The sequence below is a fragment of the Uloborus diversus genome, chromosome 4 (assembly GCF_026930045.1).
Source record: "Uloborus diversus isolate 005 chromosome 4, Udiv.v.3.1, whole genome shotgun sequence".
Lineage (NCBI taxonomy): Eukaryota > Metazoa > Arthropoda > Arachnida > Araneae > Uloboridae > Uloborus > Uloborus diversus.
Genome location: NC_072734.1, coordinates 118,926,326 through 119,030,987, shown reverse-complemented (window position 1 = coordinate 119,030,987; position 104,662 = coordinate 118,926,326). Strand labels below are relative to the sequence as shown.

The 104,662-nt window shown below is 33.4% G+C and overlaps 2 protein-coding genes across 2 annotated transcripts; both read right to left on the bottom strand.

Moving 5' to 3' along the window:
- Positions 1-5,761: 5,761 nt before the first annotated feature.
- LOC129221474 (FMRFamide-related neuropeptides-like) lies at positions 5,762-34,970 on the bottom strand. The gene is made up of 4 exons (XM_054855956.1): positions 34,883-34,970; positions 30,244-30,386; positions 26,003-26,114; positions 5,762-5,897 (listed from the first exon to the last, which is right to left on the bottom strand). The coding sequence occupies exons 2-4, from the start codon at positions 30,371-30,373 to the stop codon at positions 5,867-5,869; spliced, it is 273 nt and encodes a 90-aa protein (XP_054711931.1). The 5' UTR covers positions 30,374-30,386; positions 34,883-34,970; the 3' UTR covers positions 5,762-5,866.
- A 13,827-nt stretch (positions 34,971-48,797) lies between these two features.
- Positions 48,798-86,413, bottom strand: LOC129220792 (Y+L amino acid transporter 2-like). The gene is made up of 10 exons (XM_054855222.1): positions 85,927-86,413; positions 80,395-80,520; positions 74,234-74,333; positions 71,665-71,709; positions 64,736-64,859; positions 63,812-63,915; positions 60,382-60,478; positions 58,598-58,747; positions 53,475-53,652; positions 48,798-51,941 (listed from the first exon to the last, which is right to left on the bottom strand). Exons 1-10 carry the CDS (start codon positions 86,411-86,413, stop codon positions 51,880-51,882), a joined length of 1,473 nt encoding a protein of 490 aa, XP_054711197.1. The 3' UTR covers positions 48,798-51,879.
- Between the last annotated feature and the right edge of the window lie 18,249 nt (positions 86,414-104,662).

The following is a 104,662-nucleotide window of genomic DNA, read 5'->3' as shown; positions in this document are numbered from 1 at the left end:
AAAAATGGCGTCTAAAAGCGGTATTTTGACGATATCTCCTTTCTGACCTATTTTACGACAAAAAAATCATATACAAAATTAATTTAGGCATTATATATATTAATTTACATACAAAATTAAACAAGAAAAATTTCCTACAATTTATATAATAGAGGTTTTTTTTTGCAAAATAAATAATTTATGCGTACGAGTGCCGAAAAGTGTTATTTAACAGCATTTTCGCGTAGATATTTTTGATCGACCAAGAGTTACTGGTTCACCGTCTTCAGTATTGATTGAGGCGTCATGCAATTTCTTCGACATCATCTGCGATGGGATCATCAAATTCATCATGAGCTTCTTCGTTTTCTATTCCATCATGCGTTTGCTCGAAAACCGTCTCCCTTTCTTCCTCTTCATCGCTGTCATGTGATAAACTTTGCGAATTCTCACAATAACCACCTGTACGATTAGTACACATAACGGAGCATTTTAACCCGGCTTTTCTCCATCCACAGGCTTTTTGACATCCTTTTTTGCATTTGCAAGAAATAAGTCTTAGTAAGGTTTGCGGAGCTGGAGGATCAAGCGTCATAACAGGAATTAACCCATTCTTATTTCTATTCCACCCCCACTGCTCTGGATTTTTTCCATTCCTACACCACTGCTGAATCTGGTGATAAGATCGAAAAGAATGTTGTCTTGCTGCTGCTTCTGTTGGAGGTGGCGACGAAACATTAAATTTACTTTTATATGCGGATTTCACAAAGCACTCATATCTGTAGGCGTTTAAAGTCATGTTTTTCTTGCTTTTTTTACTTTTCAGTTCACTGAAACCGTATAAGTCAAGAAAGAAGTCTTCTCCAGTTTTAGCAATGATCTCTGGATCAGCATTTGGATTTTTGAACGCTTTAATAGACTCACTTAAATTTGGATTTTTTCGTAATACATTAATAAATTTCGTTTTTCCTTGATTGAAAAGGGCACATGTTGTATCACAGTCACTAAAGGCATGCAAGAATAAAATATGATCTGCGGCTGTCTTATCTATAATACTGTCAGTTGTATATATTTGTTGCGAAATTTTTCCTTTTCCTGGTTTGATCATATATATGTTTGATCGCTTAGATAGAGCTGTCAAAAGAATAAGATCTACATCTTCGCCCACAACAATTACGGAATCGAATGCTGAAGAAACAGTTATCGCAGTATTGATTATTAAAGTGTCTGCATCTTATGTGGCTTGTTTGACCACAATATTAAAAAAAAAAAAAAAAAAAAACTTTATGATATAAATTGTAGGAAATTTTTCTTGTTTAATTTTGTATGTTAATTTATATATATATATATACATATATATATATATATATATATATATATATATATATATATATATATATATATATATATATATATATATATATATATATATATATATAATGCATAAATTAATTTTTAGTCTGCGTCATCAGTATACTTGTTACGAAAAAACTATTGAAAAAATGGCGTCTAAAAGCGGTATTTTGACGATATCTCCTTTCTGACTTATTTTACGACAAAAAAATCATATACAAAATTAATTTAGGCATTATATATATTAATTTACATACAAATTAAACAAGAAAAATTTCCTACAATTTATATAATAGAGTTTTTTTTTTTTTTTTTTTGCAAAATAAATAATTTATGCGTACGAGTGCCGAAAAGTGTTATTTAACAGCATTTTCGCGTAGATATTTTTGATCGACCAAGAGTTACTGGTTCACCGTCTTCAGTATTGATTGACACGTCATGCAATTTCTTCGACATCATCTGCGATGGGATCATCAAATTCATCATGAGCTTCTTCGTTTTCTATTCCATCATGCGTTTGCTCGAAAACCGTCTCCCTTTCTTCCTCTTCATCGCTGTCATGTGATAAACTTTGCGAATTCTCACAATAACCACCTGTACGATTAGTACACATAACGGAGCATTTTAACTCGGCTTTTCTCCATCCACAGGCTTTTTGACATCCTTTTTTGCATTTGCAAGAAATAAGTCTTAGTAAGGTTTGCGGAGCTGGAGGGTCAAGCGTCCATAACAGGAATTAACCCATTCTTATTTCTATTCCACCCCCACTGCTCTGGGTTTTTTCCATTCCTACACCACTGCTGAATCTGGTGATAAGATCGAAAAGAATGTTGTCTTGCTGCTGCTTCTGTTGGAGGTAGCGACGAAACATTAAATTTACTTTTATATGCGGATTTCACAAAGCACTCATAACTGTAGGCGTTTAAAGTCATGTTTTTCTTGCTTTTTTTACTTTTCAGTTCACTGAAACCGTATAAGTCAAGAAAGAAGTCTTCTCCAGTTTTAGCAATGATCTCTGGATCAGCATTTGGATTTTTGAACGCTTTAATAGACTCACTTAAATTTGGATTTTTTCGTAATACGTTAATAAATTTCGTTTTTCCTTGATTGAAAAGGGCACATGTTGTATCACAGTCACTAAAGGCATGCAAGAATAAAATATGATCTGCGGCTGTCTTATCTATAATACTGTCAGTTGTATATATTTGTTGCGAAATTTTTCCTTTTCCTGGTTTGAGCATATATATGTTTGATCGCTTAGATAGAGCTGTCAAAAGAATAAGATCTACATCTTCGCCCACAACAATTACGGAATCGAATGCTGAAGAAACAGTTATCGCAGTATTGATTATTAAAGTGTCTGCATCTTATGTGGCTTGTTTGACCACAATATTAAAAAAAAAAAAAAACTTTATGATATAAATTGTAGGAAATTTTTCTTGTTTAATTTTGTATGTTAATTAATATATATATATATATATAATGCATAAATTAATTTTGTATATGATTTTTTTGTCGTAAAATAAGTCAGAAAGGAGATATCGTGAAAATACCGCTTTCAGACGCCATTTTTTCAATATTTTTTTCGTAACAAGTATACTGATGACGCAAACTAAAATATTTTATTGAGTTCTACCGGTAGAATTTTCGGAAAGGGAGAGAGGGGGGAATCCACGTGGCGCCTCGTTGGAAGAGTATTTCTGTGTTTTAGTGCAGATAGGAAGAAATAACTGAAATGGAATTTGGTTTCCGTATTGCCTTTTTCCTCTCGCTCATTTCTACCGCAAAAAGAATTTTAATTTGTGGATGGTGAATTTTTATGCAGTTAGTAAATTAACTTGTAAATCGATTGAATTTGTGTTTGTACTATATGCCTATTAATTAAACTCTGCGTTTCCTTGATGTGTTATGATAACTAAACATCAAAGTAGACTCAACGACTTATTCTGCGATAACGCGTGTTAAATAATACTTTGCGGCGCTCGTACGCCGAAGCTATTTATTTTACGAAAGAATTGTTGTGACATAAATTGTAGGAAATTTTCTCTAGTTTAATTTTGTAAATTATGTTTTTATGGTAAAATAAGTCAGAACGGAGATATCATCAAAATATCGCTTTTAGACGCCATTTTTTCAATATGGCGGAGCGAGCGGCAAAGATACGAGGTGGCAAAGTGGAAATTCGAAAAGAGCACATCAAAATCTATAAAATTACCAATTTTCAAAACTCCCAGAAAACTTTCCAGGTAAAACTACCAGATGACTGGACTAATTGTAGGAAATAATAATTTGTGAGAACATTTTAACAGTAGAAATCTTCGGAATAAAAATTTCCAAAAATACAGGGTGCTTCAAAAAGAATGACCCGATTTGAAATGCGTATATTATGAAAACGATCGAAAATAGACACTTCAGACTTCAGAGTAATATTATATTACATGTATAATAATAAAGTTTTTTTACATACAAAGTTAAAAGTGCTCAATATGTTCACCTTTGAATGCACGGCATAAGGCTGCTCAGAAGTTAAATTCGTCCCAAACTTTTGCAAGCATGTTTGCATCTTCTTATGCTTTTCAGGACAGGAGGTTCAACACCAGAGTATTCTCGACGAAAATCAAGCTTAACAGTTTTTACGGACTTACACATCGCGAAACGTAGAACACAATACGATTTTTGTCGCGCAGTCGCCATTTTCACTAACACGGAAATGGCGGGCGAAGAAAGAGAGTTAGTGCTACCAATCGGCAACTCCGTAAAACTCGAGATTTTCCCCCATTTTAACGATACCTTTTTTTTTTTTAATAAAAGGGGTTAAAATCTGAATAGTTATGATTTTTTGTAATCCGGTCATTCTTCTTGAAACACCCTGTATTGTAACTATGAGAAATACTAAAAGACAAAACATATCCTATCACAATGTATACTTTTCGTCATCACCCAGTTAATTTACCTTTTCGTTAATTGATTTGAACGTACAAGAACAAGAGTTATAAGCGTTGTGTTGGGTCTTATTGTAGACAAAGGCTGAACAACAAATACAATAGAGTTTAAAACGCAAAAAATGCTGCAAAAGGAGGAGATTTAAAAAAAATCAAGTATAATTACACACACTCACAAGCGATTATGTATGTTGGGGAATGTGAGTCAAAGTGAAATGGTGAATGATTTACTCTGTTTTTAGAGCCACATATCTGATAATATTTTAACTATGTAGTAACACTTAGTCTATTCCAATCAGGAAAAAAATATCTCTGACGATCAGAGCATATGATAATACTAGCAATATTCAAAAACTGATACTCTTGTAATATTTTGTTGTAAGTCAAAAAATTTTTTTGTTAACATAAAATGATAAAGTTCTTGTTATTAACATTAAAAATATTAATTGAGGCCTACTAATATTTCGTGTAATACTATGCATTTATTTAATTTTAGGATTGTATTTCTATTTTAATTGTTTTTTTTGCAATTAGTAAAGTGCATGCAGGGCAAAGTGTAATAGTTCTTTTCGTTTAATTATTGAATCATTTATTAAATCACTTAAGTATTTATTTTTTACTTAATTCATCTACATTTCTTCACTTAGTATTTTACTTATTTATTCATTCAATCGTTCTCAATTCAGAATTTTGTACACTCATTTGTTTGTTTATTTATTTAATTATTCGCTTATTGTTTCATTATCTATTTATTCATTCACCTCTTCTTTTCTTTAATCATTCATTTAATAAACTATATCTTGAATAGACCGACAAAAAATATCTCATTAGAAAAATATTTTGTTTTTCACTTTGTCCCATGGGGAAAAAAAAGTGAAAATTTTTCACTTGTTTTTGGTTCATCGTACAAATTTACTACTAAAAATAAAACAATGTTTCAATGGAATAAAATATACTGTTCTTTCTTTATGAACTATAATTTTCAAAGCGAATTTATAATTCGTTCAGTTTGAAAAAGTTAACTTATCTTAATTATGTCACTTTTCCCCCCACATTCCCCTATATCATCATCTTTTATAATGTTTTTATTAGCGTATTTACCTTGTCACATTTTCTGCAATTTAGTTTCTAATTTGATGGGACTTGGCGAGAAAGAGTTTATTCCTACATCCTTTAATATAGTAAGTAGATTGTTTCAAAGGCTCATTCAAAGGTTTGAAATTTCATTTCTGCATCTTATTTCAGACTCTTTAATCGGTGTACTCATATATTTCGTATTTTTTACATTGAATTCAAAATGAAGATTTTGTTTTGACTGAGTAAGTACATTCAAACCTTTCACGAATAGCTATAGCGTGACCGCATAACTTATAAACTCATAATCGTTATTTTATGAAAAATAATTATGTCGGTGCACTTTGCATCTTTTAATTCTGAAAGTTAAAAAAGTATAATAGACACAAAAGCAATCATCAAAATCAACAGAAGTCGTTGCATGCTTTTTATTCTACTTTACAAAGTAATCTAAATTATACAGGATGATTTCCTTGTGGGGATGGGACTCGTTTTAGGAGAGTTTTTGACGGAATTCCTCATTTCGAAATGAAATTCGAATCAATGGATCTGTAAAAGAAAGAAAGGAAATGAAAATTGAAAGATGAATGAGCTTGGCAACAAAAAATAGACAAATTATCAATTTATTGACCAGAACTGTTTGGAAGCCATTTAAAGCACAATCGGAGCATTGAGAAACAAAGGGACGAAAGTGGATTTGTTTAAGTTTTGAGTAAAATACGTGTCCAGTTCAAATTCCAGATAGACTTTCATTAAAAAGGTTTTTCAAATCAGTCTGTATAGCAGCAGGTATTGTTGTGCCACGGAAAGATGGCAGATGAACTGGAAGCGGAAATGGAGCACTTCATTTCGCAATAAGCAATATCAGTGAAAACGCGCAAGCAGTAAAGTGTTCATTGCTTACTACCTATCACCAATGCTCGCTGATCCTACCTATTACGAAACGAAATAGTCCGTTGCCGCTTCCAGTTCACTCAGCACAATCGAGGCACTAAGAAGCAAATGGATGCAAGCGGACTTGTTCAAGTCTAGAGTAAAATGCGTATGAAGTTTAAATCTCAGATAGGCTTTAATTGAAAAAGTTTTCTAAATTAAGGTATATAGTGGCACGTATTGTTGTGACACGGAGAGGTGGTGGATGAACTGGAAGCGGAAATAGAACACTTCATTTTGTAATAGGTACAATCTGCGCGAACGCACAAACAGTAAAGTGTTCATTGCTCACTACCTATTACCATTACTCGCTGACCCTACCTATAACAAAACGAAATAGTCCGTTGCCACTCCCACTTCACCCGCCATTTCTCCGTGGTCAAGCTTAGGGATTGCAATACCGGTATTTCGAGTAATTTTTCAATTTCGTAATACCGGTATTTGCTGAGGAAAATACCGGTATTTTCGGTATTAGCCGAAAATAATAAATAGTTTTAATTCAAGAATTTTCAATTTAACTTATTAAATATAGACTTATATTTTAAATGTACATTTATTTTCCCATGATACAGAGCCAAAATCGATGCAAAAATTTAGCTTCAAAAGCATGAACTAATAGAATATCACTCAACAAAAGTATTTTGCGCACCATGTATTTCTTTTTTCCATTTCCCTGATCGCTCATTTTCCCTTCTGTGAAAGTTAATTTCGAGTGTAATTTTGAATGCCTCGCCCTCCTTTGTCCGATGAACAATTTATCCAAATCATCAATTGCAGGAATGCTTTATGATTTTTTTTCTTAAATATTTGTCTCAACTGTACTAAATTTTAACAAAAACTGTTTCTTGTTAGTATTACAAATGGCAATTTGTTGGCACCAGTATTGGTTTGTTGTGCCGTCTCGCTATTTGCTTCATACTTGGCAAGATAATATTTAGAAATTATATATTGCCTTGAAAATTTGCATGGAGGAAAAGCATAAATATGTTCCCCGAATTTAAAGATATTTTCTGATATCTACATAATTATAATTGCAAAGAAGTTTGAAAAGAAAGCTAAAACAAATGTGAGAAACCAACAAGATGAAATTTAGTCAAGCTTATCGTAAATTTCAAACCAAAAGGCTAATAAAAAGTAAACACAAACCTCTCCTGTTCAAGAGAAAATGATGTTAATACTGGAAAAGTCTCGTTTCTCAGGAAAGAAATTTCAACTAGCTTTAAATTGAAAAAATAATAGAAATACACACAATGCGAAAGAAACACACATACACAAAAGGTTTATCCAAAAGTGACATGCAACAAACCGAATTTTTTAATGATAAAATACTTTTAGGCAATTAAATTAGAGGAGGCGTATCACGCATTGTTAACAGTACCACCGACCTGCATGAATTCAGAAAGAGTAGTTTCAACTGTAGGAAAGTTGAGCACTATAATGAGTTCCAGGCTTAGAGACAATTCAATAGATGCATTATGTTTTTCACTAGTATTGATTTTTTATTATGATATTTGTTCCTTCATTTTATATTTGTTCGCAATACGTTTTCATAATAATACAATTTTTGTACAAAATTATGAAATGTGGCAACGAAACAATATGTTTTCAAGCAATTTTTGAGAAATTCCAAATACTGGTATTAATACCAGCATTCCGGTATCACGTTTTAAAAATACCGAATACCGGTATTAAATTTTTGGTCCTGTATTGCAATTCCTAGTCAAGCTATACCGGGGCTGTTTTCAACATCTCTTGCTCCAAACAAATGAGAGTTTTCTTTACCATTTCTTTTAGTTTTTTTCCCCCTCCAAATTTTAAGATTTGCATCCCTTTTTACTTCCTTTTACAAAAAAGGAAGTATTGTATTCGCGAAAAAATTTTCACTCAAAAATCGCCCTTAATTTCCATTTTGCTCACCCCCAAATGAATGTTGAGTTTTTTTTTCGATTCGACCACATGCGGAAAAGTGCCTAAGAATGTATAGACACGCGAAATATCCATTTTGACCATCACCGAGGTAATTACAACGACTTTTCTCGTGACGTCTGTATGTATGTGCGTATGTGCGTATGTATCTCGCATAACTCAAAAATGGTATGTCCTAGAAAGTTGAAATTTGGTACATAGACTCGTAGTGGGGTCTAGTTGTGCACCTCCTATTTTGGTTGCATTCGGGTGTTTCTAAAGGGGTCTTTTGCACCTTTTTGGGGGGAAATCATTGTTAATTTCGATGCAAACTCAAGTGGTGTTATAATTTGGCGGTCACTTGGCGATATATCGCCAATCTTTTGGTTGCCAAGTTTTGTCGCCAACTTGGCGAAAAATTTGGCGATTTTTTTTTTTTTTTTAAATCTGCTTTCAATGTGGCCATTGCTAGTGATATTTAAAGAGTTAGAGAGAGAATCCCATTAAAATTGCAATAATAGGGAAATAGCATTAAATTGGTGTAAAAGGAAGTCATGTGATGCACACATCAGCTCGTTTTTTCTAGGCACTTCAACAGTTCAATATTAGAGAAAATAAGAATAAGATGTTGCATAAAGGAGAAAAATTAAGTAAATATAAGATGCAAATATAGCCATGGCGTTGAATTCAACCTTATCTAGGGGTTGATAAACATCTCCCTGAAATTACAAAACTGCAGAAAGTAGCAAGCAACTAAGCACGCTTATTTTCAATTAAATCTGATCTGAATTTCGCTTTGGAAGTAATAACTTTTTCCTTCAATTTGTTTTTCCTTTAGCCATAAAGATAAGTGCTTACGTGGTTTTTGCAATACGTGTTTATAGTTTTATATAGTGATTTCTATTAGTAACAGAAGACGCTTGCAAACTGAATAGCCAAGAGTTTGCACTAGGACACAAGATTGCCCGATTCCCGCAATATTTTCAAAAATTCCACTCAACAAAAATCCATACATAATACACAACAATTTTACAAATACACAAATTCGTACCTAAGCAATATTTCGGTTATTTTACTAAATAACAACTCATTGGGCTCAAGTAGTAGTATTTTAGGTATTTGTGAAATTAAAAACAATTTTTTAGACCAAAATATTATATATAATAGTTATACATAAAAAAAAATCAGGTCTGCATGTTCTCAATATTAGAATCATTACATGAGTAAAATCAAATCGTTAGGCCTAAATGACAATTTCACCTGTTCAAAAATAAAATTTCATTGAAAAAACATCGAATTAAGCAAAAATATCAAATTAGTCTTTGAGTCAAGTCTCCATACTTAACTTGGGTCAAAGCTCCCTAGTAAGCTTTCTTTCGTTTACCTTAAATTTTTAGCAAATTAGATTAAAGTTATATAAACCTACTGTACGAGGCGTGTTTTTAAAGTAAGTTCCGTTTTTATATAAAAAAGGAACGAGTACAGATAGAGCTAAGTAATTTAGTGCACAAAAATCTACCACCCTTACGCTATTTTTCGACATTGCTCCCGTGATTTTCCAAGCATTTGTCATAGCGTGGTACAGGTTTTTGTATACCTATTCGTACAAAGTTACCGCCCGTTTAGTCAACCATGAGGACTCTTACAGGGCTTTGGCTGGGGCGTTTTTGAACATCTTCTGGTGTGCCCTCACCTCGCCCGCAGCATCTTTCATTTGTTTCGGCATCTAAAGTCTTTCCAAGGTGGTCTGTGGCACAACAGCAATAATGAGCTCAGAGAACATGTTATCCCATGGCTGACTACACAGGCGGCAATTTTCTATGAATAGGTATACAAAAACCTGTACCACGCTATGACAAATGTTTGGAAAATCACGGGAGAAATGTCAAAAAATAGCGTAAGGATGGTAGATTTTTGTGCAATAAATTTCTTTGCTCTATCTGTACTCGTTCTTTTTTTATATCAAAACGGAACTTACTTTAAAAATACGCCTCGTATATCAATGGATAGCTATAGAAAAGTGACTAAAGCATGCATACTTTTAAACTTCATTTCCCTCAAAACTGGAAGTTAAAATCTAAAAAATTCCAAAATCTTCAAACTTTACTTTTAAGGTGCAGTATCATTTAACACAGAATTTCTTGAAAAACACTGACAATTCTGAAATGGCTTGTCCCTGCAAATCACTATTGTTTAACTGGTAAACCAATAGTATGACTAAAATTTTCCCTAAATATCCTTTTCATACAAAAAAATAATCATGGGTCATGTCTTCCTATGGGTCAAACCTAACTAGTTTCCCCTAATGACGAAATTTTTTGCTTAAGACCCCTTTTACACGATTCCCGCTTTCGGACATCGGATGGCAGGCATGTGACGTCACAAGTCAGAGGAAAATCGTTGCTCATTTACACGAAGGCGGAAAGCGGGAAGCGTATGCAAATATCGCAACCGGTTCGGTGTTTTGACAGGGCGTCTGCTCTTGATTGTTTATATTTGTTTCCGTTGAATCTTCTGTTATTTCATATTATTTTTTAAAATTGTTAAAGAATTGAAGTGTTTTCCGTAAATGTTGAAGGTTTTTTTTTTTTTTTTTTAGAAAACATGTCTTGGATAGCGCTGTTTTATTTTTTAATCTTTTTTTGAGCCACGCTAAAAATAGAAGTAAAAAATTCTGAATTTGCCAAACAGTGCTTTCCCGTGTTTCGCGGTAATGGTTTACCGTTGTTTTTTTTTTTTTTTCAAATCTGTGTGCATATTCAATGCATAACATGTGCACAATTAAGCCAGGCTAAAAAAATAAATAGAAGATATTTTGGGTTCATCAAACAGGCATTCCCTCCTGCGAACCCCCCCTGAAATTCAAAGATTAATTTAAAAAATAGAATGGTCTATGTTCTAGGATCTTATCACACCATGCTGCTGTTGTATGCATGAAAAGTTGAAATTGCACAAGGATTTCATGAATAAAATAAGTTTTAGAACACTGAAACATATATCTATTTATTTGTTTATTTTAATCAATTTCAAAAATAAAGTTTTTTGCTTGTGCAAATTATTCTCAGTCAGTGATGTTCCCATCTATTTTTCTGAGGGGATACTCCCAGTATTCCATTACGCACAATATGTGTATGCGATCATATCATTGCCTCAGAGCAACAGTAAGATATCTTAGTGTCATTTCGGGGATTAGATGTCTTAGTGTTGCTCTGAGACGACGATATACGTAATATGTCATTATCTGAAAGTTTTTTAAACTTGAGGGTATACGCTATATGTCTAAAAACTATTTGAGAGTATACGGTGTACATGGAATATACCCTATGGGAACACCACTGTTCTCAGTGCGCAAAAGTTTTCCTTTCTGATAACCGCTCGGAAAACAACAGTTGATTATTTTTGCTGTGTTATTGCTATATAATTTTCAGAACTCGATGAGGAGCTTCTTTTCATTTAGTGATACAGTGAAATGTTGACCCCTTTGTTTTTTTGAAACATCATTAAAAAGTCTTGAACAGCTCCAGTTCAATAATGAAAACCCTTAAGAATATCCACCCCTTCTGTGTCCACAGTTTCACTGAATGAAGGGTGACTTTTCGGAGAGGTTTCACTGTATAATAAAATGCTTGTAGTGATGCATCAAAATGTATACTTTTTTAGAACTGCTTTGCATGTTATTGTGGAATAATAATAACAGTGGTGCTGAAATAATTTTTTTCGGGGTGGGGGAGGCTACATTTAACACATGTACAAATCTACGTGTATGCAGGCCCACACCAAGCCTGATCGGCGCCATTGTGCAAATGTCTTTGGAGAGTCTTTATGCATTAACGTTCGAGAAAATTCTAGTCCTGGGGTGAGGTTTTATAGACAAATGCAGTATTGAAACAATGCGTTTGGCATTTATTTGATGTATCAAAAGGAAAGCAATATATATATTTAATTTTGGAACACAGTGTACGTTTTTACCTTTGAGCAGGAATTACTTATCTCTCGAAGTTGTTTCGAGTAAGGGTGGATGTAAGGGAGGGGTGATCGGAATTGACTTTTGAACTATGACTTTTTCTGTTGGAAACCTTGCATTGAGCTGTTGTTAAAAAAAAGATGGCCAGTTTCAGTTAATCAAAGCATTTTCCCCCAACAATTAAAAAAAAAAACATTTTCGAATTTGATTGAAATGATTATTGCTTACTTTAGTCTGATAAGTACTTTTTTGAAAAATGGGAAACGTCTAATATGCAGCTTAAATTTCTAATATTTGATTTACTGTCCATAAAGCAAGATGTCGATTTCTGGACTTCGTATTGATCAATATTTAGTTTGTTTCTGAAGCAAACATTCCAAAATGTACAAAATTTTGAAAAACCTACTTTATTGAGATAGTGGGTTTTTCCAAATATGCCTGCCCGAAAAAACCCGGGTGTGATTTTTTGCGCTGGGTCCTGCTTTAGATATGCAAATGCGTTTTTGGAAAAAGAAAATATTTTAAATATCAAAGTTGACGCTGCTCTTAATATCTCTCTAATCTCAAATTTATAAATAATTATTCAAAGTTTCATATGTGTCAAAACGTGACAACAGAGTGCTGAATAGATTTCTAAATTGAATGAAGAATATTTCTTTTTAAAATCTGAAACCAGGGTTGGGTTTTGGACTGTCCAAAACTGCTTTAGGACAGGACAGGTGGTTTTTACCGTCCAAAACTGTTCAAAACTATGCTACTGCTAAAGGGGTGTAATCAAATCATTCGTATTAAAATCAGCTGTATAAATGAGTTGAATGTTCTCATTGAATAAATGTTCAATATAAAACATTACTTTGATACATTTTATTCTGTTTTTGATGTTTTCTCACAGAATACAATTTTTCTAAAAATATAGTTTTGGACACTTTCGAACAGTTTTGGACACAATGGTTTCGGACAGGACGGTAAAAACCAGGGTTTTTACCGTAGTGTCCAAAACCTTGCCAACTCTGCCTGAAACTGAAATCATTTCCGGTGAAATCAAAAGTTCTAAAACACAGAACCATTATAAGAGGCATTGAATTTAATATCTGAAACAAATATGTAGTCATTCTAAAGTTTTTTTTTTTTAATACACAAATAGTAAAAGAAATAAAGGGAGGGGGGGAGGGAAATTGAGTAATTATGGTCAAGTCATTACTTTTCGGAACTAAAAAGTTAATCTAAATTATTGTCCACAGTACATAAATGTTACACACATCTAAATAATATACAAATGCGCAAACTGTATTTTTTATGTATGATAACACGAAGCAGTGGAATTACCACAGATTAAAAATCGCAAAAAGACGCCAAACTTCGCAAAGATCTGTTGTAAGTTATGGAGCTGTATAAGGAAAACCCTTATGGGGCGTTCTCCCCATAGGTAGACGAATACCCTCCTATGTGTCTTCCTAAGCATTGCACCACCTCTGCACAGTGGCGTAGCTAAGGTGGGGCGGTCCGCCCAGGGCAGCATTTTGCTGGGGGGTGGCAATTTCATGCTCTTGATGTAAAAAAAGTTTGTTTCCCAATAGGGAAATCATGCTTTTGATCTATTACTGGAGGCAAAAAAAAAAAAAAAAATGGAACTAGCACTTGATTTTAAGAAAGTTACTTGGAGACAACCTATTTAAAAAAAAAACTATTTTTTGAGGAAAGTTACAACAAGGGTAAGAAAAGAGAGGTCTGAAATGGTGGGTAATTAATCGCTCATCTTTGGGGTAGCATTATCAGTTTCAGAAATGACTTTAATTGGTCACTTATTACAAAACTTTTATTCAGACCAGAATGAATTTTATGTTTATCTTATAAAAGTACTTACACACAACTCAAATAATAACTGTGACTAATCTTACTGCTTTATATCAGTAAAATTCCTATAAACAACGAGTTTCAATCTGAGACATTCATTTAAGCAGAAGGTTTTTAATTAGTGAATTGATGTCTAAGTAAACCTTTCACATTCACATGGAAGGTAATGATTTTCGATACACAACTTTTCCTTCTCATGAATCAGTATGGTTAATCGAACTTATAGGGCTTATTAATCTTATCACCCTGTATCAGTGAAAAAGAAAACCATCCAAATTCTGTAATATAGCAGTATTAGATCTAGAAAAGCAGCAACTTCCGAGTTTTTCAACATTATGGAAGGCACCCCAGCATGGATCCAAAAGGAAGTCATTACCCTCTTTGACAAGACTAAAGAAACCATAAAATTGCATTCCTAGATCTTTAAATTAGGAAAATATCCTATGCAGAGTGCCGGCTTTTAAGTTCCTGCCTGGTGTCACCAAAGTTTAAAATGCATTTTAAGGACTAATTTAGAATTTTTTTCTGAATAGAGCATATTCTTTATTTTTTTTCGTAATTAAGTTCTTATTTTTCTTTTAAATACTTTTGACTGTTTCTCAACCAAAGGGCGGCAAATTGATGAATTGCACCAGGTGGCAGAAAGTGTAGCTACGCCACTGCCTCTGCACAAGATTTGATAAACTGTATTTGTGTAAGGAACCCCCCCCCCTCCATGGTTGTCCACCATGGGATAAAACCCCTCATGTAAATTCTCAAGTATCAAAGGACCTTTGTGACAAATTTGGCAAAACTCTGATTTAATTGAAAAATAATTAGTTTAAACTTTAAAAGAAACCAAAATTTAAAAGTTACCTGAAAAAATCTAGGTGCTTCTTTAGAAATCCAGTTGGGTTTTTACAAATGCTAGTTTTACCGACCGCCTTGTCTGGTGGTCAAAGAAATGACTATGGATGCGAAGTAACTGGGGTCATGACGCAGTCTGCACTATAGAAATGTTTAGAAGTGTATTTTTACGTTTTTTTTTTTTTTTGGACTCCCGCTACTTGCAAACACCAAAGGAATTGAATATAGAAACAACAAACACGAAGATAAATATTTTACCCTCAGCTAAGTTGATTAGCAAAACCAGAGGTTTAATTGCGAAGGATGTGAGACGAAACTATTAAACATTGAAATTTTAGTCAGATAAAAGATGTTTATGCTCATTTTTTATTTAATGATGGCAAGGGAAAAAAACCCCTGAAGATGCCCCCCTCCTGTGTATAAACAGAAACATATCAGATAAATATAGCTTAAAATGAACATGCGTAACATGCATTGAGATTGTTTTCCTTTCGTCCACCCACCTATCACTCTAATTTGGCGCTCGCTAGTAATGCCTATCTTTTTCCAATGTTGATGTAACTTTGGAAAGAAAGATATCGAACAAAATTTTTGCATTTTCATTTAATATTCTTATTATGAAGCCAACAAACGAATAATAGCTTTCTTTTCAACTCCTGTTGAATGCTCATGGAAAATATTTATCAGAAAATTAAAGAAAAAAGTAGTAATTAACTCGTACACATTGTATTTAGTTTTATCATTATCATTAAATATAAAATTTGTACCTGTCTTTTTTTCCATAAACTGATTTTTTACTTCCTTTTACAAAAAAGGAAGTATTGTATTCGCGAAAAAATTTTCACTCAAAAATCGTCCTTAATTTCCATTTTGCTCACCCCCAAATGAATGTTGAGTTTTTTTTTCGATTCGACCACATGCGGAAAAGTGCCTAAGAATGTATAGACACGCGAAATATCCATTTTGACCATCACCGAGGTAATTACAACGACTTTTCTCGTGACGTCTGTATGTATGTGCGTATGTGTGTATGTGCGTATGTGCGTATGTATCTCGCATAACTCAAAAATGGTATGTCCTAGAAAGTTGAAATTTGGTACATAGACTCGTAGTGGGGTCTAGTTGTGCACCTCCTATTTTGGTTGCATTCGGGTGTTTCTAAAGGGGTCTTTTGCACCTTTTTGGGGGGAAATCATTGTTAATTTCGATGCAAACTCAAGTGGTGTTATAATTTGGCGGTCACTTGGCGATATATCGCCAGTCTTTTGGTTGCCAAGTTTTGTCGCCAACTTGGCGAAAAATTTGGCGATTTTTTTTTTTTTTAACCTGCTTTCAATGTGGCCATTGCTAGTGATATTTAAAGAGTTAGAGAGAGAATCCCATTAAAATTGCAATAATAGGGAAATAGCATTAAATTGGTGTAAAAGGAAGTCATGTGATGCACACATCAGCTCGTTTTTTAGAAGACCACATAAACCGAAAACTAGGGATGCACTGAATACCGAACATTCAGTTAAAATTCTGTTCTTATCTTCAGCTGAATACTGAATATTTTGCCAAAATTTGTTGTTGTTTCAACATTAAATGCAATTGAGAAATGATTAAAAATAGGAGTGGAACAGAGCTTCAGCCCAGCCAAATCATGAACTGATTCAGCACATAACAATTTGTCATGAATATTTTTTTTTACAATAACTAGTACATAATATTATGTCCCATAATAAGCTACGTACAATTATGCCCTAGAATAAAACACAGTAAATTTAAAAGAATCCATTAAACTATAAACAGTCCCATAATTGAGAATATGTACCTAATTGGCTAAGAAACAAGTCACTTTACAAAATTTTTGGTTGATAATTATTTAAAGATTTCATTTGTTATGAAATGAAGCTATTACAATATTGCATAAAATATTGTTTAAACACTTCTAGCTACTAATGAAAACAATAATGTCTTAATTTTATTACATACTAGGGGTAAGTAATATCACAAAGTATTTGTACGATAAACATCACAATGATACTTACTTGAAAAGAAGGTTTTAGGTGTAACATTGAAAATCCAGTAAATCTTCTCATTGTCTCCATAAGCAAGAATAAAATTATAATATCTTCTTTTTGCCAGCAAGATAATTCTTATGACAGAATATACAGAAATGATCCTGCCGATAAGAATTACCCAGCTAATTCGTATAGATGCTGCGCTGCAGTTCCTAGCATGTTTAAAATCGCTTTTTTTTCCAGTGCATGATGGTCCTTCATAAAAAAAAGAGGCTCATTTGTTTTTCGCGCGATTATCAATGGTTTACGTAGCTTTGTTCAATTTCGAAGTTACACTTTGAAATTTGCTTCATTAAAATCCGTACCGTAGACAAAACACAAAGATGGCTACCTTTCAAAGGACCATCATGCACTGGAAAAAAAAGCGATTTTAAACATGCTAGGAACTGCAGCGCAGCATCTATACGAATTAGCTGGGTAATTCTTATCGGCAGGATCATTTCTGTATATTCTGCCATAAAAATTATCTTGCTGGCAAAAAGAAGACATTATAATTTTATTCTTGCTTATGGAGGCTATGAGAAGGTTTACTGGATTTTCAATGTTACACCTAAAACCTTCTTTTCAAGTAAGTATCATTGTGATTGTTTATCATACAAATACTTTGTGATATTACTTACACCTAGTATGTAATAAAAATTAAGACATTATTCTTTTCATTAGTAATTAAAAGTTTTTAAACAATGTTTTATGCAATATTGTAATAGCTTCATTTCATAACAAATGAAATCTTTAAATAATAATCAACAAAAAATGTTGTAAAGTCACTTGTTTCTTAGCAACTTCCAAGTATAGGTACGTAATGGGACTGCTTATAGTTCAACGGATTCTTTTAAATTTACTGTGTTTTATTCTTGGGCATAATTGTGCGTAACTTATTATGGGACATAATATTATGTGCTAGTTATTGTAAAAAAAATATTCACGACAAATTGTTATGTGCTGAAACAGTTCATGATTTGGCTGGGCTGAATCTCTGTTCCACTCCTATTTTTAATCATTACTCAATTGTACTTATTGTTGAAACAACAACAAGTTTTGGCAAAATATTCAGTATTCAGCTGAAGATAAGAATAGAATTTTAACTGAATGTTCGGTATTCAGTACATCCATAGTTTTCGGTTTATGTAGTCTTCTAAAAAAATCAGAGTTTACGGAAAAAAAAGACAGGTATAAATTTTACATTTAATGATAATGATAAAACTAAATACAATGTGTACAAGTTAATTACAACTTTTTTATTTAATTTCCTGATAAATATTTTCCATGGGCATTCAAAAGTAGTTGAAAAGAAAGTTATTATTCATTAGTTGGCTACATAATAAGAATATTAAATGCAAAAATTTTGTTCGATATCTTTCTTTCCAAAGTTACATCAACATTGGAAAAGGATAGGCATTACTTGTGAGCGTCAAACTAGAGTGAAAGGTGGGTGGACGAAAGGAAAACAATCTCAATGCATGTTACGCATGTTCATTTTAAGCTATATTTATCTGATATGCTTCTGTTTATATAAAGGAGGGAATATCTTCAAGGGGTTTTTTTTCCTTGCCATCATTGAATAAAAAATGACCATAAACATCTTTCATCTGACTAAAATTTCAATGTTTAAAATAGTTTCCTCTCACATCCTTCGCAATTAAACCTCTGGTTTTGCTAATCAACTTTAGCTGAGGGTAAAATATTTATCTTCGTGTTTGTTGTTTCTATAGTCAATTCTTTCGGTGCTTGCAAGTAGCGAGAGTCAAAAAAAAAAAAAAAAAAAATTTTGAATTTTGACATCTTGAATTCAAATTATGTTTTTCGCAATCACGAGTGTGTATGTAGGGTTGTGTGTTTGTGTCCAGGCATGAGTGTGGGTATGTGTGTGTGTTTATGTATGTGTGTGTATGTATGCGTGTGTGTATATGTCTGTGTGCAGGCATGAGTGTGTGGGTATTTGTGTGTGCGTGTAGTTGTGTATGTAGGACATGGATGCAATCTGGAGACGGTCTTCGCTAGGGGAGCAGCATCGTGAAGAGCCGGTCGATGGTGATGCTGCAGAGGGTGCTGCTGGGAAAATAAAATCATAGGACATCAAAACAGTCAATAAGCAATCATGATTGCTCAAAAAAACCGTAAAGATACACTTCTGAATATTTCTATGGTGCAGACTGCGTCATGACCCCCCAGTAACTTCCCATCCGTAGTCACTTCTCTGACCACCAGACAAGGCGGTTGGTAAAACTAGCATTTGTAAAAACCCCAACTGGATTTTTAAAGGAGCACATGGATTTTTTCAGGTAACTTTTAAATTTTGGTTTCTTTCAAAATTTAAACTGATTATTTTTCAATTAAATCAATGAAAAAGTTAAATAAACAATAAAAGTAAAATCTATATATCTAAACAAAATATGATGTATGTTAGTGATTGTGTGTGCTATGTCCTTTATACAAATCCACAATTAGGGCCAGATTTTTGCCAAATTTGTCACAAAGGTCCTTTGATACTTGAAAATTTACATGAGGGGTTTCACCCCACCATGGACAACCATGGGAGGGAGGGGGGTTCCTTACGCGAATACAGTTTATCAAATCTTGTGCAGAGGCAGTGGCGTAGCTACATTTTCTGCCGCCCGGGGCAATTCCTCAATTTGCCGCCCTTTGGTTGAGAAACAGTCAAAAGTATTTAAAGGAAAAATAAGAACTTAATTACAAAGAAAAATAAAAAATATGCTCCATTCAGAAAAAATTTCTAAATTAGATCTAAGAATGCATTTTAACCTTTCGGTGACACCAGGCAGGAGCTTAGAGGCCGGCACTCTGCACAGGAAATTTTCCTAATTTAAAGAGCAGGAGAAATTTTCCTAATTTAAAGGCATGCAATTTTATAGTTTCTTTGGTCTTGTCAAAGGGGGTAATGACATCCTTTTTGATCCGTGCTGGGGTGCCTGCTTTATGTTGAAAAACTCGGAAATTGCCGCTTTCCTAGATCCAATACTGCTATATTACAGAATTCGGATGGTTTTCTTTTTCACTGATACAGGGTGATAAGATTAATAAACCCTATAAGTTCGATTAACCATACTGATTCATGAGAAGGAAAAGTTGTGTATCGAAAATCATTACCTTCCATGTGAATGTGAAAGGTTTACTTAGACATCAATTCACTAATTAAAAACCTTCTGCTTAAATGAATGTCTCAGATTGAAACTCGTTGTTTATAGGAATTTTACTGATATAAAGCAGTAAGATTAGTCGCAGTTATTATTTGAGTTGTGAGTAAGTACTTTTATAAGATAAACATAAAATTAATTCTGGTCTGAATAAAAGTTTTGTAATAAGTGACCAATTAAAGCAATTTCTGAAACAGATTATGCTACCCCAAAGATGAGCAATTAATTGCCCACCATTTCAGACCTCTCTTCTCTTACTCTTGTTGTAACTTTCCTCAAAAAAAAAATTTTTTTTTAATAAGGTTGTTTCCGAGTAACTTTCTTAAAATCAAGTGCTAGTTTCATATTATAACAAAAAGTTTTTTTTTGCCTCCAGTAATTGATCAGAAGCATGATTTCCCTATTGGCAAATGTTGAACTTTTTTCACATCAAGAGCATGAAATTGCCACCCCCAGCAAAATGCTGCCCGGAGCGGACCAACCCCTCCGCCCCACCTTAGTTACGCCACTGTGCAGAGGTCGTGCAATGCTTAGGAATACACATAGGAGGGTATTCGTCTACCTATGGGGAGAATGCCCCATAAGGAGTTTTCCTTATACAGCTCCATAACTTACAACAGATCTTTGCAAAATTTGGCGTCTTTTTGCGATTTTTAATTTGTGGTAATTCCTCTGCTTCGTGTTATCATACATAAAAAATAGTTTGCTCATTTGTATATTATTTAGATGTGCGTAACATTTACTGTCTGGCCATGGATTGTATGGAAAGACAAACATCCCTTTTTACAGCCGGAAATGGACGAATCTATTATTTTTTATCGATGCCAGCTTTTGCAGAAGCAGAGTCTCATTCAAATGAGTGGAATACGGGCATCAAATTTTTACTTTTCCCCTTATTCACATAGATTCGTCTTATCTGGACGTATAAAAATTCCATGCAATCCGTGGTTGGACAGTATGTACTTCGGACAATAATTTAGGTTAACTTTTTAGTTCCGAAAAGTAATGACTTGACCATAATTATTCAATTCCCCTCCCCCCTCCCTTTATTTCTTTTACTATTTGTGTATTAAAAAAAAAACTTTGGAAGGACTACATATTTGTTTTAGATATTAAATTCAATGCCTCTTGTAACGGTTCCGTATTCTTGTAACGGCTGCATATTAGCCATTTCCCATTTTTCAAAAAAGTACTTATCAGACTAAAGTAAGCAATAATTATTTCAATCAAATTCCAAGATGTTTTTTTTTATTAATTGTTGGGGGGAAATGCTTTGATTAACTGAAAATGGCCATCTTTTTTTTTAACAACAGCTCAATGCAAGGTTTCCAAGAGAAAAAGCCATAATTCAAAAGTCAATTCCGATCACCCCTCCCTTACATCCACCCTTACTCGAAACATCTTCGAGATGAAGAGATAACTAACTCCTGCTCAAAGGTAAAAACCTACACTGTGTTCCAAAACGAAATATATATACATTGCTTTCCTTTTGATACATCAAATAAATGCCAAACGTATTTTTTCAATACTGCATTTGTCTATAAAACCTCACCCCAGGAGTTAACTAGAATTTTCTCGAACGCTAATGCATAAAGGCGCTCCAACGACATTTGCACGACTGCACCGATCAGGCTTGGTGCGGGCCTGCATACACGTAGATTTGCACATATGTTAAATGTAGCCTCCCCCCCCCCCCCCCGAAAAAATATTTCAACACCACTGTTAGTATTATTCCACAATAACATGCAAAGCAGTTCTAAAAAAATATACATTTTGATACATCACTACAAGCATTTTATTATACAGTGGAACCTCTCCGAGAAGCCACCCCTTCGTTCAGTGAAAATGTGGACACAGAAGGGGTGGCCATACTTAAGAGTTTTCATTATTGAACTCGAGCTGTACTATGAATTATGTAATTCAACACTTTTTAATGATGCTTCAAGAAAATAAAGGGGTCAACATACACAGGTTTCACTGCATCACTAAATGAAAAAATGCTCATCATCGAGTTCTGAAAATGTAATAGCAATAACACAGCAAAAATTATCAACTGTTGTTTTCCGAGCGGCTATCAGAAAGAAAAACTTTTGCACACTGAGAACAGTGGTGTTCCCATAGGGTATATTCCATGTATGCCATATATTCTCAAATATTTTTTAGACACATAGCGTATACCTTCAAATTTCAAAAATTTCCATATAAAGACATATTACGTATATCGTTGCCTCAGAGCAACACTAAGACATCTAATCCCCAAAATAACACTAAGATATCCTACTGTTGCTCTGAGGCAACGATTTGATCGCATACAAATATTGTGCGTAATGGATTACTGCGAGTATACCCTCAGAAAAATAGATGGGAACATCACTGTATAAGAATAATTTGCACAAGCCAAAAACCTCATTTTTGAAATTGATTAAAATAAGCAAATAAATAAATATATGTTTCAGTATTTTAAAAATTATTTTATTTATGAAATCCTTGGTAATTTCATTTTTTCATGCATACAACAGCAGCATGATGTGATAAGATCCTAGAACATAGACCATTCTATTTTTTAAATTAATCTTTGAATTTCAGGGGGGGTTGGCGGGAGGGAATGCTTGTTCGATGAACCCAGAATTATATTCTATTTATTTTTTTAGCCTGGCTTAATTGTGCACATGTTATGTATTGAATATGCACACAGATTTAAAAAAAAAAAAAAACAGCGGTAAACCATTACCGCGAAACACGGGAAAGCACTGTTTGGCAAATTTAGAATTTTTTACTTCTATTTTTTAGCGGTCTCAAAAAAAAGATTAAAAAAAAAAAATCAGCGCTATCCAAGACATGTTTTCTAAAAAATAAACCTTCAACATTTACGGAAAACACTTCAATTCTTTAACAATTAAAAAAAATAGTAGGAAATAGCAGAAGATTCAACGGAAACAAATATAAACGAACAGGAGCAGACGCCCTGTCAAAACACCGAACCGGTTACGAAATTTGCATACGCTTCCCGCTTTCCGCCTTCGTGTAAATGAGCAACGATTTTCCTCTGACTTGTGACGTCACATGTCTGCCGTCCGATGTCCGAAAGCGGGAATCGTGTAAAAGGGGTCTAAGAAATCACACATAAGTTAAGCAGAAAACATTTGAGGCAGTGAAAAGCAAAGGGATGCAAGTGGACTTTAAACACGTTTTAATCGGAACTTTATAGAATTCAAACCTTACGTAGGCTTTCATTGCATTTTTTTCCTAAATCATGCTGTATAGCAGCACCCACCAGGACTAGTAGTACCATCTCTTGCCCCAAAACAGAGGAGAGGTTCACCTATCTGTACAGGTTAACTCCAAATTTTTGATTTTGCCACTTACATCCCTTTGCTTTTCACTGCCGCATTTGTTCAGCAATATTTTAAAGTATTATTTTTAATGACATATATGAGGCGTCACGTGCGGGACAAAATGATTGTTTTCCGCAGAATTCCCTTAATGTAGCAATACACAGTTTAAAGTAATTGCAGCAACGGATGGGGGAACAGTATCCATGATTAACCATTTTATTGCACAAAAAAAAGTAGCAATGTGTCATAAGTCTGCTTAAGGATAATTTTTTTTGCACTAACATTCCAAATTACGTTTAACAGTTGTATAGAAAGGCCCATTAGCAGTATCGTATTGTTATTGTTGTGTATTTTTTTTTTTTTGAGCAATCACATTGCTTATTGTTCTCACTTGACTGTTTTGAATTCCTATGATTTTATTTTCCCTCGCCTTCCTCTGCAGCACCACCGTCGGCCGGCCGCCTCACGATGCTGCTCCTTTAGCGAAAACTTTCTTCAGGTTGCGTCCATATCCTGCACACACACGCATACATACATACACACACACGCACGCATACATACAGACACGCATACATATACACACACACACCATACATACACACACCTACACATACACATGCACACACACACCCACACACCTATGCCTGCACACACACACCTACACACACACGCACGCACACACACATGTCTGCCCACAGACACAAACACACACGCCTACATACACACACATACTCGTGATTGTGAAAAACATAATTTGAACTCCAGTTGTCAAAATTCAAATTAATTTTTTTAATCTATTTTTGTGTAAATAAACTAAAAAACTGCTGTCAATATTAATTCTTAACATAAAAATCTATTAAAAGCTAGTATACCACAAAGGTAATTATACTAATTGAATTTATTTATTCGCCCCAAAGAAAAAAAAAAAAAACCCGTAAGAATAATGTAATTCACTAGTCCTAACTTTTCGATGTAAATTGTAAATGAGTGATAAGTGAACTTAAGAACTCAAGAGAGCGGCAAGTTCCTAATATCTAGTCTGGGACTTTAAAAATACACATTTTATCTACTGTACATATAAACGAAAAAAAAATGATATACAATCCAATCTTGTGTTTGCAATATTTAAAAAGTAAAAACTTTCATATTTGTGCGGGAAAAAACAAAAACAAAACACAATTGTGAAACAATGTTATTTCATCTCGCATATAGATGGTCTAGAATGATAATCACGTAACTCAAAAAATGCAAACTTTACAAGAGAATGAAAAAATGTACCAGTTATGAGCTTACGTATCTATTAACGTATGAAAATATTTAAATATTTAAATTGTTTTTTTGGTTTAAGGTAAGAGGTTTTTATTCTATTAATCCATTTACCAATACGTAAAAAAAGATAAAATTTGGACATCTTTGGATTAAACTTTTTGCAAAATGTAAAATTATATTGTTTCTGTTTTATTTCCTTAAATAAGAATGATAACTTTACCTGAACTTTACTATAGTATTACACAGGTTAAGGTGACGTAAATGGGTGTAAAGAAAGTGATGTTTTCTCATTTAGCAAACATTTTTCATTTAAACAAAGTTAAAAGCATACACATTTTTTCACGTCACTTCTGAAAAACTCATTATAATTGTAATTATTTTTTTTTCTGGTTTTTAGGGGGTATTCTAGTGTAGAGGCTTGATTTTAAGGTGATTTTACCGGCGTAATAGAAAAAAAAAACAGTAGCTATTTTCACTATCCATTTTTATCAGTTTTTTTATTGATACTTTAAAAGTATAAAAGAAAATTCAAAACTGTAGTTGGTGGAGGCTGTCAAAGTGGAAACCCTAAAAAAGGGGGGGGGGGGGGGTTTCTTGGTTGACGTGATTGAAATCCTATAGGTGATCTGAAGCATAAAGTTAAGGTAAATTCTTCTTAAACAAGGAAGTATAATTGTCTGGACGTAGCTGATTCGAAAATAAAAAATCTCACAAAATGGCGTTTTTTTGAAAAAAAAAAAAAGTTTATTTTTTGGCTCCTTTTTTGAATTTTGGTACTTTTTAAAAAATAATAAAAATCAAAAATTACAAAAAACCCTACGTGGAGACGATTTTGGTAGCATGTACTAAGAAAGTCTGTACCAAGTTTCAAGTAAATCGGTGCATTAGAACTTCAGATAGCTTGTCAACCGTATCGAAAAACTTATTTCGAGAAAAACGCGTTTAAAGTTTGCAGTCTCATTTCAGCAAAAGAGTTTATTTTAACAAAATTAACTGTAACTCTCAAAATAATTTGAATTTTCATAAATCCTCTTATAAACTTACTCTTAAAGATCTAAACTTTGAGAATATGAAGGTGAAAAAATGTATTTTTTTGAATTTCTAGACTAGAGTACTCCCTTAAAGTCAATTTTTCCCTATGGAAAAGTTGAAAAAAAGTAAAAAATATTCTAGAAATGGTCTTTATTTCACTACCATCAGGCCTGGCTTTAATCATGTACTGTGTGGTGACTTTAAGTATCTGTACACATGTTTATTAACGGCACCAAAAAAACATGCCTCTCATTTTTAAAATGAGCACAGTTAGAAAAGAAAACACACAAAAACTCACTCCATGTCTGGTTGATTCGCTTGGCCGTTTGGCCAGGAATAAAAGTGTTTGCAAGCATTGAACACGAACTCGCATGCTGGACGAGCGACATCAGTCTCGGCTTGCAGCAGTTCTGCAAAAGAAGCAAAAGTTTGGCTGAAATATGTCCTTAAAAACTGAATAGTTTTATGACATAAGTCATGCAGCACATACAAAAAGCGAATGAGCAAAATTCCGCATGCACCGCAATCGGTAGAGGTTTCTTGGGGTTTTTTTTTTTTTTTTTTGCTTGTGTTCACATAATATTCAAACAAGTAATTGATAATGGATATCAGGATTAGAAAGGGGACATTTCCGATAACTGGTATTTTAGCGCTATCTCCAAATTTTAGGCAATAAACGTTTCAATCAGGTAATATCAGCATGATCGGGATTAGTGATTGCAATGCTGGTAAACCAGTATACCGAATACCGGTATTTTGAGCAATTTTTCAATTTCGTAATATCGGTATTTGCGGAGGTAAGTACGAGCTAATAAAATATTATTAAATAAAAGTAGCGGTAAGACTGCAAAACGACATTTTCTTAATTAGATGTTGAGATGAACTGAATTTTTGGGCACTTATGTGCACCTTGTATTTAATTTATCAATTCTCTCGATCACTTTCTTTTTCTTTTGTTCAAGTTAATTTGAAGTGTAATTTCGAATGTATTAGTCCTATGAATAATTTATTCCAACTATCAATTTTGGTTATACTTTGTGATTTTTTTCTTTCAAAAAATATGTCTTAACTGGAATGAATTTTGACAAAAACTTTTCGTGTTAGCATAAAAAAAGGTAATTTGTTGTCACCGGTACTAGTTTGTTGTCCTGTCTCAGTATTTAGCTTTATACTTTGTAATATAATATTTAGAAAATTTTCATAAAGGTAAGGTATAATCAACTGGAACAGATTTTCAAATATTTACATGATTATAGTTGTAAAGAATTTTGAAAAGCAAACAAAAACGAATTAACTAAATTTGATCCTGTTACTTTCTTTAATTTCATCGTAAATTTCAAATCAATGGGCTAATAGAAAGCAAATAAACATATCCTCATAAAGAGAAAATCGCTGAAGATGATGCAAATGTTGGAAAAGTATCGTCTGTCAAAGAGAAATTACTACTAACTATAAATTCAATTAAAAAAAACCAATAATAATACACACAAACACATACAGAAAAGGAGTTATCCCAAAATAACACACGAGACTGAATTATTTTAAGATAAAGGAGGTGTATCACGCACTGTTAACGGTCGTGAATTCAGAAAGAGTATTTTCAACTGTAGGAAAGTTGTGCACTAAAATGAGTTCTGGCTTAGAGACATTAGTTCAACAGATGCATTAGATTTCTTACTATTTATTTTTTATTTTAACATTTGTTCCTTCATTTTATATTTGCCCACGGTATGTTTTCATAAATAATACAATTTTTGCACAAAATTATAAAAAAAGGCAACGAAAAAATACGTTTTCTACCTTTTTTGAGAAATTTCCAATATCGGTATAATTACCGGTATTCCGGTATCACGTTTTAAAAAATACCGAATACCGGTATTGAATTTTTGATTCGGTATTGCAATCCCTAATCGGGATGCATTAGCACCCCAGTCTTTAGTGTCCAAAAATTGACGATTTTTGAATATATTGCCAAGAATCTCAGTTATAAAAATCTTACCAATATCTAAGAAGACAATTACGGGGTTCATCTTTTTAGACACCGCTGCATAACTTAAACGAAGTGCTATCTGAGTATAGCAGTCCGGTGTATTTTGCTCGAGTCGAATAATTGTCGAATAACAGAACGATTAAAGAAAATCGCATGATTTAATCTTCGTATTCGATGTTTTATTTTATGCACAAAAGTATAACCCTTGCAAGAATAAATCAAAATACTACGAAGCAAAAACTTTTTGTAAAAATTTTGCGTCAAGTTTATTCACAGCTTAAATAGTAGCAAGCTTGGAACGAGTTCACTAGAACAACAAATATCTTAACTTAAACTACGTAAAATGTCTTACTTGAGAAATTGTAACACGATGTTCTGTATTCGATGGTTTATACAACATCACGTAGAACGATTTAATCATAACTAGGAGACTCCACCCCCTGTTCGCTTTGCTCTTCAATTCCCGTTAGCCACCTGCGGTTACTCAGTCCCCTTCAAGTGATGCTCCCTGTTCAAACTGAACGACTAATAACATATCACCTTCAAGTAGGGTATAAATGTAAAATTTAGCTGCATAATACCAGCTGCATTGCCCGGTGTTGCACGGTCTATCTTGAAAATAAAAATTGTATGAAGTGACGCATGCTCAACAGTCAAGTTTAAATAAAAGAAAAAAAAAGCGCAAAAATTCCCCTTCAACGTGTAGAAAAGAGCAATTTCATGACTCAAAATTTAAACTTAGACCTCTTTGGGTTTATTTTTTTGATTCCAAAAATTCAGTCATTGCTAAGGCGTAAACATTCCGTTTCACGGATTTTCTAGCGAAAACTTTCCTAAAAGGGAGAGGGTAGATTTGCCTTCCCACATAGAGACGAAAAAACCCCAAATGGAAATTCCTGAGAAAAAAGGAATCTACCTCTGTGTCAAATTCGGCAGTGGATTTGAAAAGAAAAACCCTCTAAGGGGGGAGTGGGAATGCCCCTCATAGTGTGACAAAAATTACCCAATGTGAGTTCTGAAGAATCAAAGAGGCTCACAGTCCGACGTAAACTATGGATTTGTATGAAGAATGCACACACACACACACAAATAAACTTCATTTTTATACAGCACTTGGGTGCTCGCTGCCCTCTATGAGTGGTACACTGTCCAAACCAAGAAATCAGTGTCCCCCAAATCTTTCACTTCAAGAAAACAAGCATATATATTCTTTTAGGTGTTAGGAAGCACATAGAAATGTATTAATTCTCAGTTTCTTTCAAATGTTGCTGTATGCTTTCTAGCTTCGTAGAATAACATATATCATCACATTAAACTAAACGTGAATTATCTGCAAATGAGCAAAATATTTAGGCACAGTAAAACCTGTGTAAGTTGACCACATGCTACTACTTTAGCGGTCAACTTAAACAGGTGGTCAACTTATAGAGGTTGATCAAAATGGTAAGGGCTATTTCTGTACCTGAAAAAAGCGGTCAACTTAGACATGTGGTCAGCTTACAAGGGTGGTCAACTTTACAGGTTTTACTGTACTGCTTTTTAGATTAGAGCAACAGAATACAGGGTGTCTCAGTTAAACGCTTCAGAACTCCTAAGAGCGGTAGGGCGAAGGCCTCGGGTAGGGTGCATCCTGACGACTCGAAATTATATAGCAATGCGGGATCTAAAATGCTTTCCTGAAGCAGTGATATACACAGAACCACCATAAAGAAAAGAGAACGCAAGTGAAAAATCGTTTTAATAATACGTGTAAAAAAGAAAAATGTACATGGTTCAAAGTAAGTGTTCGAAGTTTTTTCCTCTAGCAACTACGCACACCTCACATCTTCGGCGCATGGAGCTTCGAATAGTCTAGAATACTTCTGCATATCTTGAAATTTTCGGACCGGGAAAGTATTTCCGACTCCGCATTGCTTTTTTTATTTCAAGCCGTCTGGATGTATCCTACCACTCTTTTAGGAGTTCTGAAAGTATGCTGTTCAGTTTTGGTCTCCTTATCTTAAGAAAGATATTTCTGTGTGGGAAAGGGTTCAAAGGAGGGCTACTAGAATAGTAAGGGACTTTCAGATTTAGACTATGATAACAGACTTAAAATGTTTAACATGTATAGCCTAGAGCAGATGAGAGTCAGAGGGAACATGATTCAGTTGTTTAAATTTATCAAAATGAAAGATGTTAATGGGTTAAATTTTTGCACGGAAAGCAGGACGAGGGGATCATTGTTTTAAGCTATTCAAATCTCAGGCTAACCTGGAAATTAGGGAAAACTACTACTTTAGTAGGGTCATGGGCACTTGGAACTGCTTACAAGAAGAGGCGTAATGATCAAGGAGGTGGATAGTTTTAAAAGAGGGCCATTGATCTTCATTGGGGACTAATAAACTGACTAGGACCAGCCTAGCTGGGCCCAGAGCCTGTTGCTGGTCGTCACATTTGTATTTGTATTTAACTGAGAAACCCTGTATAATTCAATGATTTTACCACAAAGAAACGTGGCCCTTTTGTCATGTAAGAATCACGCCAATTTGGGATATCATGGATAATCTTACCCATGTTTTTCAGAGCACGTTTTCCGAAGATGCTTCCGTTGAAAGGAGGCTTTCTTATATTCTCAGCGACGTTAACGGACAAATTGAATACAGCGGCGACAAAGAGAATCAGAACAACGCACTTGAACATCTTGAACTTTTCGCTAGTTTTTGGGAGGAAATTAACTATTAGAATATAATAAGTAGAATATCCACGTTATGTTTAAAATACGGTACGATCAAGTATTTATGCAATCAATTCATGAAGGTAAAAACTTGTGACAGTTTGAACTCTATTATTTAAGAAAAATTCTTAAAGTGACTTGGTACCTTTGTTTAAATATTAATAAAAAATGATCTAATTTTTACTTTTGTCATTTTTTTTTATTATTAACGTTTATTATTAAAAACAATAGTTAGAGCATGAAAAGTAAAAATCAAGTTTGTAGAAAAAGTATTATCATTATTATTGATATTTTAAATGTAGGATTTCAAGCATTGTTCTCTTTTTTTCAATTTATCTATATTTTGTGACCGCAATTTTCGTAGCACTCCTAATAGTATGCCAAGTACGTTTAGGGAAGTCTTTTGCTATTAATGAGTTAGTTTTGGGAAAAAACATTAGATAAAATGTTTAGACTCATAGAAAAAAAGGGAAAAAATACATTCTATTTTTTTCTATTGGTCTAAAAGATGAATTTTTTAAATGTAAGATTTTAAACACCCTTCTCTTTTTTTAGTTACATATATATTGTTACCACAATTTTTATTACACTCATAATAGTAGGCTAAATAACTATAGAGAAGGGTTTTGTTTTTAATGAGTTAATTTTAGGAAAATACATTTAATAAAAAGTTTAGATCCATAGGAAAAAAAAAACATGATTTCAATTTAGAAACAAAGAAATACCTTTGCACAGATAAGTAGAAGGAAATATTGAAACTTTAATTCGTACAAATTGCATTGAACTGCATATACGGGTTTTAGGGTTACTAGGAACCCCTTTCTCGATGCAAAAGAAGCGAGCTTACGTTATCACTGATTTTTGCTCTTTAAGAGGTACCAAGTCTAATTTATTTCCTGTAGCACTTGCATTTTGACACAGGTTTAAAAATGAGAAATTTTTTATGCCTGCATTATAAAGCAAAAATATTGAGGAAAAGAAGTATCAAATTATTGCTTCAATGTTGTGAAGATTTTTTTCAGTGGTGTAAAAACGCTCAGCATGCTATTGCTCACTTGTGAAAAAAGGTTAAAACTCACAAGTTGCACGATATCGTAATGTGATAAGCAATGTCACTATCGTAAATCAGGAAACAACTGTTGCCTGTCATTGATGGGGTTGTTTCCTGAAATCAAAAGTAGTACTTCTAGTCACTGAAATTGATAGAATAAGCAAAAAAAAAAAAAAAACCCTGGACCTAGAAAATTCTTTTATTTTCCCAACAGTTATTTTTTAATTAATGTTTTTAAATGTCCGATTTTGCTAACAAGGTGTGGTCTTGATGACATCACAAATGATGCTCTTTGGCGCATTTTGTACCACGTTTCCACGCTATGATAATCAAGAAGCGAATTAAAATTGCGCTCTACGATTGCTATCAACCATATCATTGCCAATACACGTGAGTAAAGATGGGAATTAAATATTTTGCTCTGTGTTTGGCAACACTGAATGGCATTTAATCATTTGTGATGTCATCGGCAAAAGCATAAACAATGAAAGTCCAACGATTTAAGTTTTTTTTTAAAAATATTAAACTCAAACAAATTATTTAAAAAAAGGTGAGATCCTATGTTTTTAAGCATGTTCTTTCAGAAAAAAATACTTTTAAAATTTTGGAAACGACCCCATTTTTCAATAGTAAGAAATATTGATTTTCCATGGTGTTAATTCGTCACTTTACAGCGAAAATCATATTTTAGCACGCTAAATGTTTCACACTTCTTAAGCTAATTCTTTTTGTTTCTTACTCAAGGCGCACAAAAAGAATTACTTGATTTTGGACAGTATTAGTTTTTATAGAAGAACATAAGAGTAAGCGAATATGGACTAACCAATGGTGTCCATCCTACGGCCAACGCGACTGTCCCACGATGTTGATCCGTGTGGCCCGTTGTTTTGTTTAATGTAACAAATGAAAAATCACAATAAATATGACAATGTTACAAATTTATAGCCAAATATTCAGAAATTTGCTTCTGAAAAACATATGCATATAATAGAAGAAGTATAGTAATGATAACAAAAATTATTGGGTTTTAATTGTTTTTTCTCATATTTTCCCACGCTATTCAGAAAAATGTGAAATATTTTGAAGTTGTATGTGTGTTCTAGCTTGCGAGAGTCACTTCAATATGAGATGTGCCCTCGGGTAGAAAATAGGTGTGCATCATTGGCCTAAAAGAAGTTCTTCCAAAGTTTTATTCAACCCATGGGGATGTTTAGATTTGAAGTTTTCAAACAGATAAATTAGTTTTTTGGGATAATTCAGAAATTCTCATTTTGAATAACAATCGATTTTATATGTCGGCCTCAAATTAGTTCTTTGTATTAAACTTTATATAACTAATTTTGAGTGTATGGGAAAATCTTTCATGTAATCCAAGATAAAATTCATTTTTCCTCAAGAGATCAAGAAACCTGTTATATTCTTTATAAATAAATAAAATTAAGGATACTTTTTTTTTGTTATGTTGGTATTTGTTTTATACTTTGTGTATCCGCTGCTTACTTTTGAGGGGGAAACTCATTAGTTTCCGTTACGAAATTCCTGCTCAATGAGACAACTGAAAAATATTTCATTGAAGATAATTCTCTCTAAAATTTGCTGATTATTTAGTATGGATAAACGTTTATGTGCAGTACATACAGGCGTCCCTCGTATAACACAGGGTTAATTCGTTCCCTGTAGTATCGAAACCGTGTTATACGAAACTTTTTTGAAAATAAATTTTTAACTTATTTTTTACACTAATCATGTTGATAGTATAAATCATGTCAATATGTATCGTGTTGTATCGAAACCGTGTTATACGAAACTTTTTTGAAAATAAATTTTTAACTTATTTTTTACACTAATCATGTTGATAGTAGTATAAATCATGTCAATATGTATCGTGTTGTATCGAAACCGTGTTTCGTGTTATATCGAAACCGTAGAAATAATGTGAATCAAGTGATGTCCACCGTATTATATCGAAACCAAGTTTCATAAAAACAAAGTAAAAACTTATTAGAGTTATTATCAGACAGTATTGAACAAAAATGTAATTCCATCTTTTTAATACATAGCTTTTATGTTATATCAAAACCATGAAGTATTAAATTCAAGTTTCATATCGTGTAATATCGAAACCGTGTTATAATAATCGCAAATTTGGTACTGTGTAATATCAAAACATTGTTACAAGTACTGTGTTATACGAGGGACGCCTGTATCAACATATTTAAAACGAGCTGATGTGTGCCTCACATAACTTCCTTTTGCTCCAATTTAATGTAATTTTCCCATTATTGGTAATTTTAATGTGATTCAATAGTTTACTTTCTAAATATCACCAACAGTGGCCAATTTAAAACCATATTTAAAAAAAAAATCGCCCCATTTGTCGCGAAGTTGGCGACAAAACGGCGACCAAAAGACTTTCGATATATTGCCAAGTGTCCGCCAAATTGTAACACCACTTGAGTTTACATCGAAATTAACAATGATTTCCCCCCAAAAAAGGGGCAAAAGACCCCCTTAGGAACACTCGAATGCAACCAAAAGGGGAGATGCACAACCAGACTCCACTAGGAGTCTACGTACTAAATTTCAACTTTCTAGAACATGCCGTTCTTGATTTATGCGACATACATACGCACATACGTACATATAGACGTCATGAGAAAACTCGTTGTAACTAACTCGGAAATCGTCAAAATGGATATTTCGCGTGTCTATTTGTTCTTAGGCACTTATCCACGTGTGGTCGAGTCGAAAAAAGAACTCAACATTCATTCGGGGGTGAGCAAAATGGAAATTAAGGTCGATTTTTGGGTGAAAATTTTTTTGCGAATACAATACTTCCTTTTTTGTAAAAGGAACTAGAAATGTGTGTAGTAAAGACAGGCTAGAAGTGAAACTTTATCTTTTTTTTTCACTGTCTAAACTGCCACTTTCCGGCACGTCTTCTCTCTTGTTCTTTCTGTGTCGGACTTGGACACATTCACAAAAAATTGCATATTTTAATGAAGAAAATAGATTATGCACAAAGAAAAAAATAAACAAAAATCGAACACAAACTAATTAATCTATGTACTCGAAATCAGCTTTTTAGTTGTTGCCAATCATTCTCACGGGTCAGAACACATACACAATTTCGAAATAGTTCATCATTTTCGAAATAATATGGGAAAATATGGAAAAAGAAATAAAGTTAAAAACGAATAATTGTTGTTATCAATCACTTGGTGCTTATTTTATTAAATACATATTTTTTAGAAACCAATTTCTGAATATTTTCCTCCTTAATGCTTTTCGATTTGTTACATTGCACAAATCAACGGGCCACACGGATCAACTTCGCGAGCTGTAGGTTGGACACAACTGGTTTATTCCATTGAAAATCAGAAAATATAATCATGAAAAAGGAGGCACAAAATGCAAGTCTTACTTGTCTGCTTTGAGAACGATGAAAGGATATCCAAAAGTTTGTCAGAGCAACAGAAGAATATCCAATCGTGGTCGAAGCTACAACAGAATCTACAGAAGTGGGTTCAAATATTTTCTGTCGGCCTTTAAATAGTATTTCTCATTCATGTGCCAACTGTTCGTATTTCTTCCCCAACCTGTTGCGCTTCCGCCTTTTTTCAAAAAAATTCGTACCACGCTTTACCGGCTCATCATTTGAATTCACCGTTTTATTCATTCTAATTAAAACTTTTTTGAATCAATTATTAGAAGGTTTCGATTAACGGGGGAGGGGGTCACGTGAGAACTCCGCCACTTGCGGTCAATTAAAGAAATGCCCGCAACGGTGCTAAAAAGCAATTATTTCTCCTTCAAGCGGGGAGGGGAACCGATCTGTCGGACATTTTGGTTCTAAATGGGCTTTTTAAGTGCTAGTTTTGTTTACCACATTCAAAAACCTGCTACTATAATCTTTTGTGGGCATCCCGTAAAGAAAAAGTTCTGCATTCCAAAAAAAAAAAAAAAAAACCATTTTTTCCAACTAACAAAAAGAAAAAAAGTACGTTCTGCTTCAAAAAGAACTTATTGCAAGATTTTTCCTGAAAATAATAGTAAAATAACCATTTTTTAGCTGTTCAAATAACAGATCCTCATAATAATAGTTAGGAAGATATAAGCTTCTTCAAAGTTTTTTTTTTTATTTTTTTAAAAATTATACATAAATTAAAGGTTGACACAGGTTTTTTGAAATCAGTGGATAGGAAGGGAGGCAATGAAAAACAAAATTCCTTAACTTCAAAAGAATTTTTCGTTTTTGCTTATGAATTGTTTCAAAAAACAAAATGAAAATAGCAATTTTTCAATTTATTATGAAAATAAAGATTAAGTTTCAGTAACCACTTATATCAAAAATTAAATTGTTTGCGCAGAAATTTTCGCGGTTTGAATTCTGTTTTCTTCGATTCATTCAATTAATCTCCTGATTTAGTCAATGTTATGTCTACCAGAAACTGCACTTAGAATTTTAAAACTTTTTATCAACGTCTTGAAACAAAAAACAAAATCCGAATCTCTGCAATTTTCTAAATATTTTTGGAACTAAAGACCTGTCTCTTTTAGTGTTGTTGCTTTATTTGATAAAATAGTTTGAATTTCCCCTTAGGTAATAATGTTAAAAAATTTTGAATTGCGAATTTTTTTTTTTTTTTTTTTTTTTATAAAACAGCCAGATAAAAAGAAAATGTTTTGCAAGTAAGTTATTAATCAAGAGCTCTTTTCAACAAAGTTTGTTTGGAGAAGCCTACCTTTTTTTCCTCATTCATGCATGTTTCAGTAAATTTCATTATTTGCACTAATGTTACATTTTTTGGAGCTGTTAGAAACACACAGAACATTGTTCAACTCAAAAATAAATATAAGAATAAAGTGTCCTTGCTGATATATTTCGAACAAAATATTGAAAACATTTTTTTTAGAATAGGACATTTTCCTAAAACGTTATTGAGTGGGGGTGGAGCTTAGTGCAGACAGACGCACCGAAAGACACATTTCCCTCATTTAAAAACCCTTTTCAACATTTGTTTGATAATTTAACTCATATTTGACTTTTTTTAATCGATATTTTTTACAATTCATTTAGTTCATTTAAATGAGAGATAGGAGAAAAAAAAACGTTTTTTTAAATAGACTTTCGTGGAAAAGTAGACTAAAAAGAATCAATCAAGAATATATAGTCTGCAAAATTGATAAACAAATAAATTAAATTAAGCAAAAATACCGCAATTGAATAATTCCATTCAGTTTCTATTTTGTTAATAAAATTACTTTTAATTATCAGACGATATTATTTTACGATGCATTATTACTAGGCTACTACAAACTGTCTCGTCATCAAGAAAAAGGATCGAAACGTCAAAAGTAAGAACATAAAACAATTTTGATTGCTCAAAAATTAAAGCTTTATTTTTCATATCATCCTAACTTTTCTTCTGCTTGATGGTAGTGAGCTCCACAAGCTTGGGGTGGGGTGAATTTCGAGCATCAAAGGAGCCATAACTCCACACGATGGGAACAAAATGTCGAATGAGTCGAGTCCCATTTTAGAGTGGTCTGCCTCCAGTATGGAAGAAGAAATGCGATGGTCGCTTTTCAGATACACCTCAGGCAATCCGCAGTTTTGCTAGATGAACAAACTAAATTCGCTGCTCGCAAAACTTCATTCTGGAATCGCTTCCATCCCCCCACCGTGTGAATACATCGAAAACAGAATTAATTGTTTCTTTCGTTTGAGGCATTGATACGTTGTAAAACTTTTTCATTAACGCTGTATAAGGACGAATTAAAATTAGAAGTTTCGTGAAACTTTAAAAAATATAATGATTTCATACTAAACTACTAAAACTGGTAACTGGTGCAATTAACTACCGTGTGGTAAATTACTACCCACTATATTCGCCTCTCAATGCATTTTTAATTTTTTTTAACCCTAATCAGTTAATCAGTATTAAAATAGTTACTTATTTCAATTGAACTCTAAAAATGGTTCTCTTCCCAGAAATATTTTGCTACTTCTTTATACACTTTTGTCTCTAGTTACAATTTTTTGATTTAGTCTAGTTTATTAATGTTGCTCCCTTTCAGGGGCGCGTCATTAATTTTTGAGAAATCTTAATAAAAAACACCACAAATGGGTTTATTTGATCATCTAGACATAGATTTTTCAGTTAAAAAATTTTTTTTCAGAATTTTTTTCACTGGGGGTGGTGTCCCCATTTATTCACACCCCATCTGGGGAAGGACAAAAACATGTTTATGCATGCAAAAATGAATTTGAATCTTTTCGAACAATATGATTGTCTACCTCAGGAAAAAAGAAGAAAAATGATTCACTCTTTCAGCGCTAATTAAAAATTTTAAAATCTGAAAAAAATTCCAATTTTTGGGGTAAACGAAAAATTGAAAATGATCATTTGAACAAGAAATTGAGCCTACGAATTTTTTTTTTGTTATTCTGCCATCTAATGTTGTTCATTGAACTTAAAAGAAGAGGGCTCAAGCGATTTTGATTCAAAAAATTCGGAAAAAAGAGAGAAAAAAATTCATAAAGTAGTGGTTTCACAGCGCAATCACTGCCCCTGAAAGTGTTAATGACAGAACAGTTTTCTTTGATGTTTCACAAAACCTATCAGTCAGCTCTATTCTTAGCTCTGGCCGAGTTATTACTTTTAAGCTTCATTCTGAAATTGATTTTGGAACACGGAATTCAGTTGAAGTGCCCATAGTAGTTTCCTTTTAAATTTATAAACACGTTGAGTAAGTTGTTGATCTAATTTATTGATAAAGCTAGTTTGAGTTAAAATTTTCTTTTAAATTTTAATAAGAACATTTAATCGTCTCAATATTGGTACATACCACAGTCAAAACCTTTTCAATTTCTATTTTTAAAAATTATTATCCTAATGTATTAATAAGGTTAATTGATAGTTAGGTTTCCTGTCTTGATAAAAACTAGTCGCTTGAGGTGAGGAGCTAGTTGCTTTTTTTACTCAATTTGCTTCTTATGCCAAGTAGTGCGTGCGACAACTGCTTGAATGAATTTGGCATGGTAAAAAAATTCTTTCAATTTCAAAAATATAGTTAATTTAAAGTAAGAATTAAATAAATATCATAAACTAATCATTTTTTTAAAATATGAATTCTTCAAAAATCGAGTAACCTAAAATAAAAGTAATACAAGCAACAAATAATTTTCTACTTTTCCTTCTGCATAAGTGAAAGAAATTTATCAAAAATTAGTTAACTTTTTGAATGTGCAAAAATGTGGTTCAATCGTGATTCTCCGCATCATCTGACATTATTTTCTTTTTAAATTACCAGAAGATTTTTTTTTGTAATTATTGCAGTAATTTGCAATTTACTAGATAAAATAATTTCCTAAAATTTATTTTAAAATCGAGTTTAATTATAAATAACTTTATTTTTACCTAATTGAAGGAGCCGAAGTGATAATCAGTGGCGCAACCAGGGAGGTAAAGGGACAAACATACATCGGAAAGAAACTTCCTTAGCGTTGATGTGTAATTTTGAAGCTTACCAAGAAAATAAACTTATTTTACTGAAATAATAATTGATGATGTGCAGCTAAAATGTGAATTCATTGCAGAGTTTAGACAAAAAATTCAACTATTAGTTTCTCTCTCATCTGACAACATCGAAGCTTACCAAGTAAAGTATATCGCATTATTTCATTAAAAGGACAAGTGATTACTTGCAATCTCTAAGGGAGAACCGCTGTATGATCTTGACGAGAAATTCGTGTATTATTTAAATACTAGAAAATCGCCCGTCAAGGTATGACGAGTGAAAATTGCTTATACATTTGAATAAAAACAATTGCCTGCTTGGTGATATTTTGATAGTTGAAAATTTAACCCTCACTCCAGTGGTTTAACCCTAAGCTCCAGTAGATAGCGTTCATTGTTGACCCACTTTTTCGTTTCTTCATTCTACTAAAAGGACAGTCTTACTTGTAAAACAGTTAAGGTACCGGATCCAATTCAGCCTCGTCAAAATGAAGCATTTCCCTGCAAGTCAAACATTACCAAAAACTATTATCAAATTACATTCTATAACAAAAAAAAAAAAAAAAAAAAAATCGACGCACCAAGAAGAAGTGGTCTGATCGAGACAAAAATTGGTAGATAGGAAGACAATAGACATAATGGTAAATAATTAAATTCTCAGATTAATTGAATATTTTATATCGGAATTATACTATTAAGTTCAATAAGGTGTTGACCTGTCTCTAGCCTAGATACAAGCTGAAGCAAGGCGTGGCAAATACGGATAAAGCTCCTAAAGGGTGTCATGCGGTATTTCCTGCCAAATTCGCTCCAATTGTCGAACGAGGTTATTAACATTCCTTGCCAGATGCAATCGCCATCCCATCATATCCCAGACATACTCGATGAGAGAGAGTTCTGGCAGGCCACGGAAGAGTTTGACAGCTTGCAGACAGTTCATAGCAACACGTGCCGTATAATATCTGGCACTGTCCTGCTGAAAACCAACCTAGTGTACTGCACAAGGAACGGCAGCAAAACAGGTATAAGATGTCGTCGACGTACCGCTAATTACGACTAAAGGGCTCCAGCTATCAAAGAAAATGGCACCCCAGACCATAATTGTCTTGTTATGGGCCAGTGTGGCTCACAAAAGTGAAACCAGGATCCCCCCCTCTGCCCTGGGTGCCACCAAACGCGTCTTCGATGATCGTCAAGACACAGTTGGAAGCGGGATTCGTCGCTAAAGACTATACGTCCCCAGTCGGCATCATTTCAACCTGATCGACCATGCACCACTCTAATCTGGCTCGCCAGTGTGGAGGCGTCAGTGACAGGAAGCGTAACGCGAGCGTAGATTTCACTGTCCCAACCGTCTGTAATAGTCCTGGCCCCACAATGTAGTCCCGTAAAAATTTTTAGGTCCAGAGATGTTCTCTTTAGAATCTTGATCTGTAGGTATTCTAATGTGAGAATATCTTGGGTAGACATGTTGAATCCTGCGCGAAATAATTTTACAGGCCATCAAAGATAGCGGCCATTTTGGTTCACTTGCTCATTACGTTTTTCGCAACGGGCGTACCTACAAATTTATTTTTAGTTTTGAACTGCAGTTTTTGGAGTTAAGGAAGTCAATTAATGTATTAATTATGTCATAAAAGCTGCTCTAGCTGTTTCCACAATTTTACGTGGAAATATCTCCGACATTTGTTGTTGAATATTCTGGTTACTAAAAAGGGTACAAAAATTAATAAATAATCCAAAATGCTCATTTTAAACTCCTGTTTATCACATACATGTTTCTTCAACAACACAATAAACGAAAAATACAAGATTAATTACCTTTAAAAAAGGTTGCGATCTGTTTTTGCATTGCATGTTATTGCACTACGACGGACGTCTGTATCATTTGATGCCGCAGTCACTCTTTTTGAGCAATTTTTATCAGCCCAGTCTATGTGTGGAAAAATTCGTAGATTTGCATCTTCTCTTGAGTTATTCTAATTAAGCTCTTCAATGATGTGTCTCAAATCTTCTATGAAAAGTATTGCAGATTGCTTCTTCATTAACTGTTAAACCACTAGCAATAGCGGAAAGTGTAGCATTTTTTGGACATTTCTTCTATTTCCTTGCGTGCTAGTTACTGTAAATTTTACTTATTTGATACCGAAGACCAGAATTTTTCTACCTGCATAGGTACTAGTGTTTTTCTGTCAATTACAGCAATGTTTGTTCTGCCCTTTGTTGATTCCCTTCTCATCTTTTCGGATTATTTCACAACATGCTGCAAATAACTATCCAACGCAGGATGAAGTTCATGAAAAGAGCATACAGGAATGAATCCGTGCAGAACATTGCTGATAACTTCGCCAAAAGTTTTCTTTATTTAGCGGACTTGTGGCATGAAATATATAACGAAGGCAGTTTTTATTGGGGATACTTTGCTAAATAAAAAATGTTCTGGGAACGGATATTTCTGCAATCTAGCTTGGTAGGTGAATCACCACCACCAGGGGCGTGCACAACGGGGGGGGGGGGAGAGAAGATAAACCTGTTGGCCCGGGCCTGAGCCTGAAGGGGGCCTATTATTTTTAAAACTAGGGATGAAATATGTGCTTAAACAATATGGAAGGGCGGCCGAAACATTTGTGGGCATTTGTGACGGGCCCCAAATTTTCTGTGAACGCCCCTGACCATCACATAATGTGTTCGTTGGAAACAAGTCATGAGCTAAAATATTTTTAATGCATTCTCCCCCTTTCTTTCGCTATTTCCATGTCTTTGTACCCTTGTTAAAGTTTATTCTTTCCCATTAGCTTAGAAGTGATATTTTATGAAGAACTGTGTGCCTCAAAGCATGGTAGGTTGACTTTGGAAAGTAAATCAGACAATTTTTTAAACAAAATGTATCCAGTCTAAACTGGCGGTACTGTTCTGATCAATAATTCATGATATTCATGATGCTGAGAAGGCGAATCTTGACACTACCATTCACAAGTTGTTTAGTGAGAAAGCTGTAAAGTTGCTCTGTTTCAGAAATATCATAGGGATTTACATGTTGATAGATAAAATCAACAATTCTTTTGACATTTTTATTAAAATACTGGCTATGATTGCCTATAAAAATAAGGATGCGGGACACTGTCACAGTGATCCATTAAATGAGAACTAGTAAGACCACGAAACACCTTGCATATCATTAAAATTTCATGATACTCTAAATGCCACTCCGCAACATACTTTTTCTCGTCTGCCCTGCAATTTCTCCGGCACTTTTCTGTGACCGTTGAATCGTTTGTTCCAATTTCATCTCTGGCTTCACAGCATTGAATTTTAACAACAAATTTACCTTGAATGAATTTTTCTTACAGGTAGGGACACTCATTTTCTAGCGCCCTTATCCTCTCTACGTATCATGTTTCATATATTAGATAAATGATGCAATCAAATACACGAAAGACTGGAAACAGTAATTCAAGTTTGAACGTATAATTTGTGATTTTCTTCGCGATCAGCAATAATAAAGTGTTTTACAAGTGATACCAGTGAACGAAACACTTCCCAACACTTGCACAGTTCTGATTTGTCACTACATCTTTTAACAAAAACTCAATCTCTGTTTTCAAGCTTTCAATATTGGTGCGTAGCGATTTAATCATTATTCGACTTTTTTCCTCATCCTTTGAGCCAAGAGCATCCTGAACCGTCTTTACTCGCTTAGCAGAACTTCTCTTGTAGTTTAAAATCAACATCTTATAATGATTTTCTCAAGATTCTCAATGATTTTCTGCAGTCTTCACAGCTTCTTGTGAGCTAAAAGCAGCAGCAAGTACTTTTGGAGATAAATCACTAAAAAAACCCAACAAAGGTTCATTCTTTCTTTTGGAAGCACAGAAAAGAATCCTTTCATTATACGTTGTTACGAGAAATAGTTTTGTTTCATTAATAAAAACCAATCCATTTTCATCTACATTGAGCATCAACTCTTTTTTTCTGAAAGAATAAATCCATGCCCAGCATTTAACAGAGGCTTTAATATTTCATTTGCCTTTTTAAACAGTTCAATTTTGAGGATAGATGTTGCGCAGACTGTGTATTGGTTTCTCGCTCATATTTCGAATATAAGAACTTATACAGTTGGAATGTGCATATGAATTCGCAGCAGAAACATTCATATCGCTGTTAAGATCTGCTACTCTGTCAAAAACTTCGTCTTGATTTCGACTTCCTTCAGTACTTTCTGATTCTTCTAAAACATTGTTTTCACTTTCAAAATAACTTGTCTGTGCATTTTTTTCTACCATTTTTTTAGCGTTTTTCCTCTCTTGTATTTCTTATAGCACTAGCTGCTGCAATGACACACTATATTTTCTCGCCGCGTTTTTCAATATTGCGTCTTTGGGTATTTCAGCAGCTTCCCGAACTCGTTTTTGTCGAAGAACATAATTTTTCTCTTGATTCCTTTTGACAAACTGCATATTCGTTTGATAAAACTGTCTTCAAGATGTCTTCAATTGCCTACCAAAACTTTCTGAACTCAGTTTAGAAATATCAGCCATTGCTAAAATAGTTATTGTCACAGAAAAACATGAAACAAAAAGTTTTTGGAACTGTGGAATATTTTTACTCGAAAACAATTACTTTGATAGCAGACGATAAATAACCTTGAACAGAGTGGAGCGAGGGGGGGGGGGGTGAAAAAATCCCTATAGCCAGTGGTTTTAACATGAATGCAAATTTTAATACAGTAGCTTATGCATATGAAAGGGCCGTTTTGATCAAAAACTCCCCTTCATAAGGCATTTTTGATCAAAAAATCCCCTTCATAAGGTATTTTTGACCAAAAAATCCCCCTTCAGAAGGTATTTTTGATCAAAAAATCTCCTTCAGAAGGTATTTTCAATCAAAGAATCCCCTTCAGATGGTATTTTTGATCGAAAAGACCCATTCAGAAGGTTTTTTCATCAAAAAACCCCCTTCAGAAGGTATTTTTGACCAAAAAACCCCCCAACAGAAGATATTGCTGGCTGCGCTGGTGACCTTGAAAAATATTGAATTACACAAAAGGTTTTACACTTTAAAATCGTTTGGTTTCATTAAGAGTTATTAATTTTTGTACACTTTTAAGTAACTAAAATTTTTTAAACAAAAAACGTCAGAGATACCTCACGTAAAAATTGTGGAAAAAGCCAGAGCGGTTTTTATGACATAACTATTACATTAACTGACTTTCTAAAGCCTAAAAACTTCAGTTCAAAACTAAAAATAAATTTATAGGTACGCACGTTGCGAAAAACGTAATGAGCAAGTGAACCAAAATGGCCGCTATCTTTGATGGCCTGTAAAATTATTTCGCGCAGGATTCAAAATGTCTACCCAAGATATTCTCACATTAGAACACCTACAGATCAAGATTCTAAAGAGAAAATCTCTGGACCTAAAAATTTTTACGAACATACATTGTGGGGCCTGGAATATAAATGGTCATGATGGACACTGGGGTTTGGGTTGAATGTCTGTTGGTTCATAGAGATGAAGAAAGCGCTGTGACAGCTGATCGGACAATCACTCTGTCATCACGATCTGTTGTGACCTTAGGTCGATCGCTACCATCCTGACGCTGAACTCGGTCAGTTTCCACCCATCCTTGCCAGAATCTTCGAATCGCGGCATGCTTCGACTCAAATGACGAGCGATTCTCCGTTAGACCAACCGGCCTCTTTCAATCCAATGATAACCTCTTTTAAACTCTGACGGTTGAGCGAAATGAGCACGAACCATGCGGCAAGACATTTTTAAAATGTTGAAAGGTAATCTAAATCGCAATCAAACCGGAAGTTTTAACAACTGTTGAAGAACTGATCTTTATATACATCTGCTGGATGCGCAGTTTCGATGCGCTGGAGGTCAAACTATTCATTCATTGGACACCAAATTTTAATCATTTGCATATCTGGTCAAAACACTCATGCATACAAAATTTCAAAGCAATCGGATGATTGTTTCTTGGTGCGTCAATTTTTTCGTTATAGAGTGTATCATGCCGTGGGGTGCGTTTCATTGTTGGTGACGTCAGCGTTACTCGATCATATATAAAGAGAACTATTAAAATAATAAGTAGTTACTCAAAAGTATCAATAGAAATACGATAATTTATGTTACATATTCAGAAAATACAGTGATATAAAATTTTATTCAAACTTGCTATCGTTGAAAACTTTTGTGAAATTTGGATTAGGGGTTGTCCACAAATGATGTCCCGCTTTAAGAGGGAGCGGAGTTAATGAAATTTAAACTGCTTGTAACAGGGGGGAGGAGCATTGTAACAAGAAGTGGGATATGACATATTTTTAGAAGAATATGCTTATAAAAAAAGCGTGACATGTGACAAGGAAGGGAGGGGGTAGGTGAAGTGTGAAACTTAGTGACATGGGGGGTGGATTCAATTGTTTTGGGCGAAAAATGTGATATCATTTAAGGGGCGGATACAGCCTAGCATTTTAGGATGGGTCATGTTGAAAGACTACAGATTTCTGGGTATCAAAAATTTCTCGAACTGCTTGAGTGTGAATTAACAGTACTAAATCGGCCAGGAATAAGGCGCCTAGTAGGGTTTACATTTTATTAATTAATTTCAGAAGCAATGAAGGAAGTATTATTTCAAATATTTATGAAAGCAACTAATTGATAAATAAAAAAGGTTACACTGATAAAGTATTTGAACGCAGTGTGTAATACGTAATATCTTTTGCATGATATTTTTGACAATTTTCTTAATCCATCCATCTTGTATGCAATTATTTAATACATACAACACATGATCACATTCAACAAAGAAAGGTGCATAAAATTTTCGATGGTTTAAGAAGGGCAGCGTCGTGACACCCCACCCCACCACACGACTTTTCTCTTGTTTCCACCTCTGCATCATTTGAATCGATTATTGCAGAAAGGGCATAAGTCACTTTTTTTTTTTCAAAATTGTTAGCTGTGGTTTTCCCATATTTATACGTAGAGACATCAACTAGTGTAGCAGGGAAATCAATCCTTGTACAACAAAGCACTTTATTTAGGGGTCATATTTTAGTGCAAAAAGGGCATAAGTTCCGAACTTATGCCCTTTCTGCACTAAACGCGAAGGACGAAATAATAAGACGCAATAGCAAGATCAGAGAAGAACTAGATTTTTTAGCGTAACGAAGTAAAAATAAATAACTCCTTTGATCTAGCATAATTTCGCAATGGTAAGTTCGTCGGATCGGGGAGTTCGGGGGGGGGGGGGGGCGGATTCGAAATCACAGAATCGGAATGAAATTCGCTAATTTCTCAGGGGTTTTACTAACATCACTCTAGGAACTGCGAAAAAAGTGTTTGCTTTCAGTGAGATATACTCTGGTCAAAATAAGAACAACACTGCAGGAGAATTTTTCTAGAAATAACACTGAAGAAATTCAACAAAATTGCTGATGACTTTCCTCTGAGAGTACATTCGTTTGTTCTTTGCGATCGGGATTTTGAGACAGTAAAGTGAATGTTAAACAGATATGACAGATTATGACCATGTGAAATCCAATCTCTTATAAGTGAAATCCTGAAATTACACCAAGATTCACCTCCAAATCTGTTGAAAACAATGAAATCTCTAACTGCTAAAACAGGCGCCCTTCTTTTTTTAAGAGGACTTATCTCCCAAATTGAGATTTTGGACAAATATTTTCAATTATCAACATTCATTATGTTTAAATATTCGACAGAACATCAACGAAACGGTTTCAGGCTAGCTATTTTATACACGGATTTCAAGAGAATATTGCAAAGTAATTCTTGTCGGCTGAACTACATTTGCCAATATTGAGTACAAAGGGAAAAGTTTCATATAGTTGGAAGAAATAACAAATATCAAGTTGATTATTCAGTGCAATTTTGAAAATAGTCATACTAATATGTACATGGAACTTGGTACAAAAAATTTTCACAAGAGAAGGATAGAAAAAAAAAAAAAAGATTTCCATGGAGGATGTATTTGATAAATATGAATCTGAATATATTTTTATGTACATGTAAAACTTTTGTTTTTATCTCAGTTTGTTAGTTTCTGTAATTTTTTTTTCATTTTTTTTACACCAGACTTTACTATTTCATTAAAATAAGATGAGAGAAAGAGGAAAACACACAGATGTATTTTCTTAAGATAATGAATTTAGATTACGTCACTTTGTTATGTTATTTTTTATAATCATATCAGTTTGAAACAAATCTGTTTCACTTGATTTACATTTTCATCACTTTAAACTAGTCTCTCAGGATATTTATTGCAGAAAGGGCATAAGTCCAAATTAAAAAAATAATAATAAAAAAAATTAAATTCATTGACAAAATGAAACGTAATTTAAGGTGCAGTAATGATCTTACTTGTGGCTAGATTAGTCATAAAAATTTTCGTAGAATTTAGTTCATTTCTGAATGAAAGAATCACTTTTTATTGATTCCTGAAAAGTTGTATTAGTTGGACTTATGTTCTTTCTGGAATAATCGATTCCTTTATGGACAGCCCTTAGTAAACGCCGTGGCGATGATAGGTTGTTTTCTTTCATTGACACTACTTCCGCAGAAAAACTACTTTTACAGAATTATTTTTTACGGAAATAAAATTAATTTGCCGAAATAGAGAAATCGCGGTATGTAATGACAAATTAAGAATCACTGCGGAGGAAAATTTAAACTTCAAATCCAACAGCAGTTTTCTATTAATCAACATTAAGGTTAAGTTGTAAGCACTAAATGGCATTTAATATTTTTGACAAAGCATCAAAGTTTTGCTTGGAAACTGCAGCGTTTAATCCTATTAGTTCCAATCATGATGGAAATTATTTCTGTAAAGAAAGAATTATCTTTCATTTGTGCAAATATAAAGAGCTTAAATTTAAGCATCTTATTCAATTGTGGTTTAAAATATTTATAGGAGATATAAACACAAATTACCAGTAAACAAATATAAGCTTTCGAAAAAATAAATTTAGGTCGTTAGTACCGGAAAGAATTTCATTAAAAACCTTGGAGGGCCATAAGCTCCGAGAATAAGTATTAAAGTTTGCAGTGTTTTTTTTTTTTTTTTTTTTTTTTTGGACGATTTTTTTCTCGCTAGTATTAAAATTATAATGCATCAATAACGTGGAAAAAACAACCTTAATTTATTAATTACTAGCAGTGCCCGTACCGTGATGCTCGTGCTAAGCATTTAAAAGTAGTCCCTTGAACAAATCCCCCCCCCTTTTTATCGTAAATATATATATATAGCTTACAAAAAGGCGTAAAAGTATCTTTGCTTATTCAAAACAATTCACTAAAGCATGAAGTTACGTTAAAAGCTGCTTTGAAACTCAAAATAATCTACCAACTCTATTGTTTATCGCCTAGTTCGCCAAACGACCTTGCTACCGTAGCCCAGCCGATAAGCGATCAATATTTCAATGAAAACGTTTAAACGAAAATCTCGCTCTCTCCTCTCCCCCAGCAGAAAAACAACGTAATTAAAAAAAAATACTATGAATTATGAAGCGAATCACTTACTTTTCCTTTTCCGCCGGACAGCGTGCCCATTCAGGGTAGTGGTTGAAACAGCTGTCTCGAAACAAAGAGATCTAGGTTCGAATCCCGAAGCTTCCATTTCCTCCTTTTTGGAGAGCATAACTAGCCGTAGCGTTCTTGCTTTTTTTACCATAAAATTTTACAGTAAAATAGAATTTTACGGTAAAAAGTATTGGCAACATGCATGCCAGTACTAAAAATAATTTCATAAATTAAATCACACCAAAAGGTGGCACGTGGCATAGAACTCAAGATAAATTTACTTTTCGTGGAAAAATATTTTATTAAACCATGAGTCAAAAATGCGTATAAAGTACAAAAATTCAACAATAAAGTCATGAGCATACAAAACATCAAAATATCATTTCAAAAGCAATATGGTTTATGTAAACACTGTAAATTCCAACTATCAAATATTTTACACTCTGAATACATATGGATGGAATCATGCATTAAAGTATATATTAATAATGTCGATATGCATTTTGCATTCTTCGAGTTCAAGTCATAAAAAAGTTAACACTTTTATATGTTATCTCACACAAACACACACAAAGTTTGGTGAAGTTTTTAAAGGCACTGCCCTACTGAACGAGCTTATGTTTACAATAGAAAAAAAATATTAAAAAATTTAATAAATATTTTATCGGGAAAAGGAAGAGATTTTCAGCCAGCTGCCCATTTTACTTATCCGTAACAGATACGTCACTTGGTTGGCAATTTGTTTGCTTTCTATCTTGAAGAAAATAGAAAAATAATAATTACACTCTCCACGTTTGCTTCCCTTTTCCTGATTAAAAATTATAATGGAACTTTTGACATTTCTTTATGACAAGATATATTTATTTAATAGATTATTTAACTTTTTTATGGAGCTTTTAATGTTGTTTTATTTAGCTGGTGGATTATTTAATTGAGCTTTTCACGTAATTGAATGTTTTTTTTTTTTTTTTGAACTTAGTGGATAAATTTACATTTGAATTGCTAAATAAAATTATTTGACACATTGTTTTTCATTTTAATGGTGTTTTAATTTTTATTTATTGGCTTGTTTTCGTTATAACTTCATTAAAAGACGAAATATCGGATAGTATCGACAATCAATTAGTTTCTAAGTCACTTTGACCAAACATGGTGGAAATGAACAAAATTGAAAATAACCGCCAGGATAAAAAATGCGCCAAGTAACGTACTTATAACGGGAAAGTACCCATTAAAAAACTAGAATAGCGAACAGTAATTTATTTCATTTTCAACAGTAATTGAGCATAATTTAACAGGGAGATATGTTCCAATAATTACGAAAAACGTTTTGTATCACGCTGATAATAAATTTATCTAAATTGCTTGTTTTTCCTCAAAATTCATAGTTAATGCAGCTTTTCATTTTTACACTACTAGATGTTTGTCTAGATAATTAGTTTAGCTAGAACACAGATGCATCGGTTAAAATTTTGAACAAGGGTTCCAAATTATGTTACTGCTCTCTGAATTCTTAAATTTTCATTCCGTTCTAAACAAAGTGCGAAATGAACCAAGAGTTATTTTCAACAGTTTTAGTTCTAAATGACTTCAACTCAGATAGAATGTAAGTTACTCTGCGGTTTTTTTTAATGAATATCTTATTTTTTACTAGCGTATACCTTTTACTTATTACTGTTATTACATCATATTAATAAAGAATATGAAATAAAATATTGAAGCACACTCAAGAGTAATTAAGAATATTTTTTTGTGAATTTTACAGCCTTTTTACAAATACAGGTAGAGAAAAAATAATTATTTAACTGCATTACTTATCGAAAAATTATAAACTCAAATTTAAAAAATGATATTGCATTCGTAAAAATATTAGGCGGCGAATAAAATTTCAAATTGTGAGTTTTGGCTTAGTTAAAGTTATAAATCTTTCAAGTTATTTGTCTGTATTTTATAAAAGTATAAAACATATTATTTACAAAATATCATATTTGAACTGATATAAATAAAAAAATCAAACATAAAATTCATTTCTCACATGAAACACAAATTTATGCATTATTAAATGGAGTCTTTAAAGTTTTTTTTAAAACTTAAATGTTTTATAAAAATGAAAGAAATACTCATTACACGCTGTAAAACTTAAGATGATATAAATAACACGATTGAAGATGAGACCCGTTATTCATAAGAAATAAACTATAATTACGTTTTAAGTCCAGAACTTATGCAAAAAGTATGGCATTAATTCACTGCAATTATCATAATTTCAAAAAAGAACATTTTCTCAATAATGTATAGTTTGAAATAAAATTCCCTCCACATATATAAAACGTGAGCGTTTTGGAGAAAAAGAAAATAATTAATAAAACAGTTGGAATCTGCTGTGTGTTGAAAAGGGTAAAACTTGTAAATTTTTCAGAAAAAATCTTGTAAGACATTTACAATATCCTATTTTTCCATGAAAATTCCAAACTGGAAAATTTATGCCTAAAGCAAATAGTGATAAAGGTTGTTGAAATATTACAAAAACAGCTTTTTAGTTCCTAATTTCCGATTCTGAATTCCGCCAAATCACCCAGTTCACCCGTGACCTGTTTAGCACAAAATAGCAGATCCACAAACGCACAGTATTATCGGAGAATTTACAAAAGTGCTAAAAAGCTAAGCAGTTTTAGTTAGTTCAAAATGTGGTTACAGAAGTAATAAAATAATAATACTGTAGCGAATGCAAAGCATTCGCCAACATGAAACTTTTCTAGATGATCATTTTCATTTTTTTTAACTTATAGTGTTTAAAACATCGTTTTCATGAGCTTTTTTTATTTTATTTAGTTTTGATTTAATGGCAACAGCAATAAGATTGTAACAAACGTTACACGTTAAAATATTGATCATTTTTTGAAAATATTTAACCAATATCTGAGCCCTTTAATATACAAAAATGAAAGATCCTATAGTATATCCTCTTGTAAGTATTCCTTTAGTTGAATCACAACAGTCTGCTAATTAATTATAAAAAAAATGATTAAATGTAACTCCATTTCACCAATATTTAAATATTGCTACCAAGAACTCTTATAATTAAATCACATTACACTAAAGCGGCAAGTAATGAAAAAACATGTCATTAAAAAAGCAAAAACATTTAAAATAAAGGCTCTTCGTTTTCTTCTCGAAACACATAAAGAATGTTGGAATTCCCTAAAAGCGTCGGAATATGTCCCTCCGTTATTTTGCTTTCTAGTTATACAACGTTTCACTTTTAAACCCTTAAAATGTGGTACAGGACTAGATGATAACCATTCCTTTAAATTTTGTCAATAAAAAATCAAGTTATCTGCCGGCAACTTCAATCCCTTTTCTCTTCCGGCACGCTGATTAATACCTTCTGGATGAATCTAGTGAGTTTTCCTACAAAAACAAAAATGCAGATTTTAGATTCTTACATTAAATAGATTAATAGAATAGATAAATTAATTAAAAATTTTAAGGAACAATCAAGTCTTATTGAATCATTGAGTCCTAAAACCTGTCATCTCCACTTCCGTTATGATGAAGATGACTGGTTTACAAATTCATCGATTCCATTATTATGACACACACATTTGACATTGGACACTCTCAGAGACCACCCGCACCTACCAATTGCTTGGTTTATCGGATTATGACACACACACAGACACAAACAAAATCTGGCTTTCAAGCTGATATTTTCAAGTCCAATTCTTTAGAATTAGTGTTTTAATATAAAAACATTTTTAGACATTATATAAGTTTGTTATAATGTTTCAACAATGCGCAGTAAAATATTTCATTGATATTTTTTACAATTTATTAAAAATTATCAGTTAAAATTTAAATAATTATATTAGAGAAATTCCCCCCAATATTATTTGTGCACTTTGACATTACAAGTTGTTTCAAACATATAGAGGCTATGAATTATTATTAACTGAACCAGCATAGCAGGAAAGACACTTGAAGGTAGTTAATCTCTAACTATGTTCAACAATTAAAAGGTGTTGAAGACCGACAACTTTCTAAGAAATTTTCATGCAAATTTTTGACTATCAATCAGGAACTTTGTCACATGTTTGCTGTAAATTTTATTACTGCTCTTACTAGCCTTTAAAAAATATTATTGAAGAGACCATTTTTCTTCAAACAAATAAAGGTTTATTTTTTATTAATGATGTAATTACTTTCGTTATCAAATTCCTTTGTCATGTAGTGTACAAAATTTCCACCCTTGATCTATAAAAATTGATTCATATTGGAGAAAAATACCTGGAGTTGACATTTTGGATATAAGATGAATTTTCAAATTTTTGTCGTTTAGAAAGCACTATAAAGATTGGAACAAAGAGAAATCAAATACTGCACTGTGAGGCGAGTATATTCAAGCGATTTACAACACAAAGGGAGCGGTTCTGCGACTTGATTATGCAAGATCACTGTTTAAGATGAGCCTTGTGGAAAAAGTTAATTTTTTGTGCTTCCCTCACTTACCATACTCATTCGACAAGGCACCACCTGATTTGCCTATATTTCCGAAGCTATGTGGCAAATAACAAAACAATTTAACTAATATCCAAAATGCCATCTCCAGATATTTTTCTTGAAAATCAATCGATTGTAATCAACTCAGGATTGAAACCTAGTCCACTACACAGCAAGAGGAAATTGATAATGAGGGAAATAACGACAGTGATTAAAAATAAACACTTGATAAAAAATTATTTTTTCGATATATATATATATATATATATATATATATATATATATATATATATATATATATATATATATATATATATATATATATATATATATTGCTTTTCGGACCTCCTAATAAATGTACAAGCTTTCAGTAATACTTTGGCAACTCTCAAGTCCTGCCCGGAAAAGCGGTATAGCATAATTGAGATACATAACAAAACGTACTTATAGCTTTCTTGTAGAAATCCGGCTTATTCTTCCAGAATATAGTGAGCATGTACACTGGGATGCCAGAAAGGGTGATGGCTATTCCCATGCCAGTCTCCCACGGACTCACATAGAACGGGAATGTAACTAGGAAGGCACACACCACCAGGAAAATGGCAGGAAGAAGAATGTTCACCTGTCATGGAGAAAGATTTGGAGTTTCAGAAATTATGTAAATAAATATGAATTTTTCTTTTAAATTGAACTCCGTGTTATGATAACGTAGGGCTCGACCGATGGCATTTTTTGGCCGATGGGCCGATGCCGATTGTTCAAAGATGGCCGATGGCCGATTGTTTTCCTCCAAATGGCCGATTGCCGATGGCCGATGCCGTTGGCCGATGGCAAAAAAAAAAAAAAAAAAATCAAACAGAAATAAATTGATAAGATTGTCAGGGATTTAAAGGATCATTGATTTATTTCACTTTACTTCCTTCCTACGAAAGAATTGTAATCGCCAAAAAAAAAAAAAAAATCAGATTTCGACCTAAATTTTTGTTTTACTATCACCAAATTTATACTTCACAAGTTTTTTCGGCATATCTGTACATACATATGTACCTAAGAACATATAGATAACCAAATATCCATTTTGAACGCCCCCTCAGTTAATTATCGCAAATTCTCTTGTGATGTCTTCATGCGCGTAAACTTGCGTCACTCAAAAACGTTATGAAATAGTAAATTGAAAACTCATACGTACGTAGTACGATCTAAAAGTTCGAGGTCAAGTTGTATAAAACCATAGTTCACATTACCGAAGCATATATCTACCTACAAAATAGTCACCTTGAACGATTATGCACTTCTGCCAACGTTCGTATAGCTTTTAGAAGCACTCTTGGAAGACATTTTTCGCAAATTCCTGTAAGGCCTCTTGCGCTGCTACTTTAACTTCATCGTGGGGAAGAAGGCGACTTTCATGTTGAGGATGCACGGTTCGATTGGTCAATACTCTGATATGACAAACAAATAACATAACGTTTCGTCGGACTTAGCTCCGTGTGACTTTTACCTGTTCCCAGCAAAAAAACATTTGCATAGACGCCGCTTTTTTCCGTCAGGAGAAGATGAAGCTGCATCATAGAAGGTAGCGAAAAATGACTTCCAGGAGTGTTTCCAAAAGTTATATGAACACTGGCAGAAGTACATAGTCCCGTAAGACAACCTTTTGAAGGTGGATGTGCTTCGGTAATGTGAACTATTCTGGGTAAGATTTTATACAGCTTGTCCTCGAACTTTTGCATCGTACTACGTACAATCTGTATAGGGTGTAGTTATGCTTCTCCTTTTTTGACTGCTGTATGATGAAAGAAAGAACAATAGCCAAAAAAAGAAGGAAGAAAAACAAAGAGACTGTTTAATAACCAATTGATTTGTTTGTTTTTTTTTTTTTTAATTGAGCATATAACTAAGATTTCAGTAATGTCGTAATAATGTATGGATTTAGGTACACTAAACATAGTTTAAAAATTAAGAATAGAACTATGAAACCGTTAACAAATTACGCAATTAAAGTGGAAAGATTGCACGTAGACATTTTTTAGTCATCAAATTAAATAAAACAGGTAACAGATAAATTACAATATTAAATCAAAATAGGAATATTTTTATATTTATTTAAAATTTATGAATAGAAAAGTTTGCATTTTTCATAAAAGCTATAACAGTGACATACATTTTGCTGAAAAAAAAATAGCCATGAAAAGAGCAAGGTTCTTAAAACGCAGGTACAATAAACAAACTCAATATTTACACCAAGTTAATAATTGAATACATATACTACTTGATCTGATGTTTGCACATATAGTATTGAACAATTTGATTGTTTAATCTTTTATGAAGTTTTACAAACAAGTTTCAATTGAATTTTTCAATTTAAAAATAATTTTTTGAAATTTTAAAAATTGCATAATAGAAAATCCTTGAAAATTTTCTATAAAAAACGAAAAAAAAACTTATTCATTGATTTTATATAAATACATAAAAATAGTTACTTACAACAGAAAAAAAAATCAATCGCTATTAATGATGCAAAAAAGATGGCAATTTACGAAATATAGGTGAAACAAGTATGAGAAATACGCAAAATGACATTTCTTGACCAAAATAAATAATCGCTAAATATTTAAGAAATGCTTGAAACGACGAGGGTGGGTTAGAGGGGTCACTCTCTGATTTTGGAGTAACTCACAACGTTAAACTTCGGCCCCAACTTCGGCTTAATTTTTTTTAGTACAGAACCGCTACCACCAACGCCTCGGAAGAGTTTCTGAATCTACTTCAGCAATTCCGAAGAAAAAAATTCAAAACTCCCTTTGTTTTCCGAATTATGTCACTATTCAAAACGTCTTTAATCAATTTCTTACATTAATGCCCTAAATTCTTTCTAAACAATAGATAAAGTTTGAAAGAAAAAAAAAATCTCCAATTTTATGAATGGTGTTAGTTTTAAACAACTCAGAAGTACAACTAGAGTTTAATTTCAGAAATTGAGGGAGTGGGAGGAGGGGCACGCAAGTGTTCTCGGAAATTCAAAAAAAAAAAAAAAAAAAAAAATCGTAAAAATAGATTCAAAATAATCATACACATTGAGCAGAAAACACTTTCAAAACTTGCACCCGAGTTTGTTTTGACGTGCAATGGCGGATTTAAAATATAGCAAGTGTTGCAATTGCGCGAGAGGCCCCATAACCATAGGGCCACCGAAGGAGTTACAAAAATGCGAATGATAAATGTTTTACAACTTCTGTGATCCCCAAAATGTATTTCAACGGGCCCCAAACTTGTAACTCCGCCGAAGCGATACAGAAAAGGCAGCATTACTGTGATTCTTATTACAAATATCGAAAAATTAAAAATTACCGTCGGTTCAACGGGGAATCTAATAAAATGACACAAAAATCGGTTTCGCCATCTGATATTTATTTCCATAGTCTCCAATTCGGCAATATATCACCAAATGATCGTCAGTCTGAGACGCTATATTAGTTTTGCATTGAAATAACTAATTAATAGCCACAAAAAATGAGTAAACAGGCTTTTCAGAACACCCGATCGAAAACAAAAAGGAAAGTGCACAACTGGAACGTCCGCAGACCCCACATACGAAACTTTAACCTTCTACAGATTATCATTTTTGAGTTATGACTCTTGACAAATACATACGTACATCCTGCTGCAAGAAACAGCGCAATAATTAACTTGTTTGGTACCTGAATGTAGTATTAAAAATTCTTCTAGGGATGACTAAAAATAGAAATTCATGCTGATTTACTTTGTATTAAAAAGTAAAACAGCAAAGGTCCTTTTTTTTCAAAACCATCGGCCAATTCCATCGGCTTTTCGATGTTTTTTAAGGCCGATGGGCCGATGTTTCCCGCAAGTTAGCATCGGCCGCCGATGCCAATGCCGATGGCTAAATTGTTGAACCATCGGTCGAGTACTATGATAACTTAGTATGTGAGGTTGGCAGAACTAAGGAAAACACACCAGTAATGGCCAATTCCAAGTTTATATTTGCACATTTGAATCCATTGGGAAACCTAGAGAGTCCTTTTTTTTTCAAATATAATCCTTGAAGTGATCACTACTGAAGAACTACTAAGCACTGGCCACTACTGGTGGGTTTACCTTAATAAATAGCTGGAAAAAAAATGTCATTCAATATTAAAAATGCACGCTAGTTTTAACAGATTAAGAAAAAAAAATCAGGAAAATAGTTTTAACTCAAAATTATTTTTCTGGAAATCAATAAAGCTGACCACTGGCGCAGCCAGAAATATCTTCTGGAGTGTTTTTTTTTTTTTGATCAAAGCAGTCCTTAGATGTTTGGAAAGAACTGTCTCTGTTAAAATGGACAATGTTAAAGCCAATGCTCCCCCCCCCCCCAATCCACCTTTCGCTACGCCACTGCAACGGAGCCTCAGAACATACACTACATAGTAAAGTTCAAAGCAATATGAAATGAAAGTTTTAGGCAATGTATGATATTTCAGTAATTAAAATATGAAGAAGTATATTTAGGATTCTTTTCAAGGAGGGAAAACATTCCTTGATTTTTATTTTTAGAGGAGTGGAATTCATTTTGAAGGTTAAGTCTAGCACTGCCGCACAGCGTATTATGACTGACAGCCATAGTGGTTCAATCGGCACAGCACTAAGCTTCAAACCAAGCCTACCCCTAGTCCTGGAAAAATTATATATTTTTCCATCAAACTGTGAATATTTTAGCGAAATTGACCGGGTAGTTCTCGAGTTTTGCGAGTTCAAACACACAAACGCTTTTTGGAGACTTCATTTCATACTTTGTAGAGATGAAGAAAGTAGATTATTAACAACGAGAATACTAAACAATACTTGAACTGTGTTAGTTATATACACGCGATTCAACGGATGATGTGTTGATAATCGACAGCTGTACTCAACCTTAGAGCAGGAATTAAAATGGAGGAAGCAAGTCCAATCATTGGCTAAGCAAAAACTCGGGCAAAGAGCTCAAGTCACGTGACTCAACACGACGAATAGTTGACACGTTTTGCGTGTAACTAGCGAAAGAAACCTGATTTCATCCAATGCTTTTCTATAAATCAATCACGTGACTTTGGGGTCTTTCCTTCACGGATGAAAGTCTTCACTCCCTCGATTTTATCTCTTCTCAATGTACTCAACACAGTACACGCAACCACTGACGACGAAAAAGAAAAAAAGCGAGAAGGCGCATGTGCGACTTTTCGTCACACAAAACTACGTCTTCCGTCACACAAAAGTTTACCGATCAGAATTTCAAAGCTATCTCAGAAAAAGATCACTTCAAAAATTTAATGATATTTAAATTTGAAGAGTTCTGATCCGTGAAGTTCATTTTAATATGAGGTCGGCAATCCGGATCGTATTTTAAAATTTTTTAAAGTTAATTATTAGTTCTTGTTAGATAGATATGGCTTAGAATTTACACTTCGACAGTCGAAACAGACATTAAAAGCAACGTAAGCTTAATCTTAAAAATCAAGTTTAATACTCGTTGGGTCAGGAAAACGACGTCAAGAAATTCAGTTACAAAAGAAGGAGAGCATGTTCACCTTGATGGGCCTTTCCAGATCGGGTTGCTTGTACCTCAGCCACACCAGTCCTGCTACCGAGAGGGTGACGAAAGACGCTTCCACAAATGCTGTATAGTTAATCAAGACGTAGACTTCTGTCGTTGACAAGTACAACAAGCTCAACAGGCACTGTGAAAAAATTACTATTAGGCTAAATAAATAATGTAGCTATGTACGAGGGCAAATTAAAAAGTCTTTGCGCCTATTTTTTTAAGCCAAAATATGGCTGGGAATACAATACGAATATGTACATTCCCAGCAGCGACAGTTCCTTTAACCGTACTACCCGTATCTGCTTGTTGCTTGGAAGAGCGGTGCTGCTATCAGTCATTTAAGATAACGCTCCGTCTTTAGACGTCCACAGCTTATGAGCAGCGAAGTGCTATTCGTTTTCTATGAAGCAAAAGGGACAAACGCCCCTTGTGTCTCTCCAAGTGAGACACTTTTTTCCGTGTGTGGGGAGCATTTCCCTGCGAATTGCTATTTGCGTTTGTCCCTTGCTCCATAGAAAGCGAATAGCATTTTGCTGCTCATAAGCTGTGGACGTCTAAAGAACGACCGTCATCTTAAATGACTGATAGCAGCTCCGCTCTTCCGAGCAAAAATCAGATACGGCTGGTATAGTTAAAGGAACTGTCGCTACTGGGAATGCACATGTTCGGTTTGTATTCCCAGCCATATTTTAGCTTAAAAAAATAGGCGCAAAGACTTTTTGATTTGCCCTCGTAATTATCTAAAATATATAAAATATATAAAAGTAAATATATAAAAGTACGCTGCCGTGGGCAGGTGAACGAGAACGTCAAATTATCTACAGAGATAATTTGAAGAACGTTTTTGAGATAATTTGAAGAAACGCGTATTGGATTCAATACTAACAATAGGGAAATGTTGGAATTTGACGTTTCGTTTCGCGGTTTTTTTTTAGAGGAAACCAAATAAGTAAGCTTGTACAACAACGCTAAAGTACAATAGATGACAAAAATGCAAACATTTTCAGTTACTGCCCTTTGCCTGCCCACGGCTGTTAGATGTGTAGCAGCCTGGTAATGCATTGAGAAAATATCGTCTGCTGCTTTAAAGTAATTTAATTAGAAGAAAAACTGCATACAGAAACTTTTCTCCATATTCTGCCCCCATTCACCAAGTCATATCATATCAGGTTTCCATTCCACGTAAAGGAGCTAATTAACCAATTACAGATTTTTAGCACAAATAGCAAAAGATAGTGCGTGCAAGTGTTTAAATTTTACAATAAATGCTTTTGTCAACGCATCGAGCTCAGTTGTGAGCTTCAGAGTGTAATTAATCGAATAAAGAGAACATGACAGAAGACAGGCACTTCACAAAAAAAGTGGAATAATTTTCTGGTTTTTGTTATATGGTTTTGTCTGTGATCAAATGGTTGGAAGTTCCCTACATCTTGACTGGTTTCATTAATTAGCTGTTACTTCGACATTTTACTACCCTTCTGATCCAGTGGTTTTGTCAACGAAAAAAGGTACGATTTTATATTCCACCTTTCTCATTTCATTCGGATTACTTACACTTCACAACTTTTGTATAATGATAAAAGAGTTCTTTGTAATCTGAAAACAAAAGTATGATAGTTTTTGGTGTTAGAGGCATAAATGCGTTGGTTTGCTGATTATTTTCACGTCGAAACTGAAGCTGATATTAGCAGTATTTTACAAAAAATATCAAGTTCATTTAACCACTTAAAAATGTGAATAAGGAAAGAAAAAAAAAAAAAAACAACTCACGAGGAAAACAAGACTGGGAGCTGGAGTTAAGTACTGTAGGTTTATCATTGACAAGAAACTTGGCAGATGACCTTCACGAGCTCCAACAAAAAATAACCTTAAAATAAAAAAAAGCAAATGTATATGAACAAAACAAACATTAATTTTATCATATAATAACTATAAAAAGGAAACGCAAACCATCAAAGTAAGAATAAAGGAGTACGTGTAGTCATGTAAGCGCGTTAAAAGTTATGTTTTTTGAAATTCGCAACTCCAGAGCTCGAATACGCTACCTTGCGGTGGTTGACAATACTAAAGAAAAAGGTAAAACATTCCATTCCACGTGTTTTCTTTGGGGTAAATTAGAGGCTTCAGACAGTTTGTGGTGTAATGTAATTTCTTAAGAATAGAAAAGAAAGCTTCCCACATATACGCGATGAAAAATTACTGTCATTCCTAAAAACAAAGCAAGTTATAAGTTACGGCATTTGTTTGTTTTACCCTTTTCATCCGCCATTAGACAGTGGCTTCAGTGCCCCCTATAGTTTATTGGAGTTGCGAATCACAATTTTTTAAATGATTTTCTTGCTTGGATGCAATTTTGGTTTGAAGTCATTTTAATTTTCAATGGAGTCTGCACGTGTTAGCGAAATAGCTAACGAGAAATGGATCTACCTTCTGTGTTAAATGCATAAAAACTTAACTTGATTTTGAGAGTCGAATAAAATACGGACATTCAACAAAATTAGAGTTTATTGTTACAGACATAAAACTCGTAAGCATTTATGAGTTACAAATTGCATCCTTAAAAATAGAAACGAAAACAAATATTTAAAAACTTTTATTGACGGCAGTCATGTCATTACTAAGTGAATCTTTAGACTCCAGTTACAAATTCAAATTCCTTTCACTCTAATACAGTAGACCCTCGTTTTACGCGGGTTTATTTTACGCGGTTTCGATTATACACGGTTTAACATTTGACACCTTTATTTTATTTTACGCGGATGAGTTTCGGTTTTACGCGGATGCGGCAATGCAAACAGATAATATTTTCCTCTTTAAAATTCCAAATCCCTAAAGATTACAGATTACGCATAATCAACTGCAGTTTGGCTTGCTAATAACCGAACTTGGGCCCCTGGAGACATTTTATGCGATCGGTTCTAGAGTTCTTTCCAGAAGTAAAGTCATTAAACTCACACAGTTCAGAACTCACTGAAAGAAGAGCTTTTAGGAGTGACAAAGGAAGCCAAAATCAACGAGGATACCAACTTCGGTGACACACAACCAAAAACGTTCACATTGAAAATTTTGAGCTATTTCTAGACAATAGAAATGATCTTTCTGATTTGTTAGTGAAGGAATATTCTATCATGGAAATGATGCAAGTGATCATAGATGCGTTAATGCTCTGCAAAGAATTAGAGAAAAATTCTGAATGACTGCCAAAAGACTATCATAGCCAGCTCTTCTTTATAAAAGAACACGAAATTAGTTTATGTTTTCTTTCTGCATGGTTTGCATAAAATTCGATATAAGTACACATTAAACTTATATACAATTAGTCACCATTAGAATGAAGTATATTTTTATCTACGGAACCTCACCCCTATTTTAACACTACTATTAGGTCTCAATTTACGCGGTTTCGATTGACGCGGCATTTCCGTGGAACGTAACCCCGCATAAAACGAGGGTCTCTAAAAGGAAATCATCCTCAAAAATTTCCAGTAACATTCCAACATCGCAACATGGTTCATACTGGAGTCTTCTTTTACGTTCCACGCGGAACACAACCACGAACTGAAATCTCAAACGAGCAAGCGAGTTAAAAAAAAAAAAAAAAAAACTGAGAACCCCTTTTTTTGCATTCAATTCAGTTTGTATCAGGTCACGAGTTACGTCACTCTTAACATTTGAATATACTAAACACAAAGAAATATTGCATTAGTGAACGAGGTAAAGGCATGCGGCTAGAAAAAATTTTTAGTTGAATTTTTTTCGAACTACCTAGTCGCAACCAGACCACCGGGGACAAATTCAAAATTGAAATAAACTGAATCTTTTCCCGTGTGCTGGAGGGACAAGAACAAAATATTCACTAACACAATGTACGACAACATGAAGTTAGTCTATTACAAAAAGGGGAAATTATAGAAAAACAAAGTATAATTTTTGAAAGGATGATTCGATTTTATCTTATTTTATCAAATTGGTTAACTGATACAGTCGAACTCGCTTAAAACGAGCGCGTAAGGACCACGATCTTTACTTGCACTACGAGTGCTTGTAAAAAACAAGTTTGAAAAAAAATCATAGTCATTTTTACATGTCTTCACAGTACCGAAGAAGTTGGTTATTTGCTTTGACCTGTCTTATTGTCTCTTTTTTGTTGTTTTGTTGTTTTCGAGAGACGTGTAGCCTGAAAAACATCGTCATTTGCGTCCGTGGCTTCAAAATAGTTTTAAGTTTTTATCTCTTTAGAAGCCATTATGTCGAGGGTTGTTATTCTCAGGATTCTCTCTGTTGAATGTTGGTTGTTATTCTCTGGAATTCAATACGAAAAATCGCCCTTGACAGCCTACTTGAGAACGAGAGGAGAATCCTTATGTATAAAATAGCCCAATTCACTGATCGAGCAACACAATGACGTCATCAACAATGAAACTCGCGGCACAGCATGACAATTTGACAATACTTTTGGTACTGTTTGACATGCAAGGAAATGTTTTATTTTGACAAGTGATCCGGTAACTTAACTCAGTAAAACAATGAAGTAAGTAAGACTGATTTTAGGAGAATGAAGAAACGAAAATGTGGTCAACAATAAACTGTCCACTGGAGTTAAGGGTTAATTCACTGGAGTTAGGATTAAAATTTCAACTATCGAAATATCAAACAAGTAATTGCTTCTTTCAAATGTAGAATCGATTTTCACCCGTCATACCTTGACGGCGATTTTCTAGTGGCAAAAATAATCGCGGAGCTGATATCCTTCCGCTATGTGATTATTTTTTTTAGTGTGCGAATAGATAAATGAATGAACCCCTAATGAGTTTGAATGCATTCGTTTTCTTTGGCAATTAGCTCGTTTTAGAAAACATATTGCCTCACATTTTCACCGTTTAAACTTTTGTTTTCTAAAGATTTCACTTAAACTAAGTACTCATTGAAATCGGGGGTACAGAGGAAAGAAAAAAATACTGGATATGGAAGTAAAAAGCACGATGAATGATATTTCTAAGTTTAAGCGGAATAGATTTGTTTGCCTCTAAAAAATACAGACGAATAGATCAAATTTACAAAAGAGATAACTTGATTGTTTTATAATGAGAGTTTTGTGACAACAGCACACTGAACATGTTCCGTCGGTACCCTGAGGGTGAAGATTTACCAGATTTTCATTCAAGAAAAAAGAATGAAAAGAAACTCGGTGTTTTCTTACCTGGCAGAGGCAAAGACATTGCCATTCAACCCTCCGAAAGTGGACAAGGCCACAGAAAGAGGCATAACCCATGACATCACTCCAAGTATGCGTTCGCCGAATGTCTGTAAAAGATAAATTTAACTTTTCTTTGAAAAGTTCTTTGTAAAAATTGTGCAAAAGCTGTTAAATTTTAATGGGACAAACATCCTATAATCAACCTTTACTCAGCTAGGGATCTTGTAATACTTTTGGACTTCGGATTGGCCAGTCGACGCAAATCTGTGTGCCATGTTTTTCTCTTATCCAAAGTATTGAACAAGTTTCGTGCCTTGGAAGTTCTGGATTCACATTTGAATGTTTTTAATTCTTCCACTCTCCTCTAATAAAGTTTAGAAGATATGTCTTGTTTCAAAACGAAACAATTAGCGCATGCAAAACAAACTATACACAAGATGGACGAGTTTTCACGTGGTTGTCAATCAGCAGTCTCCAAATTTTTACGTAGTCTCTAACAGAATAAAGGTCATTTGTATGCGACTTCTTTTGTCTACTGATGCGTTTGCTTTGTCACTGCAAAATTAAAATGTTTTCTCTCATTGGGTAATTTCTTAAATCATCTCAAGGTTTTAGAAATCAAGCTCTAGAACTTTGAATACTTGTTTTGGCATGATTTTCATGTAAGCAGTTCAGATATTTGAATGAATTAATTAAAAAAAACATTTCAAAGAAAAAAAAGTTATTTTCGTTCGAAAATAGTATATATATATATATATATATATATATATATATATATATATATATATATATATATATATATATCAGCGTTGCATACTTGGTATTTCTTTTTTAGCAAATAACTACGTTTCAAGGGTTTCGAATATGATATTTTCATGTACAATAGCGTGATGAGTACAATTCCTTATACCGAGAAAATGCACTTACCACAGCAACAGCGTTGGACGAAAGTATTTCATCAGGTGAGAGGACGGCGAAGTATGCAACGTTTGCCAGTACGTAAATCACAGTGACCAAAGGGAGAGAAATATAGATGGCTCGTGGCAAATTTCTGAGAATACAGAAGAAAGTTAAAGAAGATAGTTGTAAAATTGTGACATATGAGTAAAAGAAAAAAAAGAACAAATTATCAAATTTTCAAATCTTAATATGCTTTTTACTTGCAAAACAAATTGTGGGAGTTTTTTTTTCATTAGCTTTATTTTTTAAAGTTTCTAATAATAGGCTAACGGCACCAGTCACAGACATGCTTAAGAAACGACCCTTGGGTTTATTCACGTTTCTGAGCCTTTTAATGTACTTAGACTTTTTAAACTCTTTTTCTTTCATGTAACAACATCTCATCTAACGTTTGGCAGTTTCTGGATCCTCAGAATTAGTTAATTCTATTTTTGCTTGCTTAATTTCGAAAAAAGGTCCGACGCCCCATTAACAGACACCGAAAATCTGATGATACCCAGGAATCGACAGGACGATGAAAGGATGATAATTAGACATAATTCCCTCTTTCTCTTCGAAATTTGCAAAAGTCTTTTGTTTTCAGAACTAAAGCCCTATTAAATTTAAATGAGCATGAAACATCATCTGACCTCGTGGAAGCTGTTCATAACCTTCCACCACTGCCTTGTAAATACCAACTGGCTCATGAAATTCACTCTGATAACACTAGATGGTTGCACCGTATTCATGGGCCACAGTTTTCATGGGTGAACACCAGTTTTACGCGCCTAAAAGGCTTATTATTTATATCCAAAATTATGACTCTCTGTTACTGGTGACCTCACCCTATTTGATACTTTAAACGTAACGGATCTGCAAGGCCTGAAGAAATAGTCTAGCCGAGACACCGAGGCATGATAACCGTGTTAACATATCGTCGGCACCATGATAAACTAACGAATGTGAAAAATCGCGTTTTTCAAAGTCGATGTTTGCCGTAGTGCTCAAAAAGAGCTACTGGTTACAGCTACTTCAAATGATAATTTTTTTTACTCTTAAAAATATCTATTAAAATTGAAACATTGAAAATAACTAAACGTGTCAGGTGGAAAAATTATATTCCGTGATTTGGTTCTCCTAAAAAAGTATCATTTTTTACATTCGTTAGTTTAGCATTGATATGCATGAAGATAAACTATTGAAGAGCGACGACGTACCAGCATTAGAAATAGTTTAGTTTCTTTGTTTAAGAAATATAAGGCATTTCTTCATGCATCTTTTGCGTCGTCCCAACAATGAGCAGAGCCAGACTTTGGCTTCTTGAAAACAATTTATTAACGTAAAAGTTATGCGTAATAAAATGTTAGAACCTTTTATATTAACATAAACTTACCGTAAAATATTTTCAAAATTTACATAAAGGAGTGTTAGTATTCTAGCGTTATATCAGTAACACTGACGAAAATCCTCCAAAACACTTTCACCGACAGACACAACGCATCAATCAACTTACAGGTTACTTGGGTGCTCCAATAGCATTTGATCTACCAGAATTCTTTACCTCACTAGCACTGACACACCTCGAAAATTCCATGTAGCCCCACTTATCTCGTACACAGTTAGTTCAAGAGCTTTTCCCATATCCCCCCCCCCCCTCCCCGATACTTATTTGCTATAAGTCGCCAAGCTTGAATTTTAATTTTCGATAAAAAAGGAATTCTGTAAAAGTAGTTTCTTTACCAAAGCAGTGTCAATTCAGAGAAAACAACGCAACGCATCTCGTACTAGGTTGGTTCAAGAGCTTTTCCCATTTTTTCATCCAGATATTTAGACTTAGTAGCTATAAGTCGACAAGTTTGAATGTTCATTTTCGATAAAAAATGAATTCTTTAAAAGTAGTTTCTTTACCGACGCAGAGTCAATTCAGAGAAAACAAGCCCACGTGTCTCGTATTAAGTTGGTTCAAGAGCTTTACCCGTCTTTTCTCAAGATACTAAAGCTTTGCCGCTAAATGTCGCTAAGTTTGTATGTTAATTACACTGGTAAACAAATATTTTGTTAAATGAAACATTTATAGTGTTTCTAGGACAATTTTTGATGCTGATTTTATATAGCCAATCAGATTTTTTTTCCATCACCCACAGTTTTTGAGTAATCATAGATTTTAAGTGATTTGTTTTCCCGTGTTTTTCTATGTCACGTAATGACAAAAACTTATAACAATTAAAATATTATCATAAAGACAAGAAATGTGGAGACAGTCAGGTTTGCTGGCACCACAGTGGTAACATGGTGATCAGTCTTAACGTCCCCCATTTTCGTGATATACACTACCTGAGTTGAATCATTTTTTGTGTTTTTATATTTAAATGCAAACATAAAGAATTGATGGATTTTTACTGTTTAGGAAAGTGCTTTAGTATACTGTAATAGAATTGTCTCTGTAATGGATATGTTCATATTTTAATATCAAACAGATGAGACTTGATATTAACTCTTCAGAAACTGGTTCAGAAGTTATATTATTGCATGATTTAAACACGTTGCCTTCGGTATAACTAGCATATTCAGTCAAAATCAAGGCAACATATGGAGATTTGCAAGTTTTTTTACTTAATATTTAGTGCAACACATATCATGGGACAATTATTTCTGGCCTATGATTAAATTCAACAAATTTTATTGACTTCTTGGGTTTTACACAAAACTGTATTCTCCTCTGGGAATGGGATAGCAATGGTAAGAAGAATTTTTTTGAAAAAAAAAAAAAAAAAAAAAAAGACTGGAATTTTTATTCTAATAGCCTTCGATATTGAATTTAGGGGTCACTTTTCAAAAACTTTTTAAAGACTTGAGCAACAATGGGCGCTGAATTTGAATACTTAAAACCGGAATCTCTACCCATTATTGATGAAAGCTAGAAAAACCTAATCTCTGTAGTCCCCCACCTCCTCATTGTCCAATTGAATAAATGCTTGCTGATTAATGCTAGGCACTTACGAGGGATGTTCCTGAAGCCAAATACAAAAGGAAATGAACAATAGCTAAGGTTTTGATCATTATTTTAGCATTGATTATGCATGTGACTATGTGCATTTCTTTCAAACTTCAGTCTAGTGTTACAAAAAATCTGTGAGTGATGGAGAAAAAAATGCTTACACATTTGAATTCAGCGCATCATTTTACTCTAAGATCAGGTATTTTTCTCCACTTAACAGAAAACAAAACATTTTTTTTTTTTTTTGGTTGACTAGCGTTATCGATAATAAGGAATTCTGTAAAAGTAGTTCCTTTGTCAACGTAGTGTTGATGCAGAGGAAACAACTTGCCTTCGCTAATAAATATTTTAGTGCAGGATCATTTCACGTCAAATCGCCTAATGCCATGTGCCGTCATGTCTCCGAGTTTGCCCATTATTTTTTTACGAATAGATATCTATGAGAAAAGCCCAAATTATTTTTTTAATAGATTTTTTGAATAAAAATTACGCTTTGGAGATTTTTTTTTTCTCAAAAATTCGTATTTTGATCATATTGTAAATCACCGTATTGACATAAATTTAGAAAAAATCTCTAATTTCTTTATTTTTCAACTAATTAAGCTGAATTTGGTATCAATTTCAAGCTAATACTTTTCTCTTTCAGTGTGAACAGCAGAAAGTATTCTGTGAATAGTTGGGTGTTGCCACTTTTTATCTAAAGTCAGTTTTTATGTTTTTTCAATTGGGAGATTAAATAAGTGGTATCGCCGAAGTTCCTAATACGATCCGCATCAAATTTTTTTTTGTAGCATATCTAAATCATTCTCTTGCTATGTAGAAAAACGTAGAAGGGTATTTTTTGTTGTTTTGGAATAAAAAAAATAAAGTTTGTTTTGCAGAAAATACAAGCTTTCTATTACTTTAAATCCCATTTAAGCTTAAAAAAGGCCAATAACTTTTCAGAACCATTAATACTGGACTCTCGAAGGATTTTTATCAATAGTTAATCGCTAAAAAGTTGTTTACTTTAGAAAAGAACTGTGCAAAAACCTCCGTTTTAGACTTCGCAAAAAAAAAAAAAAAACTTTTGATTGAAAGTGTATCAAATATTATATAATAAATATTTTGAAGAATAGCGTAAAGAAATATTTCCAATGGCATTATTTAGCTTTTTTTTTTGACAGTAAAAGATGGGGGGGAAAAAGAAGAATTACTTTTGAAAAGTTTTCATAGCCTAAACTGGTTTGGATTACGTTAACACCTGACAATGATCTTCCGCTCTTACAATACTCATGCAATACGCATCATTCTTCTTTCGCTTTAAAAGTTAATAGACACATAGCTTTCGTCGATTATAAAATGTAAAATGAAAGGCATGCTTGTGCGGACGACTTTTTTTTTTTTTAATTTATCATTTCCTTTGTATCAGAAGATGAAAAAATCAGAATTTCTATCAATAAGTTTCAAAGAGATTTTAAAATATACTTCAATCAGCAAAAATAATCTTCTTCAGAGAAATCTAGAGCTGTGGAGAACTTACTGTAAAAATAGACGTTCACTGTCAGGTGTAACGTAATCCAAACATGTTTATGCTAAGAAAAATTTTCAACAGTATTTTTATTTTTCCATCTTTTAATGTCAAAAGAATAATCAAAATAATTAAATTAGAAATATCTTTTATACTATTCTTCAAATTATTATTCTTAATATTTAGTACATTTTCAATCAAAAGTGTTTTTTTTTAAATTAATTTACTTATTATTTCTGCGAAGTCTGAAACGGAGGTTGTTGCACAATTCTTTTCCAAATTAAACAATTAGCGATTAACTATTGTTACAAATCCTTTGAGAGTCCAGTATTAATTGTTCTGAAAAGTTTTTGGACTTTTTTAAGCTTAAATAGGATTTAAAGTAATAGAAAACTTGTATTTTCTGCTAAAACAAGCTTTATTATTTTTTCAAACTAACAAAAAACACCCTTCTACTTTTTTCTGCATAGCAAGAGAATGATTTAAATGTGCTACAGAAACAAAAACAAAAAAAAAAAAAATTGATGCTGATCGTGGTACTCCGGAGATATGACTTATTTAATTTTCCAATTGAAAAAAGCATAAAAACTGACTTTAGATAAAGAGTGGCAACACCCAACTGTTCATATATATAGAAGACTTCCTGTCATTCACACCAAAAGAGAAAAATATTAGCTTGAAATTAATACCAAATTCAGCTTAATTGGTTGAAAAATAAAGACATTAGAGAGATTTTCTGAATTTATGCCCAAACGGTGACTTCGAAAAATGATCAAAAATCGAATTTTTGAAAAAATTCTCCAAAGCGCAAATTTTAATCAAAAAATCTAAGAAAAATAATTTGGGCTTTTCTCACAGATATCTATTTGTAAAAAAATAATGGAAAAAATCGGAGACATGATGGCACAGTCGACTATTTAATTTAGGCGATTTGAAGTGGAATGATCCTGCAGTGGTTTCCATACTTCTTCCCTTCAATTTTCGTGATATTCTGATTTCAAAAACGCGGTCCTGGTTTTATAATTTATCTAATGAGTAAAAAATCAATTCAATATTTTGTGTTAAGTAATTTTTACGCTCCAAACTTATTTAGTTGTTATTATTATATTATAATATGAGTGCTCATAGTTTTATTACAATGGAACAAATCGTAAAAAAATTACAGATAAATCAATGTTTAAAATGCACTATTAGTGAATTATTAATTCAATATTAATTTGATGGTCTTTTCCCCCTCGAATCGTGGTGCCATTGAAAAGATATCGCTGTTCACAGTGCGGGCGCTCAAATCCGAACGCCATTGCCGTAGAGCTTAAATTTTGTTGATTTATTTTCCAACACTGATTTGCCTTTTTGTTTTCTTCCCCAAAATTTTTTCTCACCCAAAATCTGCTGCTTGCCTCCCCCCCCTACTCCCTTACAATAATTCTATGCATCCCTAGAGAGGCGCACCCAGTAGATTAGAAAACACTACTCTACTCTAAAAGACTGAGATCTGGTAATTGTGGACATTCACCAGTGAAAATCAACAATCACAGAGTATACCCGTCAGTGAAAGATCAAATATTTAGTTATATTTTCACACATTAAATAGTGAATAATGAAATTCACCAATTTCAGTCTAACTCATTGTTATTTTTTAAACTACTGAAAAAATTTGTGGATCTGTTCTACCATAGCTTTCTTTTCACGAACCTTTTTGCCTAAAATTTTTCTAGTAATGCTTTGGCTAAGAAGTCATTGATGTTGAGCAAAATTTTTCGCCAAGTGTGGAACTCAGAAATGTACGTATCACTATAGTAATTCCATATACAATCGAAAAAAAACCCCTATCTATCTGATGTTGAAATGTTAGTAGGGTTACGTGATTTTGAGTAAATTTTTCCCTACAAGTTTTACAACATAGATTTTATTTTATTACCATATAGAGAAATTTCACATTTTTCACCAGCCTGCTGCACTTTCAAAGTGATATCAGAGTCCCGAATATTTTGAATAAAATGTCAGGAATTCAAAAACCACTTAAGAGGGACTCATTAACAAACACTGCCACTCATTGAATATTTGAGTTACAGCTCATTCGATGGATTTTCAAAATAACATTTGAAACAGAAAACTAAATAATCCGGAATTTAATACTGCTAAACCATACACAATTAAGCAATCATTTTTGCTTTTTAAAGTTTCTTAAGTTCATATACTTCATTTTAATTTTTAGTAATTAAACAAATTTATTGTGAAAATGTATTTTATTTATATTAACATGAAATTTTTGAAGTAAATTTAGACACTTCAACATCAATATTTTGTTAAACATAGAAAAATTTAAACTGCTAAAAATAAATATGTAATAAATAAGTACTGTATAAAGTAAATAAAAATTGGTGTAAAATATAAAAACAGTCTTACCTGAATGGATCTTTTAACTCTTCAGTGACAAAATTCAGAAAATTCCTAAAAAGTGATGGAAATAAAATTGAGATTTATAAATATGTTTAAATAAATTCCAGTAAATAAAAGCTTTAATGTCAGAGAGAAATGTCGACTCTGTACGGGTGAATTGGAAGCAATGTTTTTTGACACTGTTTTATAATTTTTCACAAAAATCAAGAAAATCAGAACTAGGAACGAAAATTGAAAGATGTAAAACTTAAAAAATAATTTAAAAAATTAATAAATTTCTAAAATAATTACTTAAATTAAATTTTTTGATTTAAAGTATTGTTTCAACTTTTTGTACCAAAATAGGAAGAAAAAATTTAGAAAAATCTAGATTTCAGTAATGTTTCATAAGTTTTAAAATTATAAGATTAAAGGCATAAAAATGATTTGCTAAAACTTTTAATTAACTTTATGAGAGTAGGGAGGGACCCAAAGGCACTAGTAAAATTATGTATAGTAAAATTGATAGATGAAGCATGTTTTACATTTGCATAATGGTTACAGGAAATAAGAATTATAAAAATGGTTTTGAATGTTTCAGAAATACTTTTATTTTTGCAGTGAAATAAAAAGAAATCTTATAAACAAGTTATTTTTTTTTTGAACTTATTAATTTATTTTCATGAGTTTTTTTTTTTTTTTCGTATAGTATGAAGCAGGTGATAAGATCCTTAGTGTAAATGTAAAGCAAAATTAAAGTGTAGATAGCATTACAAAAGCCAGCTGTACTTTTAGAAAAATTAAACAGAGGATAATTTTTGGTTCTAAAACCGGCCATTATAAGCATTCCTCTGAAATAATTAGATAATTTTATTGCAAAAATATACTTTTCTCGAAAAGGCAGTTATGAAAATTGTATGAAAATTAACTTTTGTAATGTTACCATGGTTACGTCTTTTACTCCTTTTGATTGTTTCATTATTTTTTTCAAATTTTGTTTCAAACATTTTTGAAAACGTAGTTAGTTTTGCTATCCAATTTGATCATTGAAATATTTTAATCATTGAAATATTTCAATGATTATTCAATGATCAAAATATTCCAATAATATTTTGATCAATTTAAATCACTGAAATATTTTAACTGTTCAGAAAAAGTCGTCTGCTTTTATTTTCTGTTTTTATGAAATTACGTTCAGTATATTATTAAAATATTGCTATTGCAATGTTATTTCTATAGTGTTTAGTTTCGAAAAAATGTCTTATTTAGCGTTTCAAACAAGGAAGGGAAAAACTTCCTTCCTCTTTTAAAATATTTCTAAGGTTTCTGCTGGTTTCTGTTAAGTTACATGCGAAGTTTTCAAATCTGCCAAAGAGATAAAGAGACCTTGAAAGAAAAAAAAAATACTTAACGCATAGTAGACGTTAACTGTAAATGTACAGGCGAACCAAATGACCTTTTATACTACAGGCAAAGCCATGTGGGTACCGCTAGTAGCAAATAAAACGGATGCATTGATTTATTGACAGAGCATGCAATCTATTTTAAGAGCAGAAATTAAAGGTTTTTGAAAAGTATTATCTTGTGTTTTAATAGCGTTACAACTTTTACTCAAGTTGCCTTAGAAATATGTGTTACTTCAAAAGCATAACAAATGCTAATCATCCTTTAAAAACCAGTAGCCAGAACGTAAGACCTACTTCAGTCTGACTATCTTGTAACAATGATTTTTGTCAAAAGAGGTGCGTCTTTTTGAGAAACTATTATAATAGCGTGAAACTTTTCATTCTTTTTAACTACAAAATATTATGTATTTTAAATAAGTAACTGATACAAGAATTAATTTGAATAAAGTTAAAAAAAAAAGGAAAAAAAATGAAACGTGACGCAATTTCAGTCCATTAGGAAAACGAAGAAATTATCAAATAGTTTAAGAAAATACTAACTGTTTAACCACATGAGTAGCATAATAATGAAAACAGATTAAATAAGTAGCAATTGAAAGAGCATAGTGAAGCATGTTTCTTGACGACTAGATCATTTGCCCTCGTCCCCCCTCCCATTATCGAAATATAAGCCCCTAAAGTCGTAAGACATTTTAAGAAAAGTTGCCAAATTTAGAGAGAAATGGAAGTTTCAGGAAACAATGATCAGATTGTCGATATCTTTGAATGTTAACGAAAATACAGCAGTTGTTTATTTGTAGTTAATGTGGCGACTTCTTTTTATTGTCACCTTACTTTAAGAGCGTATATCTCGATAACGGGGAGACGAGGGCAAATGATTAAAGAATCAAAAACATGCTCCACAATGCTCTTTTGATTACTACTTATTTAATTTTTTTCATTATTACACTAACTTATGGTTTACTTTTAAAATGTAAAAGAGTAAAGAGTTGTGATGGAATATTTAATATAGTTCTGGTAACGCACAGTAAAAAGGTTTGAAAGTTTATTTACAATAGAAATCCATTTAAACGAGCAATTTTACAATCATTGAGGAAAGGATTCTGAATTAAAGGACTTGTGTCTCTAATATTCTTCAGACAGTGTTAAAATTAGAAAATAATCCCAAAACAGATGAAAAATGTTCTTACCATCCTGCGTAAGAAAATAATCCTGAGTAAAAAGAGAGGGCTATGCGACCAGGCTCAGTGGTCGTTCCTTGAAAAGTGTTTTCAAAATTTTCCGTATGACCTAAAAAAAAATAAGAACAGCATAATAGAATACGCAAGAGAAGCACTGTCACCCTATAAATCACGACCTGATTAGCAACCGATCCTAGGGATTTACTTCATCTTCCAACGAGCGCGCAGTGATATAATACATAAGGTAATTTCGTTTTTATAGATCGACGTCAGATATCGCTACGAACGTGTGACAATTCGATCCTCTACCTTAGTCACCATTGGAATTTTTCCACAGTCAGTAGCAGTCTACACATCTGCTGTTTGTATCTGAGAGATATGCACTACTGTTTTAGTAAATTTTGTGTTGAATCCGATTTCATATTTATTTTATTGCTTTAAGCTTTAATATCATACCGTTTTTTTTTTGTTTTTTTTTTTTTTTTGAAATCGGACCCTGGAGATAAATTAAACGGTACTCCACTGAAGTAAAAACTTCAAATGAAAACATAGAAAATTGGATGTATCAAGCACTTACTTAAACGCACGTATCTCTTGCATCTACAGGCTCTATTCTAATATTAAAATCAACAAAACATAAAACTACCTGAAATATTAAGCCAAAAGCCTATTAGACGTACGACGTTCTGCAGTGAGATACACCAAAATTTATGAGTATAGAATAGTAGGTGAGTGTGGGGCAAAGTGAAATGTTTAAGATGACTGAGCTTTTTCAAAATGAACAAATGGGAAATTTGTTTTGAAAATTAAAGGATATAAAGAAAGAACATTGGAGTTTTTCTAAAAGTTACAATGAAACATTCTTTTTCATTTTTGGCAGTAAAATTGTGCCTTGAAAAAACGAGCTGATGTGTGAATCACATGACTTCTTTTACTCCAATTTAATATCATTTTCCCTTTATTGGCAGTTTTAATGTGCTTCAATAGTTTACTCTCTAAATATCACCAACAGTGGCCAAAATGAAACCAGATAAAAAAATTTTTTTTTTTAAATCGCCAACTTTGTCACAAAGTTGGCGACAAACTTGGCGACCAAAAGACTGGCGATATATCGCCAAGTGTCCGCCAAATTACAACACCACTTGAGTTTACATCGAAATTAACAATGATATCCCCCCAAAAAGCTGCAAAAGACCCCTTTTGGAGCATCCGAATGCAACCAAAAGCAGAGGTGCACAACTAGACCCCACTAGGAGTCTACGTACTAAATTTCAACTTTCTAGGACATGCCGTTCTTGAGTTATGCGACATACATACGCACGTACGCACATAGATGATACGTACATAGAGACGTCACGAGAAAACTCGTTATTTCTTTCTTGAGAATCGCCAAAATGGTTATTTCGCATGTCTATACGTTCTTAGGCACTTATCCACGTGTGGTCGAGTCGGGGGGAAAAAAACCCTCAACATTCATTCGGGGGGGGGGGGAGCAAAATGGAAATTAAGGTCGATTTTTGAGTAAAAATGTTTTTGCGAATACAATACTTTTTTTGTAAAAGGAAGTAAAAAGTGGAAAATTCACCACTTTTTTTCAAGGGGCGAAGTAAAAATGAAATATTTCTCGAATGAGATATTTTCTATTCGATAGTTAAAGATATTTTTCAATAAAATAATGAGCAAATAAAAGGATAATTTAGTAAATGAAAAGATAATGAAGCAATAAACTAATAAACGAATTAATTTAGTAATTAATACATAAGAAATAAATGAGTGAATCAAATAGAAAATGAGTAAGAAAATAAGTGAAAGAATTAATATAGGCGAATTATTAAATGAAAGAGTGTAAATTAAAGTAATTAATAAATGAATACGGAAGTGATTTAGTAAAATGACAGAATGAGTAAACGAAATGAATTATTCCATTTCGCCTTTCTAGGTAAGTGGCACTAAAATCGGAGTAAATATTTCACTATTTCACTTCGCTCCGTATTCCCTTACATCAAAGAAATACACGCGACCTTTCATGTTGGTGTACAGGCCGCTCCAGCTGAAAAGTTAAAGGTGATTGCAAAACTTTAGTTATTAAAGAAGATCTAAAGTACAGTTCAGAAAATGGCTGCAGATTTTTTTGGTCATTTCTACGAATTGTTTCCATTAACAACAACCACTTAACTGTTTAATTTTTTCCAATATTAGCAAGCATACTTTTCAATGTTAAGTTGGTATTTATATCGATTTTATGAATTCAAATCAACAGTCAAAACGGTTTTAAGTACAGAATTCATTAATCTATGATTGTTTTTAATTGCGACGCAAAAAAGAGGTTTTACTTAAAGTTGTTTTGTTTTCTGAAGAATGAACTGAACTGGAAGGAATGTCTTACAGGGAGATAAATGTTCGATCCGCTGCGCTGGTTTACGGTCCTCGAATATTTTTACTTTGTGAAAAAACATTTTTTACTGAAAATTTAATAAATCAGTAAATATATTTTAAAATAGAAATATCTGCTTTGTTTTGTGAGTATTTTTTCAGTATTTTCTATATTTTTTCTCAAAGGTTTATTTACTTATGTATAACAATTACTCATCTTTACCTTAAAATATCAGGGTAAAATTTTAGAAGACCCGAAATTAACTGATGTAACAGCAGTGGCGTACCTAGCATGGGTGACACCAAAGGCGGTAATTTTTGGTGTCCCCCCCCCCCCCGTACACACACAAGCGCAAAAGAAAAAAAATTATGAAAACATGAAATTCATGCTATTTTGGTTCAGCGCAAACAAACTACTTTTCATGTCAAAACGAATTTAATTTTCATGCCAAAACAAACAATAAAACATATCCTTACTCTGATTCGACTAGCTAAGCTGCCTCTCGGATGTTGAGAAACATTTGTAAAGAGCAACGGAAAGTTTGGGGGAAAAAGAAACGCCGAGCATATCAGTGCATTGGGTGTAGAAAAATGCACAATCCAAGCAGTGCTCAGACAAGTAAAGGAAGTCTCGTCGCACATCGTCCGAACGGCGTCCGGGCAAAATTGTTAATTGACTCAAGACTATCGAATAGGCATTGAAAATACAGCGGAACCCGCTTGAGTAAGCTTTTCTGGGAACAGGAGACAAAACTTATGTGGGAAAACATGAAAGGGGAAAACAATTGTTACTTAAAAAACCTTTTAATGGTAAAAAATAAGTAATGATTTTATGATTTTAAGCAAATGTTACCATTTTTTTTTTCAAACGCTGTGTTTGAAAATGCAACGAGCTATTCAACTTGTGAGTTCAAAACACGTGGAAATGAATGCAAAACTTCGAAACTATTCACTAAAAACTAATGAAACTGAAAATGTCAGAAAATAAGTAAAAAGGAAAGAAATATTTTTTTAAAAACTTCAGGCAAAACAAAAACTTTTTTTCCTGCAAAAACTAGAAAATTAAACTTCTTTAAAACAATAAACATAAAATCATAACTATACGAAAAATTCCGGGATCAGATAAATAGAACTTCGTATGATAATTTCACTTTACTGCGTTAGAAACGTAGATCGTAATAACTATACCTGAGGCGAATACCGGGGGGGGGGGGGTGTCATTGGGGTCATGACCCTTCTCTCTGTACCTTCGATAATATTATCCGTCAACATTGTGTTCAAACACTTAATGGATAAAATGTATATTATTTCAGTAATCTTTTCAATTTTTTCAATTCATTAATAATTTTTTTAAGTAAATAGTTACAGTACTACTTTTCATTGCTTATGAAATTAATCAGTAAGGTTTATGGTCAATTACGTGCCTTATTCCTGTCCGATTTGGTGCTTCTTATTGGCACCCAAGCAGTTTCAGAAGTTTTTCGTACCCAAAACCGTAGGATCGTTCATGGAGAGGGGGTGGGGGGGGGCGATTCATTTTACAGCATGACTTCCTCTAAAATGGTATTCTGTGTCCACCCCTGAACTAGAAAACCCTGAGTGAAATTTAATAAGAAAACTTACTGCGAAATGCTTACTGCGAATTTTCAAAAAAAAAAAAAAAAAAACTCTGAATTTCTATCGATGATGGCAGAATATTTTTCGTTTTTGCGACTTTTGCCCGTTCAACAACTTTTGCCCGTTTACTTTTGAGTTCTGTCGGGACCACCGTGACAAAGCGCGCGCTCCATTCGTCGCCGCGCGTTCTTTCTACCCGGGCCCGGAACACAGTTGAGTGAGTCACGCTAAGCGATCGAACGTTTTGCTTCGTTCGCTGACAATATACTCGATTGCAAGCTTTTTTTCATTGAAAGAGCAAATTAAATTTTCTTAAAATGTGTTTACCCATGAATTGTTTTCCACAGATTAAAGTAAAAAGAAAAAAAATAACAACAAATAATTTTGAAGCAAAATATTTTCTCAACAAAAAGTAAAATGGTGAAAATCTTCAAAATAAATTTTCTTGAAAACGTTGCTAAAAGCCTGATCATCCAAAAAAAAAAAAAAAGATTTTTCAACAGAAACAAATTTTTAATTGCATATTATACATGACAATACTATGAAAATGTGTTTACCAATAAATAGACAAGGTATTTTTTTTTATTGTTATCATTATTATCTTGTAATTTGAAAATCAATATACATTCCATCAAACATTTAAGATAATATCGATACGTTTTCGAGCCTTTTAGTGGCAACTCTTAATATCATTAAAATATGTAATATAAAATTAAAAAACAGAAACAAAGAAAGGTTGAAAATGATGTCATTTTTTGATAGGTCTTAAGATAAAAATATTTCTGTGTACAATTATTTTGCACTGAAAACAAATCCCAACTAAGCAAGATTGAGTTGAATGGTTTTTCAAGAATATATATACTAAAGCATATTTATAAATTCAATAGATAGGTCAAATTTAGAGTTAAGACTTCCCTTTGAAAGACACATGAAAGGTTCTCATATCTCTTTCTCTATAACACAGTACTTATCAGAACAATTATTATTGTAAAATAACCACCATTAGTTCAAAAAGTAAAAATAGTAGGTTAAAAAGAGAAAAACATAGAAAACGTTATATACTCATGCATATAACCAAAATAAATAAATTAAATAATTGAATATTTTACTTAGGAAATAAGAGAAAAATTTAGCACTTTAAATTCATTCTCCTATAATTTAAACCAAATGTGCAGCTAAAGTTTAAAAAAATATTTTTTTCTAAATATTCATTAAACATTGATAATCAATTGCAGATGCACCGAATATTCAGTTGATATTTGGATTGGTAATACATTTTTACTTCCAAAATACCAATTCAATATTTTAAACTTATGAAATTACTTTTATTCACTTGTTTATCCATTCTAGAAAGATGGCATTTTAGAAAGTAATTAACATTAAAGTTATTCATGTAAAACTGAAATATATTTGATGTTGTAGGTATAGCAGTAGATTGTAAATTGAAGACACTATATAACTTGCAATATGCTGTCTGAGATTCAGCAATCGAATTCTTAACTTTCCTTTTAAATCGTTGCACAGATTTTTTAACTTAATAAAAACAATGATAATCTGAACGTTTTTACTAATCTTTAATGCAAGTGCAAAGCTGAATTTACAAGATCGGAAGGATTCCTTTAAAAAAGCAATAGAGAGACTAACAACAAATTCAACCTGTAAGAAGTGTGAAACAACTGTCTTACGCAAACATTAAAACATAACCTTAATAAAGGTTACTAAATCATTTGAAGTAACATTTCAGATCACTTACCTTTATTTCAGTTAATCATCAATTCATTTCTTACAGAAAGGTGAAAGGTCAAACATTTTCAGTAACGGTCGTTGGAAAACGTAAAGCAAAACATTGGATTGTTGATTTGAATCTCAATCGCTTAGACTGTAGCGCCACCTAGATTTTTCGCAGTTGTTCCAGGCCCGGAAGGACCGAAGAAAGCGCGCATTTTTGTCACGGTGGTCCCGGTTCTGTTTATCCTTTCGCGTTCAATTATGGCCCGTGGCTGATGCTATGGAGCAGTTATCTAATTATGCAGCATCTATAGTTGCAAAGGTATTTTTAAAAACAAGAATGCATTCCAACTACTATAAAATCTCCAATGGAAGGTATAGGTTTGTAATCTAAAACTTAGGTAACGATAAATTCACGAATAAATAAACAAATAAATTTAAGTTCAACTTACCGCGCAATAAATGGTACAATCCAGCGATGATTATGACTATTAAAGCGATGACTTTGGCAAATGTGAAGATATCTTGGACTCGCGTTGCCCATTCAACATTTCGGCAGTTTATATAAGTTAACAGACCTAAGAAAAAGAAAATAACACAACTTATCAAAACAGTACAACTAACCTGGAAAAAATGAAGTAACACATCTCATCAAAACAGAACAGTTAACCTACCACAGACGTTGTTGGCGCGTTAGTTTAAAAAGAAAATGAAAGGAACCAGTATAAAACCTGGAGTTGGTATTTTCAACAACGCTCGTTTACATAACAATCTACAGTTCCCCAACACTACTTTGAACTAATCCACTTTTCTCCTAGTAGGGAAAGATCGGAAATTATACCTGGAACGATATCCGTTCCTAGGGCAAATAAAGTTAATTTTTTCATACTGGCCGATGAGCTGCCATTTTGGTCAAAGTTAAAAATATTAACATATCAAAAGCACTTATATGAAGGTTATCTTGAAAATGCCTATTGGCGCAATCTTTTTTGGAAGAACTGTTGCATCACACGACAATTTGTACAAGAATACATTTAATACAGATAATAGTGTCTTCCCTGTTATGTTAAAAATTTCATTGGGGGTGTTCATTCATAAAACACCGGTAAAAAAATTCGATTTCATGGAGTAGTTTTTGCTCTCGAGTAGCCACAAAAAAGGTCACACATTTTCCATAATCCTTTCACTACTATAACATGGAAAGAAAACATAGTTCAATAGTAACATAGAAAACAACTTCAAGCAATTCAGTGCTCATCTCTGTTTGCAAATGAGAGTCATAAATCTCAAGTGTCACGTCTCAAGGCCTCTTCGGAACGTTTTCCCAAATTCTTACATAGGGAAGTTTTCGATTTTTCAATTTTATTTTTATACTAGCCGCGTGCGGCGACCAGTATAAAAATAAGCTGTACAAAGTATAAAAATAAGCTGGTCCGCCTTTTTACGCCATTCGCCTTTTTGCGCCAGAGTTTCCGCCTTCGGCGGCTGCTTAGACAATTTAGCGACGGTATTAATCAATGTTTGTCTCTTTTTTTCTCAATATTATCATTCGCCTTTTAACACCGATGTTGACGCCTTCGGCGGCTGCTTAAACAAATTTCGTGGCGGTATCAATCAATCTATATCTATGTATATCATTAGTAGTTTGAATAAAATATTTTCTAGATTTAACTCCTTGCGTTTCTGGAACATTGAACCTCTCATCCTCTCGGAAATATTCGAATATCCTCATTGATGTTACATGAGGAAGATTATTTAGATTGTGCTTTAACGAATCCGGTCTCCATAGTGTGTTCAAAAGGATTATTGAATTTCTAAAAAATAAAAATATCAGCGCGCTCAAAATGTTTCTAGCGAAAACAAGGGATCTTCGGCGGAAGGCTGCCCATTCGCGCCCTGTTACGTAGGCTCGTGACGTTTCAGAAGCGCGCACTTTTGCGCGTGGATTTTTAAAAATACATTAAAAATCAACCACGGTGTTTTAAAATTCGGCAATGGTGAATTTTTTAGTTTTGAGGGTCAATTAACAATATCCAATAGCCAAAATATGAACATTTAATAGGTTGCAACTTTCCTTTGCTTTTGCATCTGTCAATGATGGGCAATCATGCAATGCCTCAAAATCGTATTTCAGCTCGCGCAACAAAAACCTTTTGGTTTTTTAATTCTTTCATGAGAAAGTAATGAATGACTAAAAAAAGATTTTGTCAGAAGAAAACCGAATTTGCATTTGTGTTTCAGCGATTCTTTAAACACTCTTACGTATGTATAGTGCCTTTATTTTTACTACACGACATCTAATCTAAACCCTGGTGAATATTTTTTTTTTCAAAATAATTTCTCGCATAGTTTCATTTTAAATGTATGTTTTATATGTTTGCAACTGATATTATCTCTAGTTAATAAGTATGTATGAGAGAAAAAAGTTCGCATTATTAAATTTTATAAATTTGTTTACGTTTTATTTTATCAAGGAATTATTTTAACACAAATTTTGAAATTTAATTATCGTCTTACGCTACTTTTTTAAATTAAGAATAGTTGTACTTCACTGCTGCATTGAAACTGTGATGTATAAATACTATTATAAAATACTCATTTATGCAAAAAAAAGAAAAGCTTTATGACTAAAAAGTGGAAATCATAGCAAAACGTGTTCTGCCCAATCTTATTTTTTTATGAGTATTAAGTTGAAACCTTTTAGCCCTTGTAAAAGAGAAATTTTCTTAGTAAGTGATTAATTCAAGAAGGAAATCAAAGCATATGCATATAGCTTATTAAATGATCATAAAATTGATCTTGTAGAATTGTAAGGATCTAACACTCATATGTACCCTTTTACTAAAAATAATACTACCGAAGTCTTCATCTGCTCCAGTTCAACGATTGTTTAGCATTGCTGAAAATTTTTTCACTTCTCAAAGAATGAGGGAAAAAAACATCTCTAAAGTATTAATTACACTTACATGCATTTCTTTTTTTTTTTTAAATTTTCAACTGTTTAGTTCCGTATTTTTTATTTACACTTTCTGCGTATTTCACTACATTGTAGTTTTTCTGCATAAAGAACCATACGAGGTTTTTTTTTTTTATAATAGCTGTGCATTAAATTAACTGAGGTTATACTACATAATTGAGAATGTTGTTGTTGTCGTGTCCAAAGAAGTGCAGAGTGCGAAAGGTTTAAATGGCTCCAAAAGTCTTAAAAACAAGATCCGCTAATTCTGGAGCCCGATGACTGTAAAGGATTTCATGTGGTGGTGCACCAAGTTGGAGGAGGGAGCGAATAATGGCCTGGCAATTAAAGACATGGTCCGGGGTTAGTTGTGAATAGGGACAGTGCTTGCAGATGGGATAGGATTTAAAATTATTTGGTAGAATCTTCATGCCCTTGAAATGTCCAGTACGTAGCCTAGCTATTGTAGAAGAGAGGTTTCTTGGGCAGTGGAGGTCAGGGATTGTTGCCTTGCTGAAAAGCTGATTATAGATCCTTCGCCTGGCTACATCATTAACGTCTTTGAAGGTGGCTGTTAGTGGTTGGTCTTGGTCACGTGCCTCCTTTGCAAGGGCATCTGCACACTCATTTCCCTCGATTCCGACATGAGCTTGGATCCACTGGAGAATGCAGGTTGTCTTGAGTGAGTGGAGAAAAAAATTAATTTCTTGTGTCAGTCTTGTAATACCGTTACGTATGGCTTCAAGTGCTGATTTTGAGTCGGAAAAAATCACGATTTCTTCTATTAGGTCTTCAGGAGTAGGGATAAGGGAGTTTCGTGCTCGTAATTGAGAATACAATGCTGAAATATACCACACAATTTTCAGAAATTATAAGCTCTAAAATGTTGAGCAGTTTAGCAGTAAGTCATTGCCCTTAAGCTAGAGCTAAGACAGAACTTCTGCAATGGCAAAATAATAAGGAACAGTTGAGTCGAAAACAATATGCACTGTGGGCCTGTACCTCAACCTGTATACAATGTACAGTCATTGTAGCGTTGTGTAATGTACGCAGTTTGAATTTTTTCGATGTTTTTTTTTTTATTTTTCATATGTTGCACTTTTACTGCAACAGCGCAATAATTCAAAATAAGTAATCTTTAAGTTAATACTAAATGGAGTTGCAATTATCTCTTTAATATTAAATTAAAAATTATAATTTTCAATTATCACGTTGTTGATGCAAATGAATAATATATATATACACATTATATTTTAAGTCTGTAATCGTAATAAAAATCATAATCAGCATATTATAATCGTGATCGATTACATCTTCTACATAATCGGCGACTTGCTGTAATCGTAATTACGTTTTTTCAGAGGATTATAATCGTAATTGCAATCCCCCATTTTTCGTGCTCGTAATCATAATCGTAATCGATTACATTCTTTCGTAATTGACTTCAAGCTTGATTCATACCCCATTAAAACCTCAAGTACGAAATCTCCTAGTGCGTATAGTTTTCTGTGTATTGTAATGGGGGAGGTGTGATCGAGATAATAATACTAAAATATTCAGGACTGGAATTATTGAATATGATTTTAAGAGTTTTACTTCTGCTCATTAGATTCATTAAAAATGCATGAATAGATTTTAAGAGCCTCTTTTAAAAACAAAAATGTTATTTGCCAAAATAAAAAGAGTAGGTAAATAAGTAAGCAAAAAAGGAATAAATAAACAAATGATATGTAATAAACAGGTGAATTAATAACAGTACCTAAAAAATAATTAAATAAATAAAAAATAGTTTTCTTGGAGCAAAACACCTTAAAGCCTAACAATAAAATAGTTTTTTAAAAACATTAGTTATGCGTGTAAATTTGCATTTTTCGAAAATAAAAAACTATTAATGGATTGCTGCTCATAATTGAATAAATGTTTTGGTTGATTAATTACTTTTTCATTTGCTAAATGAAAATGTAATCCATAAAATGTCTTCAAATTCAACAATTTTTTTTGACGATAAATAAACAAGAAAAGAGCAACCGACAGCAAACTGACTTTGATTAAAAATTCGAGAAAATCAACAGATTCAAGAATCCGTTTCAAACTAGAAAAACATGCATTAAAAAACTCAATTTAGAGTATCTATAAATGTAGTTATTTTTGTTAGCACCCCAAATTTTAATTAGCATTCGCATAAACTTTTCGTGTCTTGGATTTTGAAAACTCAGAAGTTTTTCATTCTTTACTTCTTCGTGATTCAAAAAAAGTGTTACGTGAAATGAAAAACATTAATTGAAGCTTCATTACAATTTCAATACATATTTTAGCTATTCAACAAGTAACTGACAGCTGAAAAAAATACTTACAGGGTTAGCATAAAAAAATACCTGGTTTAAAAATTTTATATTTCATAAACTATTACACTTACCACTATAAATAATACATAAAAATAAACTGTTAAAGGTTTTTTTCACTCACAAATGTTCAATGTGTGTGCCCCTTTCGTAACGCGACACACACCAAATCTGTATTCTAGTTCGTTGCATACATTTTGGAGTATTTCACTGTTAATTTTTCGGAATGCTACAGAAATGTGATCTTCCAGTTCTTGCAATGTTTTAGAAAGTGGGGGTGTACAAATATTGTCTTTGACGGAACCCCATAAAAAAATCACACGGGGTTAGGTCTGGGAATCTGGCTGGCAAACGCATAAAGGGTAAATCATTGAGGGGTAAATCAACATCACTTGCACGGCAAAAAACCAAGCGTTTCGGAACGACAGTGGTAATTACGTACTTTCAAAAAAACTTAGAATGTTTATCTTTATATATTTATGTATCATTTGTAGTCGTAAATGTTATAATTTATGAAATTTAAATTTTTAAAAAAGGGATATTTTTATGCTAACCCTGTAGATTGCACTTCGGAAAAAATCACCTCAGAAAAAAAAATCTCCACCCAAAGTTGTTATTTTTAACTGTTCTACATGTAAGACAATATCAAAATCTTTCAAAAAAAAAAAAAAAAGTGATATACTCACATAAAATACTGGCGGCAATAAGACGAATGGCCCCTTGGGGAATGGAACAGTACGGAAAGAACGGCTCGAGAACATAGTTTGCAAATGCCAAAGCTGCTATAGCATTCCCCACGGGGGCTATTATAAGCATAAACACCCACAAATATAAGAACGCAGGTAGTTCCCCGAAAGACATTCTTAGATAAGTGAAATCGCTTCCCGACTTCGGGAATGTGGTTCCAAGTTCCGTGTAACACAAAGCACCTATGATGGATAGAATGCCAGTGGCACACCATACCACCAGTGCCATGCCCATGGACCCTGCTTCGGTGAGGACACCTTTGGGTGAGACGAAGATGCCAGTTCCCACGATGGCACCAACAACGAGAGTGGACCCATTGAGCAGGCCTAAGTTCTTCTTGAAAGACACATTCTTGTCCGCAGTGTCCCGTTTCAGTTTTTGAGGAAGAAGCGATGTGGTTTCTGACGAACTGCATATCGCAACCATTTTTGCAAAATTTTTAAAGAACTTTTAGAAGTTTGCATAAAAACTTGAGTTACAAACTCAGATGAAATCGTACTTCAGAGTTTTATTTCCCTTTTCCTTTCCTCACTAGAACGGGAATCAATCTACTTTTACAAATTAGTTTAGAACTTTTAGAAGTTTCCATATGAAGTTTAGTGAGCACTCGAATAAAATCGCACTTCAGAGTCCATTTCCTTTCCTTCTTTTCTCTCTGAAATGTTATGGCAATCGACTTTTACAATCTTCTTTAGAACTTTCTGGAGTTTATATGGAAAATAGAGTAGAAACTTGGATGAAATCGCACCTTCAAAAATCTCTTTCCTTTTCTCTCAAGAATATAAATCTTGAATAATTTAGTTCAGTATTTTCAGAAGTTTTCACATGGACTGGAATAGAAACTCTAAGACATAATATCACCTCAAAATTCACTTCCGTATTTCTTTTCTCACTAGAATGAAAATCAATCAATTTCTGTTGCGTTTATTTACACCACGTTTGAAGAATGAAAATACGGTAAAAAATAAGGTCAAAACGCAGTCATGTTTACTGATATTCAGTGATACGAAAGACTTTTTTTGAACATTGGAAGAGAAGGAAAAAAAAAGAAGCAGAGCAGATTCAGAAGAGAAAAACTTTCAGAGCGCCAATTCCGTCAAGCTTCTTACAAACCATAAATAGGAAACGAATGCTTTACATTATTCGAATACTGCTAAAATCATTTAAAACAAAATCTGTAAAAAAAAATAATAAAGGTCCGTATCACCTCTAATTTCAATCACATTCAATTTAAGAAATACTGAAACACAACTACGAATAAAATAGTTACTAGCGCACAAAAATTGACATCTTCGTAAAAAAATACAAAATAAGCTCTGAATCACACACGCACAACACTCATCTTAAAATTTCCGTAACATTCTAATACTGTCCATAATTTCTCTCTCACACTTAAAAAGATTAACGAATTTCTGTTTAACTCAGGCTGACTTTCTTTGCAAAACTGTTCTAGAGATCATGCGTTTTTATAAATATCCAACTTTGCAGAGGCATGCGTATTTAGGCTACTCTGTGGTTTTCTTTTTATAAATCATCAAACAAAACAGGAAGAGCAGACGATTTATCGAAGAAGTTTTATACAAACGAAGAGGTGACCGAAGTTCAGTAGTACTGATTCAAACCGGATCGTCTTACTCGGATTAGGATTTATCTTGTATAAAGTAGAATTGCACGTGTGGGGGGTGGGGGAGGGGGAGAAGAAGAGGACACACTGAACTTAGATAAAGGATTTCTTATTTGCATGGTCAGCAAATCGTTAGAGGTTAAGGATCACCGTGCAATTTTCGAAAGTTAATGTATACGACATTCCCAGTGATTGCTTCAGCTTCATTAAGCATTAGAGTGGTTCGATCTGATTCAAACTATTGTTTCGTGAAGGCATTGCGCACAGACTCGTCATTTAGGGGGGTCAGGAGGGTTAAATGGCCTCCTGCCCCACTTTGAAACATCAATCTATTTCCATATATGTGGGCGAAGTTTTTTTGTTTTACGATAACATATGTACTGAGTTGATCATATGCACCCTTTGACCTCCACCGCCCTGGAAACATTTGAAATAACGGGCCTGACTACGCAGCCAAAATTAACTCTCTGAGCGGGTTGAGGGGCAGTCCTGATAGTCCTTTCAGGTATATAAGCTACTGTATTATGATGGGAAACGTAAAAGATGCATGTTATATCATAGGGTTGGAAAGGGATTCGATCACCCTCACTGCGCTTTTGGGAGTGAAGAATTCAGGAAAAAATGCAAAAACTATATTATGTTGTATAAGTCAGAAATACATAATAAGTTTCAACACTGACCGTTGAATATAAAAATTCACAAACAAAAGACTTTAAGTAAACCACCGGTAAGAACCGATATTCTCCAATTTTGGTCTAGCACAGTAACATTATACAGGGTCCTATGTCAATATTCTCCAATTTCGGTGTATCACAGTAACATTTGCAGGGTTCGATATCAATATTCTCCAATTTCGGACTTCACAGAAACGTAGACAAAGGGTCCGACAAACCCCAAGCGACTAAACAATACCTTGCCATTTTCAGTAAGTTACTGCCCTATAGCCAAGGCAGAAATACATGAAATACACCGCCAGCTCAGTCATTCCATCCGAGGACTGCAATTTCGTGCTTATTAGCACTCATCAGCCCGGAATAGGAAGTGACTGAGCTGGAAGTGAAAAAACTCTTAAGGAAACCAAGAGTGCCAAACAAACTGGTAGCGAATACAAAATTAGCACTGACCAGACGAGTGACCGAAGCAATGGTTCGGTTCAACTCGAAGATTGAAGGCAAGGCATGGTATTTTCAACAAGTTACCGACCTATAGCCAGCGCTAAGGCTGAAATACATACTATTTATATTAGCTACCAGTTTGTTTGGCACTCTTGGCTTCCACATAAGATTTTACACCTTCAGCTCAGTCACTTTCAATTCCGAGCTGATGAGTGCTAATAAGCACGAAACTGCAGTCCTCGGATGGAATGACTGAGCTGGTGGTGTATTTCATGAATATATCTTGCCATGCTTTTGAGACACAAAATTATAACGTTTTAGCAAGGGCAGCGTCGGGTTGCTACTGCAAGTTTAAAATACCCCTGACGTTGTTTCGCTGCTTTGAGATACGAGAGGATGAAGAGGTTGTTCTGAGATTTGTCCTGTTCAGTTAATTTTTCCAAATTAATTCGCAATTGCAGGTCAGTCAACTTTAGAAGCCGGAGTATAGGCAGGCTTTGACTTAAGAGCTCTAAATCAAACAAATGTTACGAAATAAACTTAAGGGCACGTTCAACTTGATTGTGTTCGATTCTGTCGAATTCTATATAAACGTAGAGTAGCAAGAAATTTCCTTCTGGATCAGGCAAAGGATATTTGAGGCAGTGAGAAGCATAGGGATGTAGTAAGTGGACATTTTCAAGTTAAAGTAAAATGCGTTTAAAGTTGCAGTCCTAGGTAGGCTTTCCTTAAAAAGTTTTTCTAAATCATGCTGTATAGAAGCACCTATTAGGGCTACTAGTACTTTCTCTCCTAAGACGGAGCAGAGGTTCACCCTACCATTTGCACTGGTTATTTCTAAATTTATTTTGGCTCTTACTACCTCATTCCTGGCTGCACTATTGGTGGATAGAATTCGATCGAATTAAGTACGATCAATTGCGTTCGAGTTGAATATGCTCTTAGTTTGCCGCAGTACAGTCAGCTGGAGCTCTTGCACCAGTAAGTCGAATACAGCCGTTCGACCAACTCTCCGTACAACATTTTTATATAAAACTAACTAGAATTGTTAAATCCAAAAAATGATTTAATGTTTTTGAAAATGCGTACATTTAATGTCCAAAAGATTAAGGTTCAAATTTTCGTACCATGCTTTTTATTTAAAGAATTATTTTATTTAGGTCTTGAGAAAAAAGTTTGCACATTATTATTATTGACTCCCAGAAAAGCTTTTTTACAGTGCTGGTAAAAAAAAAATGCATCAGCCTCGCATTTTCACAACAATGGGATATGTGAGAAGTTTTGGTCACCGATTAACAATGAATGTATGTGAAATTCTGCAAAACTGATGAAAATAAACATTTAACAGCAGGAATCCGATAATTGTTTACTTTATTTATGGAAATACATGACCAAAACTGTAACAAGTACAATGTGAAGTGCATCCACGTTGCCAAGTGGACGAGGAAAAAGTAAGTAGAAGTTTTAATTGTAACACTCCTTCTGTTCAAAAATAAACAAAAGTTACATGGAGATGTTTGAACATCATAAAATATAACCTAAAATTTCGTTGGTCCGCCTCTAGCTTTAATGACAGCTTGACATCTACGGGGCATTGAACGGATGAGTGATTGAATGTATTCTTTACTGAGTTCATGGTGCCAGACACGAATTACTGATTCCCGGAGTTTTGCAAGTGATGTTGGCTTATGTTTATCACTTCTATACCCATTCTATTCCAACAATTTTCGATCGGATTTAGATCGGGGCTGTTTCCGGGCCAAGACAAACTGCTGACCCCATGCTCATTTTTTCATTTCTGAACCTGTGTGTGAGTTTAGAGGAAAAAAAAAACTACAACCCCATGTCAATTTTAGCCTAATGTCATGATAAAGGTTTTTAAATTGTTTCTTACCAGTTTTGCCCTATGGCACTGAGCAGAATCATCCTGGAAAATGACGTTTGGAACTAAAGTAAAGTGATCCCGGATAGTAGGAGGCAATTTCTCCTCCAAAATGCCAATATACACCTCAGCGTTTACTGTTCCTTGCACAAAGAGAAGCCCACCAACTCCTTGATCAGAAATACATCCCCAAATAATCTGGATACGGGATGCTTGACTGTGTGTTGAATGCAGTTGCGATGATATTCCTCTCCTTTGCGGCGTCTGTGTGCTGTCCATCGGACCCATGCAGATTGAATTTGGACTCGTTCGAAAACACAACTGATTTCCATTGATCGACAGTCCACCCTTGGTGAGCTTTTGCTCACTCTGGACGCTGTTTCCTCATTTTGTTGGTCAACAATGGCTTCTTTCGTGGTCGATGTGCAACCAAACTCGTATCACACAGTCGTTTTCGTACAGTAGACGTGGATGCTTGAACAACCGATTCGTTTTCCCATGCTGTTTTAAGGTCTTTGGAAGATGATTGTCTGTTCCGAAGACCGAGTCGTATCGAATACCTGTTCAGTGCTGCATTGTATATTCGTGGACGACCACTGCCACTCTTTCTTAATGTGTTTCCAGTGCTCTTTAGCTTATTCAGTAGTCGAGCAACAGTCGATTGCGAACAGTTTATTCTTTTTGCTATGAAACGTGACGACAATCCTCCTTTGTCCAATGCAACGGTAACACTCTTCCTTTGTGGTGTCAGTTGACCGTATTTCGACACACTGCAACTCATAAGTCGCCAGATCATAAATGAATGCGTCGAACGTTCAACTGGTTTTTTTATACAGTTAGAAGGATGACGCAATCTTACGCAATAGCTTGCGTTATGTGCCGATGCCAATTCTTGTTATATGATGCAAGAACCGTTAAATATTTCACAATTATTACTTATAAATGCTAAAAATATTTGTATTTCGCGGGTGATGCAATTTTTTTTACCACCACTGTAGAATGTTTTGATAAGTTTTTTGAATCTCGATGGTACCTCGTGTTACTATGATGTAACCAAAAAAAAAAAAAAAAATCAACGAACTACCAACTTCGCGGTTTCTAAGCTTCTCTTCCCGCGTCTATTTTACCCAAAATACTAATATTAATTTACCAAGGGCGGAAACAGAAAGTTTTCAAGGTGGGTCGGATGATTTTTAAACAAATTTCTTAATATGTATCTGATTTATACATGCTTGGGAAGTGGCGCTGCCACAGGCTTTTTTCTAAATCAATCTACTATATAGAGATTTAGCCAAGAAGGTCCCCTAAAATATTTCTTGAGGTATTCTAAAATTGCGTTTCAGAACTTTAATTTTGTAATAAGCCCGGGGAAATGTTTCTAACCCCCTCCCCCTAACATCATCGAAGGACGTCGAAAACTGATTTTTTTTTTTTTAACTTCCATTCCAAAAAGTTTCTTGAAAGGATATTCAAACCCTATTCATTTCCTAGACATAAAAAAGGACCTAGACTTGCAATTTAGGACTTCAATTCTGAAAAATAGTCACTGCAGGGTCTCTCAAGGGTGGAGCGATCACCTCCATCGCCCTTCCCTTGTATCCGTCCTAGGAAATTTACGCACTAAATTCTTAAAAGTAAAGGACACAACGAATTTCAATTATTAATTTTGAGATTGAAAAAAATACATCAAAATTTATTTAAAGATTTAACAAGAAGTTCCGTCCAGAACTAAACGAGCCTACTTTCCCGTATACCAATATCGACTTTATAGTATCTGATCAAAAATTCTCAAAATTAGCTTAAATCGCAAATTTTTTATATCATATTTTTAAAAATATCTTAAGCCGATTTCTGGAAATAAAATATGACTCGCTCATCTAAAGAATTAGATGCGTAAAAAATAAATAAACGAACAAATAAAGTAGCAGCACCTTTTAAACAAAGCAGCAAATACATTTTATTCCATTAAAAAAAAATCTTTAGCCGCTTTCAAAAAGGGAAAAGCCTCTGTTGCCAAAAAATAATTTTAAAAATGAATAATGAAATTTCAAAAAGTAATAAAAATAATAAAATGACAACTAAAGAAATGATTTTCATTGTCGAAAATAAAATAGTGTGCGCATATCTTTAAGTAGAAACATTAAGAACTCCGAATTTCTCCGCCAAAAACTGAATACATAAACTAAAACTTTAGAGTGAAAATGAAAACAAATCATATTAACAATAATTATTTCACGGTAAATACCATAGCTACGGAGTCCGAGTTGGAGTCAATCTCATTTTGGGATAAAAGAGTCACATTCGGGAACCGAAGGTGTTTAATTTAAAGACTCGGAGATGGAATCGGTCATTTCCCTTCCAGTCCGCAACTCTGCCAAAGTTTGCAGAGTCGGAGTTGAACTTAGTTCGGGATAAAGAAGTCGGATTCGAATATCCAAGAGTCGGAGTCAGTCATTTTTCCTCCGTGTATAAATTTTTGCCAAAGCTATGAAGTCAAAGTCGAAGTCGGGGAGTCGGAGTTCGACTAATTGTCGGGCACAGGAGTCGGAGTTAGGTGCCCCAAAATTGTCGGAGTCGAGAGTTTGTTGTCAAGAGCTATTTTCAACAAATTGGTTTAAAGTAAATCCGCCTTTAAGTGCGGAATCTACATTGACTTTCAGTTTCCCCGTAGGCGCTAATGTTAAGGAGTTCGAACTGTTCAAAATTTAACGGGAAAACTGTTCAAATCAAAAAGATATTTTCTATACACGTTTCTCATTAAAAGCTTTTTCCTAGAAGGTTTGTTTGAAGCAAATTCGCCTCTAAGTTCGGAATTACCTTGAATTTCCCGGTAGGCGCTAATGTTAAGTTTTTTTGAACTGTTCAAAATTGAACGAAAAATATTTCAGATCAAAAAGTGAAATGCAGGGATGAGGTGTCCTCGTTGAGATCTTTCGAATAAAAAAAATTTGTTCGAATCGGACTATTCACTCAAAAGTTATTAGGGGGGAGACTGACAGACATACCGACAGACATTTTTCTCCATCTCAATACCCTACTTTCCAATTCTTCGATATTTATTTAATTAGTATTATTATTTTTATTTTTTTATTTATTTATTTTTTTTTTTTTTTCGCGATATTTTCAAGATGCATTAAGCCTTTTTTCATGCTTTTTTTTCTTCTTTCTCTGACTTTTACTGGGAAAGTAGGCTAAAATTATTGTAACTGTTTTTTAAACGTGAGATTGCACGTCACTGCCTCTTCACTAGCGCAGCCAGAAATGCCTTCTGGATTTTTTTTAATCAAAGAACTTTCTGGATGGTGTTTTTTGACCAAAAATACCTTCTGGTGGGGGTTTTTTTTTTGATCAAAACAGTCCTTTCATATGTATAAACTATGGTATTATAATTCACATTTATGTTAAAACCAATGCTTCTGCGGGGGGCGGGAACCCTCCCCCTCCTTTTTGCTGCATCTCTGTTCCTCTTTCTTTATATTATCACCGCTTTTTACGACAATTACATTTTCTTCAAATAATTAATTTTAAAGCATCCTCCAAAGATTATTACTGCTCGGCATAAAAGAGATATACATCTCGAACTTTGAAATCAAATGATACGTTCAACTTTTAATCGCAACGCGCAGTTACCAGCATAAAAAAATCTGTCTGCTGGCATGTTTAAGTTCAGAGACCGTAAGTTAAAAATAGAGAGAATGATTCATGTTTTTTTAATAACTACAAGTCTAAAGTAAACAATCCTTCCGAATTCTTTGATGTTTTACGGAGATTAAGTTTAAGTAGTTAATTTCAAAACGTTACTTTTCTGAGATTTACTGGTTGCAAAATAAAAAAGCAACGAATTTTTTTAAGTGCTGAAAGTAAGTTATTCTTCAACTTTTTTTCTCTTCTCTTCGTTCACAGCAGATTCGAAGTGAAATTACACAATCATTTTACATCCTTAACGGAAATTGGAATTTTCTCTCTAAATCTTTAATCATTTTGCGTGAATTGTAAAAAATATTTTTTTTTATATTTCTTTTTTAGATACTTTTACTTCGCACGTGGAAACATTTCCCTCGATAAAAACAGTACAAATATTATTATTGCTATTGTAACACCGACACGATGCAAAAATAGAAGCGTCAAACGTCAGACAGTGTTGTATATCCTCTCCAATTGTCCAAATTTTAATCATACTCGTTTCAAATTCTTCAATCAGCTCCATCCATCTTTGAAGGAACTGCTAGGGAACACACCTCATCCTAAATTGCTCCCCTTCCTTTAGGAGATTGGATTTTTTTTTCTTCTCTAATTTAGTGTTCATCCTTTTGACCTTGCCTTTGTTCTATTATTCATGTTCTTATGTTGCTCTAAATTATTTTTCTGTTTACTATTTTGACTTGTTATTCGAAATTTAAAACTTGTTTAGGTGCTTATATCGGCAATTTGTCCTTAAATTCTAGAATTTTTATGTCCTTTACTCCGTAAGCAATTTCTCTTCTTTGGCACCTTTTTCGAACTTAAACAATCATTTGGCGCAGCAGCCTACTAAAGCTCTTGTGCAAAAAAAAATAAAAAAAAACATTCAAACCAACCAATAGATGCACACGTGAGACAAGGGGTGTTAAATCCCGCCATCTTGTCCGGCATTTTAGCTTCTGTACATACAGTCGGACCCCGATTTAACGAACCTCTAATGAATTTCGCGATTTAACAAATTTTTCTTCTTCCCCGACTATAGTAAAGGCAAAAAACCCTATTTCCCAAATAATAAACCCCGAATTAACGAATTATTTTAACAGCCGATTTTTTTTTTTTTTTTTTTTTTTTTGTTGATTTGAGTTGGGGAAATATTGGATTGTTTTCAAGTTTTCAAAATGTTTTATCCATATTGTTCGAAATAGAAAAAGACTTTTTTTAGAAGCAGCATTTTTTGATGGCCGAGGGGGCAACCAACAAATAACTGATTTCGATGCAGAAAGCGTTGATAAAACTCCTATTAAAATTTACTTTTTCAAATGTTTTACATGGCCTGGAAAGTAAAAACATATCGCATGCAGCAGGCTGCAAATGACACAGTATTTTCTTTTCTCCATAAAGTCGAAAGAGGATTATTTCGAGTCAAGTATCAAGGAAATTGTCAAACATCGATTACTCAGTAGTTTAAAATTCCAAATTGACTAATGTGTAATAGGTCGTGAAATGCTGGATAAAAGTGTACACATTCAAATTATGGATATTTTTGCGCAGTTGCTTATTAGGGGTTTTAAATAAGGTAAGTGCAGTTTTTTAAATTTTTTTTAACACCCCGATATTACGAATCACCCCAATTTAACGCATAAAAGTTTCGGTCCCGATGAATTCGTTCAATCGGGGTCCGAATGTAATTTTATGTGTCCCTTAACATTGCTAAATGAAAAAATCTTTTTCGGGTTCGGGTTGCTATTTTGCCCAGTTCTTTTGTAAAAATCCTAGGCAGCAAAAAAAATTAGAAAAATGGATGAATTGGACAAAATGAAAAGGCAATGATTTTCCATATGCATGATATACTATTATGTATTACGACGATGTAATAGAGTTATCGCATAATTTGATTTTCTTTTAAATCAATTATTTAGTAGAAACATAATGATTGTATTATAATCATAATCTGATAAATCCGAAAAAAAAAAAAAATTACACTTTTGAGCAACAGTTTTCAGGCAATTTTTTGCTGTAAAAATAATCTATATACATAAATGGCTACTTCTGTATGTAAGGATGTCTGGGGTAATCTTCAAAACTACTGGACGGATTTTAACCATTTTTTCATTATAGATATAGCTGCATTATCAGGAAGCAACTTAGGCTATAATTTATTCCTAAAAAACTTAGTTTAAAAAAGTTATGATGGAAAACAGTAAATTTCATGTAATTCCCCCATTGAATGATTAAATATAAAACCCATTTTTACAAAAATTCGTTGCCTTACAATAGAAATATTAATACTAATCATAAGGAAAATTTTGAATCAAGGCTTCTCAGGAGCTAACATGAATTTAAAGTCAGTTAAATATTCGGAAACTCCACTTTTTGTACACTTAGGGAAACATAGTAAAGAGCTTCTTTTTTTTGTGTGTGTGTGTGTGTATGTGTGTGTTTATGTGTACTATTTTTTTTTAATAAATAAAGCGCACAGTTTTTTAGTGATCTTTGTTTTTTGTCAGTTCATATTTCGGAAATTCTTCAAATTTTTATATGCTAAATGTCGTGCTTTCGTTTCTAACTGAGTTCTATTTCATTCTTTATACTTATTGCTATTTTACTTTTATGAGTAAGGAAGAAGCTCAAGTTTTAATCACGTTTTAGCGGTGTGTTTTGAGTTCTTGCAGTTAAAATAGAAAATGAACGAAAGTAGCTATTGTTTCTCACAATTATTACCGACCTAGGCAACGCCGGGTAATTGCTAGTTAAATATATAACGAAATGAAATGGATGTTAAACATTATTTGCATTATTATATCGGTACTGAAGTACTGATACAAAAAGAAAGTTGTTTTTATCATAGTAAACTCAAATGGTAATTTTATCATGGTAAAAATATAATTAAAAAATAAACAAATGTAATAATAAATAAATAAAAAACAAACACTGCAACATTAGTTAGTAGCAAAGGATAATACCAGGTTAAAATTAAATGAACATTGTAAACAATATCTTACATTAAAAAAAGAAAGACAGAGAGAGAGAAACAACACACAGAGATCAGGGGTTCCCAAACATAAAAGATTGACGGCAAAAAAAAAAATCACGGCATTCATTGAATTCTCATGGTTTCCTAGTCTATATCTATTACACTATACACATTGAATTGATACCATAGATACTTTGCGGCACCTTTCGCCTCTCCCTGCGGCACCCATGTTTAAACCCCTGACATGATAAAATTAGCTAAAAATTTTCCTTCTTTGAATCCTAAAGTCGTAATTATCTCAGAATTGCGGGTGAAACTTTTCTGAGCAACGTTTTCTGCTTGCCACCTCTTTTTTTTATGAAGTAAATTGCAAACTAATACATTTTGTCAAAGAGGTTATATCACGTCACTCCCCCCACCCTTCTTGTCGCATGGCATAATCTAACCCCCTCAACCTTGTCTCACAAACCACAAACTCACGAACCAGCCTAGTTGCTCCCCCCCCCCATACAATCATTTTCGTGGCGACATTTAGCGAAAATAAACAACTTCATTTATATATGTGCTTAATAATTTCAAATGAATTTAAAAAGAACTGATCGCAACTGTATTTAGTCAATAAAAAAACTAAGAAAACTTATCAGAGTCATTTTTGACGCTGGCTAAAAAAACTGCAATTAAAAAAATAAAATAGTTTGCAATGTACTAAAAAAATACTAGGCACTTTATGCACATTAATTGGTGCTGCCATCTAGGAGTGAAAAAAACAGCATTATGTATTTCCTTTTCCTTGCTTTCTTTATATTCATAGCCACCCAATGAAGGAAAAGAAATCCACATAAATTAACAAATAGATATATCTTAATATTTGCCCCTTTTTATTTTATTTATTTATTTATTTGTTTGCTTATTTTTTTTTACAGATTTCACTTATTACAATCAAAGAGAATACTTTCTACACTTTTTTTACTCGATTCATCCCAATTAACTTCGATCAAGGAGAAAGACAATATCACAAATTGCTTATTGCTTTCACTTGACCGTTAAATGACGTCCGTCCTTTGATTGCATGTTTCTACGCTTATAATGCAGGTGTCCATGTGCCTCGCCATCGAATTATTTATTAACGAGACCTTGATTTAACACAATGATTTTTATATAAATCAGTATCCAGCACACAACATCCAGCCCCTGGCATTCATTTGAATTTTGACGTCTTGAATTCAAATTATGGTTGCGATTAAAGCCATTAGTAGAAAGAAGAAAACTAACAAGTAGGGTTCTATCGCAATTCGCGTTTGGAAAAAACATATCTTGAATTCAAGGTATCTTAAAATATATATTTTATTTTTCATTGGTGCAATGTTGGTGGTTACAGGCCCGTCGCAATGCCTTTTTGGGGCTCCTTTGGATATCACAGAATTACATAACACATTTGTGATGTGCATTTTTGCTTCCCTTTCGGAATTCTAAGTCCGTGGGGGGTCCTGGACGGTGCGACGTGGTAAATCCCTTGAGAAAAGATAAAATGGAGGGAGTGAAGACTTTCACTCGAAAATCACACAGTAGCATCGTTTGTTTCATGCGTGAAGTTTCGAAGATTCGCCAATAGAATTTAAATTCACACGAAAGCAGTAAAAAGCTAAGCTAAACTAAATTCCAAACTTTTGTGCAATGCAAATGTGTAAGTAAAAAACGTAACATTGTAATTGACATTTGTAACAAGGTTTTTATTAATAAACGCACGGATATTTACATGGTTATTTGGATAAGGAATTGAGTAGAAACATATTGAGTTATAGTAGTACTATTTAATCTATTATTTAGATCAAACAACAAAAGAAACATATTGAGCTAAAATACTATTAAATCTATTACTTAGTTCAAACAACAAAATGTCCTTAGTTTTTGAGCAGTCAACAGAGTTAAAAAAAAAAAAAAGCATTATAATTTATATGATAATTTTATAAGGAGGTGGACGGAGGGAGATTGCAATGAAAATTTTGATTGAATACTGATAGCGAATGCTAATAGCAGTAGGCTACACAGAGTTCAGTGTGCCCCCTCCCCCACACATAGGATTTTTTTTTTCATATAAACAGTGTTATTTATTCAGAGCGAGCGCCCTCACGCTTCTTGCCCCCCCCCCCCCCCGCGCAGTGGGCGTTGCGGGAATGCTAGGTGCGAAACTGACTAAAAGGTTGAAGAACGCCCACTTGGGTTTGTCCAGGTTCTACTGTATTTTACTTTTTTTTTTCTTTTTTTCACTCAAAATTAACACTGACTATTCAATCTTAACTAAATGCAATGCGGTTAGCCATAATCAAGAGAATTAATTAAGTATTGTGAATTAGACAGATTTTATTATTGTGCATTGATACAGATTACTTTAGAAAAATAGTTTTGAAAAGCATAGAGGGATAAAATGGTAAACATTTTATTAACGCACAACTGAAAAATACCTCTGAATCAGTGACGCATATAAATGGAATTTAAATTATGCTAAATACTTCCTTGTGTGATGTGAAGGAAGTATTTTAATCAAGAAAATATTTCCAACTCAAATTCCTACCTAAACGTTTAATCACCATTAAAAAAGTTTCGATTAGCTTTTTTTTAAATTTTTCTAAACCAGGGGCGGATACAGCTTCTGGTTTTGTAGGGGATCATTATCGGAAAGGGAGGGGCCAAAAATGCAATTTTATGTTCAAATGGGGGAGGGGGGGGCTGAGCGATTTTTTTTTTTTAAATATAAATCCTTAACATACCGCTTTAAACAATATTGGAGTCACTTAAAAGGGGTCATGAGCCCCTTCCCCCCCCCCCCCGCCCTCTGTATCCACGCCTGGTCTAAACGTATTTCTGCACTAAAAAATGTATCCATCCACGAGTTCGGTTTGGCGATTTTTCCCGTGACTTCTGTACGTGCAGAATGATCTCAGATAACTTAAAAACACAGAAGGTTGAAATTTTGAATGCAGAATTTATACATCGTTTAGTTGTGCATTCTTTACCTGCAATCGGTCCTCTGTCCGGACGTTTATACGTCCCCCAAGAAACGATCATAATTGCAGCAAGGCGTAATTCGTAAATTTTCGATTCCAAAAGAAAAAAAAAAACGTGACGGAAAGAAAACTGAATCTTGACTAGTGTTGTGTGCAATGGACTATCACTGCCAATTCATCTCTGAACTGCAGAAGGTTGAAATTGCAACCTATATTTGTACACCAAAATATAATTCGAAGAAATATTTTAACTACAAGCGTATTTCACACAATTAAAATAGGAAATACCGAATGAAAAATTTAGGGTAACTTATTTTTACGTTTTGCGTATTTAAAAAAAAATCAAATAGCATTGTGAGAAAGGAATTAAAAATGGCAGAAAGAATTTTTTTTGAATATTACACTTAAAACCTTGTTTTAACTTTTAAATTCAAAATTTTGAAGATTCTAAACGTTAAAAATCAAAATATTACCTACATATATTTTCCTTTCCCATACTATCTTCCGTTTCATCCTTAGGCCGTTTTTTTTTCTTTTTTTTTTTCATAAAATTAATTACTATTCTAGTCTTTATCGTTTTCTTATATTTCACACCTTCAAAATGAATTTCCCTCCTTCAAAAAATGTCAAGTACTTTATCACACTGGAAAACTCCTGAAGATCTATAAAAGCTTGTCAAAATGGGCTCGTCAACGCGACGATTGCTGCGTTGTCATTGTAGGCATGGAAAACATCTAAACAAGCAATAATCACTTAGGAACACATCGCACCTCGGCAACTGAAGTGACACCACTCAAAAATTTGAAAAACACGTACTGATTTCATTTAAAATCTGAACTTAATTTTCTTTTCTTCACATAAAACTCGTTCCAAATTACCTGACGTAACTGGTGCAACTTAACCTTTAAGAGCACAGACGGCGTGCTGAGTACGCCATTCAGCGAGAAAGCGGTTAGAAATTTCAGAATAGTCACTTGACCAACACCTGTCCATTCTTTACCCTTTTTCCAAAGTGCTTTAAGTGACGTACTTGTGTTTAAAGTCGAAAGTTGCCTTTTTTGCCTTGTTCTTTTTGATTATTTTTCCATGAAAACCACACGTGAATGCTTCAACTTTTCATGCAAAGAGCATATAAAAATAACAAAATACAGTTGTGAGAGCAGCAATAATTATTCAACAAATGCCAACGAGTTGTCTCAATAACTAAAATATCATTTATATGTATCGATTAAAAAATATATATCTATATATATATTTTATAGTCGTGAAATTCGCAAATTAAACGTTATCATTTTTAACTGTTTATTGTGATTGTATTCCTTTTTATTGTGTTTGTCTGTTCGTTCAATTACATCTGTGCTCCTTCTCTAACATTACTAGACATTGTATTAAATATGATAATCTTTAAAAATTGATAGTCAAGCTTTAAAAAATGCTGCTGTACGGAGAACGCCACCCGTATACTTATGTCACTCCAAACCGTCCGTGTTCTTAAAGGTTAAGAACACTTAGGAACATATCGCACTCCTGCAACAGAAGTGACACAACTCAAAAATTTGAAAAACACGTACTGATTAAATTTAAAATCATAACTTAATTTTTTTTTCTTGCCATAACACTCGTACCAAATTAGCTAACATAAATGGTTCAAGGTGGCTTATAAACATCTAATCAATAGTAGGATAATTTCGATGACAAAAACCAAAGAGGTAAACATATCACAAATGTTTTACGCCTATTTGTGAGTTAATTTGAGCTAAACCTTGATTTTCACCAATGCAGTTTTTTTTTTTTTTTTAGTTGCGTCACGTCTGTTACCAAGGTACGATATGTTCAAAAACGCAATGTAGATGCGTTAAAAAAACGAAATATCAGAAACTGACGAATAAGAAGCAGGCCACAAATTTACTGCACAAAGACGATTTAATACAGCTTGACTACGGAGAGATGGCGGATGAACTAGAAGCAGAAAGAGAAAACTTTATTTTAGAATAGGTAAGGCCAACGAGAGCGGGCAAGAAGTAAGTGTTCTTACTGGAGGAGATTTCTCGTTGATCTTACCTACAGAAAATGAAGTGATCTGTTTCTGCTTCCAGTCCATCCGCCATCTCTTCGTCGTAAAGCTTTACATGAAATTTTGGTTTTTAAGAAAGTGTTTTAAGCAGTTCAGTAGCGTAACTAGGGGTTGGCAGGAGTGGCTCTCGCCAGGGGCGCAGCAGCCAGGGAGGTGGCATTTCAACTGATTTAAAAAAAAAAAATAGTTTTTTTTTTCTTTTTTTTTAATCATAGAATTTGAAAAATGCTTTAAAAAATGAAAAAAAAAAAAAAAAAACCTCGCAAGAAAAAGAGCTGGAGACACATACATAGAATCTACTGAGAAGGAACATTGGACATCATTAAAAACAATTCTAATAAAGAAAATAAGAAACACAAAATAACAATGCTGCCTCCTATTTGTCGAATCAACTAATCAAAATGTTCCAAAAAAAAAAAAAAAACTTTTTTTGGAGGTCATAATGACTTTCGGTGATTTCCCATGTGGGCGACCCTGGGGGGGGGGGGGGCGGAATTTCTTTAGTTCGCCAGGGGCTCTAGACCCCATAGTTACGCTACTGAAGCAGTTGTTTGAAATAGCGGGCTGTAGCTCTGATGCAAGCAAAATAGCTCGTCCTGGTGACGTTCTGTGCGTTGTCATTACAACGCATGTAAAACAGCTGCAGGTCGCAAAATTTCAATAACCGCTTTAAACTTTTCCTAAAAATTTAAATGTTGTGTATAATCGTCTTAACGTTAAAATTATTTGTAACCTGTTCCCTATTCGTCAGTTTCAGGCTTTGTGTGCATTTAGCGTATCAGCATTATGTTTATGACCATACCGTGGTATAAATGCTAAAAGCAGGTAACTACAATTTATTTACTTATTTTATGCTGCTTCGAGAAAACTTAAATATCTTTTTAAAACAGTTTTTGGAGAATGTGAAGACTTGATGAAAATGTTTTCAAATTAACATTTCTAAATTTTACTTAATTAGAGGCGTTATTTACGTTAATATTTAGTATTTTTTTGTAGGAAATGTCTGTATTTTACCCTAAAGTTATGGTCTTTAAATGGTTAGAGGTCTGTATATTGGGAGATGTTTCTTTAAAATTGTGGCAAAACAAAAGTTTTATTTGTGTTGGATGACAACAGCCGGTTAATTTTCAAAACAAGACAGATAATTTTTTGTTACAGTTTGTCGTTGACTGCTTTTTACTCGCCTTCTTCTCTACACACAAAAAGAAAAGTACCTACAGAGAGGAATTTGATTCCGTACGTTTCTGGCGAGATTCGAAATTTCGCCAAATTTTTTATTCATAAATTAACTACGTATCATTTTCAATATTTTTTACCAAAACATTTACCAAGTTTTACAAATGCCGGCATTCATTTTTTAAACACAGTGGACTCTCTCTATTCTGAACACTCATGGGACCAAAAAAAAAAAAAAAAAACTGTTCAGATTATGGAATGGTCATTATAGAAGGAGACTGGATAATGTATGTATATGTATTCTATTGCGTAAATGAGCTATGTTCAGTTTTTTGTCCAGTGAGCGATACTAGTTACCGAGATAGAGGGGCTGATTTTTTTTATTGGTGATTTGTGCAGTATCTAATTCAACTCAGTAGGGCCTAAACTCTTTCAGAAATTATATTTTTTTATTTAAAAAGTTTAGTGTAACAATCAACAATAAAATATTACACTACAACTGTCGGCACAATACCTTTATTTTTCAAAAAAAATTTATTTTTAACCTGTTTTTGCATTGTGTATTCTCATTCAGGGTACCAAGTGAAAACGTTTCCGGGTAATTTTCAGCCACATTTTGCTTGAAGTGTCATCAGTAATTTTACTTGAATACAACTTGACACAATGGTTGGATTCTTGAAATATAGTTCAATGGCAGAAACTTCAGGCTCATATTGTTCAGTTGAATGATTTAATGTCAAGCAGTACTATCCAGGAAAATAATTTTGATTCTTAAATTTTCTCTTTATTACCATTCAATCATTGTAATAAAATCATGAATATATTTCAGACTTTCTCATTTGATTCACAGGAATTTCTGACTACCGATATTTAAAATGTTCAGTATATAGAGAGATAATTGAACAGGGTTAAAAATAGCGCTCATAATACTGGGGTGTTCATATTATAGGGTGTTCAGGGTACAGAGAGGTCAGTCCATGTTAAGTCTGTGGAGTTTCGCCGCAACCATCAAAAGATGTGTTCAGAATATCGGAGTGTTCACATTAGGAAGTGTTCAGATAGCGAGAGTCCACTGTATTAGTTTTATGCCATGTTTTATCACTCATTAAAATGTTCAAATTATTTTTAAAGCTAAAACTTCTAT

Excerpts from the sequence above, each read along its gene's own strand:
- LOC129221474 (XM_054855956.1), bottom strand. The coding sequence starts at position 30,373 with ATGTTCAAGTGCGTTGTTCTGATTCTCTTTGTCGCCGCTGTATTCAAT. Across the intron at positions 26,115-30,243 it reads ACGTGCTCTGAAAAACATGG|AACTGCTGCAAGCCGAGACT; the intron begins GTAAGATTATCC and ends CTTCTTTTGCAG. Across the intron at positions 5,898-26,002 it reads GCGAATCAACCAGACATGGA|ATCCATTGATTCGAATTTCA; the intron begins GTGAGTTTTTGT and ends TTTCTTTTACAG.
- LOC129220792 (XM_054855222.1), bottom strand. The coding sequence starts at position 86,413 with ATGGTTGCGATATGCAGTTCGTCAGAAACCACATCGCTTCTTCCTCAA. Across the intron at positions 80,521-85,926 it reads TATTGCCGCCAGTATTTTAT|GTCTGTTAACTTATATAAAC; the intron begins GTGAGTATATCA and ends TCTTTTTCTTAG. Across the intron at positions 53,653-58,597 it reads ATCTGGAAAGGCCCATCAAG|GTGAACATTCTTCTTCCTGC; the intron begins GTGAACATGCTC and ends TCTCCATGACAG.